This window comes from Camelus bactrianus, chromosome 20, assembly GCF_048773025.1.
Source record: "Camelus bactrianus isolate YW-2024 breed Bactrian camel chromosome 20, ASM4877302v1, whole genome shotgun sequence".
Classification (NCBI taxonomy): domain Eukaryota; kingdom Metazoa; phylum Chordata; class Mammalia; order Artiodactyla; family Camelidae; genus Camelus; species Camelus bactrianus.
In genome coordinates, this window is record NC_133558.1 from 40,653,460 (window position 1) to 40,797,638 (window position 144,179).

General features: G+C 41.0%; 1 protein-coding gene and 2 pseudogenes across 1 annotated transcript; 2 read left to right on the top strand and 1 right to left on the bottom strand.

Annotated features, from left to right (window-relative positions):
* The first annotated feature begins 3,743 nt into the window (after positions 1-3,743).
* LOC141574268 (dual specificity tyrosine-phosphorylation-regulated kinase 1A-like) lies at positions 3,744-27,051 on the top strand. Its single transcript, XM_074348998.1, has 5 exons — positions 3,744-4,057; positions 4,691-4,790; positions 15,197-15,393; positions 21,358-21,450; positions 26,869-27,051. The coding sequence occupies exons 3-5, from the start codon at positions 15,274-15,276 to the stop codon at positions 27,049-27,051; spliced, it is 396 nt and encodes a 131-aa protein (XP_074205099.1). The 5' UTR covers positions 3,744-4,057; positions 4,691-4,790; positions 15,197-15,273.
* LOC123616999 (inner nuclear membrane protein Man1-like) lies at positions 23,278-105,573 on the bottom strand (annotated as a pseudogene).
* Positions 77,132-84,600, top strand: LOC105076392 (zinc finger homeobox protein 2 pseudogene; annotated as a pseudogene).
* Positions 105,574-144,179: the final 38,606 nt, after the last annotated feature.

Genomic DNA, 144,179 nt, shown 5'->3' on the forward strand with positions numbered 1-144,179 from the left:
TCAAATTGGCATTTAAGCAGCATTCTGTGGCTCAGGCCAAGTAGATCGCTGCCTTCATAGACAACAGTTCACATCTGCAACTTTTGAATGGCAGCCTTCATTCATTATTGGTTTTAATATATTTACTTCTGTCTTCTGGGAAGATTGATAGCTCCTATAATTTTTCCCTTGTTTCCTACTATTTCCTACCATCTTAGCTTTATTAATTGCCAGAATCTATCAGGTACATAAGAAATACAGTGCATAGCTGAGCTACTGTGAGCTACTGTTACAAAAAGTCATGTTATTATGAAATTAACAGCTGTCTCCCATTCCTCATCCCCATTCTTAGAAGGGCTGAGCTGAAGAGTCTCATCATAAAAGTCATGTCCATATGGGCAAATAACAGACTCCTTCCTCTTGAGTGGAAGTAGAGAGTGGGTCTCCACCTTGAGTGTCTCTAGTTTTATCTCCCTAGAATGGGCACAACTAACCAGAAGATGATTAGAACTATTACCACTGACCTGAAAGCTTCCACCAATGTAGGAACCATAATCAACCCTACTGGGATTGGAGCCTGATGGATAGCCTGCAAGTGGCCCTGGACCACAGGTGAGACCAGCCAGGGGAGGGACCATCTTCTCTCTCTCACTGACGTGCAGTACAGGCTCACCATGGGTCTGTCAGTTAATCTCACAATTACAGATCCTGCATCTTAAAGAATTCTGTTTCTGGAGGCAACTTACTGCAGTGTAATAGGATGTTGCTATATTTATGAAATTAATTTTAGCGATCTCCTCAAAACTTAAGGCATCTCAAGTTATAGAAAGCCTTTTATTTATAGTGATGAATTTCACCTTATCTATTTCATCTGAACATCAATCCTTCTTTTGTAATTTTGAAATTAACAAGAACATTTTTAAGAAGTAAGGACATATTAAATGAAAATAATTTGTTGCCTTTATCTAGCACCTTTATATAAATTCATGATTAAAAGGTTTTTTAGATGTTGTTAGTCTCTACATACAAGAAGTGATGTAACCTGTGGATCTGTAGGTTCAAGTTGCCATCATTCTTCCAGCATTAAAGCACATTTTCCAATTTGAGTTATATTAATTAATTTACAAAAATTTTATTTAACTTCTGTGTTCTACCAAGCACTGGAAATGCCAAGATGAGTAAGACACAGTATTTGAGTCCAAAAGGTTTACAGCCTGATGAAGCAAATAGAAGTAAAAGCCGATACTGCACATGACTTACTTGGTCACTTCATATGAGTAAATATGCACAAATGTTGATGTAATATGGTGGTGACTGTTGGAAATGTTTTAGCATCAAAGAAGAACAGGCCCATAACTTGGACTTCCGTGACTCATGGAGACCCATAGCTGGTGACATGTGATGTGTTTAACAATTTACACAGGTATTTATCAGGAAACTGAAGTCAAATGAGTAGAAATTTGTGCAATTAACACTTACAATAGATAAAGAAATAGAAGAATTTGGAGTGTGACATAGGAAAGTAACTAATAGTAGTTCAGTGTTGCTAGAGCAAAGATTAAGGGTGGGCCAAGTATATTTAAGGTGCTTAAAACCCCATCTTTGTGGCACTCAAATTGTCATAGAAACCAAGATGTGTCCAGCAAAGAAATATTCAGAATATGAATTTGAGCCGGTTCTCCTTTCAGGTATTGGTGGAGAATTTTGTCATGGGTATTACAGAGGATGTCAAGATTTCATTCTGTAACATGAAAAATCGTATAACTGGTTTACACTGTTCAAGTTTCTCTTAAAAGTGCAGCAAAGTTGTCATCCACAGGCGTTCTGTGACTGAGCTGCATTTAATCTGCTGGAAGTAAATTGAAATAAATGGAGTATATACAACACTCTGAAGAGTGGAATTCACAGATGTACAATGAAAATATGTGGTTAAATGGCATAATAAGACACCATAAGGGAAGAAGTTATGAGAAAAGTATGTAGTATGAAGGTTTGGCAATTATTTTACTAGAGTTATCTCATACATTGCATTTATTTTTTACTTAATTAATAATGCTAGGAGGTACAGGCTGACAGTGACAGTAAGGAATTGAATTATGAATTAGGAGTTGTGGGTTTCAGTCCCAGCTCTTTCATAACAATTTGTCATTTCAGACAAGTCCCTAATCTTCAGAGTTCAAGCTTTAATATTGTAAAATGGAGAGACTGTGTGATTCTGATTAATTGACATTAATTGACCAAATTGATGATTTGGTAAAAATTTACTTGTTGCTCTTTGAAATACATGTACATCCCCTAAGTGGATGAAACAAAATAGGTAACATAGTGTTTTATAATAAATATTATTATTAATTTTTAGTTCAGACTATATCAATATTTCTTTAATATGATTAAATTTTACTCAACGGGAAAACACTTAAAGACTTCAATTGTTGATATACATTTTCATAATGTTACCAAAAGTTTTATGATGCTATTTGAAATGTACCAAAATCAAATTTGGCACGCATATTGTAGGCTTGCATTATGCAATTCAGCCATAAACTAAAATAAAATTACAAATCAAATATAAAGCTAATGAAATAAAAAATATGGTAACTGTTATTTTAGCAGATGATGGTTTGTAAAATGTTTATAAACAATACACAGACTCTTCTGTTAAGAGCCCATTGTTCATAGTGGGATAGCATCATACAAACTATTTTCTGAGCTAGTAATCATACAGGGAGTGATGTATGGGTATGAAAGAAATGGGCATAACTTATAATATTTGATGAAAGAATGAACTACCACATCTAAGTAGTTACTGTGAATGAAGACCCATTTTGACAAGAGTCACAACATGGTAGATTAGGACAGTAAAAATTACTAAAATATCTCCAATGATCACAAAAAGAGTCACATAAAGCCCTGGAGACTCAGTTCCCTTTCAATTATCAAGATTAGTTTTATTGTATAGTATAATACAAGCTTTGGTATTTTTCTACATACATAGAAGCATGTATTTTATATCAAAGTTTAATTTATGTAGGCTGTTGATAGTTTAAAATCCCAGAATTTGCAAGACTAACAATATGAATACTGTCTTTTACAAAAAAATTTTTGCTATTTTTAATTTATTTTCTTTTAATTCCGTTACATTTTCTACATTCAAATAGAGTTAGATAAACATGATTACCAGAAAAGGTGTATGATCCCTTAAAACTATTATAAAATTTATTATTTTATATGCAATAAGATCATTCTATTATATTATATATTATGTTATATTTTATAGTCTTCAGGATAGGCGCACCAATGCAGTAGTCAATAATACTAGAAGTAGCTTTCATTCCTTTTGAGTTAAAATTTTACTGTATCCCTTGCCAGAAGAAACAATCCAAAGCATCATCATGATATTTCTGAAAACATATCAAATATTGGTATGTGAATTCCTGGGTTTGAACTCTGATTTCTGGGCTTGATTTGATAATACTCAAATTATTGGATCCCTTTGATCACAAGTTTCCGTTTGTAAAATAGAAGTTAATGGCTCTTGGTGACGTGCTGGTCTCCCTGTGGGAGGGCCGGTGGTAGCGGCTCTGGGAGGTGCTCTCGGTCTCGCTTTCTCGCTCGCTTCCCCGGGCTCCCGTCGGTGCCCGCGCCCCACCACGCCTCCCCGGTCCCCCCCCGCCCCATCAACCTGCGTGCTGGAGTGCGTGCGAGGGAGGGGGCGCGCGTCGAGGGCGGGGGGAGGCCTTCCGGTCCCCGGGAGACCCCCAAAGGAGGCGGCGACTGTGAGGGGCTCCAGGAGGCCGTGGGCTTTGAGAGGCTGCAGGAGGCGCTGAAAGACTTTGAGAAGAATGGGAAAAAAAGAAGTTTGTCTGGATCAATTTCTTTGTCCTGTTGCCAAGAATGGAAAAACAATGATTCAGTGGTCCCAATTCAAAGGATCTTTTATTTTCAAACTGGAGAAAGTGATGGATGATTTCAGAACTTCAGCTCCTGAACCAAGAGTTCCTCCCAACCCTAATGTCGAATATATTCCCTTTGATGAAATGAAGGAAAGAATACTGAAAATTGTCACTGGATTTAATGGGTATGCATTTAATATTACTTTAAAGGTTTAGGTTTTAGCAGAATATTACAGATTGTTCTGTTTTGATGTGTCTTGTTTGATAACTGATTTTCCATTAGAGGAAGTTCTGTGTCTTGTATATTGATTTCCAGCTTACTAGTATCTAAAAATATTCATGGCTTAAAAAAAAATTTTTTTTTTTACCTTGAACCAGCTATATGGCTCAGTGGCATTTAGACTTCAAATGTGTACGACAGTGGAAACATGAATCAGAAAATATTTTTAAATTTTTTTTAAATGAAGGTACGGGGGATTGAACCCAGGACCTCTAGGATGCTAAGCATGCACTCTACCTCTGAGTTATACCCTCCCTCTTAAAAAATCATTATTTATATGACACATTGACTTCTGATTTGAGTGAGTTGTTTCACGGGATTCATTTGGAAATGCCTCAGAAATTTTCTGTACTTTAAGGTTTTGAGGTTAGTTCTGCTTACTGTGCTGTTGCCATTAATCTTGTAAGAATGAATAATTTTACAGTGAAAACACAGCATAATATTTCACACTTTCTATTTTAATATTAGAGATTTCATATACTTCTTTAAGTAGGTTTATCTGGTTCACCATTTTTAAAAATGTGTTTCTCTTTTGTAGTCTACCGGTGTTGTCGTAACTGAGAGCCAGACTTAATGAAAAATGGGCTGATTTCCTGAGTAATGATGATTATGCTGTGTATGTGAGACAGAATAATCAGGTGAGTAATTGTCTCAGGCTGGAGCCTGGCTGAGGTTTTCATTCAACAAATGTGTGAGCATCTCAGAAAATCAGAGACCTGGCAGAGGAGGGCATAGCAGCCAGCAGGGAGGCCTCTGTGTCTGGAGAGAGGACAGAGGAGCAGCAGATCGGGGGGCCAGCACCACAGAACAAAAGGGGGTTTGTCCTTAATGACGTGGCACAGGGTCCTGTGCTTCTCGGTTAGCCCCCTTTTGGACACTTCCACAGCCTATTTTTGCTTTTGAGGGGAGACGGAGGTAGTTAGGTTTATTTATTTATTTTATTTAATGGAGACACGGATTGAACCCAGGACCTTGTGCATGCTAAACACACACTCTACCACTGAGTTATGCACTCCTCCATCTTTTGTAAAAAAAATCATTCTCATTGCCATCTAATTTAAAAAATTTAGTTATGGTTTTTCAACCTTGAATCCTTCCTTTTCCTGCTTTAATTCTTTTGTTCTAGTTAGTACACTTCAGAGAAAGTCCCAGAAGTCATCTCATTCTACCTGTAAATATGTCAATATGTATCCCATATAGATAAGGCTTTTATTTTTAACTTAATGACCTTACAGTTACCTAACATTGCCTGACAGAGTAAACAGTGATTCCTCACTGTCATCTCATAGCTAATGCTTGCTTAGATTTTCCCAGTTTTCTCAAAAATGGCTTTCTATAGTAATTCCTTTGAATTTTGATACTAACAAGATCATATACCTTACATTTGGGTGATAGGTCCCTGAAGTGTTTTTTAACCTAGAATAGTTCCTCCCTTCTTTTTTCCTTTTCATGCCATTCATTTGTGCTAAAACTACATCAGCCCACAGTCTTTCTCCCTCTCCTCTGTGTCTCCTGTACAGTCAGAGTGAGGGCTGCACGGTAGTTGGGCTCAGGCTGCCCCTGAGCAGGAATATATCGTAGGGGCCAGCACGCAGCGTTGCTGGTCGTCACCATCTATTCTCTGTTAATATTGTTCATGTCACCTTCTAGATCCATCACAAACTTTGTCATCCCTCCCAAATTTATTAGCTGGAGCTGTGTCCTTTAAAAAAAACTTTCTTATGAACTCTGGTCACTATAATATAGTTCATATAGGAAAGGCAGAATAGTGGCTGTTTTTTGTTTGCTTGCTTGCTTGCGTTACCAATTTTCAGAATGATGAATTGGTGCCCTGGTACTTGTAAAGGTGACCAAGAACCTTTGTTTTGTGTATTATCATTATGATGAATTTATTGGCTTTTATGGATTTGATGTGTTTTAGCCATTTTTCCTCTTGATCATATGGGAACCCACTGATCTTTTTTTGTTTTAATTGAAGTATAGTCAGTCTACAATGCTGTGTCAGTTTCTGGTGTGCAGCGTATTGTTTCAGTCATCCATGCACATGCATGTATTCCTTTTCACATTCTTTTCCTTTACAGGTTAGTATAAGATACTGAATGTAGTTCCCTGGGCTGTACAGTAGGACCTTGTTGTTTATCTATTTTAGTATCTGTGCTAGTAGTATTAGCATTAGTAGTTAGTATTTAGACTCCCAACTTACCCTTCCTACCCCCTTGTCCCTCTGGTAACTGTTTGAGCTGTTTGTATGTTCTTGAAATTCAGCCCTTATCATTTGCATCATTTGCAAATATTTTCTCCCACCCCATAGGCTGTCTTTTTATTTTTGTTAGTTTCCTTTGTTGTACGAAAGCTTTTAAATTTGATTAGGTTCCATTTGTTTATTTTTGCTTTTATTTCTATTGCTTTGGGAGACTGACCTAGGAAAACATTGCTACAATTTATGTCAGAGAATGTTTTACCTGTGTTCTCTTCTGGATTTTTATGGTGTCCTCTCTTATATTTAAGTCGTTAAGCCATTTTGAATTTATTTTTGTGTATGGTGTGAGGGAGTGTCCTAAATAACATCATTGATTTCCATGCTGCTCTCCAGTTTTCCTAACACCACTTGCTGAAGAGACTGTCTTTTCTCCACTGTATATTCTTGCCTCCTTTGTTGAAGATTAATTGACCCGGTAGGTCTGTGGGCTTACTTCTGGGCTCTCTATTCTATTCCATTGATCCACATGTGTGTTTTTATGCCAGTACCACACTGTTTTGGTTACTGTAGCTCTGTAGTATTGTCTGAAGTCTGGGAGGGTTATTCCTTCAGCTTTGTTCTTTTTCTTCTGTGTTGCTTTGGCCATTGGGTCATTTGGGAGTCCATATAAAATTTAGGATTATTTGTTCTAGTTCTGTGGAAAATGTCCTGGGTAATTTGATAGGGGCAGCATTAAATCTGTAGGTTGCTTTGGATAGTATGGCCATATTAACAATATTAATTTTTCCAATCCAAGAGCATAGACTATCTTTTCATTTCTTTAAATCATCTTTGATTGCCTTAATCAGTGTGTTGTAGTTCTCCACATATAAGTCTTTCACCTCCTTGGTCAGGTTTATTCCTAAGTTTTTTTGGTCTTTGCTTTTCATGTAATTTTAAAAGAGATTTTTAAATTTTACTTTCATTTTCTGATATTTCATTGTTAGTATAAAGAAATGCAGCTGATTTCTGTATGTTAATCTTGTATCCTGCTACCTTGCCAAATTCATTTATCAGCTTTAGTAGTTTTTGTGTGGAGCCATTAGTTTTTGAGTGCTCCCTTGCTTTATGGCACATGTGGACCTAGGCTCATGTTACGTATTTCCTCCCCCAGAGATCAAGACAGGCAGCTTTCTAAAGAGCCCTGGTTCTATGTATTGAGAAATGATTTTGAGATCATACTGGGTGCTAGAGGAACTTTCCTTAGGAATAGAATAATGCTACTTAAAATTGATCACTCATCTATACACTGGACTAGACTTTTTACATTTAATTTTAATTTTAGGTAGGAATGATGGTTAGATGCTGTTGAACAGATGAAGAAGTTTGTGAAGGAGATGTGGGCAAAATTATCAAATTGGATAGAGATGGATTACATTGACCTCAGTGTGCAGTGTAATTGGCAGCAGAAAGGAGCACTTACTGGGCTAGGTACATTCACATGGAACTTGTAGGTAAGAACATTCTTCATCTGCTTCTGAATAGGATCTTTAGGGTTCCCAGAAATGAATGCTAACTATAGTTCATTTTTTATTGGAATCTCTAGGCTGTCCTCCACCAAGTTCTCCTCACATAAAGGCAAGATTGGTGGTAAAGTTCGTGTGAAAGCCTCATTCTTGACACTGAAATACAAGTGGGGGTCTGTGACTCAGCAAAATGTGGGGCTTGGGAAAGGCCGTAGTACCTAGGCAGGGAAGCTCTGGGTGTTGGCTTTTCATCAACTGTTGTAAACTAGGGCAGGAAAAACAAGAATTAAGCAAACCTTATGATATAAAAATAGTGTCCTTCTGCTTGTCAGTGCCCTCATGACCAGGAGCAGCCCTGCTGTTGAGGAGTCAGGTGTGTTAACTCCCTGCAACGTGGGAGAATGCACCATGGAGAATGCGGTGTCTCCATAAGTGTGTGAATGTGACAAAGTCTAATGGGTTCGCATTGAGTATCTGGGGGATATTTCAAGAATTGGGGTAATTCTAAGAATGGATGTGTTAATAAATATTCCCTGGAGGGCAGAAATACTGAGTCAGGATGAGGTCGTGCCTGGCAGGGAAGCAGTCGGTCATACCAGGAGGGGACTGTGGTTGGGATTCGATTGGATGTGACTGGACATGTTAGAGTGGTTTTGTTTTCATCTCAATCTGTCACAGTCTCAGGCTGACCTTGTCTCATATTGGGGTTCTTGTTCTGTCAGTCCTTCTGCCAAATGGCCAGCTCCCTCAGTGTTTTTCTCTCTTTTTATTAATGCTGTATGAAAATTTAGGACTGAGTTTAAGAAATGGAAATGTAGAAATGATGGGTGTTAAGACCTGGAAACACAAAATTCTCCTTAGTTTATATTTAATGTGATATTGTTGAGATTTCAAATCACATGGCATACTATGTCCATTTTAACAGTTGCAAGAAAAATAATTAAATATATGCATGGTTTTATTTTGTCTTTGAACACTTTCGGTGCCATTTTTGCTTTGTTTTGTTTCAGCTTTGTGGAAAGCCATCTTTCTGCCAGATAGCTTAGATTAGAAATGGCCGCAGTGCTGGTACTTCCTCAGTGGGCAGGGATGTTAAGAGTTTCTTAAGTTACTTGAGAACAAATGGCTTATTTAACATTTTATTTTGGTTTAACATTTTGCTTCACTTAAGAGATTCTTAAAAGCTTTACAAATCAAAACAAAGATAAATTTCAAAAATAACAACTTGGTTTAGAAGTTAATGTTTTCAGTAGCTTTCACCAAAGGGCAAGAGATACCTTAAAGTTTTTAATACAAATTTTATTCCCTAAGTTACTGAATGGAGTTTTTGGTTGGTGTAATTAAAAACAAACAAATAAACCTTCAATAAGTGGATAATTTCAAACAGATACAAAAGTCAAGATTATAGTATAATGAGCCTCCATGTGCCCATTACCTGACTTGAGCAGTTGTCAGCTCCTGGCCAAACTGTTCATTCATGGTCCCCTGCTTCCATTATTTTGAAGCTAATCCCTGATTGCTATCATGTGTTAGATGACCCAGAAGTATCTTAGTATGTCTCTCCCAGAGAGAAGTTCTTTTTGTACAACACAGAAAACTGTAATATAATATCACGTGGTTAGGTATAGTTTTAATTTTAATTTTCAGTTTTTAGTGGTGAAGGAGGTGTTCCAGACAATTTCTATTCTGTCCTAGCTGTCAGTGCTAATGGGAAAGACGTTATTGTCAACTTCCCTTAGTCTCACTGAACTGCGCTCTCATCAGACATGGAGTTGGTACCCAGTGTCCGTCCTGGTATCACGTGAGTTTTTATTTTTATGTTGCTAGACTTGTTTGGGAGGAATGGCTTTCTCTGGAATCAAGTTTAACAAATGACCTCATCTTTTTATCAACCAATGGCTATTTAAAAAATAGGTGTGATGGCTGTGAGATGTTTCCTATCAATGGATCTCAATTCAAGTACTGTGACGACTTTGATTTTTGTGAAATGTGTTTTAAAACTAGGAAACACAACACCAGGCATATATTTGGCAGAACAAATGACCCACGTATGGTAAATGATTATGTTCTCTTTCCACAAAATTTATTAGTGAGATAATTATTGTGGAAACAAAGTTAGTTTTGATCTTTAAAGCTTATGCTTAAACGGTGAGCACTGTACTCTGTGCACAGTGAAACAGGAAAGCTGGTCCTACCCACCTGGTGAATTACTAGTTTTTTTACAAGCAATGAGGAGGCCTCTGGAGCTAGAATCGTGGGGTTTGTTCACTTGTATTTCCATAGAAAAACAGTAAAATGATCTCAAGAAACTAGTAAATGTTGTTGGATGGGATGTGGAATTGGAGAGATGGAGAGGGAGTCTTTTTATTTGTGTGTCTTTTATTATTTATTTTATCACTATGGCAGAATATAGACAACATAAAATTTGTCAGTTCAGTCACTTTTAAGTGTATAATTACAGGAATTTGCACATTAACCCCACTATTTCTAAACTCTTTTCACCACTGCAAATTAGGAAGGGATCCATTAAGGAATAATAACTCCCCTTTCTTCCCTCTACCAACCCCTGGCAACCTCTAATCTGCTTTCTGTCTCTGAATTTGACAACCCTAGGGACCTCTTATAAGTGAAACCACTCAAAATTTGACTTTCTGTGTGTCTGAGTTATTTCAGTCTGCATTGTGTTTCCAGGGTTCATCCATGTCGTAGCATGTGTCAGAACTTCATTTCTTTTTGTGGCTGAGTAATATTTCATTGTATGTATATACCACATTCTGTTTATCCAGTCATCTATTATGGACATTTGGGTTGTTTGTACCTTTCAGCTCTTGTGAATAACATTGCTGTCAACATTGGTGTATGAATCTGTTTCAGTCCCTGTCTTCAAAACTAGGAGTGTAATTTCAGGGTCATTAGGTAGTTCTTTAACTTTGGTGAGGACTGCTAACATGTTTTTTATAGTGACTGCTCCATTTAACATTTCTTTCAGCAATATATGAGGGTTCCAGTTTCTCCACATCCTCACCAACATTTGTTTCTTTTCTCTTCTCTTTTCTTTTCTTTCTTTCCTCCGTCTCCAATATAAAATCTGAATGGTCATATTAAAACATATTACCTTTAATTGAAAAATCTACCCATGAAGAAAACTCCAGGTCCAGATGATTTCACCAGTGAATCTACTACAGAAGGATAATTATGACCAAATTGAATTTCAGGAATGCACAGTGTATGGTTTACTATTCATAAACCAATCAGTGTAGTTCACCACATTAGCCAAGTAAATCAGAAAACTCATGTCATTTCAATGGATGCAGAAAAAGCATTTAATAAAATTCAGCATCTGTTTGAGGAAAAAGTTTTAGCAAACTAGGATTAGAAGGGAATTTCTTTAACCTGATAGTCATTCTCAGTTAAATACCTACAGTAACCACGATACTGAAGAGATACTGAAAGCTATCTTTCTGAGATTGGGAATAAGACAATAGCACCTGTATCTCCTCTTCTAATCACCAGTGTATTGGAGGTCCCAGCAAGTAGAGTAGGGCAAAGGGAAGAGGGGAAAAAGACTATTGAAGTCCCCAGTTTTGCTAGTAGTCACTTATTAAACAGTGCAGATAAATCCATCATTGTAGAACATTCTGCTGGACAGCACTGTTTGAGATAATGCAGATTCAATCAAAACCCCAGCATGAGTTTGTTTATTTTGGTGAATTTGATGAGCTAATTCTAAAACATAGATGGACACACAAAAGGCTAAGGGTAGGCAAAACATTCTTGAAGAAGAACAAAATTCTCTACTAGATATTTAAACTTCTGAATCTGTTATAATTTAGACAACGTCTGGTTCTTAGGCAGAGACATAAGAAATCTAGGTAAGTCTGTATACAGCAGATCAAAGAATCCAAAAACAGATCCAGGCATATGTGGGTATATGATTTATGATAAAGATGACATTACAGGACATTGGGGAAAGTTTGTCCTTTTAACAATTGGTTCCTAGTTAGTTGGATGCCCGTTCTGGGAAAAGTGAAACTTGATTGCTATCACAAACACAGAAATCAGATCTCAGGGCATTGCCCGTCTCCATGTGTGAATGGTAAAACTGAACTTTTGGAAGATAACATAGAATTTCTTCATGACTTTGATATAAGGAAAGATTTCTTAAAACAGCAAAAGAACTAACTTTAAATCAAAAGTTGGTAAAATTAAGAGATCACATTCATAAAAAAATAACATTAAGAGAGTGACAGTGCAAAGCATCTGTAATCAATAAGGGCTTACATCCAAAATATGTTAAAAATAGACTTTTTAAAAAATGTAGAAATTTGTACGAAAAAGACTCTTCATAGAAAAGTGGAAAAACAGTCTGGGCATTTCACACAAGTGGCCAGTAAATAAATGAAAAGGTGCTCACAGTCATCAGGAAAACATTAAAATCACGGTGGAGTACCAATACACTGTTGTGGTTGAAGTTAGAGATACTGATGATTCCAGGTGTTGGTGAAGGAATGGAGTGGAGCACAGAGAATTTTCATAAACTGCTAGGGAAAAATTAGATAAAAAACAAACAGAAAAATAGGACAGCATCTCTGTACATGCAGAAAGACGTATAACAAAAATCTTCCCAGTGGCAGTATTCTTAATAGCTCTGAACTGGAAATAATGCAATGTCAGTTAAAAGAAGAATGGATAAATAAATCGTCACCTGTTCGTACAGTGGGGTACTATAAAATAATGATAATGAGCAAACTGTAGTTTGTTTAAACAAATTCACTTACATAAAGTTAAAACTAATCTGATTATGGAGGTCAGGATGCTAATGACTTTTAGGGGAGAGAGAATTCAGCATTGACTTAGGGGTTGTGAATCAGTGGTGGGGTGGTTCTGGGAAGACGGCAGTTTTTATTATTCCTGCCTGACAAGTTCAGTTGATGATAATTGTTTAAGTTGTATTCTAATTTCTGTATTTTTATATGTGTAACAAACAAGTTTAAACATAGAATTTAATAATAGCACTGATAATAGAAATCAAAATTAATTTTTTTTAAGAAGTGGTTATTATGTGCCGGGTTCTATTCTGCTTGTCTTCTTGTGCTATCTCATTTAAACTTTGTGACAGACCTAAGGGACTGGGGTTAGTGTAATAACACCTCTGCTGGAGGCAGGAAAACTAGGGCCCAGAGTGGCTGTCCTTATGATGCAGGGCCTTAGTCTTTTTACTGTTTATTCCCGAGTTGTTTGTATATCAAGGATCTCAGTTCTTTTCACATATATTTTTATTTATTTATATTCCTTCCCAGTTTTCTTTTGTTTTTAACATGCAGATTTAAGCATACACCCCCCACCCTCGCACCAATTATTTGACATTAGATTTCCAGTTGTTTGCTATTGCAGACAGTACCAGGTTGTATTGTTTCCTGTCTTTGTGCACAGCATCTACTATTTCCTTCAGATATAATCCACCCCCCCTTTTAAACTGAACAGAGTTGCTCTACATAATTGAGTTAACTGAATGTATTTTAAATTCTGATTAATGAATTGTTTAGACAAGTTACCCCATTTGCCATGAAGACGTGGTCCTTTTACATGTTCAGCAGATGTTTATCAGTCATACACTCTGGGTCAGTTAAGGGCCTCGTGCTGTGAAGGAGGGGACGGAGGCCGAGGTCTAAAAGCAGAGCTAAAGCAGGTGATGTGCACGTGTAAGCGGGGGTGAAGACTTGAGATTTGCACTTTAGAAAGGCCACGGTAGCCATCTCACTGAAGAAATGCAGAATTTCAGACGGGCAAGGTAAAGACAGAGTGAGCTGTTAGGGATTTGCTCCAGTTGTCTGTGTGCGGCATGGGGTGACAGAGGTGGGAAGGAGAGGTGGTATCCGAGAGTTCTGCAGGAGGTGGGATCAGCAAGGTGGGGCTGTTACTTGCGTGAGGTGGTCTGTGGATGAAAAGAGCTCTACTGTGACTCCCAGAGCCTTGGTTCTGATTGACTCATGGGAGACAGTGGCATTCGCTGTGGGAGAATATAGAAGTGGAACTTCTATTTTGGGGGGAGTTGAGCTTTGTTATCTTTAGTTTGCAGAATCCGTGCGACATTCAGGTAGAGGTTGTACGCTCCACGAGAAGGATGCTCGTCTCTTCATCGTGACTGAGCTGTCAGTGCGGTGACTGCAGCAGATGTTAAGCTGGCTGTCAACGCCAGAGCTGTTCTCAGTACTTTACACGTAGTAAAGTACTCAACCTTCACCACAGCTGTTTGAGGTACATATCATTATCATTACCAGGACATTAGGTGTGCAAGGCCACCCAGCTGGTGAAGTGTGGAGCTGAAATTTCAGACTGTAGCAGCCTGGCTAAGAGTCTGTGCTCTTCACTTTTTGACCAGTGCTGGTGTGTGTTTTGAAACAAGTCGGCTTGAGAAAAAGTACCATGGTGCTGAACAGTGTGGTGAGAGTTCGCTGGTTTACTTAAAAAAAACAAACAGGTATTCTGGGCCAGGGTTGGTTGACCAGGGTTTTATGCTTTGCCTTCTGGCTTTAGTCTGCGATTGAAAGTTTTGTTGACTGTAAGAAGAAAAGCCTTTCTCTTTTCTTAAGGAAAAAGTAACTTTTGTTAGTTAGCTAGCAAGTAACTTTATGGACCAAAATTTTAATTTTCCATGTCTTCCATGAAAAATCATGACCATGATCTCAGCCTACCTGCGAAATAGTTATTGATTGTTCATTTTGTGGCAGGCTTGCCTGGTCTAGGTTCTCTTGGGACAGTGTAAGAAGCCTCCAGAGGAATACAGCAGCCTGTGAATTTGTCTCCATGTATTGTGTGCTCAGCCTTTAATGACCTGTGTCAGTGGCGAGCACCATTAGGACGAATTTCTCACCTGCTTCAGAGGATGCCGGGGGGACTGATTGCTGTACACCTGGCAGGTGCAAAGTGGAGCCTCAGCAGTGCTTCTCTGAACTGATTGCTAAAGAGCTGCCCCACTGGACAGGCCTGGTGCGGGCATTCAGAGATTACTTTTGCAATTTACAGTTCTGAACTGACGAAAATCTCGTATGTGAAAATGAGTATTAAATGTTGTTTCCATTGCTTTACAAAAAGATGTGTTTTAAGATTTTCTCTTAAGACAGATTTATAGATACTCATTTTAATCACTACTGGATTCTATACCATCTAACGTACAACAGTTGTGTTGAGTATCATATCCTTGTTGGTAGTATTAAAGGTTTTTAATATAATTGAACATCCTAAAGTTCTTAATTTAAAGAACTATCAAATAGGTCAGAAGGTACAAACATTAGGATATGAACGCAACCTTTAAGCCTCACTTACTATTTTCTTGTAGGAGGAGAGACTTCAGCATGCAAACCTCCATCTGTTCGGCTTGCACCGTCATTTTCATTCCATGCTGCTGGCCTTCAGATGGCTGCACAGATGCCCCATTCACATCAGTACAGGGATCGTTGCCAGCCAGACATAAGTGACCAACAGGTTTCTGCCTTACCTTATTCTGACCAGATTCAGCAACTTCTAACTAACCAGGTAAGTTTACGATGTGTCAGATAAGATTTGTTGGGATGGTCATTTATTCCCTAAAATGGTGTAGTAGAAAACAGGCAAATACCTTAATGGTCTTCAGTTTTAAATGTCACATGGGACTTCAGATTAACAAAATACGATGTTAAGAAGTTTGCATTAAAATTTTTGTTGGTTTTTTCTCCTTCTCGTATGTTTTTCACTTTAATTAAAAAACACATAAACATAAACACATTCTCTCATTTTGCAATGAGGGGGGAAGTTATTTCTAAAGAATATTAGTTACAGAAACTGAAAGCTTATTTTTAAGGAAGATGGTTAAGTAGAAAAATATAAGTTACAGGAAAACAAGTCAGATTCCATTATAACAAACTTACGGAGCTGATTTTATGCTGTTATAAACTACTTTATATACATACCTACAATTAAATATGAAACTCCTTAAAATTAATGTAAATTAGTTATGCTGCTCATTCTAATATTCAGACTAGAGATTCAGTAATTTTTCATAAGAATAGTATAAAGTGAATAAATGCTGAACCCTCTTGACATACATACATATATGCATGTGTGTATGTATTTTTAATATCTTCCTGAATTAACTGCATCTACTATGTTGATTTTTGGTTTGGGAAGAATTTTTTTTTTTTTTTTTTTTACTAGCTATAGTTGTGGTAAAGTTTCTTTCCCCCTGAGGTTGAGTGTGTGATGAGCACTGAAAGTGGCTGTTTTTCCATGTACTTAGGAATTTGGTTTGCCGCTGTTTATTTAGGTCTTTTAATATGATCAAAAATTTGGAAAATTTCAGAGTATTTCTTTTACTGGATTATTTGAGGGAAATTAATTTTTCCTAACTTAATATGTGGTTTTAATAAGCTATTGGCTACAATTAAGTAATGCCATTATTTGAGGACACCCTTGTATGTATTAAAATAAAATATTGTCAATATTTGACATGATTCTACATTTATAAAATGTATTACAGTGTGTAAATAACATTCAAAATAAAATAGTAAGATAAATTATGGCAGGACTTAAGAATTCTCTTATGCAGTAAATTGAGGAATTGTATGTTTGAGAACTAGAGTAGTTGGTCAAAACTGGAAAGTGTGTGTGTACCAGAAGAAAATTCTCTGGACTTCCACACAGTAGTAATAGCATAATGATCCATTTGCTTTGTACTTGTAAGAAGCAAAGTATGTTTGGATTCATTTTCCCACTTGTTCAGAAGCAGCCTATCAGGCAGGCTGCCTGTTTTTAATCTGTTTTGCAGCTGAAGAGACTGAGCTCCCATTTGTGATCTCTCCGAGTATGTAGGCAGTAGACTCTGGGGTCCAGCCCAGGCTTCTTTCTTTTTAGATACAGTGCTCTCTCCACTCTAACACCCAGCATGTGCAAAGGACTAGGAAAAAACCCAGTCCCTTAAAGTTATTTTTATGGTTGTATTATCGTAGTAGGTAATCTAGTTAGCTAGCAAAGTACCTATTTTTAGATACAACTAACATCTTTCTAAAATAAGAGAAGTTAATTTAGTATCCATTTTAAGCTGTAAAATATTTTTAGATTCATATTGTGTAAAAAAACTCTTTTAAGTAATAATATTCAGCCAGATATTTTTGCCAAACTCCAGAAGTTTCTGAACCTAAGGCAGTCAGATTAAAAGCATTCTTCTAACTGAAGTATAAAACACTAAAACTGTGTGCTGATGTGGCCTGGTCTACCAGATGTGGGTTCCAGATCCTGACTCATGATCTAATTGTGTGACTTGAGTCAGGCTACATGGACTCTTCTCTCTGTGCCTTGAATGTAAGATTGGACTAGACTCGACATCCCCCACACCCAAGTGCCTTCTAGCTCTAAACTTTGGTAATTTCATTATTTGATTTCCATTGTTACTTGTTAATCATCCTATCAGTGTCTTTTCAATAAGGTTTATTGTACAAGTAAGTTGAAATGAGCTTACTTTAACATTTCATTTCTGGTAATTAATCTTTCTAATATGAGTGTGTTTCACATAAATTTAAACACAGTTTTGTTCAAAAGATAAATGTAGTAAAAGTGTAGAAAAGTATGGTTACTGTTTGGAATGTTGAGCCTGTTTGCGCTATTACAGTTTTCACGGCACCTTTCATGGTTCTTAAACTGTGTGTTCTGCATGTGTGTTATGTATGCTGTTCAGCTTTATTAATAGGTCTCAAGATAGCAAGAATGGCAGAATATAGTGTTTCTTACTCTTTACTATATATGAAAATATGAGGTAAATGTAAATAAAATGGATGGAATAGGTATTATTAAACTAGGAAACAATTTTTTAATGAAGTCCTGGCAGTTACACTATGGAATCTTTTCAAGAAAAAAAAAGATTGTTTTAGCTCTTGTAACTGATCTAAGCAGGAGGTGAGAACTATTGCTTTTTTTTTTTTTTTTTTTTGGTCTTTGTGATCTGTGTCTTCACACAGAAAGGTCAGGAGATTTAGAGCCTTGGGGGTGTGGCTGTTTTGGGCTCCCAGAGCCAGATAGCTGAGGCAGCAGGAGAATTATCTCAGCAGCCATCCCTTTTGCAGGGAGGACGTTGAGCAGCAGTGTGGAGGGGAGCTCGCTATCTGCAGCAGCTTGGTGAGCTCCTGGGTCCTCTGAACCACTGGGTTTTTTCACCCAGCTGGGGAAGGGAAGAAGGGAGCTTGTTACATTACATCTCCTGACTTTGTGACTGTGGAAGTTGGAAGAGGACAAAGCATCAGATGCTTAGGGCTGGTTTGAGTTTGAGTATAAATTTGTAACAGTGTATTTGGAAAAATTATTTTCTAATTCTGGATTTGTGATTATGGCATGACAGTAGTGAAAAACAGAAAATTTGTTTACCTAACATGAAATCACAATGAAAGTTAGTGAAGAAAGTGTTGTTTAGTTTGTAGGAATTAATTTGTTCTTCCCATGTGTTTTGAGCATTTACTCTGTACAAGGCACTATTGGAAGCACTGAAGTACAGTCTGATCCAAAGGCCAATTTTTTTGTGGATGGAATGCATCTGGTTTATATATACATATGTTCCTGAAATAGTAACTTCTGTTGCCAAAAGTCTGTAAAAAAAGTAAGATATTTAGAATTAGCTAATCAACTTGGCCTTGTAGGTGTTTTGGCCAGTTGTGAAAAGGTTAGCAGTGTGACATGCTAGGTGCACAGTGCACACTTACACTCTGTGTGTATAAAAATGTGGTAGTCAGAATTACTTTCATAGCCAATTTCAGGTCTGTGCAGTACATTAAAAAATCTTTTTTTGATTGTGTGATTTTGATGTTTTAAGTGAGCATAGTTACTCCTGGAAAGATGTAGCCATTGGTTCTTTTTTCCAGTGTTTGAAATACCAGTGGAGTTGTAAGTGGGCAAGTTGAAAACTTAAACATATTTATAGTTTTGAACATAACTGACTTTAATAAATGCATATGTTTATTTTATTGATACATATTATGCATGGCTCAATTATTTTGCCCAACAAATAGCCTAAAAATGATTCCACCAAGAAACTAGAATAGACTCCTAAAATTAACAGGGAGCCCCTGGCCCAGTGCTGTGATTCAGAGTGTGGGGTTGGGCGTAAGGCCGCCTTAGTTCTCTTCTCATCTGTATTATTTTACTGGCTCTAGGACCTTGGCTAAGTAACATTACCTCAGGAACACAGGTTTCTCATTTGTAAAATGGTGACAGAAACATTACTTATTTTCATGAGATTGTTGAGAAGATTACATGAAAGATGTAAAAATATGCATGCCCAAAATACAGTGTATAGCAAACACTCGCTGCTACAGTTATTATTTTATTGTTAACTACTTAAGTAATTCATTCATTTCTAATGATAGTTATACCTTCTGTCAACGCTTACTACAGTGGTAATGAAGTATTTCACTGGTTCAGATTTTGTGAAACCTCACAGTGAGGCTGCACTCCAGTAGTCCAAGAAGGGTCTTGCCGAGAACATTACCTGCTTGAAAACAATGCCAGTGCTTAAAAAATAAGAAAGGAAATAGATTACGAGAAACCTGTTTCATTGCCTTAAATGCTTACAGCTTCATTCACATGAAAATAATTGACACGCTTATACTGATATTGGCTATTCCTTCAGTCTCCAAGGACTGGTATGAGAGCCAAATACTCTGTGAACCTAGTTGTACCTGTTTATATTTAAAAAAATAAAACAATATGTATTTTAAAAATTAATTCAGATTATCTTATTAAGTCTTACTATATTTTCAGACAAATAGTTTTAATCACTGTTTGTCCCCTTAAACCTTATTTGGAACTTTGAGAAGAAGAGATCATGGGAAAAGTTCATTATTAACTGAATACAGTAATTCAGTGAATTTGCTATCTGGGTAACAACGTTTAGAATTTGAGTATAGATGCAAAGGAGACTAATGTTAAGATCGGTTTGCTTACTGCTGTGATCACTCCATCTTCTCATGCTGCCGGGATGGTGATTCTTTTCTGTTGCATCCATTGTTACCTCTACCCTCCTCTCCTTTTTTGTTAGTGTGAGTTAACTTTGTTAATTTCCCCAAGATTCCAGACATTTCTGTGAGGCCTTAGTGTGATGTGTTTGCTTTCTCTCTGCCCCTCAAATTGACCAGAGTGTCCTTTGAAAGGGGCTGCATCAGGGGCTCCTGGCTCAGTAGATTTTGCTGGTATAAATGTCTGTAAGAGAGCTAGACAGGAATCCAAGGATGGCTAGTGGTAGGGACTGTAGGTACCTTGATGTAATTAACTGGTTTTGAGGATCAGGACCTCTTGGCTGCAAGAAGCCCCACTGGGAACCCCTTTACTGAGGCTTGCCACGTGGCAGAGTCGGGTGGGAACAACAATCCAGCATCACTGGCATGCTAGTTGCAGTGTCCCTGGGTGTGCTTGTGTATGGAGGACATTCGTGTTCCTGCTCCAGCCCCCATCTAGCAGGAAGCTCACAGTTGTACTCTGAATGCTTACTGGATGATGAAAGACGTGGTTTAGCATTGCGCTGGGAGTATGGCTGAAATGAGTTTTTTGAAAGAAAGTTTCATTAGCTTTAAGGTGTCCTCTGGAACTTATTTGAGGTCAGCTCTTAGTGTAATCAGGAGTAGAGATACTGGTATTATGGATTAATTTGTTTATTCAGCAGATATTTATTAAAGAACCTACTGTGTGCCAGGCACTGTTGTAGGCAAAGGTAATACAACATTGAACAAAATCCCTGTGCCACACGGAGTTTTCTTTGCAGTGGAAGGAGAACAAACCAAAACCAGTAAATGAGCAAATGTATACTAGCATGTCAGGTGGTGATAACTCAGCAGGGCAGGGGCCAAGGGAACATGGAGGGTGAGCTCAGATGCGTCAGGTGGAGAGCATGCTTTGCTCAATTATGTTACAGAAGTGAGTGCAGATTTCAGCCTTGCTTACATTATAGGCAGATGCTTGTTGGAGGGCAGGCTCTGGGGGTGTTGGGAGCTGCACTTCTGCAGCACCAAACTCCATCTCTGCCCTGTGACCAGCTTGCTTCATGGTGCCAGCTGGGTCCTAAAATCTTGTCTTAGGAGGCTGGAAGATGAGTTAGTCTTTGCCTGCTGTGAACCAGGTCACACTTAGGAATAATTCAGAAGTTTTTCCTTGGCTAATTGTATGGTGGAGAAGCCCTCTTGGGCAGCATATCATGCATGTCTCCTGAACCAGGGGTATGCCTATAATGCTGTTATTTAATTTGGGGAACAGAACTGAAGCCTTGGGCAGCTGGGCATATTATCTTCTTGTTTCATTATTTTTCCAGTGGTTGTCTTCATTGGATTCCAGTTAAAAGAGATAACTGACACTTCTAATGTAGATGTTTTTTTTTTCATAATACATATACACAGGTTACAAAAGAGGGAATTCATGCCAGTACAGTATAGTTAAAGTGCTAGTCTTTTTTGTCTATTTAAGGTGATGCCTGATATTGTCATGTTACAGAGGCAGATGCCCCAAACCTTCCGTGATCCAGCTACTGCTCCTCTGAGAAAACTTTCTATTGACTTGATCAAAACATATAAGCATATTAATGAGGTAAGACTATTGATTTGTTATAACACCATCTACCTTGCAATAGAGTAGGGGAAAGAAGTTATTTTGTGATGTATTTAAACATACTAAAATTTTTTACTCCCAATGATTTGTCATATTGATGATTATTATGAAGACTGGTAAGTTAATGATTTATGGATAGTACAATTACATAAAAGAAAAAAGGCATATTAACAGGGACTACAGAAAATTAAGATAATTAAGGATAACTTTTCTTCTTTTTCAAAATGTTTAATATAGGCTGAGTTATCACTTCTATAATAACTCCTTTTCAAAACAAGAAAGGGGAAGGAAGGGAATAATGACGCTGGAAAAGACGGAATATGTTAGAATTTTGATTGAATTTTTGTTTATCTGTTTCCCTATTGCCGTGGATGTCAGGAAGCTCTGAGATGTATTCAGTACCCAGGTAACAGGCATCTGGCCTAGTTTATCTATATAATTTTCTTTTTAAATTGATATATGTTCTTTTATCTGTATCTTTTCATTGTAAGATATCCAAAAGCCTTTTTGGTGGAAGTAAGTATGATAAAAAAAATACACTTTGAATAACTCATCTTCCAACTTGACTCTTTGCGTCCAAAAATTAATTTTCTGGTGTTGTCTTAGACCTCTGGCATGATTGTTAATTGCTTCTAACTGCAACTCTAGCTCTGTAATTAATTATTAAATGAGATTTTCTGGAGAAGAGTGCCTGTGCTTTCTTTCCTTTTCCGGGGGGCCCTACATCCTTTCACACTGAAGGCTTATCTTCTACCAGGGTTAGAGCCACTTATCTAAAAAGACATTCTTACGTGTGTATAAATTTTATAATAGTTAGATGCCATTTAATCCCAGTATTTATGTTGCTGTGGCATTGTGGCAAGATAAAATTGGAATGAACTCAATGAGGAACATTTCTAAATTGGATTTTGTACATAATTAATGTGTTATAAAAGATGTGCCAAACCAGCTTTTGGTTATCTGAAAATATCTGATAAAATAGTTAACACTTTATTAATGTCAGTTTGTTAATATCTGATAAATAGTTAAACTGTTAGCAGTAACTCTGTTGAAGCTTGTTTTCAACTGTTTTGCCACCTTGTAAACTAGAATTTTTGTGATGTTACTCCTTGCAGTGTAATTTATAACTTCCTCAGTTAGTTACCAATCACTTGGACTATTGCCTAGCCCAACTATTATTTTTAACTAGTCTTAGAAACTATAAGAAAAACAGATATAAGGAAAATAAATCATTTTGTGATCAACCACAAGGTTCATGGCCTTTAGTGTGTGCGGGATAGGTAGGGAGCATATCTGTTTTTCATTAATGTGTTGTTATAGGCTTAAAAACTGGGCATGTCTCAGAGGCCCCTTTTATATTAGTAAAACATCAGTTCATATACATTTAAACTTTCATTTTTAAACTCTTTTGCCTTAGGATCAAATATAAAATTGGGATGGACTAGAAGGGGGCATGAAGGAACTTGAATATAAGGAGGATGAAAATGTTATTTATTTTGTTTGGCATTTCTTGATTGCATCAACATGTGCAATTTTCCAAAATCGCTCATGTGATACACTCTTGAGATCTATGCCATTTCACTGTATATAAATTATATCTTGGTTTAAAAAAATAAATGTAGATCAGGTCCTGTTACTCTTCTTGAATGGGAGGCGTTGCTCCAGTTACTTAACATCTATTTACAAAATATATAAACTGTGTAATTCTAAAGGGAATTTTACTGCAGAAATTTTCTCTGGTTATATATTAGTGTTATTCTGTAATTCAAATAGCAACTATAGAAAATTCTTTATTTCATTTGTGTGTGTGTGTGTGTGTTAAAGAATAGAAACTCATCTGTTTCCTACTGATAGCAGATTTGTCTTGATATATGGTGTGCACATACCCCCGAGTGATTTTAGTGACACACTTAACAATAACTATGATTATATTGTAAAAAATGGAGAAAAGTGGATGGATCATTATGAAATTGACTCCTTGATAGGCAAAGGTTCCTTTGGACAGGTAATTTAATGGAAAATGCTGAATTTTATAGTTAGAACGTATTAGTGAATCATGTTGTTACATCTTTTTCTCAAGTGTACACTTTTAAGGTTTGTAAATAGATCTCAGCAACGGACATGTAAGTATTCCGATTATCATTGTTCTGTGAAGGTACTAATACTGCATCAGCTCTAAAAATTCCATTAGCAGTTTTTTGTGGGTTTTTTTTTTTTTTTTTGGTTTTTTTGAACTTATTGAACTTAACCAGGTAGCTACTTTACTAAGTGGTTGATTTTAATCACTGATAGGTAGTATTGCCTCTTTCACATGGGCTTTGGAGTGTGTGGGTGGTTCTTCATTATGTATGTTAGAGATAATTGCGTTCCTGTCTGATATTCCTCTTCAAAGAGAAAAACACTTACCATCTTCAGCCAGCACAGCAGGTGCCCTCTCACTTTTTCAGAGGCTTGGATGCCAGGGGTTGTGCCTTGACTTTGTCTCTTGGCTCCTTTTCTAACTCTGCCAGGCCTCTGAGTGGGCAGACAGTCTCCAGGATGTCCTTCTCAGGCCCCACAGCACCAGCATGACTAAGGCTGTGACTGGTGGAGTTCTGACGGGCAGGACCACTCTGGCAGCGTGGCTGCTTAGGAAAGTGAGGAAGGAACTCCAGGGGACCTGGTTTTTTCACTTCCTTCCTGGCCTCTTCTCTCTACCCACGAATCTCCTCTCCTCACTTGCCCATCCTGCTCAATACAGAGGACAAAACCCTAACTGCATCAGTGTCTTACATCAGCTGAGCCCAGACTTAGCTGTCAGTCCTTCCTCCTTGCACTTCATGAAGCTTTTCTCGGGCTGTGGCTTCCCAAGCTGTTCCCACTCCTAAATCCACCATCTCATTGGGTCACTGCAGAGCTGTTTTATTTGAGGTATGGTTTCCTGTTCATCCCATTCTCCATTGCCTTGCAACTTTTCTGCAGTGAAGCAGTTATTAATTTGCAATCCAAATACTTTTGACTTTTTGACAATTTGGGGGGTTGTTACTGTTTTTTTCTTAAACTGTGGAACCTACATGTTCTTACTTATCTGTTCCTGCCTTGTGAGAAACAAAATATGCCTCTATCACCCTGTGAGGAAAGGTTTTCCTGTATGAATTTGATCGTGTTTAGGACAGAAAGAATACTGTAAGCCACTAGCAGCCACAGGCTGAGACTAGGACACACCTAAGTGATGAAACCTGGAGGAGGTATGCACAAGGTTGTTAGCAGAGCTCTGCAGCTCTGGGGTGGCTCTGCCAGGCCTTGGTGTCACATGTACAGTATGCCTGCCCCTTTACATGATGTCAAGGAATTTTTGTAATTATGCATAATTCAGGGCACTTTCCCTTGATTCTAACCTCTTTCTTCTGAGTCAGGGGTTTCTCAGTGTTATGGGAGCCCTTCTGTATCAAAATATTACTTCTTGTCAGAAGCAACTTCTACTTCTCTGTCACAGCCTCTTAAGGAAGGGTGTTTCTGAGGCCTACCGCTTACATAAGTAAGGCTGTGAATGCACCAGGTGGAGTGATTTCTGTCTCCACCCTCAAAATCACACCAACGCTCTGGCAGTTGACCCCAGCAGGGCGGCGTCTGCCTTCTGTGATGCCCACTGTGCAAGTCGGGGCCACGCGGCTTGCTTTTTAACTTAGTTTTCCTTGGCACTTAACCTTCAAGCTCACAGTGATCTCCCCCTCCCCTTTACCTTTTCTCATACCCTGATTTCTAAGAGCACGCTAGCATCGTATACTTGTGAAAGTACAGGCCTGTTTGACATCAGGATTCATTTCCCCAGATGAGACTGATTGACGCCTTCCTCCTAGGCTGAAGTGTGTTCAGGGTCAGGGCCTGTCACTCGCCAAATAAAGTCTTCCTTATTGACTTTGTCAAGCTTTCTCTAAATTCCCTGACAGGTCCTTGTCAAATAAGCAGCTCCTTCATTTCTTAGGCCAGTGGTTATCAGTCCTGATTGCACATTGAAAATTTCCAGGGAGCTTTGGGGCTGGGGGCTGGGGAGGGAGGACTGATGCCTAAGCTCCAGACTAATGAACTAAGAATCTCTGACTGAATTCTGGACATTGGCATTCTTGAAAACTGCCTATTGAATGTATAATTCAAGGTCAACAATCATTGTTTTACCACCGAGCCAGTTAACTATTTGCAAAGTCAGTAAATGGTTGGGGCCCTGTTAGTGGCCTTTGTCCTGGAGACCATTAGGATCTGGGCACTAAACTGCCACTCTTGATGTAGTCAGTATGGTCAGTGAAAGAGAGTATCAAAACCACTTGGTCATGGTCAGATGCTTACATGGGTCACCTCTGATTCAAAAGGCAGTAGGCAGTAGTTTATTTTAGAATTGGGTGAAACCAGAGATACTGCTTTTTTTATATTTCAAGTTTGATTTCAGCTAAACCATTTATGATCTGCCATTGACAATAACCTTGACTGATGTGGATCTTGGACCATGCATCCATTCTCTTCCTCTAATCCAGTGATGCTCAACCAAAACATGGGAATCACTTGGAGTTCTACATGCATCTCCAGACATTCTGAATATGCTAGAAAATGTGTCTAAAGCTATTATCTATTCAGACTGTATATAATGTTATAAAAGTAAGAATATTTAATCAGGTATAGTGGTTATTTCTAATTTGTATAGATACAGTTTTCTTTTATCTTTGTATTTCTTTCCTAGTTTTTAATGTAAATTTCTGTGTCAACAGTGTGAAACTTGTTTAAATGAGTAAAATTTAAAATGAGAGGTGTGCAGTCATTTGTTCACAAACACTTCAGTTTCCTTAGCATTAATTCTCATTTTAAAACTCAAAATCCTCTAAGTATGGTATTTTAACTTATTTCCTGCTTATTTAAAAAAAATTTTTTTGGTCTGAAGTAATTCTCTTATATGCCTATGAAAATGTAATTTAAATTTAGAAACTTATCTACATTTTTCAGATGACTTACAAACTTTTAAATATCTCACATGTATACTTAGAATTTAAACCAGGTTTTTTTCTCGCATTAAAAGAATAGTCAGACGTATTGTTTTATAATGTTATTTAGTAAGAAAGGTGGAAAACCAAAGCACTTGTCAACATTCATAATTTATTTTTGAAAGAGGAAAATAGTTATTCTAATTTTGTTAAGAAACTTACCTACTTTGTGGATGTTTAGAAATACTATAAGGATGCAAAAGAAATCCAATTGAAAAGATTGACTTAAAGTGACAATAAAGTAGTAAATGGATGCTGTTAAATGGAAATGAATAGAATCTCATATTTAGGAAGGTCAGAAAAATGGGAATTAGATAAATGTATAATTAAGGTGAATTGTAAATTGTTGTTAATGAAATAGATATTATTTATCTTTTTTTGCTTTTAGGTTGTAAAGGCATATGATCGTGTGGAGCAAGAATGGGCTGCCATTAAAATAATAAAGAACAAGAAGGCTTTTCTGAATCAAGCCCAGATAGAAGTGCGACTTCTTGAGCTCATGAGCAAACATGACACTGAAATGAAGTACTACATAGGGAAACAGACAGACAGACAAAGCAATGCGCCCTGACCCAGACCAAAATTTTGAGTTAATGGTTATTTTTATATGATAATATGTTGCTTTTATCTTAAAGTGATTGAATAAAAATCAGTTATTTCTGTTGGAGGGCATATAGATCTATATATATTACTTGATCTGGCGGTGGTATTTTAAATCTTTAGGAATGGCATTCCAGGTGGTACATAGTCTAAAAACAAGTAAGAATAGTCTCTCTCTCTCTTTTTTTTTTGCAACTTATGAGTGCCCTTTGTTTGCTTTAATGATACATTAAACTCCAGAGATTTCTTTGTTTAACTTTAATCATTTCTAATACAGCTCAGAAATTAGAAGTGAGGTACTATGTTGCTAATGATTATAGAACCATTTTTGGAATGTCTTCCTCAAGAAATAACAGCCACCATGTCTTGAACTTCTACCATATTGCTTGTGCTTTTCCTCCATTGTCTGTAATAGTCATAGCAGTCCTGTAAGGAAGGTGGTAGAATCCTTGTACTGCAGATGGTCTCAAAGAGTAACATACCCAAGGTCCCAGGGCTCTGAAAACAAAACAAACAAACAAAAAAAGGGACAGAAGAGTTAAGAAAATAGTGACTTCTAGGGCCAGTTGGTACATGGGTAAGCTATCTTCTAGTTATACATTCTTTAATACTATTTTTAATCAAATCTAAGACACCAGTGAACTCCAGACATCATTGTTTTATTTGATGACACTGAAATGAAATGCCACCAAGAAGAAACAAATTGTTGCCAAGTATAAAAATAAGATGCTATAAATTTTAAGATAGGATCATTTAATTATATAATTACAAAAATAAGCATATATTAGAAACTCATATTCAGAAATGCTGGCTGGTTTACCTGGCAACCATGAGGTAAAGTTTTTATTAACAAACTCCTTTTTAATTAATTAGGAGAGGGCATTGTGGCCTACAAAATGATAGAAACAAGTACTGATGTTTAAAGATATATGGTCCAGAGACACAGATTAGATTTCATACATGAAACAACTTCATTCCTATTGTTGCAATAAAATGAGCTTATCCTAGTAATTTTAATTCCTTAGTGTCTTTATAGATCATCTGACACAGTCCATAGTAATGACATTTGCATTTGAAAAATTTCCTAGTCTAATTCACTGAATGTTTGGTCTTCACGGTTAGTTACAACTTAGTATAAATTGGGCACATTTCCATTCAATGGGTTAGAAGGCCAGGAAGGATATTCTGAAGGTGCTTGAATCATAAAGGAGATATCGGAACATACCTAACCTCTTCTTCCTCTTCACTCTTATGTTTTATTTTCAGTTCTTGCTTAAGTGGAAGACAAAATATTGATAGCATTAATATAGAATTTTAATTCTACCTTTTTGAAAAAAAAACATGAAAAGTTAGCTACTTCGTTATGTGACAAAAATGGCTGTCAATTTTGTTTTCAATAAACTGACTTTAATGACCAACTCGCCAAGGGATCCCCCTTTGCTGATATGCTGCCTCCGCCTCTGCCGCCAAACTTTTCAACTCACCTCACCACGCCGGCTCCCAGGAGCAGGCTGACTTCAAAGGCTTGAGTCCGGCAAACTTAGAGGAGGGGACGCCCCCAGGCAAGGCAGCTGGGAAAAGGGAGAAAACCCTCTAGAACTAAAGGGGCACCCTATTCACAGGTCGCCACCGCCTATCCACGACCCCAGAAAGCACCCCGACTGTAGTGTGTCTGTCAGTCTCACGGCCTGCCTGACTGACAATCTATTGGAGGATGGGAGAAGATAGACTACCTGTGTGTTTGTTTATCCATCGGAGGAGGAGGAGACTATTATGTCTCTCTATTTTCCTGCCTATCTATCTTTCTATCTATCTATCTATCTATCTATCTATCTATCTATCTATCTATCTATCTATCTATCTATCTATTTATCTATCTATCTATCTATCTCTATCTACCTATCTATCTATCTACAGGAGGCATACCAGTAGGCTACTGTGTCTTTTTATTTGTCTGTATATTGGAGGAGGAGGTTAGTGTGTCTATATACATATCTACCTATTTGAGGAAAAGGAGGAGTCTAGTGTGTGTGTGCGTGTGTGTGTGTGTGTGTGTGTGTGTGCACGTGTGCAGGTCTGTCTAACAATGTATCTGTAACTAAAGGGGTAGTAGGCTAGTGAGTCTCTCTATCAGTCTCTCTATTATATGTGCATCTAATGCAGGAGGAATAAGCTAGTATGTCTGTCTGTCTGTCTATCTATCAGATATCTATATATGTACCTATATTTAATCGAGAAGAAGGAGGCTAGAGTGTCTATCTCTCTGTCAGAGGAGGAGATGACTAGTGTGTCTGTTTATCCAATGAAGGAGGAGGCAAGTAGTATATCTCTATTTGCAGGCCTATCTATGTACCTATTTATCTATGTATGTATATATTTATGTATGTATCTATGAATGTATGTATGTATGTATGTGTCTATCTATCTATTTTTCTATCTATCTATCTATGTATATATGTAGCGGAGTCATCGCAGTAGGCTGGTGTGTCGTTTATTTGTCTGTCAGTTGGAGGAGGAGGTTAGTGTGTTAATATAACTCCGTCCGTATTTGAGGAAGAGAAGGCTAGTGTGTGTGTGTGTGTGTGTGTGTGTGTGTGTGCACGTGCTGGTCTGCCTATCTATGTATCTGTATCTCAAGGGGGAGGAGCTACTGTATCTGTCTATCATTCTATGCAGGCATGTAATGGAGGAGTAGGCTACTATGTCAATCTGTCTATCTGTCAGATATCTATGTATGTACCTGTATCTAATGGAGAAGAAGGAGGAGGCTAGAGCATCTATCTCTCTGTCAGAGTAGGAGAAGACCAGTGTGTCTGTCTCTCTGTGTGTCTGAGAGTTGTCTCTATCTATATCTAATGGAGAAGAAGGAGGATCCCCATGTGTCTGGCTATGTGTCTGTCTCTGTATAGGAGAAGGTAGAGGCTAGTGTGTGTATCTGTCAACCTCACTTTCGATCTATTTTATAGAGGAGGAGTAAGAGTCTATTAAGTTTATCTAAATATTATCTAATGGAGGAGGATATTAGTGTGTCTCTCTACCTACGTAATTGAGGAGGAGGAGGAGGCTAGTGTGTGTATGTGTGTGTTTCTGTCTATGTATGTACCTGTCTATCAATATAATGAATGAGGAGGAGGAGGAGGTTAGGATATATATCTGTTTCTAAATGGAGGAAGAGGCTAGTGTGTCTGTCTGTCTATTTGTTTGTCTCTGTGTCTGTCTAATGGAGGAAGCCTCCCAGTATTCGACCCACCGGGAGGGATGCCAATTGATACTCTGAAGCAGCAGAGGGCGCCCCCATTGCAAGCTGAGGGGGACACTGGATGGAAACCCACAGGCTTGACTGGGCAGCCCGGGCCTCCCGCTTCCGCCCTCTCTGTAGCCGCCCCCCGCCCTGCCCACACCCCGACCCCTGACCAACCCGCACCCGCCTCCGGGGAGCCGGAAAACACAGAGGTGTGCACCTCGTGTACCTAGAGTAGCAGAGACCAGCCCTTGAACCGGACAAGGGGGAGATCTGAGCAAATACACGGGCTCGTTGGGGCAGCCCCGACTCCTCACTGCAGCTGCTGTCCGCAACGCGCCCGATTCCGCGGCGCAGGTTCACCTGGAAACAAGCATACTGTGAACAAGGGGCAGGAGAGGCCGCCCCCAGTACAGGCCGTTCTGGAGATGGGAGCAAAGTGTTCGGCTCACCCTAGGCAGTTCGTTCCCCGCGACATCCCTGTCCCCTGAACTCACCTCACCAGCATCCCAGGACCTTGCTAAAAAGGAGAATTAAATTCCGCAAACCCGGTGTAGCAGAGGCAGCCCCGAGGCCAGGAGAGGGTTAGATGGGAGGAAAATGACCAACGCGCTGAGGCTTCCCCCTTAGCTGCTGTGCAGCCTCTGTCTCTGCCGCTGACCTCTTACTCTCATGTCACCACGCCCGGTCCCAGGAGCAGGCTGACTTTAAAAGTTTGAATCCCGCATACTTGGGGTAGGGGAGGCCGACCCCAGGCAAGGCAGCTAGGGAAAACAGAGAAAATCCTCTGGCTCCCTAGGGGCACCCTATTTCCCTGTTCTGCCACTGATCCACGTCCCCAGAACGCACCCCTCCTATACTGTGTCTGTCAGTGTGACTGCCTGCATGACTATATATTGGAGGATGGGAAAAGCTAGTATATGTGTGTGTTTGTCTGTTTATCCAACGAAGGAGGAGGCAAAAAGTATGTCTCTATTTTGCAGGCCTACCTATGTAACTATTTATCAATGTATGTATATATTTATGTATGTATGTATGTATGTATGTATGTGTCTGTCTATCTATCTATCTATCTATCTATCTATCTATCTATCTATCTATCTATCTATCTATCTATATATCTAGCGGAGCCATAGTACTAGGCTAGTGTGTCATTTATTTGTCTCTCAGTTGGAGGAGGAGGTTAGTGTGTTTATATAACTACCTCCGTATTTGAGGAAGAGGAGAAGGCTAGTGTGTGTTTGTGTGTGTGCGCGTGCGCGTGCGTGTCTATCAATGTATCTTTAACTAAAGAGGAAGTAGGCTACTGAGTCTGTCTATCAGTCTATGTGTGCATCTAATGCAGGAGGAATAAGGTAGTATGTCTGTCTATCAGATATCTATATATGTACCTATATCTAATCGAGAAGAAGGAGGCTAGAGAGACTATCTCTCTGTCAGAGGAGGAGATGAATAGTGTGTCGGTCTGTTTATCCAATGAAGCAGGAGGCGACTAGTATGTCTCTGTATTTGCCAGCCTATTTATGTGGCAACATAGGTGGCCCGAGTAAGTGAAGGTCACAAGTGAGGACAGCAAACTGGAGAACACACGCCCCACCTAGAAGGGGCCACCTCTGCAGAGCAGACCACGTAGGCCTGGGCTCAAGGGGGACCACACATATGATTCTTTAGGAGAAGTTCTGAAGTGTAGATTTCTGCACAAGTCTCCTAAATTTGAAATGTTGACTCAATGTGTGGAGACAAACTGAACATATCCAGGGCCATGTTTAGTCTATAGCCCACTTGTGTTTTTATGTTTGCTGTGTTTCCAAACAGTTGGGTATAAATCAAGTATTTGTATGTAAAACCTTGCCTTTAGAATCGTATGTCTTACACACAAAAACACTGGGCCCCAACATGTAATAAAAATTGTGATTAAGACTCATAATACCCACTTCAAGAATTTTTCCAATGCCTACTAAAACTACAATCTACCTGTATCTAATTCTCCCCAATTGTCAATCAAATGGATAATTAGTTCATAAGATGGCTGAAACTAAATTATTAAAACAATTACAATTTGTTACTAATGTCATGGGTCTTGATGTTTAAAACTGCCATCTTGCATGGTATACTTATATATAATGGAATACAACTCAGCCATAAAAAAGAATGAAATAATGCCATTTGCAGCAACATGGAAGGACCTAGAGATTATCATACTGAGTGAGGTAAGTCAGAAAGTGAAAGAGAAATCCCATAGGATATCACTTAATATGTGGATTCTAAAATACGATACAAATGAACTTATTTACAAAACAGAGATAGACTCACAGACATAGAAAACAAACTGATGGTTACCAAAGGGGAAAGGGGGTGGGAGAGGAATAAATTAGCAGTTTTGGACTGGCAGATACAAATTACTGTATATAAAATAAATGAACAACAAGGTCCTACTCTATATACTACAGGGAACTATACTCAATATAACTGAATAAGAATATATATATAACTGAGTCACTTTGCTGTACACCAGAAACTATCACAACACTGTAAATCAATTAGACCTTAATTTAAAAAAAAGTCATCTTGATTATGCTAGGGCTCAGTGAATCTAACAGATATATTGCAAGAGTCCGTCACACAGCTTTAACCAAAAGAAGGCTCATGATTTCCTATTATTGCAATCAGAAAAACCCTGTTGACCTAATGACCTGGATGGGAACAAAAGGTGCAAAATCTTTAAAGGGTCCGACTCTACTTATTGAATCACTCACCACAAGCAAGTTTCTAAGACTGTCTGAGTGCCACTGAATCATCAGTGGTTAGAAGGGAAAAGGAGCTATTCTTCCAGGCAATAGATACTGCCAGTAATATTGCCAATAAACTCCTCAATCACAGAGGAAGAGACGGATAAAAGTCAGGCTAACAAGGCTGGAAAGCAGAGCACTGAAAGCAGCAGCATCTATCAAACCCCTGCTCTTCCAGAGATGTCTTATTTTTGAGATCTGTGAACTTACATGTATTACACGTACCCATTCAATAGTCCTTAACCAAGGGTTGTATCAGAATCTCAGGGAAGTATTTCTAAATACCTGTGTCTAGACCTGAGTACATTTATTCAATCAAAATCTTCAAGGGAGAGCCAGGAGTAAAAGCAGGAGGACCAGCTTCGCCATCACTTGCTCCCCACCTACAGCCACAGCCCTGCAGGGGAGCTGCACCCGGCTGAGCGTGGAAGCCCCCAAGGTGAAGGTGTACGTGGAGGGCCATGTGGCCACCAGCACAAGTGAATGCCCCTGCTGGCTGGCTGTCAAACATGACCTGACCTCACTTGCCCAGATTCTAGAACCTGGGATCCTGGGGGGCTCAGGACCTGTGGCTTGCTGCCTCCCCGGCCCAGGTGCAGTCACCCAGCTTCCCCTGCTGGGTACTGGGTTCCTTCCTCCTCCCACCCATCCCCAGGCAGGCAGCCAGCCCTTGCCATCACTTCACTCCACAAGCCTTCATCTTCTGTAGGCTCTGAGCCTACCACCCACTCCCAGGCACTTCCTAATGGGAAGTTGTTCCTTCTGGGGTGCAAGTGTGGCTGGGAGACAGAGCTCTGACCTTTCTGTGGGCACTACCTCTAGGCCCTGGCCTTGGCTTTGGACTTGTTTCCATGATAACAGGGCCTGATGTATTGTATGCAGTATACATATTACTATAAATAAAACACCTGTAGCTAGAAAAGACCCTGTATTTCAAATATCTTGTAAATAAAGTCAGTTGAGCTATACCTTGTCTGTCGCCTTGATATTTGCATTATAGTGGAGCAGCTTTGTTGCAACTGACATATCTCCAGCCAAGATGGCGTAATGGAGAGCAGTATTTTGACAGTTGTCCTCAAGATTTGGGTCAGCACCGTGTTCCAGCAGGACAGTGACACATACTTCTTTCTGGCATTGTACAGCCTGTTGGTATCATGCCAAGAAACAGACTGTAAGTGCCAGGCATTCCAAGTTAACATTCCTCAAGTTCCAGCAGTTCGTTATATTTAAAACAGATAAATTCATTTTCATTCTAAAGAATAAATCAATCAGTCTCACATGGACATGGTTGGCTGCTACATACCTTGATGAGAGCTGTCTTGCCTTCCTTGTCACGAGGATTCAGATCACAATGCCACTCTGTAAGGAGAGCCACCACTGCTGACTGGCCTGTGGTGCAGGCTAAGTGTAGGGCAGTCCTGCGAACATGAGAGGACTTTTTAGGAAATTAGAGCGTACTATTTCAAAGGTACAGTTACTCGCGTAATTGTAAACATTCAACAGCCTGCTATTCCTACCCCTTTAAAACTAACATTTAGTCTTCTTATCTTAGTTCTTTCTATGGGGAAAGAACAGTATTTATTAGCTCTTATTACTCATCACATTAATGGAAGAACTACCTGTTTGAATAGAAAGGGGATCCCGTTGAGATTCAGCTCAGCTTGGGTCTGACTTCTACTTTAACCCTGTCCCTTATTAGCTCTCACTTAGCCTGTCTGTGCCTCAATTTCCTCATCAACAAAATGGGCATGAAGTAGTAGTTATCTTACAGGACCCTGCTGTGATGCTTAAATGAAAAGCTATGCAAAGTGTCTGGCAGTTCCTTGCACAAAATAACAGCTCAATAATTGTTAGATAATGTTATAATTGTTACCGTTACTATTTTACAAAAACATTTCAATTAAATAAAATGATAGTGTATCTACTTTGCTGCTGCAAGGATGAGAGAGAACACTGTACTTCAATGATTCTAACATGTTCATTTTCTCACTCTTCAACATCTCTGACATGGGGAGGCAATTTAAAATTCATGTCTTAAAACCATAGTTGGCAACTCCTCCCAGGCAGCCCCCCTCGCCCCACCCTGCCCCTGTTACCTGTTCTTCCTGTCTCTCCTGTCTATGACATTTTCCTTACATATCAGCAACACCTCCACTGTGTCCAGATCGCCAAAATATGCGGCTTTGTGGAACTTGTTTAGTTCGAGCTTACGGACGGGATACCCAGGCACGGGGTTCTCACGATTCCTGCACTCTCTCTGACGGGCGCTGAAGCCCACCCAGCTCACGAACTTAGCGAGTCTCTTCTTCATCTGGCTTATCACCTTCCGACACCACTCACTTCCCCCCTGGCCTCTTACCGCCTCCCGATCTCAGCGCTGGCGCTACAGAAGAGCCACAGAGGTCTCGCTGCCACACCTTGGCTGCAAAGCTCAGCGGCTCGGAATGTTTCATCCGGAACAGTCGTAGCCTAGCAACAGCACTGACCCTCAACTGTCCCTCAACTGTCCCTCAACTGTCCCTCCAGAGCCAGTGGCCCTGTGAGTGCGCACAGAGGCCTGGAGGCCCAGTGTGCCCGGTGTGCACGTGGGAGCCTAAGGCATTTCAAATCTCTGCAATTGCTTGTGGGCCATTTTGATTCCTTTCAAATGTTGGTGCTAGGTGGCTGAGTGTTTTGGGACATTTCCAGAAGTTAGGCTTGCCCCTGAGGAAGTCATGTTTGTATGCGACTGTGGTTAGAGTGGAGTGGAACCACAGGATGCTGAAGGCCTAGTCCCCCAGAGAGCTCCCCACCAAAAATTTCTACATCTCCTTATCCCTCTGTTTATTCCTTTCCCCATCCCTCTGGGCCCCAGCCAGTCTCCAGGGAATTTAGCAGATGCAAACAGCAGAAAGCTGTTTTCATGGTTTCAGAGATTGTGGCAATATGTATCATTAAGTACAAACTTGAGAAACCAACACACGCTCTCCAGATGAAATGAAAACGTGTTTCCGCATGTCTGCTGACCCTGCTCTGTGGCTCAGCCTTATGTTTACACACTTTCTTCACTTTATGTTTTGCTTTTATTTCCACCAATTAAATCTTCAATCAATCCAAGATTTATGTGGGAGCATGGTATAACATTTGAGAACTTTTTAACCACGTAACTATGAAAACACCACATCAGTTACTCTGCAAGGCCACGCTGCTGGCTGACCACTTGCAGGAGGGGTGGAAGGCAGGGCAGGCCTCTTCTTCCTGCCAAACTCCATCCTTCCTCCCTTAGCTGGCTAATTATGGTTTCTGGCCCTGCCAGGATCAAAACTGCAGGGGGCGGTAGAGCTCCTAAGTGGCTGACACTCCTGGGAGCTGGTCTTGAGTGGACTGGACCTGGCAAGTGTTTTGAAGCTGACTCTCTCAGGGGCATTTCTGGGCCCCCACCTGCCCTCACCTGCAGCTCCCCTGACCTAAGGGAATGTGGTGTTACTAACTTCCCCATTTAATCTATCTTTCCTATTAGCATACACTGTTATTGCCCTCATCTTATAAAAAAAGATGTGTTCATCCTCCAGCTGCGGCCCCATTTCTCTGCTCTCCAGCACACACGCCTCCTGTCCCTGCAAAGGAGCTGTTCCCTTTCGCTTCCTCTGATTCCTCTCATTTTCCATCCAAGTGTGTCCACTCACTGCAACTGCTCACGACAGGGTCACCCACCACCCACCAGGTGCTGACTCCATGGGGAGCTCTGTCCTCTCCTCACACGGCCTGGCAGCCACACTTCCCACCGCTGCTCTCCCCGACTTCCTCAAGCCCTTTCTTCATGGGGCTTCCTGGGTCTCAGACTGCTCTGGTTTCCTCCCATGGCCCTGGCCAGTCTTCTCAGACCCAGCCCCTGAGTGCTGGCACACAGCACCTGAGGCTCAGTCTTCTGGCCTCTACTATTTTCTGCTGCCACCCACATCAGCCTTAGGGCTTTATGTATTAACTACAAGTCAGTAACTTCCAAACTGCTATTTCCAATCCAGACCTCCCTCCTGTATTCCAGACTCAAATACCCATTGCCTCTCAACGTCATCTCTTGGAAGTTTAATTGGACTTCTCCTGGGCCGGCCCTCCCCTTGGCCTGCCCTTTCCTGATCGTACCCTCCCCTGGACCTGCCCTCTCTTGGTCCAGCCCTCTCCTAGTCCTGCCATGACCTGGGTCTGACCTTACCTGGACATGCTCTCACTTGGGCTTGACCTCTCCTGTTCCTGCTCTCACCTGTCTTGCCCTCTCCTCTGCCTGCCTTCTCTTGGGCCTGCCCTCTTCTAGTCCTGCCCTCTCAGCCTGCCCTCACCTGGGCCTGCCCTCAGCTGGTCCTGCCCTCTCCTGGACCTACCCTCACTTGGACCAGCCTTCTCCTGGGCCTGCCCCCACCTGTGCTTAGCCTCTCCTGTTCCTGCCCTAAGCTGGGCCTGCCCTCTCCTGGGCCTGTACTCTCCTGCACCTGCCCTCTCCTGGGGCTACACTCTCCTAGGCATACCCTCACCAGGGCCTCCCTGTCCTTTGTCTGCCCTCCCCTGGGCCTGCTGTCTCCTGGTCCTGCCAGCTTCTGGGCCTACCCTCACCTGGTCCAGTCCTCTCCTGGGTTTGCCCTCACCTGGTCCTGCCCTCTTCTGGTCCTTCCCTCACCTGGGCCTGACCTCTACTGGACCTGCCCTCTCCTGGCCTGCCCACATCTGGGCCTGCACGCTCTTGGGGCCGCCCTGTGCTGGGCCTGCCCTCTCCTGGGCCAGCCCTCTCCTGGGCCTGCACTCACCTGGGCCTGCCTTCTCCTGGTCTTGCCCTCTCTCCTGGGGAATTATGCCAGAAAGAGAAAGAAAAATACCATGTGAGATCACTCATATGTGGAATCTTAAAAAAAACCCAAAATATAAATACAAAACAGTAAGACTCAGACATAGAATACAAACTTGTGGTTGCCAAGGGGGTGGGGGGTAGGAAAGGACAGATTGGGAGTTCGAAATTTGTAGATACTGACAGGCATATGTAGAATAGATAAACAAGATTATACTGTATAGCACAGGGAAATACATACAATGTCTTATGGTAGCTCACAAGAAAAGAGAATGTGACAATGAATATATGTATGTTCATGTGTAAGTGAAAAATCGTGCTCTACACTGGAAATTGACACAACATTGTAAACTGACTATAAGTCAATAAAAAAAATGTTAAAAAAAAAGTGCTCCATTCAGAGCTATGGTTACATGCTGATCTTTTAGGGACAGAGACTAGGTTGGAAACTAAATGTACAGACTGGGAGAGAAAGGGATTTCAACTATTCTGACCAATTCCTGTTGAATGAAACAGAGAGGCCAAGCTCTCCCATTTCAAAAGTGCCCAGTTGGTGAGAAGACCCACTGCAGGGCAGGAGAAGGGAAGGAACCTCCTTAACAAAGGCCCCAGATGAGAAAACGGCCCAGTGACACTCACTCAGCCCAGAGAGCCTTCAGCCTGAATGTGAACGTGAGGAACCCGGGCAGAAGTAGGCGTGAGCCCTTCCCTCACCTGCGCAAGGTGGAGGCAGCTTTCAGCAACCCCCCTCACCACCCACCTGTCCAGCCTTCCCCACTAAGTCACAAGAGAACTGGGTCGAAAGGATTTCAGCCTCATGTGTTTGGCCCTGGGCGGGGCTGGGATTCTCCTTCCATCTGAGTGGAGGGCAATGATGTCCCCAGAATAGGGTGTGTCTGGAATCAGCTGCTCCAAGTGCCCCGTGTGGGTGTTTTCTGGCACCACAATCTAGAGGGGAGGACCTGACAAATTCTGTCTGACGACCACCCAAATGCTTACCGAGTCTTTCATTAGTCAGTATTATAATGTTTGTAGTAAAGGGCTGAGCCCAGACACAGCAGAAGCTAACCTCTGTGCTACCTCATGAGATCTGCCCAGGCCACAGCATTAGATGTAATTTACCCTCATAAATTCCCTCTCCATTAAATTTGAGCTCACACTTGATCCTTAGCAACTTCAACAACCTCCCATTTAGGTTCCTGGGGAATGTTCTCACATACAACATCCAGGGCTTATGATAGTGACCCCAAAGCATCCCAAATGTTAAGAGACATGTACACCTAAGATACACTTCTTGGGGAGAGATCTCTCTATTAAAACAGCTACTCCAGGCAGTGGGTAAGAGCAGTGGTGTCTGAACACGTCCTGCCACACACAGGATGCAAGTCAACATTTGGACAGGCTCAAGTTGTGTTTATCTTTGTTCATGGTCCCTGCTTCTTTTTGTAAAGCCTTGTAAGTTTACTTGCCCACTGGTGTTCTGATACTCTTCCTACTCAAACTAGTAATTTCTGCTGTATGTATTTTTAATCTACTTAGAAAATGGAATAGTACTGATAGATTGACAATCTGTTAAGAGCCAATGAATGCAAACTTTCAAGTAGGTTCATAACAAAGATGTGTCTGTTACAATGAAAGCCCATATTGACAGGGTCTGTGAATGATTTGCATTTACTACTGGGGTTTTTTAACTCATATATAGCTAATTTGCATTTTCCCCAAATTCATTTTTGCTTACTAACCCTACAGTTGACACCCTTATGATTTAATTCATCAAAAGCAATCACTTAAGCATTGCACGTGGGCATGTTTGTGGCCTGCGTTCCTACAGGCTGCCAAATATGACACAAACATGAGGCTAAGTTCATCAGGAAATGAGTGTGCACGTGGCCCACGGCCACACCAACTCATCTACTGCCCTATGCCAGCAACCACAGCAGGAGGAGCCGTAAAATCTATGAAATTCTGCCAGCTCTGAGCCGACAACAGTACTTACAGGTGCTGGGGGCCTCGTGCCAGCCAGGGGAGCGCACACACGTAGTGCTGCTGCACCAGCCAGGGGCGGGGTCCAGCCAACACCACCGCTGTTCGGCAGATTGTACACTTGGACATTTCTGGCCAGTCTTCTCACCACTGAGAAAAGAAAAGGCAACACATATTTCTTATGCCTATTTACACATGGCAAACTATCACTTACCCCAAACTTCTGCTCTGTAGTAGGAGAAATACTGACTTCCTCAAACTTTGAATTATCTACACACAAAAGCAGATGAAAACTCTCCAAATCCACATTTAGCCAAACTCAGCTAACTAGGGCCTTGGTCTCTATGGAAGCTAAGTTGTTGTCAATAAAAACAAGGGAGTAAAAGTAGTAATACTGGGTTGGCCACAAAAGGACAAGGGACAAGGGGCAAGAGCAAGAAACTGGAAAAGCAGCTTCAGTTTTCCAGCACAGGTCATGGAGAGAGAGACAAGAGGAGTCCATCATCTCTGCCTCTAAATGAGAACTGACAACACGGGGGACGCCCATCTAATCCGGGCAGCTAGATTAGCTGGTTTCAATCATTCATTTCTTCTCATTCAACAGACACTGAATGTCTTCTGTGATTCAAAGAAAAGGCAAACATAGGGAGAAATCAAAGATACACTCAGGTCTCAATTAACTGCCCCAATAGGGACTTAGAAAAACATGCAAATTAAATCCATGTGTTATCTCCAAACTCCACTTTAGCAATAACATCATTTTTCTAGACCACTAATCTTTTGCCAAAAGAAGTCATCCATACTTGCTTTCTTTGAGCCATCAGCACGTATACTTTTAAGCCAAAAAAATATTTAGAGGTATGCACCAAAGCCTTTAAACAATACTACAAAGAATTGTAACACCACTATAAACTGGTTTCTCAACATGTTAATAGCAAATGAAAGCAGAGATTTTCAATGCCAAAAAGCACTTCATCAGCAGAGAAATGTGCTATCAAGTAACGCGACCAGCAGATTTCAACAACCGACACTGAAAGCCAGTGACAAAACACTGCTTCGTACAAATTTACTGAGCACAAAGCAAAGCTCATGAACTTTTGTCAGTGACAGAGTATACTGATAACTGTAAACACATTTAGAAATCCTGAAGTTATCACTTCAGAAGAATGTAATTTTTATTTCATACACTAAAATATTAACAATTGGTGGGGGTTGGAAGGTAAACTATGTCTAATTGTTACATTTTTATTCCATCATTATGTATTTCCCAAATTTTCTTTCTACTTTAAACTTTATGCTATACTAAAAAGCAAAATGCATCATGAAAACACTAAGTTTGTCTGCCTTCTTACTTCCATGTCCTTCCAGTGTCTGGTGTACACCCTCCATCGCCCTCAGGATAAAGGGGAACCACTGTAACGGTGTCTGGGGCACCTGGCTGCAGATTCCTAAGAACGGTATCATTGGTATTCCCAGGAATTGACACCTAAAGATTTTAATAAACTGTAAAGCACTTGATTTGAAAACCTTGTACAAGAAATACTTTGAACAACCAAATACTCAAAATACTAACTGAAGACCAAGTCAAGAAGCAGGTTCTGTACTATTGGGACCTAAGGATGTGACTAAGAGTTGATGAAGGCCTCTCTGCACATGGCCAGCTCCTTCTTGAAAAGCCCCTGTAATGATTTGATCCCTCAGCCCCAGTCCCCCAAAAGCCCCCATCACCCAGGAACTGAGGCCCCAACTGACTACCCTCCGTCAAGTTCTACAGAAGGAACATGAACTCCTTCGGCGCTACGGTACACTAGTTAACTCTTGATCTCCACTTTGCAATCTACAGCTGAAACTAACACACACTTTTTCCTACAGGAAATAGTGACCAGTTCCTCCAGACCACCTGCTGTGGGTGCATAGAAGAGCTTGTACTGGTGAGGATTTTGCTCTGTATGCTCCCAGCGAACATTCAAAGTGCCGGTGGAAGGGTCATACACCAAGGTTCCTCACGGTATTCAAAGGTTCTGAAATGCACAGAAAGCACACCATGCGTGACCCTAACAACCGAGCACACACGAAGCCCAGGTTTACTGATGGGTCCCGGGAGCCCTAGAACACAGGATCCCTTTAGTAGGCACCCCACAAATACCTGCTGAAGTAGTGAATAAAGGAAAAAATGTCTGTGATCATCAGGTACATGTCTCATCCCTCCACAAGTTATCTTGGCCTCAGAGCATTCTGAGTCTCAGAACAGAGTTTGTTCACTTGTCTGTGTTATCCTAGAAGGTAATAAACACCTTTCTCCAAGACCAAAGACAGATAACTCCAGTAAGGATATTAAAAGCAATTTAGATCTTTGGGGGGAGGGTATAGCTCAGGGCTACAGTGTATGCTTAGTGTGTGCATGAGGTCCTGGGTTCAATCCCCAGTACCTCCACTAAAAAATAAATAAAACATAATTACCCCCCACCCCCAACAGAGACAAAAAAAAAAAGAAAAGAAAAAAGAAAAAGAAAAAGAGCATTATTAACATGCATTTTAAAAGTTTAGCAAAACTGTGTCACCCCAGTTTTTCCAGTGGAAGATGTGATTCCATCCCCATGATGGTTACTAAAAAAGCCACAGGAGTCCAGGTTCACTTACTGGTCTTGCCTCTTCCTGTCATCCGACCTCCTTCCACATCACAACACAGGGAGGACAGGGTGATGGTGTAAGGAGTGTCAGGCTTCAGCTTCTGCAGGACCACACTGTTCTGCTGTCTGCCTATCCTGGTCTGGAGTAAAACAGGGATAAGTGTCAGCTTTGCTCTCTCTCCAGCTCACTCATCTGTTAGGAAAAGCTCTTTCTCTGTTTGAGGCCTTTGCCAAGATCTGGAAACATCCCACTGTGAAAGTTTAAAATGTATCCTAGGGTATCATTTTAAATGTAAACGAGGCCCCTTAAATCATAAAAAGAATTTTAAGCCTTAAACTACTGATCTTAAAAAGATATTTCAACTGTCAAGAGGCCAGCACTGTGAAATTCCATCCAAAAGCAAAATAATAATAATAAGTGGGACTACAATAGACTAAAAGAATGATGCACAACAAAAGATACAATCAACAATATGAAAAGGCAGCCTATGGAATGGAAGGATATCTTTGCAAACCATCTATCAGATAAGGGATTAATAAAATAAATAAGGAACTCATACAATTCAAGAGCAAAATAAAAGCAATCTGATTTTAAAATTGGACAGAAGAACTCAGTAGATATTTTTCCCAAGAAGACGTACAAATGACTAACAGATAATTGGCATCACTAATCATCAGGAAAATGCAAATCAAAACCACAGTGACATATCACCTCCACCTGTCAGAATGGCTATTATCAAAAAGACAAGAAATAAGCTGGGGCTGTGAATTTCACCACTTGCGAGAGCGGTATGTCAGACAGTTTGGGTTAATTTAGTAGGTATCGATTTCCTTGACTGCACCTTTGAAACTTGTTTCATCTTCTTCTAGCCATGGCTTTATTGTTATTTTCCTTAATCCTCATTATTTCCTTTTCACTGACCTGACATACTGAATTAATGTAAATTAAATGTGTTTATGATGTAACTCCACTGTACACCTTACATTCATATTATATGAGTAGTAAAGGATGAAAGGATATATGCAATCTGTATGTATGTGCTGTATTTGGGTATTTTCTTAAAAACTAATTAATAGCTAGCTTATTTATGATTATTAGTTTAATAAGCTTCTGTGTGGCAGAAAAAATTTAGATTTAAAGCTAACAACTAAATCATGGTTTTGGGTTAGGATCTAAATATACAGGTTTAAAGCTTGCTGCAAACTCTCAGAGATATATTTTGATAGACGTGTTACTCCATGATGGAAACAAGCAGGAACTAAATAATCAAATGTCATCAACCAAAAATGACTGAAGAATCAAATGTTGGAGATATTTTTAGATGTTTTTGTTACTAGCTATTTTGAGTTCAATGAAAACAAAGAACAACAACAACAACAACAAAAAGACAAGAAATAGCAAGTGTTGGTGAAAATGTGGAGAAAAGGGAACATTTGTGCACTGTTGGTGGGACTATAAACTGGTGCAACCACTATGGAAAACAGTATGGAGTTTCCTCAAAAAAAAATTAAAGATACAATTACTAAATGATCCAGCAATCCCACTTGGGGATACAGATTTGAGGAAAATGAAATCAAGATCTTAAAAAGATATCACCACTCCTAGGGATATATATCAGTGAGAAGCTCTTGCACATGTGAACCATTACAATATGAACAGGATTGTAAAAGCAAGCAGAGTCATCCCAAATTAGAAAGTATTTAACAGGTAAAATGGAAAAATATGCTGTGGTAGAATCAAACAACAGAAATACTCTACAGTAATGCAGACAAACAAGCTAGAGCTACGGGCAACACTGGTGACTCTTACAGAAGGTTGAACAGAAGAAGTAAGGTATAACAAAGTAAATCTATGATTCCATAGGTCCTATTAATATGCAACTCAAATATAAGCAAAACTAAATTGTATTGTTCAGAGGTATAAACATAGGAGATATGACCATAAGGCAAAGCAAATAAATGGTTACCATGAAATTCAAGAATATGATTGCATACAAACTGGAGTAAGAGGTTTTGAACTTGAAAGAACATGCATATTCTTTCTGGGGACCTGCAATTTTCTATTTCATAACCATTGCATTCACGTTTGCGTTATAATACTTTGCTAAATTGTATATCTATGTTTCATTTACTTCTTTGCACATATACTGTGTTTCAAAATAAAAAGTTTAAAAATTGTGTATTACTTATCTGTTGTACAGAAATTGATCACAAAATTTAACAGTTTAAATGAGCAAATACTTATTATCTCACACCCTTCTGAAGGCAAGGCTTTAGGGAGTGTCTTAGGTGGGTGGCTTTGCTTTGGTGTCAAGTCATCGGCCAGGGCTGTGGTCATATGAAGGCTTGACTGGGGCTAAAAGATCCACTTCTATGAAAGTTTACACACGTCTGTTGGCTGGAGGCCTCAGCTCCTTTCCATGTAAGCCTTTTCATAGGGCTGCCACTTTATCACATACTATTCATTAAAAGGAAGTCATTAAAGCCCAGTCCATGCTGAAAGACAGAGGAATTTACCTCCATCTCTTCAAAGGAATGGTATGAAAGTATCTGTGTAATTAAAATCACCATAAGTTTTATAGAAAGTCTACTATAAACAAATTCAATGTAGAGCAGCTATATTAGGGAAAGTATCTGCAACATCTATGAAAGCAAAATGATTGAATCTATTATAAATGAGGAAATGAAATGAAACACAATGAAAAAGACAAGACATTCTCATGAGACTGTAAGAGGAAAAATACAAACATTGCTAGTGAAAAAGAAAATCTGAGTTTCCTGTTTTGGGGGGGAAGAAATACCACAATGTATTTTAGCATGAAGACTTCAGCCACTTAACATATGAATGATTTATTCTTAAAGGGGACCACCATGAATCAAATATGTATGGAGATCTTTACTTCACAATATTTGTAGAAGTAAAAAGCTAAAACCAATTAAATGACCAATAAATACAGAAAAGTTTGAGTAAATTATGACACATCTGTGCTGTGGAAACATTTTTAAACATTCTACTGACAAAATACTGTACATACAGAAAAATGCAGTATTGCATGTCTAAAGCCCCCCAAAATATCACAATCTGGTCAGACTCATGAAGTCAGCATTCTAATCAAGAAAGAGAACAATACTGGGACCCCCAAAGCCCTCTCAACTTCCCTCTAGCCTGGACCTCTCAGGGTAGCCACCATCCTGACATCTGAGAGCACAGATTAGTGTTGCTTTGTCTTGTACTTTGCACACATGAAATCAGATCGTGTGTTATGTGGTATACTACACACAGCTGACCCTAGAATGCACTGTCTTGGACTGTGGGTCCACTTATATGTGGCTATATTTCAACAGTAAATAGTACAGGACTACATAGTCTGTGGCTGACTGAATCTACACAAGCAGAGTAACCATGGATACAGAGGGCCGACTGTAAGTTACACACAGGTTAACCCCTGTGTTGTTCAAGGATCAATTGTAGTTTTAATTTCCTTCATGTTGTCTTTGTCAGATTCATCCATATCACATGCAGTTATAGGTATCTGATTCTCATTGCTGCGTAGTAGTTTAGTGTGTCTCAATTTGTTTACCCACACCACTGTTGACAGATATTTATAGTTTCCAGCTTGGGACTATTATGATTAATGCTATGAATATTCTAGTGCATGTCTTTCAGTAAGTATATGTGCATATTGGTGATAGATATAGACCTAGGAGTAGAATTGCTGGGTCATAGGGTATGCATGGGTTTGGCTTAAGTACACTCCACCAAAGAACGTTCCAAAGTGGTTGGACCAATTTATGCTCCCATCAAGAGTGTATGAGGTTTGCTATTGCTCCACATTCATGCCAATACTTGCTTTTTCCATCTTTTAGATTTCAGCTATCAGGTGTGTATCATGAAGTGGTTCTCATGTTTTAGCCTAGAAGTAAAATTGTTTTTTCTTCACATTTAGGTATGCAATCCATATGGATTTGGTTTTCACGTATGGTATAAGTTAAGGGTCAAGTCTCATTCTTTCTTTCATATAGATATTCAATTGACCCAGCACCATTTGTTGAAAAGGTTAGCCTTTACCATACTGTTTTGATGAGTGTAGCTTTGTAGCATAGTTTGAAGTCAGGGAGCATGATACCTCCAGCTTTGTTCTTCTTTATCAAGACTGTTTGGCTATTTAGGTCTTTTGTGTGGAAAAGTATACTGTGTTAATGTACTGGAAGAATTAATATTGTTGAAATGACCATACAATCAAAGGAAACCTGCAGACTCAATGCAACACCTATCAAAATACCAATGGCACTTTTCACAAAACTGCAACAAAACATTCTAAAATGTGTATGAAAACGCAGAAGATACTGAAATAAGGGAAACCCCCAAATTCATTCTATGAGGCCAGCATTACCAAAACCAGATAGTCTTTACAAGAAAACTACAGACCACTATCTCTCATGAACACAAATGCAACAATCATCAACAAAATATTAGCAAATCAAAACCAACAATATATGAAAAGAATTATACACCAAGACTATGTGAGATTAATCCCAGTTATGCAAGGTTGGTTAACATTTGGATATCCATTAGTGCAATCCATTACATCAGCAGCTAAAGAAGACAAAAACCACATGATTATATCAGTGCATACAGAAAAATATCTGACAAAGTTCAACATTCATTCTTGATAGAAAAACTCTCAGCAAGTTAGGAATAGAGGGGAACTCCCTCTCAACTTGATAAATAGCTACAGTGAACTGATCTTGATGAATCACAAAAGTACAATGGAGAAAAGATAATCTCTTCAACAAATGGCAGTGGAACAACCAGACATCCACATATTAAAAAACCTAAGAGTCTAGAGACAGACCTTATACCTTTCAAAAAAAGTAACTTAAAATGGATGATAGATCTTAATGTAAAATGCAAAATTATAAAATTCCTAGGAGGTAACATAGAAAAAATTCTAGATGGTGTTCGGTATGGTGATGACATTTCAGATATAACACCAAAGGCACAGTCCATGAAAGAAAGAATTGATAAGGTGCACTCATAACAACAACAACAACAACAAAGTTCTTCTCTGTGAAAGACACTGGCAAGAGAATGAGAAAACAAGCCACAAACTGAGAGAAAATATTTGCAAAAGATTTATTCAATAAAGGACTGTTATTCACAATATACAAAGAACTCTTAAAATTAAATAACAACCTGATTTAAAAATGGGCAATAGACCTGAACAGATACCTCACTGAAGAGGATAAACATTAGAAATTAGCATATGAAAAAATGCTCAACATTATATACCGTTAGAAAGTTGTAAACTAAAACAACAGTAAGATACCACTACGTACCTATCAGAATGGCCAGACATCTGTAACACTGAGAACACCAAATGCTGACAAGGATGTGGAACAACAAGAACTTTCACCCTTTGCTGGTGGGAATGCAAACATGGAACAGTCACTTTGGGAGACAGCTGGACAGTTTCTTAACAAAACTAAACATGCTCCTACCACACGATCCAGCAATTGTACCCCACGGTATTTACCCAAAGGAATTAAAAGCTTGTGTACCTGCACAAGGATACAAAAACCTGCACATGGAAGTTTATAGCAGCTTTATTCACAATTTCAAAAACTTGGAAGCGACCAACTTGTCCTTCATTTGGTGAGTTAATAAGTAAACTGTGGTACATCCAGGCAATGTAACATTATTCAGCACTAAAAGGAAATGAGCTCTCAAGCCATGGAAAGACATGGAAGAAACTTAAATGCCTGTTACTAAATGGAAGAAGACAATCTGAAATGGCTGCATACTATATGATTCCAATATATGAAATTCTAGATCAGGTACAGTTACGCAGACAGTAAAAAGATCAGTGATTTCCAGGGGTTCAGAAAGAGGGAGGAAGAAATAACTCTGTGGAGCACAGAGGATTTTTAGGGCTGTGTAACTAGTCCATATGGTAGTATAATAGTGATACATGTCACTATACATTTGTAAAAACCCACAGAGTGAACCCTAATGGACTTTTGATGTAGTGTACCAATGATGTATTGATTTAGATTGATTATCCAATAACATACAAATGTACTCTCTGGTACAAGCGTTGGTAGTGGGGGAGGTTGTGCATGTCTGGGAGCAAGGGGTAACTTCTGTATTTTCTGCTCAATTTTGCTATGAACAAAAAATAAAAACAAAATAAACACAGCCTCTTAAGAAAATATTTTTAAATAAAAAATAGAAAAAAGGGACAATCCCCTACTCATTTTTGAGGCCAGTATTAGCCTTAAAAGACCTTGTAAGAAAATTACAAATCAGTATCTTATGAAAATAGACATACAATTTTCTAGTAAAATTATAGCAAATTAAATCCAGAAATTTATAAAAGGAATACTACATCACAAACAAGTGGTGGGGGCAGTTTCTTATGATGCAAACCTAGTTAAAGAGACATCACTGATGTAACCCATTGTATTAACTGACTAAAGGATGATGCAGCAATTTTTTTCAGTAAAGGACAAAACAGCAAATATTTTAAGCTTTGTGGGTGACATACACTTTTTACAGAATATTATTCTTCTTTTTACAATCCGTTAAAAAATGTAAAAAATGTGTTTTAGCTTGCTGCCTCTACACAAACAGCCAGTGGGCAGGATTCGGTCTGTGGGTCACAGTATGCTGATCCCTGGACTAAGAAAAAATCAAAACCACATGATTATATCAGCTGATGGAGAAAAGAAACCTGAAACTTTCAAAATATATCCATCATTAAAAACTCTAGCCAATTAGGAATACAAAGGGACTTCCTTAATCTGATGAAAGGCATCTACAGAAAAAATCTACAGCTAACATCATACATAGTAGTAAAAGATTTAATGTTTTATCCCAGAATCAAGAACAAAGCAAGGATATAAAACTTTTACCACTCCTATTCAACATCCTACATTGACCAGTCAGTACAATAAAGCAAGGGGGAAGAAAGCATAGAAATTGGAAAGGATGACATGATCATGAAAGTAGAAATCTCCAGAATCTATAAAAAGTTGGAATTAGTAAGTGAATTTAGCAAAGTTGTACAATAAAAGTTAATGTACAAAAATTAAATTGTAATGTATAGAATATTAATGAAAAATAAGAAGCCAACTCTTTTTTTAAATACCATTTACAATAGCTTCTTTTTTTAAAAAAGGAAATACCTTGATACAAATCTAAGAAATATATGCAGGCGCTGTATACTTAAAACTAAAAAAAGCTAACGAAAGAAAACAAAGGATGTCTGAAAGTCTAAATAAATGGAAAGACAGATCATGCTCATGGATTGAAAGACTCAATAGAGTTAAAATATCAATTCTTTAATAAAACAAAAAAAAAATCTATAGATTTAACCCAACTTCAATAAAAATCCCAGTATTACCTATTGTGTATATTGACACATTAATTTTAAACTCTATACAGAAAGTGATAAGAACTAGGATAGCAAAAATATTTTTGAAAAGAAGAAAATCTGATTTTAAGACTTACTATAAAGTGACAGTTACAACACTCAAGATAATATGATACTGATGAAAGGAAAGACATACAGATCAATGGAACCAGACAGTTCATGAATCCACACAAATACAGGCTTTTCTACTGAGGTAAAACTACATAACATAAAATTCATCATTTTAACCATTTTTAAGAGTACAATTCTGTGCTATCTTTGGAACTAAGGTCTGTAGTAATTTCCTTACTTTCATTTTTGATTTTAGTAATTTGAGGCCTTTTTTTTTTTTTCTTTCTGATCACTCTAGCTAAGGTTTTGTCAATTTTGTTGCCCTTTTAAATGATTTTGGTCCATCTATTTTCTCTCTTCTCTTTCTATTCTCTACCTCCACTATAATCTTGACTATTTCCTTCCTTCTACTCATTTTGTGTTTAGTTTATTCTTCCTGATTAATTGACTTGAGATATTTATTTTTAACATGGGCATTTAAAACTATACATTTCTCTGAGTATATACTTCATTGTATCATGTAAGTTTGGGTACAGCATGTTTATGTTTTTTGTTTTCACTTGTTTTAAGGTATTTTCTAATTTCTCTTGTTTTTTTTGGGGGGGGTCCATTGGTTGTGTTGTTACTGTCGACATATTTGTGAATTTCCCAGTTTTTCTTCTGTTATGTCAGGGACACTTTCATGGGAATTTCTCTATTTCCTTGGGCAGAGGAAGGAATTCGTGAGTAGACCAGAAAAAAGCAGAACAAAGTGGAATGGATTCTGACCACCTATTCACAGAGCTACTTGTCTTCAACATTAAATAAGTTTATACTTTATTTAAATGACTCTCTCCAGCAATGACAGTGACAACTACAGAGAAACTTAAGTATTTATCCTACAATAGGGGAGAGAGAAAAAGACCGAGTAGAGAGGTAATAATGTAGCAGAGAGAGGGGTGGGATAACAGAAGAGGATAAAAGATAAGGAAAAAAATTACAATCGTGTGGAAATTTGTATGACCAAGGTGACATTGAAGATAATTTGGCAAAAGAATGGTTATGCTAGGGGTTTTAAACACTGGCTGTGCATTTCACTCAACTTGGGGAATTTATCAAATAATTTCCAGGCCTTCACTCCAAACCACAGACCATGAAAAAAGGAAAAGACTGAAGACTTGGGTTTATAACAAATTTTTAATGCAGTTATTCATCCAAAGATACCATTTTCAAAAGTGAACACGGAAGCCATGAGTTCAACTTCTAGGAATGGTTAAGCAGGTAATTTTAAACAATAAACACACTGAGAACTACTATAAAAATGATGCAAAATCTTTTAGTCTGTTGTAAAGCATCAGAGAACTAATAAAGAAGGACATTTTAAGCTACAAACCAGGAGCCTAACATTTGCTGCCTTTTTTTCCCTAGAAAAAAAGAACTTACAAATTCTATGAATGGCAGCAGAAATCCTGAGAAGATAAGCAAGGAACTGATACATTAATGGAACTAAGGTTTAAAAACCATGTGTTCAAAGCTTCACAAAGAAAATGGCCCTTGTAAACCACACACAGAATACTGTACACAATGGATTAGGGTAAATGGAGAACAGACCAGTTTACACAGGGATGGAAATCCAGCTTTTAATCGTGTCAATCTCCTATTTGATTAAGGAGATTAAGGATTACTTTTGCATAAGCATCTTTCCAGAATCAGTTAGAAATCCAAATTACCTATACATTTGTTTCAAAAATGATTTTCAGTATTTAAACAAAAATAACCAGGTATGTGAGAAGACAACATCCAAAAAAACCCAAAAATGAACAAACAAAAAGACCTCTGAAACAAAAGCAGAGGTACAGACAATGAAATAAATATACATGCATATAAAATAAATGTCTTTAACATTACCCAAAGAATTAAAATATAAGATTGTCATCTAGGGCAGAGAATAATAAAGCACAAAAAGAATCAAACAGAATTTCCAGACTTCAAAAATGTAACTTAGATTACACACTGGTAAATGAGTTTCACTGCACATTAGATACAGAGAAAGAGAGAATGAAGTGTTCTAGAACACTGCTTCTCAAGGACTGGGCAAATCTCAGCAACATATCCATCAAAAAGAGCTAAAAATACATGCAGATTTTAAGGCTCCATCCCAGAAGCACTAAATGAGAATTCTGAAAGTGGACCCAGGAATAGATTTTATCAAGTCCTGGTGATGGGGATTCTGGGAAGGCTTTGATGGGAAATTGTGCTTAACTTCAGTCAATTTCAGCTCTTAATATACTAGCACAATTATCCATCACTCACCTGCAACCACATGGCCGGCAGCTGTGCACATGCTCTTGGAGCAGCTTGCACACACCTTGTGGGAGCCAGGGTGAGAAAAAGGACTCTGTACTACAAATATTAGGGGCCTGTGCTTTGATCGCTGATTACTGCTTCCGATCACAGAGGTGCAGTCAAACAAGACAGCAGCCATTTTTTTTGCACCTAACCTCACTGTTGCAAGCCCTTTCCCCTCCAGATGAAGTGACTTCCATGGATCTAAAGGGCCAGTACCCCTTTTTCTCCCTCTATTCATTGTTTTTCTTTTCCCCTTTTAAGAGCCAGACTTTAAGACATTCAAAAACAACGTCAAATATGGGGGTAACTAGAAAAGTCCAGTAAAAACTGCAAGATTAGAAGACCTGAGAAGAACTAAAGTTTACACCTCAGGCTGATCCTTAGCTCAAAGATAGTCTAAAACAAGCAATAATAATAATAAACAGAACAATAATATAAAAAGAAAAATGGGGGAGGGAGAGAATCTGATACTCCAAGTTACCACATTATTAGTTTCAAATAGCCAGTGTTCAACAAAAAACTGAAAGGCATAAAATAGACAGGAAAGTATGGCTCATTCAAAGAAAAAAATAAAGTTAACAAATTATCCCTGAAAATGACTTGGTGGCAGATCTACTAGACAAATACTTTAAAACAACTATCTTAAAGATGTTCAAAGAAATAAAGATGTGGAGAAAGTCAAGAAAATACTGTATGAATGAAGTGGAAATATCAATATAGAGAAAGGAAACCTAAAAAGAGACCAAAAGTAAATTATGGATCTGAAAAGTAAAATGGATGGGATGAAAAGTTCACTGGAGGGATTCAGAAACAGACTTGAATAGGAAGAAGAAAGAATCAGTGAACTTGAATAGAAGACAGTAGAAATTATTGAGGCTGAGGAACATAAAAACAAGATCAAGAAAAGCAAACAGAGCCTAAAAGACCTATGGGACACCAATGAAAAGACTAACATATGCATTGTGGAATCCCAGAAGGAGAAGAGAGAGAAAAGGGCAGAGAGAATATTTGAAGAAATAGTGGCTGAAAACTTTCTAAACTTGAAGAAACTCCTGAGTATAACCATCCAGGAAGTTCAAGGAACTTTAAGAGACCCGTAATAAAATCAGAGACCCACACTGAGAAACACTATAATCAAACTTTTGAAAGACAAAGAGCAAGTCATGAGGGGAGTAAGACAGAAGTGAATCAACACACACTAGAGATCCTCAGTAAGATTATCTTCAACTTTCTTATCAGAAACTCTGGAGTGCAGAAGGCAGAAAGCCTTTATTTAAAGTGTTAAAAGGAAAAACAAAACAAACAAACAAAAAAAACCCTCAACTCATAATTGTATATCAGGCAAAACTGTCTTTCAGAAATAAGTGAAAAATCAAGACATTCCCAGATAAACCAAAGCTGAGTGTGTCTTTAACCACTAGACTGGCCCTGAAAAAATGCTCAAGGAAGTCTGCAAGGTGAAATAAAAGGACATTGGACAGTAACTTGAAGCCATGTAGAGAAATAAGGATCTCAATAAAGGTAAATACATTGACAATTACAGGAGCCAGCAGTATTTTATCAATGGTGTATAACTGGACTTTCTGTTTTCTACATGACTTTAAAAATTAGAATGTTTAAAGAAAAAAGCAATTACAATGTGAAAGCTAGTATTACTGTAACTTTGTAACTTCAGATCTTGTTTTCTACATAATTCAGGAGACTAATGCATTTAAATCATTTGTCTGGGTGCAAGCAATGTATAATAATGAAATTCTGTGATATCTACAACCAAAAAAGATGAGGATGGAGTTGTAAAGGAGCATAGCTTTTGCACATTATAGAAGTTGAGCTACTATAAATTCAAATTTGAGTGTTGTAACTGTGTGATAGCCCCCCTTGGCAACTACAAAAAATACCTACAGATTATAAACAAAGAAAATGAAGAAGAAATTTAAATATTTCACTACAAAAAATCAATTATATACAAAAGGAGTCAGGAATGCAGAAAATGAGGACCAGAAAAGTTGAATGGCATATGGAAAACAACAGTACAGTGACAGCAATTACCTTTAAAGGTAAATAGGTTAAATTCTCCAATCAAAAGACATAGATAGGTAGTAGAGATAAAAGTACATTACCCAACTACATGCTGTCTATAAGAGACTCACCTGAGATCTAAAGACATAAGCAGTTTGAAAATAAAGATGGAAAATTATATTCCTTGCAAATAGTAATCAAAAGAGAGCAGGAGTGGCTATACTTACATCAAACTAAATATACTTTAAATGAAAAAACTTTATAAGAGAAAATAAGTGACATTAGATATTAATAAAAGGTTCAGTACAGCAAGGAGATGTAATAACTATAAACAATTACACACTTAATAATAGACCACTGAAATATATGAAGCAAAAACTGAACTGAAGGGAGAAATAAATGGTTCTATGGTTCTACAATAATAGCTGGAGATGTCAACAGCAGTGAAGGACAGAACCACCAGACTGAAGACAAGTAAGGAAATAGAGAACTTAACCCAATAAACCAATAGAACTAATACATATACACAGAACACTCCATTCAGCTACAATAACATACACATTTTTCTCAAGTGCACCAGGGACACACTCCAGGACAGAATATAAGGTAGGCAACAAATCAAATTCCAAGATTTTAAAAGCTAGGTATCATACAAAATATATTCTCTTACCACAATGGAATGAAGTTAGAAATCAGTAACATAAAGAAAACCGGAAAATTCACAAAATTGTGGGCGTTAAAGAATATGCTTTTAAATAACCAGTGAATCAAGAAACAAATTATAAGGAAATTAGAAAATATTTAGAGAGAAATGAAAACAAAAATACAACATACCAAAACTTATGGAATACAGCAAAAGTGGTGTTAAAAGAGAAGTTTGTAGCTATAAAGACTTACAATAAATAACAAGACATTTCTCAAATCAATAACCTTACTTTACACCTTTAAGAAACTAAAAAGAACAAACTAAACTTAAACCTAGCAGAAGGAAGAAAATGCTAACGATTAGCGTATAGGTAAATGAAATAGAGAATAGAAAAACAGAGATAATCAATGAAACCAAAAGTTGGTTCTTTGAAAAGATCAACAAAATTGACAAACTGTTAGCTAGATGGACTAAGAACAAAACATAGAAGACTGAAATTGCTAAAATAAAAAATGAAAGCGGGGTCAATACTATCAATTCTCCAGAGAACCATGAACAATTTTACAACAACCAACTGGATAACACATATAAAATGGAGAAACTCCTACAAACACAAAACCTACCAAGACAACTTCATGCACCAAAAAACACGGTCTGGAAAAGTCAGCCGTGATGGTGGTGTAGAAAGACCCTGAGCTCCCCTCCTCTCATAGGCACTCCAAAATTTAAACTATTTTTAGTTTTAGTTTAAACCTATCAAAATTAACAGAGAAGTTTGTAATAGTATATGCCTATATTAAGAAAAAAGAAAGATCTGAAATAAACAATGTAACTTCACACCTGAAAAAACTAACACAAACTACAAAGTTAGAAGAGGGAAGGAAATAGCAAAGATCAGAGCAGAATTAAATAAAACAGAGATCAGAAAAACAATAGAAAAAATATCCATAAAACTTAAGAGTTGGTTTTTTGAAAAGATAAAAAAAATTGACAAACCTTTAACTAGACTAATAAAACATAGAGAATACTCAAAATAAATAGAAATGAAAGCGGTGGCATTACAACTGATAATGCAAATATCAAGAGATATAGGAGATAACTATGGACAATTATACAGGAACAATTAAATAACCTGAAATGAATAGATAATTTCCTGGAAACTACAACCAACCAAAGTGAATCATGAAGACAGAAAATCTGAACAAATCTGTAATGAGTAAGGGATTTGAATCATTCATCAAAAACCTCCTAACAAAGAAAAGCTCCAGGGCCAGATGGTTTTCTTGGTGATTCTACCAAACATATAAAGGAGAATTAAGGCCAATCCTTCTCAGACTCTTCCAAAAAATTAAGAGGAAGGAATGCTCCCAAACTAATTTTACAAGACCAGCATTACTCTGATATCAAAGCCAAATAAGGCCACCACAAGAAGATAATAGGCCAATATAGATGCAAAAACCTCAACAAAATACTAATGAATCAAATTCAACAGCACATTTAAAGGATCATATACCATGATCAAGTGGGATTTATCCCTAGGATGCAAGAATGGTTCAACATAAACAAATCATTACATGTGACAAACATCAATATAATGAAAGATACAAATCATATTATCATCATAATAGATGGGGGAAAAGCATTTGATGAAACACAATATTCTTTTATGGTTAAAAAAAGAAACCTCTCCATAAACTGAATATAGAAGTGATACGGGCCATATTCAATAAGCCCACAACTAAAATCAGGCTCAAGGGTGAAAGACTGAAAGCTTCTGCTCTAAGATCAGAAACAAGGCAAGGGTGCCCAGAGTGGCACCAATCATATTCAATTTAGTATTAGAAGTCCTACCCAGATAAATTAGTCAAGAATAATAAACAAAAGGCATGCAAACCAGAAAGAAAGGAGTAAAGTTGTCACTGTTTGCAGATATTCTGGATTTTCTCAAACTCCACTAAAAATGTTAGCACTAATAAAAAATATTCAGTAAAGTTGTAGGATACAAAATTAACATACAGAAATCAGTTGTATTTGTATACATTAGCAACCAAATACCCAAAAAAGAAATAAAGAAAACAATCATATATAATAGCATCTAAAACAATTAAATAGTAATAAATTCAAGGAGGTGAAAGATCTGTATATTGCAAAGTAGAAGACTTTGATGAAAGAATCTGAAGAAGACACCAATGAATGGAAATATATCCCATGCTCATGGATCAGAAAAATTAACACTGTTAACATATCCATATTAACCAAGGCCATCTGTAGATTCAATATCATTCCTATCAAAATTCCAATGGCATTTTTCATGGAAATAGAACAATCCTAAAACTCGAATGGAAATCACAAAGACCATGAAAAACCAAAGCAATCTTGACAAAGAAGAGCAAAACCAAACGTATCACACTTCTTGATTTCGAACTTTATTACGTTATAGTAATCAAAAGAGTATGGCATGAAACCAGACACACAGATCAGTGGAACAGAGTGGTCAGCCCAGAAATAAACACACACACATATAGTCAATTATTATTTGTGACAAGCATACTCAATGGGGAATAGATAGTCTCTTCAAATAATGGTGTTGGGAAAACTGGATAATCACATGTAAAAGCTGCAGCTGGACTCAACTTACAACAGTCACCAAAAAAAATTAATTCAAAATGGATTAAAGACTTAAACATAAGACCTGAAACTGTAAAACTCCTAGAAGAGAACATAGGGTAGAGCTCCCTGACATTTGTCTTAGTGATTTTTTCAGATATGACACCGAAAGCACAAACAACAAAAGCAAAAATTAAAAAGTGGAACTACATCAAATGAAAAAGCTTCTGTACAGCAAAGAAACAATTCACAAAGTGAAAAGGCAACCTATGAAATGAGTCATATTTGTAAATAAAATATCTAATAAGGGGTTAATATCCAAAATACGTAAGAAGTTCATCCAGCATCATACAATAGGAAAAAGCACAAACAATTCAAGTTTACAACGGACATAGGGCCTAAATTAAGTTTTCCAAAGAACACATATAAATGGCGAACAGGTATATGAAAAAAGGTTCAATATCAATAACCATTAGTGAAACACAAATCAAAACCACAAGAAAGCCATCACTTCACATCTTTTGGAATGGTTATCATCAAAAAGACAAAAGATAATAAAAGCAGAGAAAAAGGAACACTTATAAACTGTTGGTGGTGATGTGAATTGATACAGTCATTATGGAAAACAGTAAGCTCAGAAAGTTTAAAAAGTCTAATGCATGTAGGCATATGCATGACTGGGATGAGCTGTAGATCAGAAATCGACACACTGTAACTGATGGTACTTCAATTTAAAAAATATTTAAAAAGAGAACTACCATATGATCCACTTGTCCTACTGCTGGGTATATCACAAAAGGAAATGAAATGAAATCACTATCTTAAAGAAATATCTGCATTCCCATATTCACTGAAGCATTATTCACAATAGCAAAGATAAGGAAACAATCTTACTGTCCATCAACTGATGGTTAAAAAAGATGTGATTGATACACACACAGAGATATCAAGGATATGCAAATACACACACAATGGAATATTACTAGGCCATACAAAAGAATGAAATATTGCCTTTTGTGCAACATCGGTTGACCATGAGAGCATTATGCCAAGTGAAATAAGTCAGAAAGACAAATACTGTGTGATATCACATACATGGCCACGCGACAGCACCACAACCGCCTCCGGGGCAGGCCATGATATGAGGGCCGGTAGAAAGTGCTCCCGGGCCCTCCGGCACCCTCCCACATCCCGGTGCTGCATCCGCTTCCCCAAATGGGTACCAGAGGCAGCCAAGAAACAGTGTTCACGGACTAGTAACGTGGGGGGGTGGCACCACGAACCACTAGGGCAGCCGGCACCCGCCTCAGGGTCCTAACTCAAAGCGTGGCCCGGGCCTGACCCACGCACCCCCAACCCGTGCGCCTCTCCAACTGCGCAGCTCAGGCCTCACCCGCCGGCTCCAGGACATGCGCAACGCCACAAGCGCCCCCTTACCCGCCCGGCGTTGGCAGCGGAGGTGACAGTAAATGGCGGACAAGTCCCCGGTCCGCCTTCCTCTACGGGAGCTGGTCCGGGAGCGCCCGGTTCCCGCCCGGCTTCCACACGCTCTGGGTGGGCTCCCGCGTCCGCGCCTATGTGCGTAAGCCCGTGCGCGCCCCTCCTCCTCCCGCCGGAACCACGGACCCTTGGGCTGGGGCTCTCGCTCTACAGGAGCCTGTGGATTTGCTTCAAAGCCCCCCGCAGCCTATCCTGGCCTCTGTCTCTGCTGGCCCAGATACGCGCGACACGGTTTACAGGGCAGCCTGTCCCTCGAAGGCGGGCGGTGTGCTGAGCGGGCTGGGGGGAGGCGGTGGCGGGATTGGGGCTGCCCCGTGCGAGCGCTGGGATCATGCAACGATTCCACGCTGTCGCCGATGCCGCCAGGCACCCTGACGGCACAGCCTCGCCTCCCAGGAGCAGGTTGAAAGCGAAACGTGCACCCCACAATCACGGGGAAGCAGAGTTTGCCCTAGTCCACGGGGGAATTGGTAACAAATCCAAGAGCTCGCACGACGCAGCCCACCCCACCGCAGCGGCTCCGCGACAGCAACTCACCCGCCTCCCGGGGGCAGGCCATGACCTGAGGGTCGGTGGCAAGTGCTCCAGGGCCCTCCGGCGCCTTACCACCTCCCGGTGCTGCATCCGCTTCCCCAAATGCGTACAAGAGGCAGCGAAGAAACGGTGTACAGGTACTACTAACGTGGGAGGTGGGTGGCACCCGCCTCAGGGTCCTAACTCACCACGCGGCCCAGGCCTCACCCGCCGGCTCCTTGACATGCGCACCCCCACCAGCGCCCCCTTACGGTGGCAGCTAAGGGGATGGTAAGCGGTGGCCCAGTCCCCGGTCCGCCTTCCTCCTCGGGAGCTGGTCCAGGAGCGCTCTGCTTTGCCTGGCTTTCACAAGCTGTTAGTGGTCTCCCGCTTCTGCGCGTGCGCGCCCCTCCTCCCCTCGCCGGATGCGCAGACCCTGGTGCTGGGGCTCCTGCTGTTCAGGTGGGCGAGTGGGGTGGAGCGTTTCCGAGCCGGGCCCGGCGGTGGGGCGGTGGGGGCGGTTGTGCGATGGGGCGGTGGGGGCGGCTAGGCGGTGGGGTGTGGGGGCGGTTGGGCGGTGGGGCGGTGAGGCCGGCCCACCTCCCTGCCCCTCATGCCATCTCTCCTCTCTGTACCCAATGCCCCGACCCCGCTGCCGATCAGATTACTGCACTCAACCGGAACCACCACCGCCCTGGGCCTGGCCACACCCCCCACCCCTACTCCTCCTCCCCCTCACCTTTACTGCCCCCCACAGCCCGGGCCATGCCCTGTCTCCAGCGTGATCCCCAAGACAGGGCTCCTTCTCACACCGAGGTCCCCGCCCCCACACTCCACCTCGCTATGTACTAACCTATGGCCCCCACTCCCCACCTCCCTAGGGACTAAGCTATGGCCCCCCACACCCGAAGCTCACCCCTCATGCCTCAATACAGAACCCCCAACATCCAAAGATGGTCCCCCTCACCTCTCAGCTAAGTCAATGCCACTCGGACTGGCCCCTTAACCCTCAGCCTATCCCCCAACCGTGGGATTCCCCCCTCAATCCAAGTGCATCCCTACTCCAAGCTGACCCCCTCACCCCGTGGATGGGGCTGGGATGCCCGGGTTAGGGTCACCATAGCGACTGCCGCCAGCCAGCGGGGGAGCGGGCCTAGTGTGTGGCTGCACAGCTAGTGTCCGAGGCTACAGGGCTCTGCAGGCTGGGCTGGAGTCGGTTCCAATTCCCACCTGGGCACCCTGACCCCTGCGCCCTGTGACTCGTCTGAGCCGGCAGGTCAGGGTGGACCCGGGCTGCTCGCCACTGGCCTGTGGGCTTGTTGGTTGGTCCGGATTGTGATCTGGAGCCCTAGGGCAGAGGCACTGGGCACGTGGATCTGCGGTGGCGCGGGAGGCCTCGCTGGGGAGATAGCAGGCGGTGGGCTGTGTGCATGGCCTGGGCTCAGCCCAGGTGGGTGCAGGGGCCGTGTTCATTCGCCCTGGAGCAGAGGGAAGAGGAACGAGAGAGTTAAGTGTCCATGTTAGAAGCCAACGGCTGGAGAGCCAAGCAGGCAGCTGTGCTGGCCTGGCCACCTAGCAACCCGCCACCACAGTGGCCCCTTGCATCCAGGGAGACTGTTTGGCCACTGATACATCCCCTGCCCGCCTCTCCCCCTACCCATATATAGTTTACAGGCAATTGAAGGCACTTTGACCAGTAATTTTAGTCATTGATAATTATTACTTTCTCTGTGGGATATCAGGTCCACAGTTAGGGGGAACCTGGCAGGGCTCCTGCGGGAACCCCAGCCTGGGGCAGAGGGGGACCCATCCATTCACATTCTTTTTCCTCTCACCAAAAGGCACTGTAGTAGAAAAGGACAAATGTGACTCCATTAGACCTGTTTATTTGCTTTAACCGTGTGCCCTGTTTTCTTGGTTTAGTCTTGCTTGCTCTGCACCTTTTGTAAAACAATGTTGCCTTTAGCCTGAAATAGACAGGAGAGCCTATTCTTGGGGCTCTGACCTTTAAGGATATTAACACTTTTGCACTCATATAAAGATAACAAGTTTCAGAATAGAAAATAACATTTGTTTTGTTGGAGGTTTTCACAGGGGCATCATGACCTGACCCACATGGATGGCTGCAAAGGATTCCAAGAACAAAGAAATCCTACACCAAGAAGTTTGCAACAACCAACCACACCCCTTTCCCTTTTTAGTAGAAAAGGAGCCTGAACTCTGACTTGGGGAAGATGGTTCTCCAGGACATAAGTCGGCCATTATCTTGGTCTGCAGCTGCATTAATAAGCAAGTGACAGACCAGGAGAAAATCTTTGCAAAATATAGAACTTGTTTCCAAAATATATAAAGAAGCCCTACAGACCACTTTTAATGAAACAACCTAATTTGAAAAAATTGGCAAAAGGAAAAGATACAAATCACCAATAAGACTTGAAAAGTGCATATAACATCATCAGGGAAATTAAAATTAAAACCAAAATGGCTACTACTACACGCACACTAAGATGACTGAAACTGAAAACAATGACAATACTAAGTGATGGCGAGAACACACAGAACGCTCACAGGTTGCTAGTGGGAGGGTAAAATGTTGCAAGCTTTGGAAAACAGCTGTGAGGTTCTTATAAAGTTAATAAAATTCCTACCTATGTACCATCAATTCCCTAGGTATACACCTGAGATTAACATGTGTCCACAAATATTTGTATGAGAATGTTCACAGCAAACTTACTCATAAGTTGATATGAAGTTAATATTTATAATTCATATTATTTATTCATGAGCCCCAATGGAAATAATCCAAATGTATGTCAAAAAGCAAATGAGTAAACAAACTGGTGTATTGAGACAATGGAGTACTTACTGCTCAGTGACAGGAAGGAATGCACCACTGCTGTATGCAACCACGTGGGAGGATCTCCAAATTAAGCTGAGCAAAAGAACCCAGACACGAAATCATGCTTGCTGTATAAAATTTCATTCATATAAAGAGTCAGACAGACAAAACTATTTTATGGGTTTGAATTTCAGAACAGTATTTTCCTGTGGGAACGGGAGACAACTGGAGAAGGACAAGAAGGAACTTTCTGGGATGAAGGGGAAAATTCTATTATCTTGAAAACAATGTGGCTTAGATGTATGTGAACTTGTCAAAAGACTTTGTGTTATATACTTAAGATATGTGCATCTCACTGTATATAAATTGCATATTAGTACAATTTTTTAAAAAAGGAAATTTTATCTACATGTGGCTTGTTCTAAGACCACAGTTCTTCCTGAAAACAATGTCATTGAAAGCTCAGGGAAGTTGCTTTGTTTACTTCTGTCAAGGCTTTTGGTTTGCACTGGTACCTGATTTGACCATATTTTATACAATCATTTAACACATATTTTTGAAACATTACTGATTGTTTCTCTAAGGGATTAGACTTTTGTCACAGTTTTCTACAATTTGATAAACAACAAACCACTCTTGTCAAGAGTCCGCTCAGTAGCAAGGGGTATTTTTAGTGAAGTTTAGTCCTTTCCTGAGGCATTAAGTCCTCCGCACATATCCTGCAGCTCAGTACTAACTCTCGGCATTAAAGCAGAATTTTCCATGTCCTTGGGCTTGGACAGCTGTTCTCACCTCTATATTTTGGGTTGTACTTTGCCCACAATCTGAAACAGTTTCTCATTCATTCAACAAATATTTACTGCACAGCTTTCATGTGTCAGGTGGTAGGTGGCTGTGTGCAGGGTGGTAGGCATCCAATGCTAAGGAAAAAAAAAAGATTTCACCCCTCTTTCAGTTTACAGTCTGGAGTATTTGGGCTCAGACTGCAATCAAATAATCACATATGAATGTGTGCAAGTAGAACTGTGAAACAGCACAACATATGCATTGGGAATAAGAGTGAAATGATACATGAGAGCACTTATTAAGTGGATCTCATTTGCAAGGTAACCAGCAGATTTTGTCTGATGAGATAAATTTTAACTGAAATCAAGAGGTTTTGTAAGAGCAGACTGGGCAATACAAATGAGGTGGTGTGTGGATGGGTTTCAGGCAGAGGGAGAGGCATGTCCAAAGTCCTTACAGCAGGAGGGAGCATGGCATTATATAGGAGCCAAAATAAGGCCAAGGTACTGCTTAGCAGAGAGCACAGGACAAGATGAAGCTGGAGTAACAGACATGCTGAATATTTTCACCTTTGTTTCTAAACAGTAGGAAGCCATGAAAGGGGCATAATATGTGCTGGGGGAGGAAAATTTTTAAACAGAATCGGATTTTGAAAAAATTGCCACTGTTCTTCAAGGTTGTTCCACATACAATAGTATTGTCTTGTACTATTGCTCACTTGTTCAATTACCTCTACACTATAAATTGTTTGAAACTCTGGAAATTCTTATTTCACCTTAATACTCTGCCATCCTAACAGTGTACTAGGGGTCCAATGTATTTACTGTTAAATCTATGAAAAATTAGGGGGAAAGGTACTGATTTATGCCCCTCTAATAATCAAACACAGGATAAGTCCGAGCATGCCCATACTTGGGGCAGTGAGCTTTGCAGTGAGAATGGAACATATGGCTGTGAGGTCAGTTACCTCTTGGAAGAGATCTGTTGGCTTCCCAACAAGCCATGCAGGCAGGACGACCCTAGGACTGTCATCTAATTCCAGTTCAGTTTTGGATGTCTGAGATTTTAATTTCTGGTACATCCAGGGGAAATCAGACTTTGGGGAGATGACTTACAGTAACCAAACACAGAATCAACTGATTTTTTAAAATATATTTTTATTGAAGTACAGTCAGTTTACAATATTGTGTCAATTTCTGGTGTTTAGTATAATACTTCAGTCATACAAAAACATATATATATTCATTTTCATATTTTTTACCATAAATTATTACAAGATATTGAATATGGTTCCCTGTGCTATACAGTATAAATCTGTTGTTCATCTATTTTATATATTTAGATAATATCTGCAAATCTCAAACTCCCAATTTATCCCTTCCCACCCCCTTCCTCCCCTGGTAACCATAAGTTTGTTTTCTGTCTGTGAGTCAGTTTCTGTTTTTATAAATAAGATTGTCTTTTTTTTAAGATTCCAAATATAAGTAATATCATAGGTATTTTTCTTTCTCTTTCTGGCTTACTTCATTTAGAATGACATTCTCCAGGGACATCCATGTTGCTGCAAATGGCATTATTTTATTCTTTTTTATGGCTGAGTAGTATTCCATTGTATAAATATACCACATCTTCTTTATCCAGTCATCTGTCGATGGACATTTAGGTGGTTTCCATTTCTTGGCTATTGTAATTAGTGCTGCTATGAACATTGGTGTGCATGTGTCTTTTTGAGTTAAGGTTCCAACCTCTATATATATGCCCAGGAGTGGGATTGCTGGATCATATGTTAAGTCTATTTTTAGTTTTTAGAAACTGTTTTCCATAATGGCTGCACCAAACTACATTCCCACCAACAGTGTAGAAAGGTTCCCTTTTCTCCACACCCTCTCCAGCATTTATCATTTGTGGACTTTTTAATGATGGACATTCTGACTGGTTTGAGCTGATACCTCATTGCAGCTTTGATTTGCATTTCTCTGATAATTAGTGATAGTGAGTATTTTGTCATGTGCCTTTTTGGCATTTGTATGTCTTCATTGGAGAATTGCTTGTTTAGGTTTTCTGCCCATTTTTGGATTGGGTTTTTTGGTTATTATTGTTGTCAGTAAGTTGTATGAGCTGTTTATATATTGTGGAGATTAAGCCCTTGTCAGTCTAATTTTTTGCAAATATTTTCTCCTATTCCATTGGTTGTCTTTTTCTTTTGTTTATGGTTTCCTTTGCTGTGCAAAAGCTTTTAGATTTAATTAGGTCTTATTTATTTATTTATTTTTGTTCTATTGTTATGTTTTGTTTTTCTTGGAGGAGAGGGTAATTGGGTTTATTTGTTTGTTTATATATCAATGGAGGTACTGGGGATTGAACCCAGGACCTTGTGCATGCTAGGCAATCACTCTACCACTGAGTTATACCCTCCTTCTCATTGGTTTATTTTTTATTTTATTTCTATTGCTTGGGTAGACTGTCCTAGAAGAACATTGCTGAGATGTATGTTGGATAATATTTTGCCTATGTTTTCTTCTAAGCAGTTTAGTGTCTTGTCTTATGTTTAAGCCTTTAAGCCATTTTGAGTTTATTTTTGTCTATGGTGTGAGGGAGTGTTCTACCTTCACTGACTTACATGCAGCTGTCCAGTTTTCCCAACACTATTTGCTAAGGAGACTTTCTTTACTCCATTGTATATTCTTACTTCTTTTGTCAAAGAATAATTGACCAAAAGTTTGTGGGTTTACTTCTGGGATCTCTATTCTGTCCCATTGATCCATATGTCTGTTTTTGTACCAATACCATGCTGTTTTGATTACCATAGCTCTGTAGTATTGTCTGAAGTCTGGGAGAGTTATTCCTCCTGCTGCATTCTTTTTCTTTAGCATTGCTTTAGTAATTCTGGGTCTTTTGCGATTCCATATAAATTTTAGGATTATTTGTTCTAATTCTGTGAAAAATGTCCTGGGTAATTTGATAGGGATTGCATTAAATCTGTAGACTTAATGGGCAGTATGGCCATTTTAACAATATTAATTCTTCCAATGCAAGAACATGGGATATCTTTCCTTTTCTTTAAGTCCTCTTTAATTTCCTTAATCAATGTTTTGTAGTTCTCCATATATGGCTTTCACTTCCTTAGTCAGATTTATTCCTGAGTATTTTATTGTTTTGTATGCAATTTTAAAAACATTGTTTATTTACTCTCTTTTTCTGATATTTCATTGTTAGTGTAAAGAAATGCCACTGATTTCTGCATGTTAGTCTTGTATCCTGCTATCTTGCTGAATTCTTTTATTAGCTATAGTAGTTTTTGTGTGGAGCCTTTAGGATTTCCTATATATTGTATTGTGTCATCCACATATAATGACAGTTTTACCTCTTCTCTTTCAATTTGGATCCCTTTTATTTCTTTTTCTTGTTTTTTTGCTGTGGCTAGAACTTCCAATACTATGTTGAATAGAAGTGGTGAGAGTGGGCATCCTTGTCTTCTTCCAGATTTTGGTGGAAAGGCTTTCAACTTTTCACTGTTGAGTATTATGCTGGCTGTAGGTTTGACATAAATAGCTTTTATCATGTTAAGATATGTTCCCCCATACCCACTTTGGTAAGAATTTTTATCATAAATCAGTGTTGAATTTCATCAGATGTTTTTTCTGCATCTATTGAGATGATCGTGTGGTTTTTGTTCTTTCTCTTGTTGATGTAGTGTATCATGTTGATTGGTTTGTGTATGTTGAACCATCCTTTTGTCCCTGGGATTAATACAACTTGATCATGGTGTATGAACTTTTTTGTGTTCTGTTGGATTCTGTTTACTAATATTTTGTTGAGGATTTTTTAATCTATGTTCATCAGTGATATTGGCCTGTAATTTTCTTTTTTGTTAGAGTCTCTGTCTGGCTTTAGTATCAGGGTGATGGTGGCTTCATAGAATGAGTCTGGGAGTATTGAGTCCTCTTCAATTTTTTGGAAAATTTTGAGAAGGATCGGTATGAGCTCTTCTTTGTATGTTTGATAGAATTCCCCAGTGAAGCCATCTGGTCCTGGACTTTTGTTTGCAGGGAGGTTCTTTTATGGCTGATTCTGTTTCACTTCTAGTGATTGGTCTGTTCTAGTGATCTGTTTCTTCTTTATTCAGTTTTGGTGGACTGTATGTTTCTAGAAATTTGTCCATTTCTTCTAAGTTTTCCAATTTATTGCCATATAGTTGTTCATAGTGTTCTCTTATGATTTTTTGTATTTCTGTGGTGTTGGTTGTAATATCTCCATTTTCATTTCTTATTTTGTTTATATGTGTGCTCTCTTTTCTTCTTGGTGAGCCTGGCCAGGGGCTTGTCAATTTTGTTTACTCTTTCCAAAAACCAATTATTGGTTTGATTTATTTTTCTATTTTTTTAATCTCTATTTTTATTTTTTCTTTCCTCCTGCTGGCTTTGGGTTTTGTTTGTTCTTGCTTTTCTAATTCTTTTAGGTGGTAGGTTAGGTTGTTTATTTGAGATCATTCTTCTCTTTTGGGGAAGACCTTTATTGCTATAATGATATATTTTTTAAAAGGATGCTACCCTTATCTTACAGAAAACAATTATGACTGTGTTCTCTGATTAGTAAATTATAGGAGAATTCACCTATAGGCAAATATAGGGGAATTCTATCAAACATACACAGAAGAGCTCATACCGATACTTAAAAAAAAAATGCACCTATATGCACCTACAGGGAAAATCATATGCAGAACATCACTTGAAAAAGCAAGGAATCAGAGCAAAGTAAGTTAATTGTATCCTTTGGATGGCCAGAGTTGCCAAGCTATCCTACTAAGTATGTAGCAAGGGCCACATCATCATACCTGTTAGCCAAGACAAGCTTTTCCTGGCTAGTGTGTGGGACATGCTGAGAAAATTTACTCATGAACTTTACTTTCCTAAAAGGAGCATAATATTCTTTTCTATGATAGTCTTTTCTTCAATGTGTTACAGTTTTAAAAAGGTTATGGGTAAGATTAACTGGAGAGTATGTGAGTAAAACATTTAAAACAATGCCCAATAAATAATTATCCAATTCATTTAAAGTAACTTCTTGAATATCTCTTTTCTGATCCAGTATGAACTGATTTAATAATCTGGCTCTGAGAGGCAGTCATTTCTTCAATTCCATGATTTGGGGCATAAAGAAGCTTCCTCATTACTCCTTATTAGGAGAAAGCTAGACTTATTTTGAGTAAGTAGAGCATCTTTATGGCAGTCACCCCAGCAATGTTTCCTAAACAGTGCAATAAGTTTTTCCAATAGCTCAAGAGAGTTAATTAAGAATCCTAGGGTGTGCAGATTACTTCCCTCCAAATTAACTCAATCTTTATCAGGAATCCTCTCAGTGGGATCATAAGGTTGTGAGAGCCACAGTTTTAAACTTCAGTATTATGAAGGTTAAATTGACACGCTTTACAAAGTACCTGGCATTGGTAAAAATGCCAGCACATGCTTAGGTCAATGAGAACTAACCTGTTTAATCTGCTGTTCACTTATCTGAGAACCCAGCAGTTACACAGAGCTACATGTTAACATGTTCCACCATAGTGATTAACATATTCCACTATGATTATAAATTTGTTAAATTTGTCTTTATAGACTTAGGGGCTATTAGGTACATTATAATTTTAGGATTGTTAGATGTTCCTGAAGAATATTATCATAATATTGTTACTTTCTTATCTTCTGTAATGCATTTTGCCTTAAAGCATACCTAGCCTGATTCTAATACCCATTCATGCTTTTATTTTTCTTATGAGTGGAACATAGCTGTATTTTTAATCCAATCATATAATCACATTCTCAAAGTATGATTTTCAAATCGTGGTTTGAACCACTGATGAACCCCAAGAACCTTTGGTGGTGGTGGGTATTTGGTCTGCTTTAGCAAAAATATCATAGGCGGGATGACTTTAATAACAAACATTTACTTCTCACAGTTGTGGAGGCTGGCAAGCCTAAGATCAAGGTGCCAACAGAGTTCATGTCTGGTGAGAGCCCTCATTCTCCTTCCTAGATGAATATTTTCTTGCTGTGTCCTCACATGGTACAGACCTTTCTAGGGTCTCCTTTGTAAGAGCACTACTCCAATTCATGATGGCTGCATGCTCATAATCCAACCACCTCCCAAAGGCACAGCCTCCTAATACACTCACATTGGGTTAGGGTCTCAACATACAAATTTGGGGGATACATGAATATTCAGTCTATAAGAGCAAGGTAGGTCAAATCAAAATTCTTCTGAATTATTTTTTCCAACTTTATTAAGACATGATTGACATACAACATTGAGTAATTTTAAGTGTTATATTAAGTGCAGTGTTATGATTTGATAAACGTATATATTGGAAAATGTTTATCACAGTAAGGTTAGTTAACACCTCCTTCACTTCACATAATTATCATTTTGTTGTGGTAACAGTGGTGGTAACATTTAAAATCCACTCTTTTAGTAACTTTCAAGTATATAATACAGTTAACCATAGTTACCATGTTGTACATTACAACCCCAGAAAGTAAGTATTCACCTTGTAACAGGAAGTTCTTTAACCAACATTTTCTCATTTATGCTGACTCCCAGACCTTGTTACCAATATTCCACTCTCTGTTTCTCTGAGTTCAGTTTTCTTAGATGCCACATATAAGTAAGCACCTGTATTTCTGAACAATTTCACTTAGTGTAATGCCCTCAAGTTTCATCCACATTGCAGACATGGCAAGATCTCCCTTTTTATGGTAGAATAATATTCCATTGTATATGTATACCACATTTTATTTATCCATTCATCCATCTATGGACAATTACATTGTTTCCATGTCTTGGCTATTGTGAATAATGTTGCAATAAACATAGGAATTCAAATATCTATGAGATAGTGCTTTCATTTCTTTTGAATAAATACCCAGAGGTGAAATTGCTGGATCACGTGGTAGTTCTTTTTTTCTTTTCTTTTCTTTTTTTTTTTTGAGAAACCTCCATAGTGAAGTCTTTCTATAATGGCTGTATCAATTTATATTTCCACCAACAGTGTGTGAGGGTTCCCTTTCCCCCATATCCTCACCAGCATGTAGTTATCTCTTGTCTTTGTGATAATAGTCATTCTAATAGGTGTGAGGTGGTATCTCGTTGTGATTTTGATTTCCATTTCCTTGATGATTAATGATGTTGATCATTCTTGCATGTACTTGGCCATTTGTGTGCTTTCTTTTGAAAACTGTCTATTCAGATCCTCTGTCCATTTTTCAATCAGATTGTTTTTTGTTTTATTTTTTATTTTTTGTTACTACATTGTATGAGTTCCTTACATATCCTGGATATTACACCTCTATCAGATGTATGCTTTGCAAATATTTTCCCCATTCTGCAGGTTGCCTTTTCATTTTCTTAATTGTTTCTTTTGTAGTGCAGAAGTTTCTTAGTTTGATATAGTCTCAAGTATTGATTTTCACTTTTGTTGCTTGTACTTTTGGTATGATATTCAAAAAAAAGTCATTGACAAGACCAATGTCAAGGAACTTTTTTCCCTATGTTTTCTTCTAGGAGTTTTACCATTTTAGATCTTACACTTAAGTCTTTAATACATTTTGAGTTGACTTTTGTGAATGGCATAAGATAAAGGTCCAATTTCATTTTTTTGTATGTGAATATCCAATTTTTCCAACACCATTTATTGAAGAGACTATTCTTTCCCCATTGAGTATTCTTGGCTGCCTTGTTAAATATTACTTGACCCTGTATGTGTGGGTTTATTTATGGGGCTTTTGATTCTGTTGCATTTGTCTGTGTTTGTTTGTTTTTTTATCAGTACCATACTGAGAAACTCTTTTAAAACAATTTCATACTTGCAAAATATATGACTTTAAGAAGGGAGACAGCACACACAATAAGAGTATTACAATTGTGCTTTAGATATTTCTTTTTTGTTTGTTTGTTTTAAATCTTAAAATGGTGATAATCATACCTCTCTCTGAGGGCTACTATGAGAATTGAGTGAGATAATGAAATGAGGATCCCCAGTTCAGAGCCTGAGGCATAGTAGGTGATCAAAATAAATATTGCTTTATTTTGCCTTCTGTTTTATAATTATATAATTATTTCAATGCCAGAAAAATCTTTTTAGTTAAAATATAGTAAAAAGTACAAAAATAGATGGAAAACTGTGGCTCACTACAAATTACTTTCTCCAAGCTGCTCAGCAATTTAAATTGAATTAATAAGACATAAACATATGAGAAAAAGAAACAAAGAAATGTCCCATCTTACTTATGCTTACTTGGAAGATATAAGACAGGTGATGCCACAGCTCCAGGTTTGTACTGAAAGCTCAGGCCCCTTCTCGACCTTTTTCTTATCATAAAGGAACCTGGGGGACAACTGGACTTTCAGAGATCATTCAGATGCAGTCAATTTCCAGGAGCTCTAGTTTTAATCAGGAATTCAATTTATAAACATTATTGAGCAACTGCTATGTATTGGCCACTGGGATCATTGTTCATGATTATCACAATTAAAAGAAACTGCCATTTTCCTCTGAAAACTGACAAATCTATTACAGCAATTAAGCTCAGTATGACAAATGAAATATGATAGAAATGAATAAAGTGGGAGCACAATGCAGGAAGACCTCAGTCTGCCCAGAGACAGAAGGAGAAATCAGGTTCGAGTTTAGTCTTTTAGAGGAGGAATTAGCTAATTCAAGGGCAGGCAGAAAGGAAAAGTTTCTCTTTAGGGACACGCAGGGACGAGATGAGGCATTGTGAAATGGATGGAAATGTGTGATAGCAGAAGCCTGCGGAACATATGCGAACTTGAGGCAATTAGTGTGGAGACTTTTTGACTTCCCTTACTTTCTTTCTTTCTTTTGTCATTGGACAGCATTGTTTATTTTTTTAAACTTTTTTTTATTGATTTATAATCATTTTACAATGTTGTGTCAAATTCCAGTGTTCAGCACAATTTTTCAGTCATTCATGGACATATACAAACTCATTGTCACATTTTTTTCTCTGTGAATTATCATAACATTTTGTGTATATTTCCCTGTGCTATACAGTGTAATCTTGTTTATCTATTCTACTCCCTTACTTTCAATGACACTTCTTCCTGATGGGAGTGAGAGGTGTTCAGGGAAGAAGCTTGCCACATGTAAATTAAAGAAAAACTGATCAACTGTAGATGTTAATAAAGAGTATCAAACATCAAAGAAAGTGAAATGACTGATAAGATGGTCAGGATAGGCTTCATAAGGGCAGGAGTGATGAAAAAATAGAAATGGATGACAGATTACTATATATAAAATAGATAAACAACAAGGTCCTACTGTAGAGCAGACGGAACTACAGTCAATATCTTATAATAACCTATCATGAAAAAGAATATATATAATATATAATATAATATATGTATGTAACTGAATCAGTATGCTGTATACCAGAAACTAACACATTGTGAATCAACTATACCTCAATTAAAGAGAAAACATACACGCATGAAGTTGCTAAAATAAAGTAGTCGTAGAGGTATTGGAACAACCAGGAAGAGGCTTTTAGGTGAATAAAAGCAAGTCAGAGGACGGACACAACTTGACTACAAAACTTACTAAAAAGCTGCACTGATCAAGAGAGACGATATTGGCAAAATAATAAACAAATAGATCTAGGGAACAGAATAGGGAGCCTAGAAATAGAGCTACATAAATATAACTCACCTTTGACAAAGGAGCAAAGGCAATACAGTGGAGCAAAGATGGTCTTTTCAACAAATGGTGCTGGGATAATTGGACATCCACATGCCCCTCCCCCCAAGAAAGAATCTAGACACAGACTTTACATCATCCACAAAAACTAACTCAAATGATTCACAAACCTAAATGCAAAATACAAAATGAGAAAAATCCTGGAAGATAACATAGGAGAAAATCCAGGTGACAGGTATCATGATGACATTTTAAAAACAACACCAAAGGAACAATCCATGAAAGAAGTAATTGATATGCTGGACTTCATTACAATTAAAAACTTCTGGTCTGCAAAAGATGACATCAAGAGAAGGAGAAGACAAGATGGAGAAAAGATTAAAAAGGCTTATCTGGTGAAGGGCTGCTATCTAACATTTACAAAGGACTCTTATAACTCAACAATAACAAAATATTTACTCTGATTTTTTTAAAGGGGCAAAAGGTCTTAACTAAAGATGATATATAGATAGCAAGGAATCATATGAAAAGGTGTTCAACATCATATGTCTTTAGGGAACTGATATTTAACACTGTGGGATATCACTATACACCTATTAGAATTGCCAAAATGCAAAACACTGACAACAGCAAATGCTGGAGAGGATGCAGAGCAACACAAATCCATATACTGCTGGTGGGAATGCGACATGATACAACCACTTTGGAAGACAGTCTGGCAGTTTGGTCCAAAATTAAACATACTCTTACTATGCAACCCAGTAATCACAATCCTTGGTATTTACTCAAGTGTTGAAATCTATGTCCACATGAAAACCTGAACATGTAAGCTTATAGCAACTGTATTCATAACTACCAAAACTTGGAAGCATTCAAGATGTCTTTTAGAAGGTGAATGGATAAATAGACCATGGTATATACAGACAATGGAATAGTATTCAGTGCTAAAAATGAGTTATCAATCCATGAAAATACATGAAGGAAACTTAAGCATATATTACTAAACAAAATAAGCCAGTCTGAAAGGGCTACCTACAGCCCTTTCAGATATTTGACTCCAGATATTTGAAATCTGAAAAAGACAAAACTGTGGAGCCAGTGAAAAGATCAGTGGTTGCCAGTGCTGGGCCAAGACAGAATAAACAGAATTTTTAGAGTAGTGAAAATACTCCATGATATTACAATGATGGATACATGTTATCATATATTTGTCCAAACCCATAAAATGTATAACACCAGAGTGAACTATAATGTGTGTAACCTATGGACTTTGGATGATAAAGATGTGTCAATGTAGGTTCATCAATTGTAACAAGTGTATTCTGGTGAGGTATGTTGATAACGGGGGAGGTTGTTACCTGTGCCGTGGTAGGGGATATATGGGAATTTCTCAATCTTCCTATTAAATTTTGCTGTGAACCTAAAACTGCTCTAAAAATAAAGTCTATTAATAAAAAAAAAAAAACTGAAGAAGTACAGATAAACACACACACACACACCAATCCTTTTTCCAGCTGTCAAGACATTGGTTACTCAGCCTTCTCAAACTCCCCAACTCAGGTAATTATTTTTTTTTTAAAGAATGGTTAGATTGTGTCACTGATGACTTTGAAATATCTGAGATATTTTACCACTATTAATTTAAACCTCAAATAATAAGTTTCTCCAATTCCTGAAAGACATATAAAAGACTAGACAGAAACAGGTATTGATATTCCTTTTAGGGTAGCCGGCTGATTCTTGGAATAAAGTTAATCTCTTTAAATAAAATGAAAAAAAATGTTGTCATTGATATAGTTCTATAAGACAAGTAACTACCTTATTCAGGACTGTGCGATCCTGAGAGAATCTAACCCACATTTTAGTGTGACTGTGTATATTCCAGTTTTTCTTCCCATATTTTTAGTTCCCAGAAATGTGAGGGGCATAATAATCACGGTTTCTGTCCAGTTATAAAATATGAGTATGTTTTCTCAGTTTGCAGTCCTGAAAGTATATGTATGAATTCATTCTTCCCCAAATGAATCATATGTTAAATATGCTAGGAAGGAACTGCACATAACTATGACAAATTACTTTGTTAGAAGAGAATAATATATAGTAAATTGAGCTAACCAAATGTGTGATTAGATTATATTTTTTCTAGAAATAACTGGAATAAACACAAGAAGAAAAGATCATATTAAAATGAAAAACCTCAAGTAAATTCATTGCTAAATACATGTCTTCTATGTTGTCATCCTGGACTGAAGAAAAATTAATTCTATATAAAATACACCTTGAAAGCATTACTGTCACCTGCAGACCTATTCCCCTTCATTTATTTCATGTGAATCTAGGTATCAAATTCTGAGTATATAATACTACTTATGTGTTTAACTACAAGGATCAAAACTGAAGACCAACTGGGCGGCGGCTGTGAGGAGGCGGTGGCTCCCACGCAACGTTCCCTGGCGACTCGCGCCTGCAAGGCCGCGGTGTCCACCATGTAATTATGCCGGCCCCCTGCCCTCCACCAGCTCAGCCGACTTCACATCACCTACCCCGTGCTGTTCAAGCTGATCGAGAAGAACTCGGCCCGCATGACGCACTGCGGTGGGCTGGAGTTTGTGGCTGACGAAGGCATTGCTACCTCCCTCACTGGATGATGCAGAATCTGCTGCTGCAGGAAGAGGGCCTGGTTCAAGTGGGGAGCATCAACCTGCAGGTGGCCACATACTCCAAGTTCCAGCCCCAGAGCCCCGACTTCCTGGGCATCACCACGCATTGAGGATCTTTGTGTTCCTGAACGCCGGCGACATGACTGCCAACAACTGCAGTGAGCAGCAGCCCCGGCAGAACTGGCCCCTCCCCCGTCGTCTGGGCGTCGGTCTCCCTCGGCAGCAGGTCTGAGGTCTAGATGCCTCTCTTGTCCGTCCACGATCAGAGCTGCGTGGATGCTGCTCCCGACGACTCAGCTGCGAAGTGAGATGCCACCTCATCCTCCATTTCTCACTCACCCTATGCCTAGTTGGCAGAGCAGTTCTCACAAGTCAGGATGGCATCCACTTCCCCACTCTCCGCGCACCCCAGAGGAAGATGTGGCGGTCGGCAAGGCTGCCAGCAGCCCTCGTGCCGCAGGCGTGGATCTCGGCGATGGGGCCCTCGTCCACTGTGACCACACGACCCCCACATCGCTGCTGCCAGGGGCCTCCCGGCGCTCAGGAGTGACCACAGCCCCAGCGTGGCTTCTCCGAGGCCAGCTGGCTCCTTAACACACCCGCCCGTCCCCCCAGGACTCGGGCCTGAGGTTCAGATCTGTGTCACTTGGGGACCCGGCTTGTTCTCCGACAGTTTCTTCTGTTTGAGAACATATTTTTCAACTTAATGTGTTTTGAGTCACACTTTTACATCTTTTCACGAACTAGGAAATAATCTTGTTCCTTTTAACTCTGGGGGAACGTTTTTTGTATCATCCATCTTCACCGAATACTTTAAGCTTTTCTGGTTAATTTCAGGCAGCCTTAATGTTACTGTTCTTAAATGACTAAGGCAGTAAAATGTTACTGTTCTTAAATGACCAAGGCAGTAATGCCAAACAGGACACTTAAATTGATAATAGATGGTAACGGTGACCTTTTTGCACTGAAAGGGCAGGTGACTTGCACGGGTAGACACAGAACTGAAACTCGAGTTTGGTTCTGCTTTTGGAAGCGTGTAAGTCCACACACTAAAGGGCCCTTCTGATTAAAGCTAGACTGTGATTGGCTTGGGGACTCGCATGAAACGGACGTCTTCACAGCTTTCTCTGCCGTAGTGGTGCTTAGTGAGTGTCTGGATCAGAGGCTCCCACAGGAAACCAGGCCCCTTAAAGGGGCCACAGTGGACGCAGTGGTGGGTGCTGTCCTCTTCTGGGAGAAGGACCCCAGTCTCTCTGGGAACAGCACCCAGTTTCCAGTTGAGTCAGGCCCTCGGGAAGCAAACCACCAGACACCAAAAGCAGGTTTAGACCCTGAGGAAATCCGTATCGGGATCTTCAGGTGCAAATATAAAACAATTACTTATAAAATACTTGAAAAAATGAAAAAGTGGGATCATAAAATTTACAAGTGATGGAAGTCTATCAGAAATATCCAGGAGTATTGGAAAAGCACAGAGTTAACAGCTGACAAAGAATTAATGACGAGGAGGTTAAATCCGGAGAAGCGACGTGAAATTCCGCACAGGGAGGCGCGGCAGCGGGACGCGAGAGCTGGAGGCTGTGGAGATGCAGGGAAAGCCGACTGCCGGTGAGCGCCCAGTGGGAGAGGCGGCGGCCCAGATGCTGAGGGACGGGCGCCGCCTTCTGGAATCCGCTGTCCGCCCACAGTGACAGGAGTTGAATGTCCAGCAGACAGGATGGCTGCAGATTCCACACAGCAGACCCGGAGAGGCGGGCAGAGAGACACCACCAGTCACGGAGAAACAGCCAAGAGCAGGCCTCCCAGGAGCAGGCCCTGCCCGCCCCCTCCGGGGAGCAGCACGTCTGCAGGGGCTGAGGGAGTAACTGCCGTCAGACCCTGAAGCAACAGGGCAAATCCAAACACTTCCAGGTGAGCAAATGCTGAGAGTCTGTTTACCCGTGGAACTTCAGAAGCTTGTGCTTTGGGAACGAGCGTCACCCTGCAGGGAAGGGCCAGGGTGCCCTTCAGTCAGTACTGTTGCAGCCAGTGCGTTTCAGTCCGTACTGGTGCTTAATACACGCGGCTGAAGGGTGGTACCTCAGACACTGGAGAGAACCCGCCTCAAGTTTGTTTAGAATTAAAGTGGTCTCTGTTTGCACTTCAGTAAAGGTGAATCAGTAAACAAACAAACAAAAACTGAAGACCAACTACTGATAAATAGCAAGAAAGAATAATTTGAAAACCCATAAATCAACATATCTATTTGTAGTTCAATTGTAAAATTAGTCATTATTTTCAATATGACCTCTGTGCCTTGATTTAAAATATTATGATCCCTATGCTGTACACCAGAGACTAACACAACATTGTAAATTGACTACACTTCAACTTAAAAAATTATAATTTTCCAGTTATGACAGGCTAAATTGTAAGGACCAAGAGTCAGAAGAAAGACATACAGAGAGATGAACATGGAATTTCCCATTTAGTGTCTCCTAATCCCACTGAATGTAATGAAAGGCTGAGTAATGCTTTGAGCAGCTTCTTGGACCACAGTGGACAGCACGAGAAGTTAGAAAGTGCGATTTTTGGAAGACGGGAGGAAGTAGTGATGACGGGGCAATGATCTTTTTATTGACCTTAGTGGTGGCTATCCATCCAAGTGCTCATTGACAGTAAGTCATTGAGCTGAACATTAGTGTTTCGTGCACTAGTCGGTGGGTGTGTGTATACTCCAAACTAACAAGTAAAAGTGACATCATAGTGAGAAATGTCAACCTCTGTTTATGCCCTTAATTCACTTCAACAAACATATCAAAGCATCTTACCTTCTCCATTCTGGTCACTGTACTTAAAAAAAATGCTAGCATTACAACTTTAAATAAGAAAGACATGTCCCTTCCTTCATCAAGCTTACAAACTAGGAAAAACATGGCATTGTGAAATACCACAGTACAACGTTCAGGAGTTTAGCACTCATGTGGAAAGCCACTGACTAACTTAAAGGAAAATGATGTCAGTTCTGAAGAGTAAACAAAAGCCCAATTTATAAATTTACTATTAAGTTTTCTGCGGTCATACTTTTGCTGTGACTTTTAAACATATTAAATAGATTGCAAAGTCCTTGAAGTTAGAAGTCATGTTTTTTTTTTTTATCTTTAAATCCTCTGTTCCCTGCATGAGGTCTAGCTATGAGATATAAGTAAACAAATTGGATGAAAAATAAATTAAGATACATAGAATGACTTCTTTAATGTACCTCATTGTCTATCTGACTCTTCCTTTTTAAAGTTAAGCCAGTTCAAGGTAGAGAATTTTAATTCTTTAAATTTTATGGAAAAACATTAAATGCCATGCATACATTTAGTGCTTAATAATTCTTTCATGATTATTAAAGATTCATTGCTCAACTTTCAATTTTTAATCTTAGACTGATTCATGGCAATCAGATAATAACTGAATTTTAGCACTTTAAGGATTTGTGATTTAATCCAAGTTTTTCATTTCATTGATGAGATAAGTGAAGTTCCGAGAAGTTTAATCACTTGCCTAAACTCATAAACTAATACATAATACCTAAACAGATCTGACCTGCAAATTCTCTCTTCATATTTAAAGAAGAAAATTTAGTCTGAGGTCAATTTATTGGTTTCCAGAGCTATACTGCTTAGTGGTTGCTTAAGTAAAAAAAAAGAGAAAGAATTCATATTCAGTGTATGAAAAGCTGTGTGACTCTGTTTTAAACAGGAAGGAAAAAGGAGGGGGAAAATATACAATATTTATGTGAGAAAAATAAAGATCTACAAAGTGTGTGTACTTATTACCAACAAATGTTTTCAAAAGAGTCAATACTATTTTTCTGAAGATCAGTAACTGCAAAGTTGTTTTTCCTTTTTCAAGACCAATACACATTTTATTTGTATTTGTCTTTAACATGTACATAAACTCTCAAGAACCCTTTCCACACCCGGGGGAGTGTAATGGTACGTTCTGGAGGGAAGAAGCGTCAGACTAGAACGGGTTTCATATAAATTCAACAAAGCAAAGGTGACTTTTTCTTTCTGTCTCCTTTTCAAGTCTTCTGTGCTCACAGCCAGCTTGATTTTGATAAAGACATAAAGGTGTGTGTATGAATGTGTGCCTATGTGTGTGTTTACTACAGTGTGAGAGTGTGTGCCTGTTGTATGTGTGTGTGAATGTGAGTAATTGTGTGTGAGGGCAGAATACAGTGTCTGCTGTGTGTTTCTGAATGTGTGAGTAGATTTTCTAGCCCAGAAATATGTCTCAAATGTGCTGTTGCTGGTGTGGGATGCCTAGGCTCCAGCCAGTGAATGAGGCGGAGGAGTGACGGCGCGGGGGGGGGGGCGGGGGGGCGGCAGCAGGGAGAGAGCGAGAGTGCCCAGGGTGAATCAATGGAAACCGCCTCACGAAGCCGGGAAAATATTTCAGCCACAGACAAATAGCTTTGATTATTTCCCTTCACTTCCCTCACCGCCGTATTTATTTTTTTTACCATCTCCGACCCCGACTCCCCGGAGTGAGCGCTGGAGGGAGGGAGGGAGGAGGAGGGGAAAAAAAGGAATCAACACATTGGAGAAGTCCCTTCCTAGAGCCACCCCCTCCCCTCCCCGCCTCGTGCTGCCGCCACGGTTCGACTCCCATCCCTGCTTCCAGCCGAGGTGGTAGTGGCTGTCACCCTGAAATGAACCCCCAGCTCTCCTCCATCTGCCACGGCCACACTTAACGTATCCTTGACCCCCAGACATCACCCCGTCCTGTGGTCCCGTGGGCACAGTGCCGCGTCCACGCCTCCGGACACCTCCTCCCCCAGCACCCCCTCAGATCCTGTCATTACAGATACCCCTACTGCCCCCTCCACCTCTGAAAGCATGAGGTCCTCAGAGCTGGGGGGCAGCCCCTGGAGGCAGGCTGTGGCCTCATCCCACCAAAGAAGACAGGGAGCCCCAAGAAGAGCCTGGCTTTGGTGGCTTCCCATCAAAGGACCCGAGGGTGGAAGAGGAGGAGGAAGGAGGAGGTCTCCCTCTTGTGGACCTCAGTGACCACTTATTCTTCACAGCTGGAGGTGAGGCCTGCCTAGCAACCAAGCCATCCCTGCCAGGTGGCAGTGAACTCCTGTTACCAAAGAGCTTCCCCTGGGGTGAGGCAGGTGTCGTCAAGGAAGAGACCAGCCCACCCCTCCTTGCCCACCCACTCCCTGCACACCTCACTGCCCTTCACATCCAACATGGCTTTGACTCAATCCAAGGCTTTAGCTCTTCTGACCAAATTCTGTCCCATGATACCTCATCACCATCTCTAGCCACCTGTGAGGGAAAGGATGGAGCCTTCTGGAGCTACCAGCTGGCTCCACACCCACCTGGAGATCCCAAAGATGGCCCCATGGGGAGAAGGGGAGGAGACTCCAGGGTAATCTTCTGGCTCTGCCTCCTGTGCCACCTGGCCTCTGTGGGTCACACACAGTCTAACGGGGTGACACTAACCCCCACTCAACACCAGGGCCTGCTGGGCAACCCAGCCATACTCCAGGAGGAGGTGAGGGCTACGTGGCCCTCCTAAGCTTTCTGGAACCAAGATTGCCTGCTCGCCCTTCTTTAGAACTACCCCTTAACGACAGCAGCCCTGGGAACATGGAGGCAAATGAAGCCCAGACCAAGGATGGTCCCCCTGAGGCAGAAGCCCAGGCCCCTGTCCTGCCCGTGGAAGAAGTCCTGGCTCTCAGCCCACCCTCCCCACCAACCACCCCGGCCACCTAGGACCCCAGCCCAACCCAAGCCGAAGAATCGCCTACAGCGGCAGGCAAGAATGGGCCAGATTGGTTCCCCCAGGGGCAAGAAGAGGATGGGGGGCTCTGCCCCCACTCAACCAAAACTCACTCACCTCCAAGGAGGGGGCACTCTCCCTGCCCCTGTAGGCCCCCCCTAAGACCCTGGTGACCCACCCCAGCCCTATCGCTTAGCCCATCACTATACCCCTGTCCCCGCAACCTTCCAGGGCCTCAGTCTGTCCAGCCATGTCCCTTCTACGCTCACGCAACTCCTGCAAGACGCTGAAGTGTCCCAAGTGCAACTGGCACCACAAGCCTAGCAGACCCTGGACACGCACATGCGGGAGAAGCAGCCTCAGGGTGACAGCCACCGCAGTTGCTGCAGCATGGGGTGGGGTGGGGCGGGGGCGGGGTGCCACACTCGGGGAGGGAGCTGCAAACCGTGGCTGCATGTCCCTCCGCTGCGGCGTCTGCAACTACTCCACCGCCACCAAGGGCAGCGTCACATCCACACGCAGTCCGACAAGCACCTGGACCACCTGCAGGGCTTCCAGGCGGGGCCCGGGGGGCAGAGGACCCCCCCAGAGGCAGTGCTCCCGCCCTCCTCGGGGACAAGGAGCCCAAGACCAAATAGTCCCAGCAGTGCCAGGTGTGCAGCTATGAGACCGTCTCCCGCAACCTGCACATCCACATGACCTCAGAGAAGCACATGCAGAATGTTCTCGTGCCGCACTAGGGGCTGCCGCTGGGACTGCTGCCCTGGCTGGTGGGGCCAGGACCCCCGCCCCCAGGTGGGGCTGCCCCCCCCGGAACTCTTCCGGTATTTCAGACCGCAGGCCCTAGGGCAGCCTCTGGCTTCCTTGCCTGGCCCCGGACTGAGGCCAGACAAGCCCCTGCTTCTCAGCGGCTTCCACCACCTCGGAGCCCCTGCCTGCAAGGTCCCCACACCTGCCCTGGCAGCTCCCCCCCGGACGCCCACCTGCCTCCAAGTCAGCTCCTAGGCTCCTTGTCTGACCGGTTGCCCACCTCGCCGCACCCAGATGACAGCCCATCCCCGAAGGTGTTCTGCTGCCTCGTGTGCCAGGCCTTCCGTACAGACGGCCTGGAGCTGCTGCTCTGCCACTTCAGTGTGGGCCGGAGCCTCCTGGGGGCCGAGTGGAAGGAAGTGGCCAGCGACACCCACCGCTGCAAGCTCGGCTGCCATGGCACCCAGCCCAAGGCCAACTTCCAGCTCCACCTGAAGACCGACAAACACGCTCAGAAGTACCAGCCTGCAGCCCACCTGAGGGAGGGGGTGGGGCCATCGGCACCCCTTCCCCGGTGCCCCTGGGCGATGGGGCTCCCTATGGGTTCTGTCCCCGCCCGCACCTGCGCTGCAACATCTGTGACTGAGTCCAACAGCAAGAAGATGCAGCTGCGTGCCCAGGGTGCAGCCCATGAAGAAAACAGCCTGATCTGTAAGTTTCTGCTGGAGATGGAGGGGGCAGCTGTCGGGGGCAGAGCTGGGGCTGCTCCGCGGCCTGCTGTGTGCCTGGGAGATGCCTCCCCGCCTGGCGGTGCTGCAGCACCTGTGCCCACCGGGCCCACCGTGACGCCCAGGCCCAGCGGCGTCTGCAGCTGCTACCGAGCGGCCCACAGCTGATGAGGGGCTCTCGGCTCTTCAAAGCATCCTGAGATTCAGCCATGGGCAGCTCCAGACTCCCGGGAAGGCTTCCGTCAACCTCTTAGCTGAGCCACCCACCCCTGAGAAAGATGCCCAGAATAAGACCAAACAGTTGGCTTCTGAAGGAGCAGAGAACAAGACCGGCCCTCCTGGAGACAGCAGCAACCAGACCATGGTGTTCTGCTGTCCCTACTGCAGTCTCCTGAGCCCAGAGTCCCACCAGGTGGCGGCTCACGCCCTCTCCCAGCATGCGGTGCTGCCCAGGCACCGCTGCCTGCTGTGCCGGGAGCAGCCAGTGGGCCGGCCCGCCCTCCGCTTCCACCTCAGCCGCCTGCACAGCGTGGTGCCCGAGTGTGTTGAGAAGCTGCTGCTTGTGGCCACAACTGTAGAAATGACCTTGACAACCAATGGGCTGCCTGGGCCCACTCTCAGCCCTCAGGGTGATGGCCCTGAGCCTCCTGCTTCTGGGCCAGATCCCACACCCAGCAGAAGGCCCTCACCTGACCCCAAAGCCAGTCCCAGTCCTCTTCCTGAGCCTCCCTGCCCTCAGCCAAGGCCCCCAAGAAGCCCACGGGAAGTCCAGGCCAGCCCCCTTCTCCAGCCCCATCTCCAGCCCCTCGGCCTGAGGCCAAAGCTGACAAAGTGGCTCCCCACCTACCACGGCTGAGGAGGAAGAGGGGGCTGGCGGGGAGCCCCTCCCGGCAGAGCCAGCTCTGGCTGACTCTCACCACCCTCTGACCTATGGGAAGAACACCAGCTTTGCCCGGGACAAGTTTCTCGACCCTGCCTGGCCCTGTAAGTGCACTGTGTGTAAGGAATCCTTCACGCAGAACATCCTCCTGGTCCATTATAACCCAGTCTCCCACCTGCACAAGATGAGGAAGGCTGTCATTGACCCCTCCAGCCCTGCCCGGGGAGAAGCCGGCACTGTGCCCACCACCACCGGAGCCACAGACAAGCCCTTTAAGTGCACAGTCTACCAGGTCTCCTGCAACCAGAGCTCCACCCTGGAGATCCATATGTGCTCCATCCTGCACCAGACTCGCTCGAGGGGAGCCAAGACTGATGCCAAGGCTGAGGGGCCAGAGTGTGGCCCTGAAGAGCCCAGGGAAGGCGAGACTGAGGGGGAGGTGGGCACTGAGAATAAGGGCCCTGACCCTGGGGGCTTCATGTCTGGATTACCCTTCCTATCCCCTCCCAAAAATTATTTAAAAAAGAAAAAAAAGTGTGCTGTTGGTCCCTTCTGCTCTAACCAGCCAGGTGATGGTCTCCTGTCAACAACCACCAACGTACACGTGCAAAGAAAATATTTGCTTTCCAAGGGAGTGTTGACAAAGGAAGGTCATGAGAGGCTAGTGCTGGTTTGTACCCTTTTATGGCATCATAATACAAGGTCATATGAAAGATCCCTGAAGCCTTACACTACGTCTTTAAATGGGACCACTTGTCACATAGCCTAAAGTTACAGGACATTAGCTGATGATTCCTGCCCCCAGTCCTGTTTTATGTTTTGTTTTGTTTTTTTTTTTTGAGAATAAAAAGGGAAAGGTAATTTATGTTATGTTTCCTTCACTCTGTCTAAGTTCTTTCATCTAACTCTCCCTTTTGAAAATGTTCATATTCCTACTGCCACCTAATCTAAGCCCACTTATCTGCCTGACTCTTTGCTAGCCCCTCTTTCTTCCAGCTTCCCTCTAATTGAAAACATGACAACATAATGTTCTAAAATAGCACTGAGTCCCCACAGAACAACATACATTCTCCTTTGCCTAAAATTCAAGAGACTCCACAATCCAGGCCCAAGACCACTCACCAAGCTTTACCCATCAGTACATAAGTGACCCTCAGCCTGGCTTCATGTGAGAGTCATCTGGGGGCTCCAGCCTAAAGCAAATATGTCAGAATATCTACAGGTGATGGGGGTACCAACCATCCCTCTCTTACAAAGACTGAAGGGTTTTCTGGGATGCAGATTGTTCAGTGCTGACATTGAGAATGGGCAAATGGGTAAGTTTGGTGGACCCAAGCCCTCCATCAGAATGTTTCCCTGTTGTTTCTGAGGATCATCAAAAGGACATTTGCTTGCTCTCTATGTTCAACCGGCTTCCTAACCACTGTCATCAGTTGACTGTGCCCTAAACTGCTCTTTTCTCCTGCACGTGGTTCATCTTCTTACGACAGTGTTATCTCTCTCCCTGGGTTCACTGTGGGGTTTCACCACAGTTAATAACAGAGCATTAAGGGCCTAAACTTTCTATCTGATGCTCTTCTTTGCTGTCAAATTCCTTCTGTAGGAGAGATAAAAACCCTTGCCCTCCAACACCAACAGAGAATCAAAAAGCCTCCCCATGTGTAGAAGTTCAGTTTTCATCATAGAGAAGTCCTTTATAAAAAGAATGCTTAACATTCCAGTTGAAGGATTCATACTTGGCATCAATCCACCATTTAGAATCTTGACTATGAAAAATGAATAAAATATTTGTTCTATATTGAATGACCATACAGTTATTCCAGGAGCTATTTCCAAAAAAAGAGATGCATTTCAAAGCGATTTGCTTTCTTTATCCATAGAAATATTAGAAAAATTTAAATTTAGTCTTCCTTTAAAAATTTTTTTTTAATTCAGTGTTTTTTTTTTTTAATTGAGGTATAGTCAGTTTACAATGCTGTGTCAATTTCTAGTGTCCAGCACAATTCTTCAGTCATATATGAATATACATATATTCATTTTCATATTCTTTTTCACCATGAGCTGCTACAAGATATTGAATATATTTCCCTAAATTTAGTCTTCCTGAAAAGTCTATTTCTAAATACTTCACTATAAATACTTGCTCTATATGAATATATATATATATATATATATATATATATATATATATATATATATATATATATATATATTGCTTGGAAAGAGATGGCAAAAACCACAGATACTTATAATAGAAATATATAAGTATCTGTGGTTTTTGCCATCTCTTTCCATATAGTGGACATAATAGAGATTGCATGAGTATATGTAATTTTGTGTTTTCTCCTCATTTTTTCCTACTCCACATACCCCATTTATTTTGTCAGGTTTCCAAATAACTCTCTCAGCTATGAGAGGACACAAAACAAAGAGAAGAAAATAAATTAACTTTTCACTCTCAAATTTCAAATATATATTTGGTACTCACCAAAAAAATTTGAACTGTCCATACTTTTTAAAACTGAAGTATAGTCACTTTGAAATGTTGTAAAAAATGTAAATTTCAGGTGTACAGCATAGTGATTCAGTTATACATATATATATTCATTTTCATATTCTTTTTCATTATCAGCCATTACAAGGTATTGAATATAGTTCCCTGTGCTGTACAGTAGGACCCTGTTTACCTATTTCATGTATAGTAGTATCTGCAAATCTGGAACTTCCAATTTATCCAATATTTTTTGAATATGAAGAGTTTAACACCTGAAGGGGCACCGAGTCCTTGCAATATGCCATGGGAGCAAAAAAACAATGAAATTTAAATTACTACTATTGATGTAACTTCATTTGTATTCATAACACAGTGAAATATTTAAGTTCTACAAATACACATTATGTAGAAGAGGATGAATAAAATAAAAGAAATACATATACAGGAACAAATTTGCAAAGGGTGTTTATTTTTCTGTTTCTGGATAAAATCACAATGCCTTGAACATATTAAGGGCTTGATTAAAATATGGTGACAATAAAAGCAATAATGAGACCTATATAGATAGAAACAATTTATCTCTGCTGTTCCTTGAATGTTGAGAAGAGTTTGAAAACTTACAACTTGCTCTGTTTTAAGTTATTAAAAAATGATCTTCATGTGCTAAATCTATTAACACTTGTATTTTGCTTAACTCTCACAACAATCTCATGATTACTTATTATTTACATATTGTACAGAGACATAAACTCAAGCCCATAGAGGATATATAATTTGCCAGGAGTCAGAGACTAAAAAAATTATAGACATCAGACACCAACTCACTTACTTGGGCTCTGAGAGTCAAGTTCTTTCCACAACACCACATTGTCTCTTCCAACTCTTGAATTCATGTATTTCCAGCTCTGTCTTCTCTGGATCCTGTAAGAGCAGATCTCAATATCCCTGACAGGTTTTAAATGGTTTGCTGGTTAGAAACAATGTTATAGTGAATTTCATGATAGTGAATAGGGAAATGGTAATCTACATAGAGAATTATTACATAAAGCATGCAGGGAAGACAAATCCATATTCTTGCAGGTTGCAAAAATTACTGTCTATTCTAGTGAAAATAAACCACCTTCTCTTCCATGCAAGAAGAGGTCTCATGTAATTGAACTGACATGAGTCACCAGGTAAGGGCTTCGGGATATAAGACTCTATTGTGATGGAACTAATTTTTGCTACTCGCAGATGAAGCATTCAGAGAAAGCCATCTTTGAGGCTATGCGTAACTCTCCTCACTGCCATCAGAGCCACTTTCATTCATAAGTCCACTGAATAAATGCAGAGTGCAGAGTATAGTGGTTGAATAATGCCAACAGAGGCAATTATCGTGTTCACATGATTACCGAGAGCCGTGATAATCATGGTGAGCATCCCCTTGAGGTACAAATATCCTTATATTTTGGACAATTTTAAGCCATCCACCCATGAACTTCTTACCAAAACTTTCTTGTCAATAATATTCCAATATTGTCATGAATTTCAAGTCTCTGACCATCTCTGAAAACCATCATATACCCCTACAACCCATGGAAGTGATATATAGCCATAGCACAAGGGTCTCTTCTTTAAAGAAGGGTGGTGGTCATATTTAGCACTTATGTTAGTCCCAGTATGAGGATTCCCATCTCTGTTCTTGTACACAGGTATCCCTCAGTGGACTATAAGAGTGAAATGACCACTTTTGGCTGAGGCCAACTCTTTAGACTGGATCATCTGTAAATAAAACTGAATTTTTTCTCCCCAGTTAGTTGATAATATGAGAACAATTTATGAGATCATAGTTTGGCTAGAAGACATGACAGTACAGCCATGGAAGTGGACACATTGGGAGTATTAGTCATCTGAGCATACAATTTTGGGGAACCTTTTAGACAACTTGGACCCTAATCCTGTATGTTTCATTTCCTATTGGTGGTGATGTCCTGCTGAGTACATTCAACTTTGTGGCATACAAGTTCACGACAGCAGCTCAAGTAACATAGAGGATGACTTGTTGAGCCATTGTATCATTTGGAGTTCAACCAGAGAAGCAGAACTAGTAAGATAAATGTATATACATATACACACATACACATACACACACACACACATACGGAGACAGACTGGCAGAGAATAAAGCTACACACACACACACACACACAAAGGTAGAATCTATTAGATAAATTGGCTTACATGTAGTTTGCACTGGCTACACAAACCCAAAGCCTCCAAATCAGGCAGAAAGAAAAGGAAAATCGTGAGATTGGAATTCCACTGTTTGCTTCCTGAACAGCTAGGAAGATATTTATATATGGTGCATGTGATATTATTTGCAGTCTCATTTTTTTCAGATACCCAGCCGGCCCTTCTTTCTAGGGCTTCTGAATATCCAAGAAAAGGCTGAAGAGCCAATTGCATGGTTTGCAACTGTGGCTGCCCTAAGTCTGTCCACCATTTTTCAGAAGCAGCATTTTCATTATGATAATGTTCAAGTAGAATTTTAGTGTATTGTCCAACTGATTCAGTGCCAGGGACACCTTGATCAGTAGCTACTGCCAAAGCTACCTGCTTGCCAAACCATTTTGATGATCACTCCAGCCTCACTGATTATTGAGTGACTACTCCTAATCTTGTTTCTTGACCTCTTTCTTGACTCCAGAATCCCAACAGTCCCACTGCTATCAGACAGCCTCGTTCAAGGATAACACTTTCCACCTCTAGTCTTGCCTTATTGAAGAGTTTCTTCACCACAGCTCCTTACAAACACACTAATGCATCCCTAACATGATGTTTCTCAAAGTCATTTTCAATGGATTTTTCCATTATTATCTTTAATGTATTTAAACATAGGTGAGCCATTAGTACTTGATAAACCCATGCCATCTTTTTAAACTCTATAGGCTTGTCTAATTTTTCTTCTGTAAAACTCAAGAATTTTTGGCATCTCAACTTCATTTCACATAAGCCACTCATATCTAGTCTTCAGCAAACAAATTCTAGGCATTTGCCAGTCTAAATTAGAAATAGTTTATCCTCCTGGACTTGAATCTCAGGTCCTTTCAGTCAAACTGAGATATATCTGTAGTTACATAAATGGTAGGATGGAATACAGAGAAAAATAGGCATTCCCTTGGAAAATTACTGATTACATCATTTTCAAATAAAGCAGGAAGTGCCTCACCAGCCCAGGGGAGTAAGTGGCTGCTAGAACCATCTGGTGACATTCTGTAAAACTGGGGGTTCAGCGTATTCAAAGTCAACTAGATCATTTCAAATACTCACATTAGAAATTTTTATGTTACACTTTTCCCCTATCAATATCCATGTTTTTACTCAAAACCTTGGCAAAGATCTGAATTCTGCCTGTGCTTTTTCATCAACATCACCACTAGTCTCTGGCTCTGACTTTTTTATTATTATTATTGAATTCTAGTCAGTTTACAATGTTGCATCAGTTTCTGGCACACAGCATAGTAGTTCAGTCATACACATATATGCATAGATTTGTTTTCCTATTCTTTTTCATTATGGGTTACTACAATATATTGACTATAGTTCCCTGTGGTACATAGAAGAAACCTATTGTTTATCTATTTATAGTAGTTAGTATCTGTAAATCTCAAATACCCAATTGTAATACCCAATGCCTAGAAGGAATGTAAGATATTTTTGAGGGTAGCTGTAGAAACTTCCTGGTTCTTTGACCAAGATTTGAACCAGGATTTGATAACTTGCCTCTATCATTTCTTGCTTCATGCTTTCCAGTTCAGTTGGAAGCAGAGCAGCTCATCCCACTGCCATTAATTCTTCAAAGAAGGTCATAATTTAATAACTCTTTTACCATTAAGTGTTACAGATTACCAGCATTCCAATCCCTACCACCAACTAGACTACCCCTACCTTCAGCCCAACCCAGTCAGATAAAGAATCCCAGCTCCTGGTACCTTGCCTGAAGCCATTCTGGGATCAGTTATTGTATCTTTCAAAGTTTTTAGCAGAAAATAACATAATCTCTCACAGCTCTACTATACAGGGAGGAATTTATTACAATTATCTTGTAGATTTTCTAGTAATCCAGATGCTAGATGATAGGGGCAGGAAAAAGAGGCTTTTAGCAAAACAGGACTCAACAAAAACCCATGGTCCCTTCTGTTCTATGATGATACTATACTCATGCCACCAAATTTTTCCAAAGAATCAGTCTGTGCTTGTGGCTGCCTCTTCATAGTTTGGACTTCTTCTTTCCAAGTCTTACATGGTGCACTTGCTTAGTGGAATTTAGGTCACACACAGAAGCCACACTGAGAACTTTTAGCTTTCTAGCCTCTAAAGCACAGGAGGATACACCAAAGGGGACTTAGAGTTGGCATTGTGTAAGACAATCTGCACCATCTAGGTAAAGTGCTTCACCAGCAGGAATCCTGATGTAGCAACATTAATAAATATTATTGAAATAAACTGAACTCCTTTGAGAAGTCCTTCCAAAACCATGCTTGGTTAAATGTAAGTTATCACTCTTCTGCATGCTTTTATGATTTTCCAACTCATCTACAGGTGTAAATCTGGCATTTTCCTTGCCCCCCTCCCATTAATGTGAACTCTTTGAAGACTGTGTGATGGACTTCTTTTAGGCCCCATGGTTCTCCCAAGGGCACGTTCAAGGACATGAGAGGAGGAACATAGCTCTGACTTCAGACATCTAAGCTGACATTCCTGACTTATTCATGTTAGTCAGTGTGTCATCTTGAGTAAGTACTCACTTCTCTGATTTTAGATTTTGTTCCCTACAAACTGGCAACTTATAAACCAGATGATATGTTTAAAGCAGTTAGTACAGTCCTAGGAATTACAAAATGTTGTATGAACAGATGTTCTGCTAGAGAATTGATGGCTAAAGAAATTTTGTTTGTTTTAGATTTTGTTGTTCCCTTTTCCCTCCTTTTATGCTACAGAAATGCCATATTTTTCATTTTATAACCTAAGATACAATATTACATGGAATTATGGAGAAGTGTTACACTTACTGGTAGGTTTTGTTTGACTAAATCTTAAACTGTCCAACTGTTCATAGAAAGGAATGTTAAAAAAAAAAGAGAGAGAGAGAGAGGAAAAAACCTTTGATTTGTGAGGATTTAAAGAAAATGTACCATCCTTCTGGGAGAGGTGGTCACCAGAAGGAAAAGCAGGTGATTGTTTTCTAGGTGTGAAAGGAGCAGATAGAGGCATGAGTTCTGATCTAGTACTTTGAGGCCAGGACTTGATATATGAATTTTAATAGTTGATTATTAAGAGCTGTGATCCCGGGAACCCAAAGAAAGATGACCCTTGCACTGGGGGATGGAAGAATCTGTCTCTTTTAAAAACTATCTTTCTGCCACAGAGATCTGAAGGAGTAGAAACACCACCAGAGCAGAGGGCTGACACGGTGCAACAGACTAAGGTAACAGTCACCAGTTATGACACACTTCAGGAGTGGGAAACTGGCAACTTGGACTTAATCATGCTAAAACTCCTTTAGAATTAGAACTGAAAAACTCCCTAGAATTTTCTGACAGTTCAACAGAAAAGGAGAGAGATACTGAAATTCCTGGTTTTACAGAGATGAGAGACTGCACAATTTATTTGGGGGGGGGAAGAAAAAGAGATGAGGATATGCTGATACAATTAAACCTGTGGAGCAATTCACACCATTCACTTCAACTTAGCATGCCTTGCTTTCTCTCCCAGAGCTTCTGTCTTGTCAATAAATGTCTGGGCTTCAGATGTGTCATCAATATTGATGGATAATGCTAAGTAAGATGTTATAATTCCCCAGTGTTCTGATATTATATACAGAAAACCCTAAGGACTCCACATAAAACCTATTAGAACTGATGAATGAATTCACTAGGGTAGCAAGATACAAGATTAACATACCGAAATCAGTTGCATTTCTTTACATGAACAATGAAATATCAGGGGGAAAAAAACCCTTTAAATTTTCATCAAGAAAAATAAAATACTTAGGAACAAACTTGACCAAGGAGGTGAAAGACCTAGATGCTGAGAACTATAAAACACTGGTAAAGGAAATTGAAGATGATTCAAAAAAATGGAAAGACACCCCATGCTCTTAGGATTGCACTTTGCTGTGCAGCAGACACTGACACAGCACTGCGAATCAACTGTACCTCAATTTTTAAAAATCTTAAAAAAAAATAGTATTAATTCCCCAATGTTCTGCAATGCTTTCTGCTTTTTTCTTTTGGGTGGGGGTTAGGGGTAAATTCACTTATATTGGGAAAAGCCTTTTATTTTAGAACTGTTCTTTAACATCTTCCTAACTCAAGCGTATAGTTATTTCTCTGTGTATTACAGTTATTTGAAACATTTTAGAAATATCAACAAAATCAAAACACCATGGACTTTCAAGGACAAATGTGTATTACTTCATATTGTGCTCAACACCTAGCACTTTGGGGTAATTGATGGGATTGGGTGGTTTAACCAAAAAAAAAAAAGTTATTGGCAATTTTCAGAGTCCTATAGCAAACTGTGGGAGTCTTCAAACCAAGAGAAATCCTAAAATCTTAATAAATTTTATATACAAAATTATGACACTGCCTCCTTCTCAGACTCAATGGATTGTCCAGTGGATCTGCATATTTAGATAAGTCATTTGTAGATGTCTGTGTATTCAGTGATCTCTCTCTCCCTGTCTGAACTCCTGGAGCTTGCTGCTTGCACAGTTCATTAGGTGAAAAAGCATTCTAAGTGCCTTGAGACACTGTGTTATACAACCTTGATTGCTCCTCTCCTAATATAATAAATTCTGTGAGGAAGGCCAGTACCTGAACCAGGAGACTAAATGCGGGGAACACAAAATATAAGGCGCTGTCCACCACAGTAGTCCGCCACCCTGGGAATGTCAAAAGCAATGCCGAAATTCTTCAGGAGTCAAAGTACAGCTCTGACCATTATCCCCTGAGCAGCCCACAGGTCCTCCTTTCCTTGTTCTTCTCCAGTGTGTAACTCATCTTCTGGCTGGGAAGAACTCCATCCCTGCTTCTTAGGTTTATTACATGTCCACTTTCTTCATGGCCGTTTCATGATTTCTTACTGATCTCAAACCAAGACTGTACAGTTATTTTATCGTTTAGGTCGTCCTGATGAGCAATTAGAGCTGTTGCTGCCAGACTCGTTCTCTGGCTTCTGAGTTCAAAATGAGCTTGAGACTCCCCCTTTCTATCTTGAATGTGGCCATTAAGGGAGGTTAGAGTTAGACATGAGAATTAGCCAAAATGTAGGATTTAGTAAAAGGCCAATTACACACATGTTGCTTCCTCTATTGTAATAAACTGACCTACTTAAAGGAGAGGAAGTGTCCATGTCTTAAAAGATAAAAAAATCATCATGCCTCTCATCCTAAATATTTTCTTTCTATTCTGGCCCCTGTTCAATTTACAACCTCTTTTCTTAGTTTTTCTTTCACAGCTGAACATTATAAAAAAGTCTTCTTTGGGGGGAGGTAATTAGGTTTACTTATTTGTTTCATTTTTAGAGGAGGTGCTAAGGATTGAACCGAGGACCCTGTGCATGCTAAGCATGCGCTCTACGACTTGAGCTACATCGTCCCCCCTCCCCCGAACATCTTCAATGAGGGCTTGTGTTTGCTGTCTCCACTCTCTAGGTCCCCTAAAATGGCTCTTCCATTCTCACTGGTTCCCAATATGTAACAGATGCACTCTTGAGTTAGGATTATTTAGGAAAGTGGTATTTACAAAGGGAATATTTATAAGAGATGGTGTAATACCCTGGGGTTAGTAACATAGGAGCTACAAGCAATGACCACTAGGCCCAAGGGAGGGGCGGTTAATGAGACCCAGAAGGAGAGAGCTGTGTAGACCTTGAGAAGTGTGGTGATTTTGGACTATCCCATCTAACGTGGCCTCACAGCGGTTGAGCAGGGAAATAAATATATTGACCTGTCTCTCCTTCCTTCCAGTCTCTTGTTGGCACACCTCATTGGACAAACCCACTAGAAGCCAGGCACCAAGAGAACACATGGATGGTCAGCTTTTTGAGACAAAGGGCAAATTAAGAAGAGTGATGAAAAGTTGACATGAGAGTGGAAAGACACCAGGCATGTTTACCTCCTTATTACATTGGAACTACACCCATGGAAAGTCTGCCCCCTCTAATGTTCAAACCCAATGGCCTCTAGTTTCATTTACATGCCATCTATTTGCCTCTTTTCATCTGGATCCCATGAAACTCATTCTTTTTTTCTTTTCCTCTTCTTTAAAAAGTGTTTTTAATTGAAGTACAGTCAGTTTACAATGTTATGTCAGCTTCTGGTGTACAGCATAATGTTTCAGTCATAGACACACATACATATATTCCTTTTCATATTGTCATAATAGGTTACTACAAGATATTGACTATAGTTCCCTGTGCTATACTGCAGAAACTTGTTGTTTATCTATTTTATATACAGTAGTTAGTAACTGCAAATCTCAAACTCCCAATTTATCCTTTCCCACCCCCTTTTCTCCCTAGTAATCATGCTTGTTTTCTATGTCTGTGAGTCTGTTTCTGTTATGTAAATAAGTTCATGTGTGTGTGTGTGTGTGTGTGTGTGTGTGTGTGTGTGTGTGTTTAGATTCCACATGTAAGTGATACCATATACCACACTCTTGATATTTCTCTAAACCTTATCTTGCTTATAAGTTTCCATCCATAAACCTACATGTCCTTTCCTGGCACCCCATCCATTTTCCACCTGCCCTTTAGCACTTCCTCTCCATTTCCATGGCACGCTTCTGATATGCCTCTTGTGTATAATCTGTTTACCAAGTCCTCCACCACACTAACATCCAGCTTGTCCTACCAAAGAACACCTCTTGCTGTGACATTTTCCCCCTAAAATGATTTGAGCTCTCCTTTTTGTCCACAGGATAATCTCCAATCAAAGTCTAGCTCCTGTCAAGTTTTCACCCCTCAATTTCTGCTCTCTTCCCCCACACCCTGTGGTCAGCCAGACTATTTCAAATTCTCTAAGCACATTCATACCATTAGGATTTGAAAAAAACTGCCCATTTTGTCCATTGCTTTTGCCTCCTTTCTGTGTGATGCACTGGTTTATCCTTCTAGACCCAGCTCAAATGTGCTGTGATCAGTGAGTTCCACTTTGCTTCTTCCCAGGAAGACTTGATCCCTCCCTCTGCTTTGCCCCAAGAGAACTTCCATGGCCTTTTCCCTCATTTCTATCTACTTTGCCACTGAATAAGCCATAATCATTCCTCCCTGTTATGCAGTGCTTAAGGTGGGAGCACTGCTTCACTTATCTTTGTACCACTGAAACTTATCAGAGCATCTGGCAAATGGAAACGTCTCCCCAAATACTTGTAAAATGAACGAGAGATGACTGGCTTGACAGATGGCCCTCTAGCTGGTGTCTGAAGAGCCTTTCTCCTGTGGATCAATAGTTACGTTCATATGTAATAGGAACTGTAGTCAGACAGAGTCCTGGGAAGAAGTGGCATGAGACAGTTCAGGTGCTGCCTGGCTACAGGACAGGGTAAGTGTCCTTCTATGGCCATTTTCAGGCCTGACACTCCAGCACTATGTGGTACAGGGCTTAAGAAGCCTAATAATGCTAAATCAAAATGTAAAAAGTTGAAAGTTAGGAATGCTGGAGTAAGAAAAGAAGTCTCTCTACATTTTTATGTAGCAGGGGTCCCAGTCTGAGTCAGAGCAGAAGCTAAAGGAAGTGTCTCCATCAGAGAACCAGAGCAGGGAGACTTGGGAGACAGACGGCTCCTGGTGTGCAGGCGGTCAGCCCGGGACAGAAGATTCTAGTGAGTCTGGTGCCCTGAAGACTAATGACACTAGGAGCTCTGGAGGCAGAACCTTTGGAAGGGATGTGAGTAAATTTATGGCAAGTGCGAGCAAAAGTGGCAGCAGGCATTGGGCTGGAGAAGGACAAAACAGGCAAAGCATGAAAGGGCTGCTCGTGAGCCCATGAGAGATGTCTTGGAGGATCCTGGGACAACTTGGTGAGATTCTGAAGGCATTTAGATATTGGCAGATGAAGGTAAGAGACCATGCAATAAAGTCAGGGCCATTAATGTAACTCTATACTTGAAGTCTTTGTAGGGTACCTCACAACACCGTGCTAATGAGGGTAAAAGGGATTTTGCTGTCATAGTTCAGGGTTATATTGGGAGCTCCCTCCATATGTGTTAAATGCAGGACTGGAATAAAGACATCCATCTCTTGGCACATAACAAGATCTCTTTTAAAGACTACATGGAAGAGAAAAGACTTTTCTTACTATCTGACCATGCTTTGGAAAATAACCAAAGAACATTCAAAGGTTTAGATTCCTGGAAATGGAGCACAGATAATGAGGATGTGAGAGCACACATTAAGATAATAGGCATGTATGAAGAGCTAATATAGGTTTTTTGTTCCATACTGAGTTTGAATTTACTATAATTTATTCTTTAAATAGTATATTGTTTACTTAGAGATGCTTTTAAGATGTGGAACCAGCTAAAGGGAACTATTTAGACACAGAAACATGTTTATTCAGACTTGACTTCAGAGTTATCTCTTACAATAATGAGAAATGAGAAAAGTAAATTATTTCCCTAATACAGAACACCAAAGATACTATCACTAGTTAGATCATAAGATATTATGTAATAAAGAATTTGGCTGGCCTCTGTCCCTGGCTGCTGGGAAGTAGCTTCTAAATCTTGGGAATTTTTGGAGTGATGGGAGTGTCTCTTATTGATGGTGGCTCCTGACAGTTTATGCTAATAAGGTGACTTATGGTGGGGACCCTACATGGCTTATGCTGATGAGATGACTCAGGATGTGGACTGGCCACACCTGAAAGACTAAACATGCAACTAGAAAGTTGGGGCTCTGAGCCAATGTGATACCAGCATGACCTCTGGGAAGGGAAAGTGGTCAAGAGACTGACTTCAGCTGCATGGCCAATGACCCAGTCATGCCTATGCAAGGAAACACTGATAAAAACTCTGAATGCCAAAGCTTGGTTGCGCTCCCCTGAATAGCGCTATTCTGCACATTGTCACATATCTCTGTGCCGGGAGGGTAACACATTCTAACCCCATGGAGAGAGGACAAGGGGCGCTCTGCATCTGGGACCCTCCCAGACATTGCCCTGTGTGTCCCTCCTTTTGGCCAGTCCTGATTGGTATCCTTTACAACAAAACCGTAATTGTAAGGATAGCACTTTCCTGGGTTCTGTAAGTCATTCCAGCGAATTATCAAACCTGAGGGGTAACGGGGTAGCCAGCTGGTCAGCAGTGAGGGTAGCCTGGTTGCGGGAAGTGAGAGCAGACTTACGGAGGACTGTGCCCTTGACCTGTGAGGCCTGGCCTGGTTCTAATTAGCGTCACAAGTCGCTGCAGCTATCAAACTTTGGCGTAGCCTAGTCTCATATATCACACTCTTACTAACATATTTTGTGCTAGGTTCACAGCATGATAACATCTGTAGTTAAAGTTCATGACTAGAAGTGCACAACACCATGAATGTAGCTCCAGTTGATTCAGCCATTCCTAATGTCATCAATGAGAAGCCACGTGCTTTGCACAGACTGTGGCAAGTGCTGGGCTATTCTTTAAGAAACCTTCAGTCCTCATGTATTTTAGCTCCTCTCATGTGGCATTCCCTTCACTCCTTCAGCATTCTATTTCACTTGATGCTTTCCCCTCTGTACCACTGGTGTAACTAAATGAATTTCTCTCTGTGTGTTTTTTATTCATGACTAGCATTTCATTCTTATCACAGGATCACAGTGGAAATTCCTTGAGAGCCTTAAAAGTACTAAGCTCTGCCATCAAAGAGTCTAAGCAAAACTTCTGCTGGGCTCCTGGCACATCTATCTAATCCACCCAGAGGTTCTTCGATGGCTTAATGTCTTTCATCGACACGTGAAACTTTATTTGAATCAGTAGATCTAACATGACCCATTTCCTTCTTATGACAAAAATATTTCCTTTATAGGATTTGAATTTAGGTTACAATTGGCAGACATTGTGTCTCATAACTACTAACGTGCCACCCTTCACTTCCTGAATTGCCAACCACATTCTTTCTAACAAAGGATCACAACCCTCTTTAAAGAAAGCACCTAGGGATTACGTTCAAGGGAAAAAGGCTCAAAAATGTTTTATTTCTTCTTTCAGTCAAAGAGCATTTTATGCTCAGTAAAAATAGGTTAAAAACAGCTTGAGGTAGGACCGGTGTTGTCTGTCAGCTGCCGTCATCCACCTTCATGCTCTGTAACAGGATGTGCACACCCTTTCATTGCTTGCAGATGCTGCATGTAGGCATGAGTGATCACCACTGAGAACCTCATGGTCTCCAGAAATGCACACTACATACCGCATTTGCAGAGTGAGTGATAGAAATTCCCTTTAAAGTACCTAAGGTTTTGTCCAATTTAATTGGTTCCACTTCCTATGGCTATGAACAAAGTGAGCACATCCAGTCTCACACACTTCAGATTTGATTAAATGGCTTTCTTTCATTACCCCTTAAGCTATGTCCACCACGTCAAATTGTTTTAGTAGTTATTAATAGTTAACGTATTTCTTTTGCTTTCCCTACAGTTGTGGCATTGGAGTTCAATGGGGGCAATTCAGCCCACAATTTTTGCTGTCATTCATTTTCTACCTGTTAAAAGGGGCTGTGGCTTAGCCAGCACCGTGAAAGTACACCATCCCGCTGTCTCTCCCTGCTGACCCCGTGTCACAGCCTGACAACAGATGGGCTTGGTACTCAGCGCTGTGTATGTTCAAACTGCCTGAAAAAAGCTATGTGATTTTTGTGGAAATGCCTGCTGTTAAAGGAGGAAATCATACACTCTTCTAAGCATTTGAATATAAAGGAAAAGAGAAGATGTCAAATCAATGTAGTAGGTTGAGTAATGATTTACAGATACCATAAAGCATAATTCTTCATTACTTTCAGACCAGGAAAGGACCTCTCCCACTTGAGAAGCTTATTAGCAAACCCAAGGATCTTCTCTGCAGAAATGCAGAGCTGATACATGTGCATGTCCATAGACATTTTTGCTTTTAGTTTTAGGAGTTTTTGGTTCTCCAGAAGCTTATATGTGAATCAATTTAGCAACTAGGATATATATTTGCATGCTATATGTAACATTTTTATATCATATTATATGTAAGTTATAAAACAAGGGTGGTTAACTAGGATTCATGTATAGGTTCTGCAGAAAGAAGAACCATATATGTGTGTGTGTGTCTGTGTGTGTGTCCATACAAATGCATAGTTTTTTTACACAAATTGGTAAGTTTCAAGTGAGAAGTTGGGGCTGGGTCAAAAGACAGTAACAGGGCTTCGGGCTTTCCTCCAGTTACTAAAGTCTATCTGTGGAACTCTAGAGCTTAGAGGAATTTAACTGAAAAAAATCATTCTATTAACTCTATTAAAGAGATCATATAGCAATCAGAAAGGGCGTTGGCCAGCTATGGAGGTGTGGCAAGATTCGCAGAGACAGGACTTTTTTTTTTGGTTCTATTTCACCCCCACTCCATGCCCCCCCACAACTAGGAGTCTGATTATACAGCAGAGAAGGGGACTCTGACAAGCAGCAGAGGCACCAAAAGCATGTAGAAAAGAGGAGCGCCACGTAACTCCACAGGAGGGAGAGTCACATGTGGAAATGACACTTAGCTCAGCTGGGAGAAGGTTTTCCTCTTACGTACCTTCCTCTGCTTCTTAAACATACATAACTTGTTACCTGTACATTTAATTGTCTTTCCTGACAGCTCTGCTAGTTGTCACAAAACCACAGTCCTACTGGGACACACTATCTTAGCCTGTTTTACAAAACAAAATAAAAACAGGAGGATGAGAGTTGTAGGATCATGTAAATAGGTAAATGCTAAGCGAGTTTCTGTTCCTTAGACCATTTTAAGTATGGAGATATAAGACACAAAATCTTGAGAAAAAATTTTTTTAATGTTAAAAATCTTTAAAAAGCACACATGGGACTTCTCTAACATTTTTTGCTGCTTCCTGTGAATCCGTAAGTATTTCAAAATAAGAAGCTAAAAATGAAAGAAAAAAAAATTACAACATGCATCTTCCATAACACATTTGGAAAATACAGAATGATATTTTTAAAAAGCCATATAAGTATAAAAAAATGCAAGTTTACCTATAAACTGGAACACAATTGTGAAGTGGATATTGTCTTAAGTACCTTAAAATGTGAAAATTTAAACACTGTTTTCTAAAAAAACAGGAAAATTAATAGAAAAAGCATTTAAAAGAAAAAGAATTCCCTTTAAAAGTCTAAAATGTGTATCTTTGGTAGACAAAACATTTTATTATTGTTTATTTATTATTATTATTTTTAATTTAAAGAAGGTAATTTTGTTAACAAAACTAGGATATCAATGAAAAGTTTTCAAAGATCAAATGATTAGGAACTATTTAAAAGGCTAATCTATTATATGCTATACACAATTTAAATAACTAATAAAAGCTTACTCAGGCTTACTCTAACATACAACCTACAATCTTCCGGTGAAATTATTACTCAAAGTAAAACTGTTTCCTTAAGCACACTATTTGACCAATGAACCCTGTGGCTAAGCATTGGCAAAACATCATAACATGACAAAGGATACATGAATATAGGTAGTGAAATTTTTCACCGTTGGGTGTGCAGACTAACTGAACTCACAAGCACTTCTTTCCGCCAGGATATGCAACAGGTCAAGTGTACAATGCATTTAAGGATTCATTATACTTTGACTCAGATTTCTCTATCAATGTCTACAATGTGTATTTAAAGAATTTAATAAACAATAAATGTTGAAGAGGTAGGAAATACACTACTAAATATCATTTACAGAAATGACTTTCTTTACATATATACGGTAGTTCACCAGGAAAATGACAAATTTTATCTAAACTTTTGAATAATAATACCACTTTACATTTAACAAACTATCTCATTTGATCCTCACAACAACCCCATAGACAGCAGAAGTTATTACTCCAGTTTAATACATAAGAATGAGGCTCAGAGGTTAAGGAACTCGACTGAGGTCATTTGGACGAGTCCTAGGACCCAGATCCTCTACCTCTTGGCCACTATTTTTTCCATCACCCAGGCTACCTCATATTTACCATTTATTAAAATGCAAACCACTATATAATTTCCTTCCTTCCACGTTGGTGGAGGTGAGGAGGGTACCAGAGCTCTAGCAAGCCAATCCTTCTCTATTCCACTTGAAATTTTAGTACTTAAGGGGATATTAGTCATTCATCTTAATAGTGACAAGAAGGATGTGACAGGTCATCTTAGTTGAGAATTATGCATATCAGTAATTCTGTATGTAATCCTACTAAGTAATTATTTTCTTAATCCTGATAAAAGTATCCTTTTAGAAAATTCTCTACAAACAATATCAAAAGTAGAATGGGCTTTTTCATTGAAAAAAATCTGAAACCAAATTTTAGTCCTATTACTCAATAGCTGTACAACTGTGGATACATTTCTTAACTTCCTTGAGTCTCAGTGTCTTTGTCTATAAAGTGAAGATACCACCATTGGCCTCTGTGAGTTGTTAGGTGGATTCAATGAGATTATATTTGTAAAGCATTTAATTCTTAGAAAAGGCCCAGTTCACAGAATAGACCAGTTCTGTTAGAGAAACAAACATGCAGACAGGTAGTGCTCATAGGTAATGTCATTTACCTGGACTTTACTAATTTAGCTTCTTATGTGACCTTATTTCTTTTCTCTCTCAAATATCTGAGGCAGGACACACTATATCACTCTTGTAATCAGGGTACCAATTAAAGTGAGTGCTGGATTTCAGTCCTCTTCTAAGCCCTTTAGTTAAGGAATATTATAATCAATTATTCGACTGTCTTAGAATTGGCTATATTCAAACCTTATACTATATTCAAAGCTTATACTATTTTTGCTCCTATGCTTTAAGTCTGCTATCATTCACTAGTTTGAAATAAAACTAATAACAGTAAGCCAGTTTCACAAGCCATGATACACTGAATTCATGTTGGGTGAAAAGGGCAGGAAGTTTCAAGGGGTGAGGGAAAGGACCTAACATTGAGAAATTACGTATTCAGCAGACCATCCATCATGCACTAAAATGACTTTCTCTCTTTTAATCTTCCCAGGCATCATTCTAACCAAGATTCGCACTGTTTTACAGATTATGCAAGGGAAGCTCAAACTCTGGCTCGCTCCCCCTTGTTCAAGGCACTCTCACCTACAGAAGGCTCTCGCTCAGCTCAAGGCCTTTCCTCTGAATGCTCTCCTGACGCCTGCAAGGCCGTCTCCTTCTCCAGTCTCACCTCACATAGTGCCTGCCCTCATCATCTCTGAAGCAGGGCACACCAACCACTCCAGCCTCACTCCCTTCACAGAACATAAGTGGTCAGTACCCACCTCCTTCCTGTGCTGAAGGGCAGGGATGCTCTTCCTTATCACTCCTGTATCCTGAGTGCTCAGCACAGAAAACGATGCTGGCTTAACGAGTGGACGAACACACCTGCCTACAGCCATTCAGCAAGTTAAAAGGCATGGCCTGGAAACCAATTCAGATGAATCTGTCTGTAAACTCCTGCACGGCCCTACCATAACTTTTTTTCCATTGGTGGGAGGGGAGGTGCTTTGGGCTTGGAAATCGATCATTTTTATATTTTAAAGGAAGTATGGAACTACCTACACATGTATTTAATACTACAAAATAATTAACCAGAGTTTCAAGAGCTCTTACTTCACCTTTAAAACCACAACTCAATTTGGGAAAACAAAAACCAACCAACCAAACAAAATTCCAGTACATGTATGATGCTCCTGAACAATCAAAAAACCTCCAAACTATCGAGTAATTGGATTGGAACCTGCACCTATGGTTATTTAAGGCCAAAAGAAAATTTAAGTTAAACACATAATGCATTTTACTTAACAGGCTTACTTGTAACATTCTGTTCTTTTGTAAGATGTCTTCAATTCCCGCATACATCATACACAAAAACCTTAAAAGCAGCCATGGGATTTTCATTCTGATCATGGTAATCATGTTCTTTCTTAAAGAAAGATGACAAAAATACACTCAGTCTGCTGCGTTTCACTATTAAACCATGAATTTGCTGACAGAAATCAACTCAGGTAAGATGCCCAGTGCGGTCAGATTCCAGCACTAACCACAGGCATTTTGCTCCCCTGCCCAGAGGGTTTAATACTTACCACTGAGTCCTCCATCCTCGGAGAGTCCTGTCCCTCTCACTCGTAGCTAAGTCAGTCCCAATATGAGGGAAAATAAGCAGGCAGCAGCTAAGAGAAACATCCACAATTGGTGGGCACCGAAACCCCCTGTTGGGGACACCCCCTCCGTTTAAATTGCCGGAGAAGTTCCTCCTCAGGCTCGGAACGCTTTGGTTTGTTACAGGTGTTTTTCACGTAGGTGTGATTGGAGTGATTGGTCCTCAGTGAACTGGAGGCGGCCACCGCCGCACTGGGAGGGAGGCTGTTGGGAAAAATCCACCCTGAAGGCCCCACCGCCGATATGATGATTGGTCTTAAGGAGGGAGCCTGTAGACGAATTCAAGGTTGAGTCCATGTCGGCGAGCGGCGTTGGCAGGAGAGGGGCCAGGTGCTCAGCGTTAACACAGCATCTAGGCGCGGGGCTGGAGTCCAGATGATCACACCCTCCTCCCTGCGCCGCCGCTGCCGCCGCTGCCGCCGCCGCCGCCTCGAGGTCTCGGCTTCTGTCCACAGCCTCGGCTCCTGTCTACACTCCCAGCGTGTGTCTACACTCCCGGCTCCGGTCTGTACTCCCGGCGGCTCCTCTCTGTCGTGTATCGCGATTCCTTCTCTCCCGGAACTGAGGTCGCAGCCGGCCGCCGGCCGACGTCGCAGGCAGCAGGGAGAGAGGCTCATTCCGGCCCCGCCTGGGCCGGTGCTGGGAACGGGAGCCGTCCTTGAACACCCGTCCGCTGGAGGCCACGTCCCCGGGTCCCCTTCCTCCGAGCCCGAACAGTCTTCCCGGCAGCTGTAGGGAGCAGCCCACTGCCATTCACCGTCCGGCCGGACCGCAGCGGCTCCTCGGCCTCCGGGACCCCGTCCTCGCCGCCCCGCCCTTCGTCCTCTGCCGCCCCGTCTCCCCGCGCCGGGCTCTGCAGCTCCGGAGCCGCCGGCCTCGGGCCGCCCGCCCCGAGCGGGGCTTCCTCCGCGCGGCCGCGTGGCTGCAGGTCACCGCGCTGGCGGCTAGGGGGCGCCGACGGCGGCTTGAGCCCGCGCGGTGCTGGGGCCGAGCCCGGTCCTTCTTCCCGCCGCTGGCCCGGCCCCGGGGAACGGCCTCCACCCCCACTCGGCCAAGCTGGAGCGCCACAGCACTCTGCTGCCGGCCGTGGGGCGCCCCGGGGGTCCGTAGGGGAGGTGGCCCGAGGCCGGCCAGAACCCCCTCCCCGGAGCGACAACCGTGGCGGCCGCCGCGTTACTGTCATCGCTGTTACGCATCTTGGTGGTGGTGCTGCTGCTCTTCCTCTAGAAGCTTCCTTGGCTCCTTGAGGAAACAATAAATTTATACTATGGACCATTCTACAAGACAGCTTGCTTGACCTCTTCAGCTATCAATATTATGAAGGAAAAAAATAGGCAAAATTATAAAAGACTAGAGAGACATGACCACCAATATAAAGTGTTACATTTGAGTGAATTCAGAATTTCTCAAAAAGCTGTAAAGATATTTACTAATAACTGGGGTAGTATGAATATGGTTGGTATATTAAATAACATTTTATCGATGTTAAACTTTGGAGGTAAGACAAAAATAAGAGCAAGTGAGAGAGAGCGTGTGCACAAATGGGGGGAAATGTTCAGAACTGGTAAAGCCAGAAAGCTATTTGGCTGTTCACTAGAACCATATTTACACTTTTCTATACAACCTTTCCCAGCAGACCTCCTCTCTTTTTCGCTTTTTGAAATCATATTTGTTGCAACATTTTTTACTCATTACTATAGTCATCTTAGTGTGAACTAGCTAATCAGATGCTATAGCAAGTTTCTATCACACGTTACTTGGAAATGGCCCAGCATTAACCTGGCCTACCTAAGCTGTTGGCTGGTTTGCTACTTCTGGATTTGATTAATTGCAAAGGTGGATAACACAAACACGAAGGGATTGTGTCCCTCATGGAATGGATTCCTTTCATTTTGTGAAGCATAAAGCTCTTTGTTAGCCTATGATGTAGAAGGTAAGCCCCATTTTGGCTTTAATCCTGGTTAAGGAATAAGAGAGGGGAGTAAGGAGTAACAATAAAGAACGTTGGCATTACCGCAATGGACTGAAGCAGGAGGGGCTGGAGGTGAGGTGAGATGAGTCAGCTGGTTTGTCCTGCATGGTAAGGAGACTGGAATTATGACAGGAATAAGGCTCAGCCTCAAAGGGTTCTAAGCATGGCATCACCCAGTCAGAAAGAACTGGAGGCAGGTCAGACTGAGGTCACAGAGATGGTTAGGAGGCAATGGAAACAGTGCACACCAGGCATGATAAAGGTGGAACTAGATTCTTAAGGGTGGAGCAGAGGGGACTGGTATGAGGTACACGTGGAAGATGAAATTGCCAGGGCTTGGTGCTTTATTGAACTCAGCAGAATAAGGTGAGGAAATTGTGGAAACTCTTGGGATTTATTTCCCATATAACATATTTAAATGACATAGGTACAGTTTGGTTTAAAATGTTCATGTATACTGAAGGCCTGAAACCACTTTATATGCAAAGATTTAAATTTATAATGAAAATTATGTCATGAAGTATATGGTTTTAAAAATTCATTCAAGGGGTACATGAACAGAAAAAAGGTTGAAAGAACTTTTTAATTCTCTTTTTTTTTTTTTTTGTATTTTCCACTGAATCATAGAATAGGGATATAACACCTAAAGAGTTTCTAGCGATTTTCTGATTGAGATTTACTTCTATTTCTTCAATAATATATGTCTACATGTTATCATTTTTACCTATACTTTTCCTATAAACATATGCCACGTTAAACTTTCAATAATGGTGCTAAGGAACTACTTACAATAGCCAAGGCATGGAGACAGCCTAAATGTCCATCAATGGATGACTGGATGAAGAAGTGGTATATTTATACAATGGAATACTACTCAGCCATAAAAACTGACAACATAATGCCATTTGCAGCAACATGGATGCTCCTGGAGAATGTTATTCTAAGTGAAGTAAGCCAGAAAGAGAAAGAGAAATACCACATGAGATCGCTCATATGTAGAATATAAAAAAAACCAAAACATAAATACAAAACAGAAACAGACTCATAGACATAGAATACAAACTTGTGGTTGCCAAGGGGGTGGGGAGTGGGAAGGGACAGACGGGATTTCAAAATTGTAGAATAGATAAACAAGATTATACTGTATAGCACAGGGAAATACATACAAGATCTTGTGGTAGTTCACAGAGAAAAAAATGTGACAATGAATATACATATGTTCATGTATAACTGAAAAATTGTGCTGTACACTGGAATTTGACACAACATTGTAAAATGATTATAATTCAACAAAAAATGGTAAAAAAAATAATAATGGTGCTAAGGAAAAAGCGATGTTAGACAACAGCTCTTACAAAGTAGTATCTTAGTTAAGAACTTTCTTTGTTTCCTCTCTCTGTTCTTTATGATTTGTGAAATAATACTTTGAACTTCTAACCTTCTGGTAAATATTAAGGTTTAACAACCCAGAATGCAAAATGGCAAATCTAATAAAATCACTCCCTATAAAATAATGTAAAAAGCCCAACAGTGAAACTCACTTCTAGAATATGACAAGCAAGGATAGGGCTTATCCCTGAGAGTGGCAGTGGTAGGAGGGAAGCACCAGGTCGTCAGGGATGGGAGGTGAGGAAGTTGTTTAAAAACATGTAGCTTTGAATTTGCCAGAACTAACATTAATGTATTTTTAAAAGGTAAAATTAATTTTAATACTTGTTTGACTTAATTCACTGTATGGAAAATATTATTATTTCAACATGTAATAAATATACAAACTTGTAAATGAGATATTTTACTTTGTTTTATTCCTTGTCTTCATAATCCAGTGTGTATTTTATGCTTCTAGAATAACTTGATTTGAATACTAAATTATTAGTGAAAATACCTTATTTTTTTTAGAATTCATGACATTTACAGTTGGGAAAGTACATTCACATATCCAAGTATTCCAAACATGCATACAAGCTTTCTAATAACTTAAGTATAAACTTTTAAATTTAAAGTAAAGTTAAGCAAAACTAAAAATTCATTTCTTATACTGCTAGCCACATTCAAGCACCAAACAGCCACATGTGAATTTGTTTTTCCCTCCCCCTTACCCTGAAAAAAAGAAAGCAGGAGAGCACTGAAAATGTTGAAGATGACTGATGAACACACAGGGTCTAACTGCACTATTTCTTCCCATAATAAAAAGTTAGAAACAGCCAGGCTCAGCTGCAGGAAACAGTGAATGACGGACAAATACTGAATGCAAACAAATACATTCAAACGGGTGAGCCTGGATCAAAGACCCTGAACACAAGTGATCATCTCATTGTGAAAATGATCCAGGTCTGGCTCTCCATCCACAGCTCTGAGGAAGGTGGTACACGGATGCATCTAAGACCAGCTCCATCCAAACAGAGCCAGCCCCCGACATCACTAAAAGCAGCGCAGGTCACCCTGAAGAGATCACAGTAACTCTGAGCAATCCTTACTGGAACATGTATGTTACAATGAGTAAGTCTACCGAGAATAAAGAGACCGGAGGTCTCATGTTCATAGAAATAGTATTTGTCCTGTTATTAGATTCTGTGCACTGTGTTACATGGTGATATAAAAACGTGAAATCTGAACAGTCTGCAGAATTACTGTATGCACCCTAAGGAAGCTCACAAATGAGAGACGGTGAGAGAGGCACGTAGCCTAGCAGATAAAACAGCCCAGACAGCGCACATAAAATTTAGTAAGTTATACACAATATTATGAGAACACAAAGGAGGGTGTGCAGGATGAGCTTAGACGTTAGGAAGACCTTCTAAGACCAACTTTTAATCCCTGGGGGATGGATAGGAATTGGGTGGAGAAAAAAAAGTTTTAAAGGGCATCCCAAGCAGAGGAAACTGTTTGCAAGGGTGCAGATGTGTGAAGGCCGAGCTTCTCTGAGGGGCTACAAGGACTGTGCTGAATGAGTGGTGGTGTGGGGACACTGCAGAGGGTGCCCAGAGCCTGTGCAGACAGGAGGAAGAGGCCAGGGCAGGTCAGGGCAGGTCGGGAAGGGCATCCTGCACTCCCAAGACGTGTAGCTGCTGTCTTGTAAGCAGTGGGGTGTGTAGCTGAAGGATGCAGAGGGGACGGGATGAGAACTGCATTTCAGAAGCATAATGCCTGCGGCACCTGGAGGACCAGGGGAACGGGGCAGACTAAGCTAGAACCCGGGAAGGAGCAGCACATTTCTTCACTTAAAATTTAAACCACTGATGTAACATCCAGCCTGGTTCACTGCACAAACCTGAGTGGATGAGTGTGGGATGGAACCTTTAGCATGTAAGCAATGACAGTTAGCAGGTGGCTGAAGGGCTGGCCACCTCTGGTTGTCACGCTGGGTTCTTCAGTCGTACAGAATGACTGCCACACAGGGTTCTGACAGCCTCTCACCTTACACTGTACGGATCCCATCCTCACAGATTTCACATCCACAGACTGGTAGGTGAGCCACAGGCCGCTGTTTATGTGCTGTATGTAGTGCACTGAGTCCCCGTACTTTATTTCTGATGTCCCTATGCCATCAACTTCTTTCCTCACCCCTACATCCAATTTTTCCTGAGAGAGAGACAATAAAAAAGAGAAGCAACAGTTTAAAAAAATACGAGTTTATAACATCAAGAGAACTTTGCTGTAAATGTGAAAAATGCAACCAACTGATGGCCTCAGAAATAAGGATGGTCAAAATCTCCTCTCCTAGCAGCTCGGTCTCTACCGGAACCAAAGCAGGAGGCTGCAAAAGTACATCTCACAGTCCCGAGTTATTCACACTGCTAGAAGCTTATTTCAGCCTCAACACAAAATTTTACATTGCTTCATGGCAAACACTAAACCAGAGATATTAAAATTGGTAGTTGAGGCTTCATATTCTTTCCAGATTATTATTTTTATTATTGATGACTAACAGTATAAGCATGGGGACAGAAAACCCAATTTTGAGTACAATCTCTGCCCCTTATCACCTCTGTGACCTTAGGACAAGTTAAGTAAACATTTTTAAGCCTCAGATTTCTCATCTGTAAATAAAGCTAACAAAAGAATCTCCCAGCTAGCATCAGAAAAAATGACTAATGGATGAAAAGTTTTCAGCGAAGTCCCTAGGCTAAAATAAATCCTTCAATGAATTTTAATGATTTTGACCATGAAAACAGTGTTGATGATGGTGATGACGATCTCCTTCTTCACAAGGGTGTCAGGGATAATGATGATTTCTTTCGAACTAATCAAAGCTACAGTTCAGTTCCCACCACTGTGGTTTCCAACCTGGAGCACAGGGGCGTTCACTCCTAGAGGGCTGCCGCGCTGAGCTCCCTGTACTATGAGGGAACAATCGTTCCGCTGATACCAACTGAATGTTTCCCTTAAATCCCTACTTATTTTAATGCTCCCACCTTCAATATGCTCCCTTTCCATTCTCCCTCCCAGGCTTCATTCTGATCTTCAAGAACTCTGTATGTCTTCAAGTTCTCTATAGTTCTTAAAATAACAGCAACAAACAAACAAACAAAACCCCCCAAAAAACTAATGTTCTACTGGTTGCAATACCTCCCACTGTGGCTTCTTACTCTTCCTCTTGCTCTAACATTCCTTGTTCAACTGACTTTAAGTTTCCTCTATGTCTTTGGCTATTTGACTGTGGTTTGAAATTAGTAATAGTTAAACAACTGTTTTCTAAGATTAGGTTGGAGTAAATTTTATGTCTGTTACACAAAAAGGGACAATTCAAGTAAGACAAAACTTTGATAGATTTCTCATGTCATTTTCACACTGTACTAATAATTAGTAACTCCAAAATAATTATGGGTAGTCCATCAACAATTGAAAATTAAAATTTAAGAGTTGAAATTCTTTATGTAAAAAGGTTAAAGTCATACAAGAAAGTGAATACAATTAAGTTAAACTGATTTAACCATTATGCAAATAATTTGAAACACTATTCTAAGAATCCACAATGAAACAGATAATAAACCATTCCAATTTCATTCTATCAAACAAGATAAGCTACTAATCTACTTCCATCAACCCTATAAATGAGAAAATTAAATTCTAGGGAAAAATATAACAATGCAATTATCTCCTCAGAATCAAACAATAAGCCTCTAACATTCACACTTTTCATTTTCTTTTATCCAAGGAATTAGTTTGTAGTCTATTTATAAGCCTCTGGATTGTGTTTTGAGAAGTCACAGTTACTAACTGCAAAGTTATGCTTTGTGTGCTTTTTACTGAAGTAGTTCACATCACTCTCTGGATTAGAAGTTGTCATTGTGAAACTTCACAATAACCATGTTTTTGTAATTACTCTGATCCTCGAGAACTGCTTGAGTGAAATGGAAGCAACCTAAATGTCCACAGAGAGATGAGTGGATAAAGAAGATGTGGTGTATATATATATGTATGGTGTATGTATATATGTGTGGTGTATGTATATATATATATACACACACACACAATGGAATACTACTCAGCCACAAAAAGGAATGAAATAATGCCATTTGTAGCAACATGGATGGACTGGGAATTATACTAAGTGAAGTAAGTCAGAGAGAGAAAGACAAATACCACATGATAGCACTTATATGTGGAATCTAAAAAAATGACACAAATGAATTTATTTACAAAACAGAAAAAAAGACTCACATAGAAAAGCAAACTTAAGGTTACTGGGGGAAAGGGGAGGAAGGATAAATTAGGAGTTTGAGATTAACATATCCACACTCCATATATAAATTAGATAAAAAACCAAGGATATACTGTATAGTAAAGGGAACTATATTCAGTATCTTCTAATAACCTATAATGGAAAAGAATCTGAAAAAGAATACATATACATATAACTGAATCACTTTGCTGTACACCAGAAATTAACACAACATTGTAAATTAACAATACTGCTATTTAAAAAAAGGTGACATTAGAGGAAAAAAAAAAAGAAGTGTGTTTATTTGATGTTTAAAAGAACATAGTCCAGTCACATTCTTTCCTTTTTATAGTTCCTATCATTTTCTGTAGCTCAGACTTAGGACAAATTCAGGTGAAAATAATCAAGATGCTCTGACCAACCACTATGCGGTAAAAGCATCTAACAGAAAATTAGCCTGTATTACTAGAAATAAAGTGTCTCAGATTAGGCAAGTAATATTCTTAACAAAACCCTGTATTAGCCACTCTATATTGGTTAGTGGCCTTCAGCTTTGGTATCACCTTTTAGATTTATTTCTCTTTTGACTTTTTCTGGCTTTGGGAAATGATGGAGCAGTCAGTTGGGCTAATCCTCCCATAGATAAAAATTGTAAAACTTGGAAGAAATATTTTTCAGAATCTCTTTGAAGGCACCTGAGAGGGAACAAAGGCATAGAGAAAGTGGGCAGCAGACCTTTCTGAAGACAAGAGTAGCCAGGTGACTTATAAGAAGCTGCCTTTGGCTCGGGGCATGCCCTGCGCCTCTGCCTGCAGCTCAGGCAGGTGAAAGCTGCTTACTGACACCTCAGGTGTCAGAGGACACACTCTGGGGCTCATGAGCAGAAAATCAGATGAGCTAATTCCTGGATGAGAGAGGTAGCCACAAAATCCATTGATAAAATTGGCCCAAATTCTTGCGCTATATCATGCATGCTCAGGGGAGGCCAGGTTAACGGCAGCAGCTAGAAACGGAAGTAACTGAGCACAAACAGTACAAGCAGCTGCCCGCGGAACTAGAGAGAAAGGAACTGGAGTTTCAGTCCGGCGAGGTTAACCACCTGCCAAAATCAAAGCTGCTCTTCAGGGAAAAAACTACTCACAATCTTACCCTTCAAACAATTCCACTCATGAAGGCTTGGAAAATCTAATTTTCAACTAAGTATCACAAGGCTTCCAGAAGTGTAAAAGATCAGCCTGGAACATAATAAGTGATATTTTGGCACTGGGCACACCAAACTGGCTCATTTCTAAGTCAAAGCTATTTCTGAATAACTGTCCTCATTAAGTGATCTCTATGCATTGGCTATACGAAATTACTCATTAAGAAATTTAAACTCGTCCTGTAGGATGATGTTTTTATTACACGGACCAAGTTCAGAGAGTCTTCTAGCATTAACTGAAATCTTCCTTAAATGTATCCAAACTATTCTGCCAAGTGGCTGAAGGGAAGAAAACAAAAGCTTTTATCCTTAGATGATGGTGTGTGTTTGTTTTTATAATAGCCAGTTCTCCTTAAGTCAAATAATGGGTAAAGTTAGGACAGTTAAAGGGTCGAAAGAATATTTTTTTATCTGCTTCTCAATGGTGTCACCTTTTGACACAGAATAGCTGATCACTGTGAAACAGGAGTCTAAACATGCTACAGGGTCACAGAAATTGCTGGGACTGACAGGCCGGGCCAAGCTTAGCCCATCCAGAGCAGAGCAGCAAAAAATATATAGCTTGCTTTATCCCCGGTGTTCAGGAATGTCATGAGGAGACATGCTGATGGGTGGGTTTGTGGAGAGAAGGGCTTTAAAACTTTTCTTGTACTGAGAGGGTCCTGGGAGGGCTTCTATGGGGCAATGAAAGGAGGTCACAGAGCCTCAGGAGAAGCCCTTGAATATCTTGTACTCGAATGCCCTCCCTTGTAGTGTGGACCAAGCCAACAACATGGTGGGCTACCACCCCATGATGAGGGTGTGTTACACGGCACAGGTGAAAAGATCTTGCAGAGGGAATTAAGATCCCTATTCAAATGATTTTGAGCAAATAAAATGGGAGATGATCCTGGGTGAGTGAGACTTAATCAGGTGAGGCCTTTAAAAGAGGGCTCAGGCTTTCCCTGAGCTCAGACAGTACAGAGAGTGAGTGCCTCAGGGCCCTATACTGCTTAAGATCTCTCAAGGCCAGCTGCACGGAGGACCCAGGCTCACCCACCCAGGCCTCTCAGTCTCAGAAAGCAGGTGCACACAGTACCTCCCCTCACATACGCACACCTCACAGCTTTTCCCCTCTGGCTGAACTCCAACTGAGACACCTCATTACTTTTTGCTTTTGTTTTGCTGTCTTTCTTTTTTCATTTTTAGTGACATTGTTTTTTTCTAATTTTACAAGCAATACACGTTCCTTGCAGACAACTAGAAATACATAGACGCATAAAGTAAAAATTAACCATCACCCATAATCTCCCCCAAAGATAACCATCATTAGCATCTTGATTTTTAATTGTCTACATTTTTCTAACTGAAGTTTAACTGACCTACAACACTATGTTGGTTCCAGGTGCAGAACACAGTCATTCAATATTTCTATACATAACTCAATGATCACCACAATGTGTCTCGTTACAGCTGTCACCATATGGAGATACTACAATGTAACTGACTGCATTCCTCACGCAGTTCGTTTCGTCCCTGGAAGTATGTACCTCTTAGTCTCTCTCACTTATTTCACTCATCTCCCCACCTCCCTTCCCTCTGGCAACCAACATGTGTTTGTTCTCTATAAGTATATTCTGTTTTGCTATGTTAGTTCATTTGTTTTGTGTTTTTAGATTCCACATATATATAAGTGAGATCAAATGGTATTTGCCTTTCTCTGACTTATTCTCTTAGCATAATACCCTCTAGGTCCATCACAGATGACAACATTTCATTCTTATCATGGCTGAGCAATATTGTGTGTGAGTGTGTGTGTGTGTGTGTGTGTGTGTGTAGCTCACATCTTCTTTATCCATTCATCTGCTGACAGGCACTCTGGTTGCTTCCATACCTGGCTATTGTAAATGATGCTGCAACAAACACAGTGCTGCACACAGTCTTTCAGATTAGTGATACACCTCAACTTAACCACAGATGGTTTCAGTGAGCTCCCTTTCATGCTTACTGCAACTAAAAATATCAGCATAGAAACTATAACTGAATTTCTGTATCTTCTGTAAAACCATAGTTGGCATTATTTTCTATTATACTATCAAAACTCATTGAGAAATATCCTGATTGCAAAAATTTATTTTGAATTTAATCCTGATTAAATGCAAAACCCATCTCCATTGATAATTTTGTATAACTATTTTGGTAAGAAAAAAGCCCAAATTTTCCACTTTGCTTTTAATTTTTAGCTATTTAATCAATCACTAAGCAACTATAATATTCAGACGATCACAGATGAGAACATATCTTTTCCATCTGCTATTATTATTAAATCATAAATTTTCCTATTAAAGGGGGCTTTGGTTTTACTAAGTTTCAGAGTTTGGATCTGCCACTTGACTAATCTAAGCCTAAATATCTTCATCCGCATAATGAAGATGTAAACTGTTACCTAACCCTCACAGGTTTGAATTAGGATTGAATATGAAAATGCATGTGAAGTGCTTAGCACATCATCTGGCATGTAATAAATTGTGAGCTATTACTCTTACTTTCATTGTGTGGGTCTATGTGTCTTAAAACATCTTAAACATTTTACAAGAATAAAAATCTAAAATAAAAATAAAAGACTAAAACCTATGTCCTAAAAATGTTTTGTTCTGTTTTTGCCGTTTGCTCCATAATCCTTGTAATCTCATTGGCAATCTTATTTGAGGTTGGTATTTCATCATTTCAACAGCAAAAGGTTTCTAATTCATGGTGCATGAGGGAGGAAAAACTGGAGGAAATCACCTCCAGAGGAATATTTTAGTGACATTTTAATCTAAAAAAAAAAAAATGACATCTTGGGGGCAATGTACTACATGTGTGATTGGCATGACCTACCTTATGATTAAAACTGACATTTAAACATGCTTGAAAGTGATGGTTAAAATTCTAGGAATAAAGAAAGTGAAGAGTAGAGCTAGGAAAACCTGTATGAATCAGACTGAATCTTCATGATGTAAAATGTTTTCTTTAAAAGAAGACCAACATAAGCATCTTGCAATAAATTGTTGCATCAAATCATCACATTGTGCATCTTAATTTTATGTCAATCATATATCAATAAAGCTGGGGGAAAAGGAGGACCAACGTAGATTATATTATAAACTGTCTTCCACTTTATTGTTTATTCTGAATATATATAGCTATCAACAATTGTTGATTATTCTGCAAATCCTGAATTTGAGATTGGCTAGTGAGTGTTCACATTAGTGCAAAGATATCCCAAGGACAAGCTAAGAAAATTGCTCTTTATATTAACTGGTAGAATAGGTTTTTAAAGCCATTCTCACAATTTTAAATAAGAATGATCTCAAAGATCTGTAATTTTTTAAAATGTACATTTCAAGAACATGCTTATAATTTCCAAGTGTCTCACATAACCACAGGTAAGGAAACACTAACATAAATATAAGGGTTCATGAGAGACGATCTTCACTTCAGAATTTCCCAAATTATACCCATGAATCCAAGATAAATGTTGATATTTTCAACTGACCTAAAAAAGTTTAATTTTTCATCAGTTATGAAAACTTGATTTACAACATAGTAATTATATCAAATAGTCATTTATTAATTGTGTACTCAAAGTATACCAAGAATTGAAGAAATATGTTACACAAAAATGTCCTTGCCTTCCAGAAATTTAAGTATTCATTATTTTCATTGGAAATAGTAACAAAAATATGGCAAGCATTTTCAACCTGTCAGTGGTACTCAGGGAAAAAAAAGTACCAAATACACCTTTAAGTAAGTAAACCTGATACTTATTTCAAAGGCCAAGGGCCATGACTAAATGTGATGATTAACAAAAGGATGAAAGAAACTGTTTAACTATACCATTTCTAAAATATTGACAATATAAAAATTTTTTTAAACATACAATCTATAATCAAGGAGTCCACTTCTTAAAATTCTATTTTAGTTCCAAGTTCAATGCATCCTTATTATGTAATTGCAATTTTCATGATGAATGAATTTTAATAATTAACCTATTAGTATCAAATATGTATATATTTGCTAAAAACTGAAACACACACACAATACAGTTGTTTCTGAGTGGTGGATGGTACATGATTTTAATTTTCCCCTTATCATATTTTTGTAGTATTTCCTTTTAAATTTTTCTGTAGTGACTATGCATTATATATAATAAGTATTTTTAGAAAGAAATAATATAGTTACTGTCTCTGTCTCATAGAAAACACATTATTAACTAATTTGTCAGTGATTTAAAACAAAAATTCTGTGATTTTAAAAATAAAATGATTTCCTGGATTTCACCTCCACCATCACTACTCTCAACCATGTCATCACATACAACTCTCATCACTATAACTGACAGTAGGTTATCAACAACCCGCATATTAGAGTGGTTCCATGAACATGGGCTCCAGGAAGGAGACCAGCTTTAGATAAACTGAATTGTTCACTGAAAGGCAATGCTGGAATCCTAGTCTCTTTACTCTCAGTGTAAGCTGTGACATTACAGAATTGCCAAAAGCCAGAAACAGAATCTCTGAGCAGGGACCACAGAAGGATCTGGTCAGTAAAAATTCTTCAAATGCAAGCTACACTCTAACACTGAGAAAGTACTAGCAGAGATATTTAGGGGAAAATATTTCAAAAGTTATTGCTTTGGGCAAGAACTGTTATCCAGAGATTTTTAAAATATTCATAGCTTTTGAGCCAATATTTCCATTTCTACATCTCCCCCTAAAGAAATAAATATGTGCACAAAATTTATGTCCAAGTATGTCAGTGCAACGGTTGATTTTTTAGCTACAAAGGAAAAACAGCTGTTATAATAGGCAAAGTAATCCGGAGACTTATTGTTTAGAAGTTAAAAAATGTTCCCTCATACTCCCATTCACCTTCCATTTTGATCTTCCTAAAGTAGTCAAAGTTAAAAAGATTAGTTTAGATTCTTCCCCATTTAACATATAATCATACACACAAGGGTTTTTTAAAGTTAAAAAAAATCTTAAAACTGCATTACAGTCTTTTCTTTTTCATTCAACAATAGATGACAGAAATCTTTCCAGATCAATATATTTATAGCTAATACCACTTAGCTATCAACTCTATTTGTTGAACATTTAAGTCTTTACCAATTTTTTGCCATGACAAAGAATGATGAAGGTAACATGTACAGGTTTTATTTTATTTCTGTAAGACAACCCCTCTCATTAAAAATAAAAGTAATCATATATATATATAGAAGGGTGCTGGATCAATGATTGTATGTATGTAATAAATTACTGAAATATGTTACTATACTCTTCTCTTTTGCATTTGCATCTCCATTGGAATAATCTGATCCCTGTTTTGCCAGAGGCATCCACTGCCCTCCCGGAAAATCGGGATTGTTATAGAAAGAATGAAAGGAGGACTGTGTCAGAATTCAGCTTTTGATAGCAAAAGCAGGATTTTTGGAGACCATGGGAACATGACTGTTACAGAAATAATGAAAAGAGAAAGAAGAGCTCAGTGTTCAGATTTCTACAGCAATGGCAGGATTTAGGGGAGACTATAGCTGGACAACAGTATCCGGCAGCTGCCTGGGAGCCTGTGGAGGGGGTGGGGGAACCCATGCAGCTACAGGGCACCTCCAGGCCCCTGTGGCCTCCCTGACAGCCCAGGGGTGAACTAGTGACTGGCCAGTGCAGGGTTACTGAAACCTACCCTGGCCAGTGCTTTGGGGTAGAGATAACCTCATGTTCACTGGCTCTTCTATGCTCCCAGTCCAGGGACATGGACAAGTGATGCATCCCTCTGGCACTTAGTTTCTCCATTTATAAAATGGGGGTCCTGATTCTCAGCGAGATCAGTTATGGAGAGAACTCAACTCAACCGACAGACCTACCATCACAGAACGGTAGCAGCTACTGTCTTCAGAAGGCCAAGGAGAGGGGAAAGAAAGGCCCTCGTTTCCCAGCGCCCACAGCAGGCTCTGGGAGGGCATGAAATGCCAGCCTGTCCCCACTCTCAGACCAGGTCAGGTCAGCCCCACACATCCCTGAGTGGTGCACAAATGCCCACTTCCCTTCTTTTACCAACTTCTCTCTTGTCCACAACCCTATTTTAGTAAACTTTATTACATTGGAGTCTTTGGCTTTTACTATTCAATATCTTATTTATGACTTGATTTTGCAGTTTTAAGAAAGTTTTTTGACTTCTCACTGTTTCATAGGCAGCAATCAGAGAACCTTTCACTTTGCCTCTCTCACTTTTTGTTAGACATATTTTGCTTTTCTAAGTGCCGTATCTTGAAAACCTTCCAAGTGTCTTTCACTGTGATATATCTGTTCAGATTTTCCTCCTTCTTTGGGATTTTATTTTGGTTGATTACATTTTGCTGGGATGGCATATGCATTTCTTTTCATTTTTCCAATTTTCTGCCATTAAGCTGTATGCCACTGTGTGCCATCATTTTTACTTGAAAAGGGTTTCTACCATCAAATAACTGATTGGTCTTCAGCAGGTTGAATTTTTTCCTTTCTGGGCTGAGATGCTATCAGTGGACAAACCAGCAAATTCCCACCTCCCTGCTTAAAGTCTTGAGGAATAAGCCGACCAGTGCCAAGTGTGTTCACAATGTGATTACCTGCGCTTTCTATCTACAGAGACAAGGAGCAACTCACTGCTCACCCGAGGTCCACCGAAGTGCCCCTCCAGAGCCCCGCTTGGTCTCCACAACAAATTACAGATGCCCATCCTGTCTCAGATTATCCACTGGAGTTGACCAGCTTTGCCTTTCTCCAGGGGATGGGGACCATGCTGGCTGTCTCCCCTGGAGATCTCTGGGGAATGCGTCAAATCAGAAGCATCTTCTACCTTTCTGTGTCCTCCAAAGCAACAGAACTAGAGCATGGCTACTGTCCACTCAGCCTCCTGAGTATGCTGACGTCTTTTCAGAGTTACTTCTGGTCTTGCTCAAACTTCCCTTTATCGGTAACAGGGGCATAAAGTCTTCCATCTCTCTGACAAAAGCGAACCAGTAATGCAATACCTTTCCTACCATTATGCCCAAGTTTCACAATCTTCATTAAATTAAGGGCAGAAAGATTCAATTATCATAAAAATGCACATGGTAGATGCTTGGCATCTGTCAAATAAACAAGTGATTTTCAACTACTCCTGAGCAATCTGCTGTTCAGGAAAACTGCTGCTTTGCCAAGGCCCAGTTAGGAACCCACCACCCTGCAGGGCTGGTGAGCTGGGCACCTCCCATGAGCACAGAGTGGGCCTTGCTGTGCTGAAGCAGCAGCATTCCCACCTGACTTCGATGTGTATTTATTTCTATTCTAGTCATCATCTAGTTCAGAGGGATTCTCTTGAAAGAGTTGAAGGATTCTCTCAGAGGTTGTGTTCTGACAAATGATTCGACAGACATTAGAAGAAAGGTTCGTGTACAGAGCCGCTATGGAAGTGTGCCGTGAGAAAAAGGTCCTGGTGTGCCCACCCCCGTTACACGACAGTAGCACGAGGTCTGCGCTAACTGCACTGTCAAAGTCCAGGAAAACTGAAAGGGGCTGGATGGATGCACTATGTGTCAATAACCAAAGAACTAGCCACCAGGTGAAACACCAGGGCAGGTTTCAGTGGTTTAGGAAATGGATTTTACTGAAGAGGGATGGACGGAAGAGACAGTGGGCATTTACAAATACACAGAAAGCACACATCACTTCTTTTTGCCTTTCTAACATCAAAGGAAATGTGGTAGGGATATACTTACAGGAAATCCAAAATTATATTTTCTGTCTTACCTTGGAAGATCGTATGGTAAATGCTGTCGACTTGATGTCAGCTTTTTCCTTGTCCATGAGTAGAAGGCTTTTGTCCTCTAGGAGACTCAAGTATTTCCCTGTTGTGACGTGGTGGAGTCGGAAAGGCTGGCCCCACCTTATGTGGCTCCCACTCCACCTAAGAAAAACAGTTAAGACTTGATCCAATGGCCAACACAACCACAGGAGAAACAGCAATTACAATGTGTGTGTCAGACAGTGAACAAAGGTGCTCTGCATATATTGTCTTATTCAATGTTCTCAAAGACCTTATGATGTTGGTGATATTAATTTCATTTCACAAACAACAAAATGGTTATTTGGAACAACTAGGTAATATTCCATGTCAGGCAGCTAACAGTAAGTGGAAGTGAAATTTAACTCAGCTCTTCTGACATTAAATGTAATACTATCCACACCAAACACTACTCCATGCAAAGATGACTAAGAACTTGTTTTCTGAGTTAACTTCTAATTATGAGTCACAATTACAGACATTATGACTTTAATGATACTTAAGAATTTACCAGTTTTGAGCTGGATTTGCATAGACTTGAAAAATAGTGCCTAATTATGGTTAACTGGAACTCATATATATAAAGTGAATTATGTAATATCTGAAAAAGGAAATCACTTCCTATTATTTAAGTTTTACTGTGGAATAAAGCTATCATTAAAAATCAATGAACAAAAAAAAAACAAATTAAGAAAATAAATTCTAGTAAGTTCAAGAGGAAAAAAGGGAAAAAAAATAAATACAACACACAGAAAATACAAACTAAGAATGCAGAAAAAAGATAAAAAGCAAAGCTATGACCATTAAAATCTGCTTTTAAAAATAATGACATTCAGATAGGGCAGAAAAGAAAAATTAAGATATAAATTGTCCTTGCTTTGCCAGCACTGTGTTAACTGAAATCTGCACACATCAGGCCCTTGCACTCGCTATGGTATAGAGCGGAAACAAGGTTCTGATAACAGTGATGCTAAAAATCAAATATGTTTTTAAAAAATAAAAATGGTTTACCAGGCATATATAGTATCAAAAGAAAATAAGGATGGTAAAGTTGGTATTAGACAAGCTAGAATTCAAGGCAAAGCATATAAAGGGGACACTGGGTACTTTATAATGAAAGATATACTCTCAAGAGAATGTACTGTCATAAAGCTTCACATGTCAGTGCAAACACAAAATAAAACAAAAGAAAGAAACACAAGGGGCTTAGAATTTCCAACACTGTGATAAAGGGAGAGAACGTCAATGCTGTTGCTGCTGCTGAGTTTACTCTCCGAGTCTGAGAATTCTCACCTACAAAACGAGTGTACAATGCACGCTGACCGCCTCGCCAGCCATGCACAATCTGCATGGCCATTTTTATCAGCCGTGGGGAGGCTAGTCTCCCCAGCAGCAGTGGCAATACCACCAAACAAAGAAGAGAACAGAATGCCGAGGGGATAGAGCCCAGGGAACCTGGGCTAAGACTTGAGGGCGTTCCTTGAGATCACCAGTTCCAGTATGTGAATATGCAGTGGGCAGACTGCAGCAACAGGCATGGGCACTGGAGAACACTGGCCATCAGAACTCCCTCCCCCCTCCCCTCTACGATTCAACAGTATGACAAGCAACTCAACATTCTAGTCTGTACCTTGATACCACAGATCTTCTGCAGTAGAAACTAAGGAAGTATAAATATTCTTGATGAAAGAGGTGACTGCTTCAATGTTTTATATTTATAGCTGTATCTTTAGTTTTTAATATTTGATGCTTCTTTTAGGTAAGATTCAGGAAGCCCCTCTAACTTAACCTGCTGTGCTCCTATGAGCAGAAATAAATAAACCCATTCAGAGATCAGTTTAGGTAGCTACTGGAGAGGGATCTTCTCAGGGCCAACTCATTCTTAGAGAACTTCCAAAAAATTCAGTTCTATTCAAAAATTGGATCACTGGAGGGGTCAGACAAAGGCGGTCTTCTCACTGTGTAGAGCCATCGGCCCAGAAGACTCTCTGGACCTACATGGATTCCTGCACTCAGTGGCACCGACTGCGGGACACAAGCGGGGCACTGCTCTGAGCTCTTAGCAGGAATGCTGTCACTTCAGTTGTGACTGAGGCCCAGCGGGGAGGGAATTCAGGTCAGTCTCCTAAGTTCTTATTGCAGAGTATCAGCTCCTCCACAGGCGTATTTGGCATGTAAGACACAAGAAGTTCTCTTTAATCAGTACTGCAGAATAAGAGGGCCTTGGGGACTCAGTGGAGAAGTCTCGTCTGTGGATCAGGAGTCGGGCACTTGCCAGCGGGTGACGCACCTTAGCGCGCTTGAGAAGGATGGTCTGGAAGGCACGTCAACGGTTAACCTCTGCTCGCTTATGCTCCATGGTCCTTCACTCAGGATTTCCATTAGTAATAAGTCTATACTACGGTCCTTAACATCCCACAGAAATGCTGTCACTGCATCGTCATTAGCGCTGAGCCCTCAGACCTGAGAGAGCGGAAGGAGGAGAAGCAGCCATCTGGAGGATGTTTCTGTGCATTTTGCCACATCATCATGTGACAATGCGGTCTACTCCGGCACCAAAGTTCCTCATTGTTCTAGGTGAGAAAAGCCCACCATGCTCAGAAAAATGAAGGTATTTGACTTGAAACATTATGGTTTATTTGTTACTATTATCATTTGTTTGGGCTCATGAAAAACTCGAAGGTAAACAAAGCGCTCAAGTGCAGTAATTAACACTTCAGGGGACTGCTCAAACGCTTCTTCCCTTTCAGTTAGTACTGGCCTCTTTTTAAGATTTAACTGTCCCTTTCTGTAGTTTTAATATTGAAGCAGTCTCAAAAAAAGACTACATATAATTACTAACTAAATATGCAATAAAATTTTAAATAAATAGTTGTAGGAAAAGTATACATACATATATTATCGATGAAGTTGGGAATTAAATTATCAGCTTAAATCAGGCAAGTTTAACAGGATCATACCAGGAAACAAACATGTGATGGAAGGAGAGAGGAACTGGCCAATCTGCGGCATCTCAGCTTCCACCCCCTGTTCCACGTTTCCTGAGTTTTACTTTTACTCCTCATGGGAACTCTCCTTACAGTGCTGCCTTTTTATAGCTACTTCTTCCTCCTTCTCAGTATCTTTACAGATACCAGAGATTTAAGTAGAAGGTACAGCAAACGTTAATAACCAGCCAGCTACAGGGATAAAATTCAATTATCATACAAGTTTGTTACTCCCAAATTCATGTAACATAATTTGTTTTAAGGATTATGAAACTGCCAAACAACCTTTCAAATTCACTACAGCTTAGATGAAAAATTCCCCTATTAGACTGCATCCAAATGATGTTAAACAGCCAGACAACTCAATGTAAAAGTCTGGTACATTATTAAATTTATTAAGAGAAAGTAATAATCCAGTTGTCTGGTCAAATTTTTCAGTGGTTTTGTTGGTTTAGAGGGTCAACCTCAGACAAATTTATCTTCATAAGTGATCGATTGTCAATTTTGACAAACACAACTGTTTTTCAACTTGGGAAGGGTTCATATTATTTACTTACAGAGTATATATTTTGCAAATAGTAGACTGTTACACAGATTAGGCATAAATAATAAGTTACAGTCTGAAATTCACATGGAGGGTCAGTAAAACACTGGTTAAGAAGTGAAAATTTCCAAATCTTGTCTATTGTGTTACACACGTGAACACATGGCAATCACTGCAACTTCAAATTCCTGTCTCATCCTGGGACAGTCACCCTCGCCAGTCTGTCTCCTTTTTGGGACTAATCACCCGTTTTCACCGTCATGTCTTGCCCACCACTCTAAATCCGAGGCATGCAGCCCCCTCTCCAGGCAGGGCTCCGTGCGTCTCCCGACTGCCTGCTGGGATGGCCTGGGTCCTGCGCTCCGCAGGCTGAGACTCCATGACTAGTTATTCCCAGACTTCCTGCCTCAATAGGGGACCTTCTAACATCACCAAATAGGATCCTATTTGCCAAATGGTATTTGCTCTTAGGTCTCCTTGAAACTGCAGTCCTCTTTCAAAGTAAAACATTTTCTTACCCAGCAACACCCCTCATCCTGGCCTTGCATATCCACCCCCTTCTGTGCACATCCTGGACTTGAACTTCAGTGTTATCCATGAGATCAAATCTCTGGTGGATGTTACGAGGTCTCTTCATGTTTTCAATCCTCACTAAGTCACAGGAATTCTATCTGAGACAATTAGTGATAAAACTACAAAATCTATACATTAGGATCACGCTCACCATACCTATCATTATAAACCCATAATATTACTAAGTGTTATGCCTATTATATGCCATTAAATTATGCCCATCTGATTAGAGCTAAATCTGATAGCCACTGCATGAACTCAAATTTTAAAATCATGTAAGAACAATATATTCCCCCAAATATAATAGTGAGTAAAAATCATGACAATTTGTTTCTTCTAAGTAGATTCTTTGTGACATTCTAAATTCACCTTAACAGCAAATATTTCACTTTTTTAAAAATAGAAGGCAAAAAAGAAGACTGCACTTCCAAACTGAAAAGGCTTTTTTCTTTTTTTTAACTAAAGTCATAATGGGTATCTTCTTCCTGGGACGTTTATGATTGATTTTTCTACTAAATAGTCTCATGAATGTAAAATGGAAGCTTAACAGGGTTCATATGGAAGTAAAACTTTTGTAATTCGAGATCAGAATGTTTTGTCCTACAGAATAGATGAACAAGATCGTACTGCATAGCACAGGGAAATATATACAAGAGCATGTGGTAGCTCACAGTGGAAAAAAATGTGACAATGAATATATGTATCTTCAGGTATTAACTGAAAAATTGTGCTCTATACTGGAATTTGACACAAAATTGTAAAATCACTATAACTCAATAAAAAATGTTAAAAAAAAAAGAGAATGTTTTGTCCTAGCAAATTTCCCTGAGACGTAGCTGCTTAGAATGTTAAGAGCGAGGAAGGCTCCCCTAGTTCTCCCTATAAAGAGACACAGAGTCGACCCTGGAACCGTGAGCAGCATCTCTAGACACCAACTGCAGGTGTGCCGGCTCGGCGGGAGAGCAGACTTACTGCCCCTCCCGAGCAGTGAGCAGCAAGCAGCGCCACATCGCAGCGCTCTCCAGGAATTGAACCTGGCAGGAGGACCCTCAAGAGGGATGAGGCTGGAAGGCGGCACCGGAAGTCAACAGCTAAAGCTAAATCACTGAAGGGTGGACTCTCATCCCAGGGCCATGGGCAGCTCAGAGTTAGCACAGAGGGTAAAGTGTCAGATCGGGAGTCAGGTAAACTGCAAGAACAACAAACCTGTGTCATGGAAGGGATACTGAAGAGACCAATTGCGCTGGAGCTACAAACTGGTAGAGAGATTGATTTTTTCTTTTGAACAAAAGAATCGAAGATATTGGGTCTAACAAAGGTAAATGTCACAAGAAGCTGAAACTCAGACCCAGACAAATACACACGTACATATTGTTTTACCTTGCTGCGCTGCAATCCTGTGACCTCCAGAAAGAATGAGGACAAGAAGCAAAATAGCAATAAACAACTGCTCGGAGCACAACCAACAGACTGTAAATGGTGTGCACTTCAGGAAGACAGTATCGCTTGCTGCTCACAGCTCATTCTAACTTGGCTCAGTTTCTCAGCAATAATGATGGATTTGAGAATAGAATACATATACATTAGAAAAGATTAGAGTGTCACACAGGAAATTAACCTCACGGCATTTTTCTCAGTCAGCGATACTCAAGGGTTATTCTCAAATTAGTTCATTTTGGGGTTTTTTCACACAGCGACTTCAATGCTTCAGAGATGCTCACATCAGACTGTCCCTGAAAGGGGCACGACTCCATGTTTACTCCTCACCTACGCTTCTCGGTGGGTCCACTATGATTAAAGACCTACTGCTGCCTACTAATACATTTCTAGACTTCTAGCTTTCCAAAGATGACATGTAAATTAACAGAAGAAAAGAAATGTCTAATCTACCTCTTTCCATTGAATTTCTTTCTGAAAAATTCAAAAAAAAAAAAAAAAAGAAAGGAAAAAGAAAAGAAGAACCAATAAATATGGAGTGGTAATTAGCAACAACTTGTCTCTCTTATACAAAGCAAAAGTCTAGTCTAATCAAAAGGGGAAAATAGTATTTACTTTCCCTTTGGCTAATTAATATTGAGCAGTATTTCAAATTACGTGGAAATTTAAACTGAGGCCACCTGAGGAAACACTGGTGCACTAGGAGACAGCCCTAGGTTACCGCGCCCTGCCTTATGTGAGCAGGCAGCCCTGGTGCCGGTTGATATATGTGCAGGGGATGAGTGGCCCAACCGGGTGGAAGGCAAGAGGCCAAATCATTAAGACTTCTTCGGGTCAGGAAAAGATATCAGACCGAGGGTTTAATTAAACCCTGGACGTCGTGTTTCTGTTCAGGAAACATTTTTCTCCCGTGTCTGCTGGGAATTTCTGAGTACAACATGCACTGAGCTGAGGACAGAACAAGCGGAGCCCTGCCTGGAGAGGGGGCTGCATGCCTCGGATTTAGAGTGGTGGGCAAGACATGACAGTGAAAACGGGTGATTAGTCCCAAAAAGGAGACAGAGACCGGCGAGGGTGGCTGTCCCAGGACGAGACAAGAATTTGAAGTTGCAGTGATTGCCATGTGTTCACATGGCAATGTTCACAATAGACAAGATTTGGAAATTTTCACTTCTTAACCAGTGTTTTACTGACCCTCCATGTGAATTTCAGACTGTAACTTACATCTAACCACTTCCTCTGAGGCTCCCGGGAACACTCATCCTGAACATATGGGTTTCACCTGCTTCTTTAACTACTCTACGTCCCTCAGTCTTAACTTCAGCAAACATGAGGACTCAGATTTGTCCATCCAGCTTGTGACATGCAGTTCCTTGACACAATAAGCTGCAGTAAGCCATGAAGCAAGAAACATAAATGTCAGTTAGAAGCTATGAGACATTGCTTCCAGGTGGACAGGGATGGGCGTGGGAAAAGGCCATCTTACTTCAAAGCTCTTCACCTCCTCTTCGCCATCATCCTCCTCCTCGTCATGACAGCTCAGATGTGCCAGGAACACAAGAAAGGTCAACAGGGTTAGAACAGGCTGAGGCAGGAAGTGCAAGGTCACTGAGCAAGGGACACCAATCACTTGTGCTAATTTCTCACCAATATTGTTTAAATACACACACAATAAGCTTAGATGACATGATCAACGAGTTCGTGACTGAAAGGAACCCTGTGCCGTGCTTATGGTAAGTTACCAGTTTCCTCACATCACGGGGACATCCACGAGGTCCGTGTCATGCTGCGCACACTACTCACTCATGCGCTTTCCTCGCTCAAACCAAGTCACAAGCCTTGAAGACAAGGATCACTGTTTTCTCTTTTTTATGCTGCCTTTATAAGGCATTAATACAGATACAATAAATAATCATGAATAAAATTAATGGAAAGCAGTGTCCATTAATTAAAGTGAATCTTGTCATCTTTTTTTTTTTTTTGGTAAGTTCAATTTTTTATTGTATTTGGTCTACAGGAGGAAAGCGAAATCCCACCTGCTATGAATATTACTCTTTTCTACCAAAGTGGTAATACTGACAATTTCATTATTTTAAGTTATTTTCCCAGACATGGCAAAGGTCTTGTGAGGCACTGTGATCTGATTCCCGCAGCTGAAGACCTTGCTGGATGAAGCAGTGCTGAGCGGATGAGGAACATGGCCTGAGGCTGCAGAGCACCTGCCAATTACTGGCTGTTTGGCCCAGGGCAAGTTCCTTTCTCTCTCCGGGTCTCCACACCCTCGTATGTAAAATGGAAAATACCAAGAAGGGAAGCCGGGTTCCTGAGAGGATCACATGAATTAATACATGTGAAGTGCTGGCCACTAAGGCACAAGCGTCTGAGAAACAGTAACCTGTAACAAACCTCGACTGCTGTTCTCATCGTGGTTCGGCACTAGAAGTACCATGCTGACCAAAGGAAGCTGGTCAGCGAGCGGTGCCTGTGGTAGGAAGAAGCCACTACTCTGCGAAGTTCGATTATTCCAGCCCTTCTCATGGAATGTTATGGCTGGTACACTCAGTGTAGCAATGAAGCTCACGGAGGAAGTGGTTAGATGTAAGTTACAAGTCAGGAAAATACTTTTGACTCAATGATTCAGAGTACTTTGAAGTGAGAATGGGAGCAAGGGTACAAAATGTCATCCTTCCCCCAACTCAGTGATAAATTCTACAAGGTTTGTTCTGTTTTTTCATTCATTCAACAGATACGCACTGGGCATCACCTTTCCCACTTCAGGAGAATGTTGACGTGGTTTGCGAAGGAGAAAACAGCCCTGTGACAATTTCACTGCACGGACAGGTTGCTAAAGAGTAGGTTCCACCACAGAAACCAAGATGTTAACTGTCCGTCAGACCACAGGAGCTTGTCTGCTGTATGCCAAGGTCACCTTGACTCCCATGTCGTCAGTTAACCAGCATTTTGAAAACAAAAACCCATAAGAACTTTAGCAAAACATATCTGGAAGGCAAGTCTGTACCCTCCATGAATACTGTACCTCTAATGTCGGGTATGGAGGAATTTTGTCTGACCTGCTCCTTAAGATTACCTGTGCAGTATTTCCCTCCACGCCAATTTCTGCAGAAGGAAATATCCTTCTTATGTCTCCATCCGTGTTCTTTAAACTATGGGTTTCAACCCATTAACTGGACGTGAAATCTGTTTAGCGAGTCATGGTCTCAAGCAACTTTTTAACTTAGATAGAACAGACAGTATCAGCCCACACCGCCCGTGGTGCAGGTGCGATTTCATGGGAGCTTTCTTCCCAAGGTATCTGCTTTGGTCTCTCTGTAAACACACTGGGCAAAGGAGTGTCTCACTGCGGGCCATGGTTCCAAAGGGGCTGGAGAGCCACGCCTTTCCTCTTATGCTCTGTAACCTGGCCAGCCCCTCTGCTCCCACCCACTCAAGGCTTCACTCCTCAAATTATTCCTTTGTCTGTTCTTTTAGGTCCTTTGGCCCAGAATAGAAGCATACTCAAGTCTCTGTTTTTAAAAAAAAAAGGTAAAAAATGGCAAAGAAGCAAAAAACAATCTCCCGCCAACCTCACAACCCCATCTAGACATGTCCCACCCCCGTCCCAGCCGCACTCCCGGTCTTCTCAGTGGAGACGTCCAGGCCACATGGGCCCCGCCCGCACCTGCACCTCTACTGCTCCCTCTCCCCACCCTCTGCCACTGTGCTCGCCACCATCACCCGACAAATGCAATAAATCCTGGACAGTTTTCAGTCCTTACTGTGTTCAGCCCCTCAGCAGAGTACAATTTTGTTGACCACACACTCCCAGAGGCCCTACATATGCTCACACATAAGGTTTCTCCTGTTTTTGTGGAGAAGGGTCTTTTTCTTCTGACATCTCTTAGCATCCCCGTCTTTGGAGGCCTGGGAGGAACAGGCCCTGGGCCTCCTGCTCCCCGCGCTGCCCTCCCTGCCTGGCCGAGCCATCTACTGCCTTCATTTTTCTCTCCTGTGCTGACGAATCCCAACCTACTCACAAGCCTGCTGGGAGGTGTGGGTGTCAGACACGACCCTCCTCTCACACGTCTGAGGTCTCCACCTAGCCACCTCACACTGCTGTGTCCACAGCCTAACCTGCCACCCTTCCTCTTCGCTCTAGGCGTGCAATTGTCCAGGGGTTTCCCGGTCCCAGCCTCTGGTGCCACCGTGTGCCCTGTGCCCGAGCCAGCGGCCTCAGGGAGACCGGACTCCTTTTTCATCCTCCTCCCCCAAGCCTTCCTTCTGTTATGGGATTAAATGAAATAAGCACACAGTGAACACCAGCTCTTACAGTTTTCACATGGTCACCCTGCAACAGTCATTCCACAGCAGAGGACTCCCTTGAACCGAGACTAAGCCGGCTGTGCGACCTGCTCGCAGTATTCCTGACAGTTCCTTTGCCACTGGGCTTGTCAGGCAGGGCTTTCTAGGATCATCTGTCAAGATTCATCTTCTCCATCAGATGACAGACTCCACGCAGGCAGCGTGTGTGTCTGTCTCACTCACCATGTGTCTCCAATACCGTGACGCCCATGAGTATTTGTTGAATGAATGAATGTTTGGAAAATTAGTGACTCCCCCAAAAGTAAAGTGCTAAAGGAAGAAAGAATAATAACCTGTCAAGAAAGTCAGAACAGATATTTATAAAACAAGGGGGAAGTTCAGATTAGTGTCCCTTAAGTTTCTAAAACTTAATATTTAATCTTAATCCAGAAATACATAGATTCTTATGCTTTGCCAGATGAAAATGATTTCCACTTATAAAAACTAAACATTAGAATCAAGATATTTATTTACCTTTGCCATAATATCTGCATAAGCCATATATAAAAAATCTTCTTCCAGTTTGCTATGAAAAACAAGAAAAAAAATCAGTTTTGAAGTAGAAGGCTAGTCATATGCAAAAGTACCATCACTGTAGAAAATAATCTTTGTTTTTCAACAAGTATCTCTTTTTAAAGGAAAACAAACACAAACTTAGGCAAAGGAATCATTCAAGAATACTGCAGAATCAGAAGCAAAGACCTCTGGCTTCCTAAACAGCGGCCCCACTTTTCCTTACAGAAGAGGCCCAAGTCTCGAGAGACAGATGGTCTATCCTGACTTACAAATGTGACAGCTGTCATTCTCTTGGAACTACAAAAGCTGAGACAAGCACATTTCAACGAGACAGAGGCTCCTGACAGCAGAAGTGATACCTGACGTTTGCTGGAAAGACTCCCCAATACACTGCGCTGCTCTGTAGTTAAACAATACAGCGGTCAGAGTGATTCTTAAAAACTAAGAAAGGTTAAAGTACGTTTATTATTCTCTTTTTAAAAAGTGTGAAAACCGCTAACTCATGAAGAAAGGCTTCCATCAAAAAAATACCTGATGTTTGCCAAGTCATTTCAGCAGTTAAACTTCAGCCCTCGGAAAGACCACTTATGAGAAACACCTCATTATGTGGCCGTGCCAGACAGAGGGCTGCTCTCTGCTTAGGGGTGAGATGGCTTTGCAGTTAGGAAATAGTAAGAGCGGGAGAGAAGGGTGAGCACGCTGGCTAAGAGGGAGACGTACACGCGCAGCACATGCCTGGAGGTCAAGCGAGCTCTTCAACTCTCGTGGATGAGGAATGACAATTAAATGTTCTCCCCGCTTCTGCAGAAGACGAGGAGGGCCTGGGGCAAAGAAGGCTTTCCTCCAACTGCAGGGAAGCAGATGGAGGCGTCAGAGCCCCTGACACATCTTCTTATCTGCAGAGTCAAGCTACGTGGTGCCCCTGAATGGAGCAGGTGCTGAGCACAAATGGCTTATCGGTCTACGAGTGCATTTCTCATTTAACTCCAGAGAGGTTTGCCCTTTGTGGCTTTGGTGAATTCACATGAGCCAGACCACAGGAGCCAAGAGAAATGGAGAATGCCCTTAATCCCCACCCCACAAGAAACTGCCCACTGAGATGATGGCTCACTTGTCTCCTAAGGTTTCCCAAGACTCACTGCATAACAGAGACAGAGTCTACCCAGGAAATTTAGGGTCACCCATGGTCTCTAAGCATTTCTGGCACTGAGATTTGCTTTGGGTTCTTTGGTTTTATTTTATCAAGACTGTTTGTGATAGAGGGGAAAAGCATTTTATAAGAAGATTCAGAATCAACTCAGTCAGCTAATTACAGAGCTGTTAAGAAAGACCAGAGCTACATAACTACTTGATAGGTAAGTGTCAAAGCCAGAATGGAATGGTGCTGGTTCACAGGTGGATGCCAGGCTGGTCACGTCTTTGAACAACCCTCTCTCCTACCAAGAACGAGATGCAATTGAGACACAAATGCGACACACAGGACACTCAGACGTGGGGACTCTGTTCTTCCTACGCCTCCTGTGAACCCTCCCCGCCATACCATTTCTCCGTCAGAGCCGTTCAACTGAACAGAAGGTTCAGCTGGTGCAGAGGATCGACCCTCTTAGTGCCTTCATCTTCCTCCAGAGGCTCCGCTCCAGGCTTCTACAAAGAAAGTCAAATTCAAAAATTTCACATTTAGGCGAAATGTTCCCCCAAACCCAGGAGCAGCATGATGGCCAGGAACAAAAAGTATTCAAAACCAGGCCCTTCTCTTCCTGCTGTGGCATGTGTGTATGTATCATGTGTTGGAGCTGCACATACGTATGTGTTGTATTATCAATGCCAAAGCATGCAGCTTTTTAAAAAAAGCAGTTTAATAATAGGACCAAAAAACACAATGGGCAAGAATGAGTTACATCATTTAAAAATTCTGAACGCTGCTCTTAGGAGCAGATTCGTAACTGGAAGTCCATCTGCTATGCGGATGTCAGCTGCAGGGAGTGCTCGGTTTACAGAGACCTGCAATAAAGCTGCATGTCACTCCGAGCATAAAAATTTAGCTCACATAGCAATGCAAACTGATCATCCAATGAAACACTTTCTTTGCCTACATAGACAAAGATAAGCAAAAAATGCTGATGGAGTTAATGTTTGAACCACTTCCACATTAATTTCCTCATCTTTGGTTATTGTTAAAACTTAAAAAAGATTTCATTCTATTAGATAGAACATACACCATGAGGAAAATTATTAAGCATTTTTACTGACTGTAGAATTAATTAATCCTGACTTTCTGGTGAATGATTTAATGAGTTCTGTGTCTCCATTAGACTCAACCATTCAGAGTGACTGTCTCTCTACAGAAATGGTCTCCTTTCCCAGATTTAAGGTTTAATGTTGCAGGTACTGGGAAGATGCCTACAAGGTATCTACTACTCTACGGGCTGTTTGATTCTAAAGACAAATGAAATTCATTTAAAATATATGGAGGTAACCAGGGTTAAGGTATTATGAACTAGATTTGTTTACCCCCTATGTTCCCTGATAATCTGTGAGTTAAAAAAAAAAAAACCAAAATCTTTTAGACAAGAGGTCTTTGAGTTGGGAGTCATGAAGCCTTTAACTAGTCTGCAAAATTCTGCAGGACTGCATGCTTGCAAACGTTCCTGAGAAGATGGCTTTTTGTCAGGTTTTTTAACAGGCCCACAGCTTGTGAAAACTTAGGACGAGGGCCCCCCGAGCAAGGCGCTGCCAGGAACACAAGCCCCCTTGTCGGGGTGGCTGGGCCCAAGCTCAGCTGCCCCCTCGATGCACTCACCGTGACCTGGGCTCCTCCTGGGCCCGGTCTCGTGCTCTCTGCCCTGCATTGTTTAAAAACCAGCTCCTTCTCACTGGCTCTTGCAACCTGCAGCTTATTCTTTACGGTTCAGCTTTTAGAGTTCTGTCCTGGTTCTGAGGTATTTGAAGGTGCTTTGAGCAAGAATTTGAAGAAAAGAGTCAAAGTTTAGTTAGCTCCTGAGCTGCTTGGCATTGGTGAGAGCTCTCTGAAGCAAGGAGAGTGAGTGCGGCCCTCCACCCTGAGCACAGTAAGACCCGAGAATGAAGTCTCCTAGGGCCAGGCCACGCCGCAGGGTCTCCTCCCGTGCTACAACTGCTTGCACCACCGTCACCCGCCAGGCCAGGCCCGCTTTCGCCTCCCGCCCACCAAGAATGCACCGCCAAGTCTTCTATCAGTTTATCTTCAAAGTAATGCTCTTCTGTTTCAATCCAAGACTTTTCAGATCCCTGAAGAAAGAGATTGACAGCCCGATGCCTAAAAGATAAGCACACATTCAAACAAAGAGTTTAAAAAAATTAACTGAAAGAGTTTTCAGTAGTGCTTTATCGCTGGATTATCTGTGCGCTAAAAGAATAAAATAAAACAGGCTTCCTACTCTCGACTGGGGAGGCAAGACTTGTCAGCCACATGCCAACCTGGATCTAGTAGTCATCCGACTCTGTCAGCTTTCACATCTGTCACTTATAGAATTAGGGTAACGCCCTCGAGTTTAAGTTCTGTGGGACTCAAACTGAGGTCAAGAATGGAGAGCACGTGGGATGGATGCTCATGAAGTGGCAGCTGTTACAGCATAAAGTTGACTCAGGATCAACCATGTGATAAACATCAAGAGAGGACGCTCCACCGTGTTCCAGCTCACGGCAGAGACAGGCCCCGAGGACTGCAGAACACCGCGTGTTCAGCGGACTGCTGTGGGGGCAGTCTGCATCCCAAGACCACCCTGCAGCACTGATGACGAGCGGCTGCCTGCAGGGAGAGACCAGCAAAAACCACAAGCACGTAACCCGACCGTGAGGCCAACGAGAGAGGTGGGTGAGGCTCCCCCTGAAAAGAAGGCAGGAGGAAGTCATGGCAATAAGGTGACCTGATATGAGAACATCGGAGTGTTAGAACCAGCTGGCATCGCAGGGCAAGGAGCGCTGAATGATACCAAGGTGGGCTGAGGGGTCATGAGACGTCAGGTCAGGGAGGTTTATGAAGGGCCTTGACACCGGGGAGAGGAACTGATGATGCGGCTGGAGTGGCCAGAACCCACCAGAAATCCGTGTACGGGCAGAGGCTCGACCACACCAGTGCAGCAGAATCACCTGTGGGGCCCTGAAACAGGGCCCGTGCTAAGCCCTCAGAGAAAGTCCGATTCAATGGGCTGAGGCTTAGATATTTCCCCAAATGATGCCTGAGTGTATTTCCTGAAAGCACTGGAACAAGGGATACGATTTTGAGTATGTCACACTGGAGAGAGCGGGCCGCAGACTGTGACACAGTAGAAACACACTCAGAATCCGCTGCACCCACGTGCCGTGAGCAGGCGGCACAGTGAGCGCGAGCGGGGACGGTGAGGGAAGGGCGGCGACGCGGGACAGGTCAGAGCGCATCTGACGGCACCCGGAGGAGGGCTGGGTAGGAGGGACCAGAAGAAGACTGAGAACAGGAATTCAAGGCCAGTGTTCTACTTGAGTAAACTGTGACACCATGGTTGAGTCAGAGGACTGAGGAGCAGCACATGGGCTGAGGAGGAAGTTTAATGTATTTTCTACTCAGTGAGTGATGAGATGGCAAGGAAAGCACCTGCCTTAGGGGGCGGGGAAGGTGTGACGTTTTGTTCATTTTGCTTTGTTGGTGGTGGGGGTGGGGTGGGGATTTTTTTGGTGTTCTGGTTTTGCTTTTTTACTCCCTGACATATTATTCATTCATTCAAACACTTACTGAAAGGCAGCGAAGTTCTGGCTGCTGAGAGTGTGAAACTGAACACAGCTCTGAAGGGTCTCGAAGTCTGAATCAGGGACACAAACAGCTCCAACCCTCTAAGAAGTGTGCACAACTGGAGGTGCATAAAAGTGTCCCAGGAACAGAGGAGGAAGCATTCCATGTGCAAGAAGTAGGAGGGCGTGGCCCAGTCAGAGATGTTCTAAAAGAGATGCAGCCGGGCTGAGCCATGGACCAGACACGGGGCGGACGCCACGTGCATAAAGCTCAGAGCAGGAAGGCTCAGTCTCTCAGGAGAGCCACAGGCAGGCGGGGGTGGCGCCGTGGGCTGGACTTCAGTGCACTGGTCACTTCCCTGTTAACAAGCATGCCTGCTGCACATCTAGAAGGCTGGTGGGTCTGCCAAACAGACTGATGTTATTCCCGTGACTTAGTTCCTTGCCGGTTCTTTTCCCCAAAGGCTAATCCTCACAGAAATAACCAACGGTGAGGAACGTCCACTGCGTCGGGTTCCGCTGTAAGCTCGCTGTATACCTCAGCCCACTGAACATTCTGAACAACCTGAGGGGGCAGATCTTACGGTACAGAGAAACCTGTAACAAAGTCAGGTAAGAAACTCGACCAAGCTCATGCATCTCTAAGCTGGGAGATAAGGGGTCAAGTGGAGGCAGTGGCCCCTGAAGAATGTGTCCCTAGTTCCTCTCTCCTGCCTCATGTGTGTGTGCAGAGCTGCCTCAGCTCAAAGGCATTTGGCAATGACATTACAGACCAACAAGAAGACCCAAGAAGAAAACCCAAGTGCCACACGGAAGAGCCAGCAGGTCTCCTCCACCTCTCGGACCGCTGTGCTCATGCCGAGGTGGGCCAGACTCCTGTCACTGGCTAGGGGCAGAGCAGCTGCACCACAAACAGCAGAGGGACTCTGACCTCGGCAGGTTGTACAAGGGGGCCATCCAGAAGCAGGCCTCCACCGCCCGCTTCCTCTGCTTGGAGAGCAGCTCATGCCACACGGCCTTCTTGGATCTCTGCGGATGCTCCACCTGAGGGAGGACACAAAGGCGCACACACTCAGACCCCAACTGCCCTCAGACACACAGTGTTCAACTGCTGCACCTTTTAGCTGAAGACTTCTAGAATTTCAATTCCAAAGGGACCCCACAATTCTTATAGACAAACCCACGTCCTAAAAGTTACCAAACACTCAGTCTGAAATAGTTTCAAACGTTACATTATGTTCTTTAGTAAAAATACAGTATTTCCCCAATAATGTGTACTGTAGAAGCTATGTCATCTCTAAAATCAAAGAAATAGAAAACCACTCTATATAAAACCATTCTGCATCCTTTACAGAATTTAGATATGGTGCCAAAACATATTTTCTCTCTACTCAAAAAAAAAATTCACCTATTCTTGTTTATGTACTCAATTTTATTGTGAGTTAGAGCAGTAAACATGAATAGAGGCAGCTAAAGAAAATCCTAAAGAAAAGTCAACTGTTTCTTAATATAACAGGATGGAGAGATGACAAGTCTTCATGAACACATTACTAGGAGTGAGAAAAAGAATTCAATTTTGCAAAAATGTTAAAACATATAATTGTTTTGTTAGACAGGGGCAAATGAGAACTCAAACGTTGCAGTAAATATTGCAAGCAAGCTATCTGTTTAGCTAATGGTGCTTGGAATTTCAAGAAGAAAAATAGATTAATTATAAGTATTAGAAAAAATTCCAACATGTAATTCTACATTAATTAGTAATTTCTAGGCAATTGAACACTGTACTTCCCAGATTGTAATATCTCCAGTGCATAGATATAGATTTCTGGAAAAAATGAAAATGTTACATTAGCTAAAAAAGAAAAACTAAATTTATTACCCTTTGCAGTAAAGGGTCAAAGTATGAATGTAATCATGCTTGAAGAAAACATTAAGAATGTCTGGATGACAGTGGTTTGGAACATTTAACAAAGCAGCCAGTACAATCTGAAGGCCCCTGTCTCTGTGATCCTCTTCCCTCCACTGGATCAGGAGACACTTTTTGATGATTATCAACATTAATTTTCTTCGTTATGTTAAGCGAAACACAACATGTTTGAGACTTAACGTTGTAGGTGAAAACAGAACTGAGAGAAGTGCCGTTCAACTAGAACAGGGCAGTCTGATCAGTGAGGGTGACAGTCAACACAGTTAAGTTTGAGGCATTGAAGACACAGGTGTGAACATGGGAGAAAAGGCCCCTGCTTTCATGAAGTCTACCATTTCACAGAGCATTCTATTACCCAAGGGAAGACCTTAAATAAGTGATTTTCCCTGTACATCCAGTAAATAGATGTCAGTAAGATCTGTGAGCCAAAGGTAGATACCAAGATGTGTCTTGTACCTATCTGAATGCCTCGGTGTGCGGATATGTCAGCCTGACTAGAGTGTGATGATCTGAAAATTCCAAGGAGACAGCTTACTCTCACGAGAAAAATTACCGGGTGTACAGTACAGAATGTTCATTTGCAAAGGTCGCTGATACTGGAGATAAATTAAATGAACTATTTCCTGGGCACCCAAAAATATTCTTTACAAACTATTCTATGACTTAGTTACAAATTAACACAAGAATAGAGGTTTAAAGGCACGAATTCACCATACTTCCACTGTTTTCTATTCTTTGATAATCGACTAGTTCTTTTTACTCATATTCTTTGTTGTTTCCTCTTCACACGTGGGTATTCTTAACATTCTGAAGCATACATGGCCTTAACTAACATCTAACCCTCTTACCTTTCCCTGGGTGATTCCTCTTTCTTTAGGATTTACACAGGGGTCCTGTCAGTCAAACTAGATCAAGCGTGGGCCCCTTTTATTCTCTTGTCAGTACATCTGGTATCCCAGCACATCTCCATCATTACATGTTTATCTACCTGTCCACGCCCTCTACTTGAGCAGAGGAACAGAAGTCAGTGCCTGCACTCCCAGGGGACAATGCTGCTTTATGGCAGTGCACAGATCAACTGCTTGGTAAGAGGAACCTCACTGCTTTACAGATGACATCATCACGATCACACAGATCTATGCATACATAACATATGACTATAGTAAAGCACAGTCAGATTTCAAGGAACCTCATTTAGTGTATCTTAAATCACTCATGCAAATCCAGATACGTGCATGAAAACCAGGAAGTTAGAAACTGCTGACAGAGTCATGGGCTCAGAGATGGCTCTCCAGCAGCCATTCAGTTAACGCTGAGCAGTCTTCTTACATGTGCACAGCACTCTGGAGACAAACTCCATGACTTTATATATCACTTAACATTCCATTGTCTCAAACTTTGTCATCTGCTGACTGGATGCTAACTTGTATTTATTTAATATATCATGAAAACACTTAGAAGTATTGAGTTCTCTAAAGAATATTTTATTAATATTATGGTGTTACAGAATGTGGTTTAAGAGTCTCCTACTTTAATCTCATCAGCTCGAGTGATAAACTGTTTGGCACTGGAGAAGTGATTAGCATTTGGGGCATCTGAGTAAGCAAGAAGGAAATTAAGAGGATACTACATTAGATGTATCCTTAGCTTATTTAACTGGCCAGGCCAGGGATGGGAGATGATCAGATAATATAAAATAGGAAACAAAGAAACATGTTTATTATTGCTACTCTGAAATATTCTGCAAAACATTCAGATGACAGCATTTCTGAGATGCCATGGGACACTTTGTTATTTTATTTTCAGCGTGAACTAATTCGGCCAGTGACAGAGCACACTTTGGGGTCTACCCTGAGCACCCTCATGGTGTCATCTTCCTGAATGGACCTCATGGGAAACAGGGACTGTCTCTGCACTGCGGATAGTTTACCTAAGCCAGGAGATTCCTTACCCCAAAACATAACCCACCGACTGATAATGTTCAGGTATTATTGTTTTGGGAACTCTTAAGTAGAGGTAATAAATAAGAAAATCAAACACACAGTGAGCTTTGTAGATTAAAATAGAATACAACTGGGAAACGATATGAAAACACTGTTCTCAGGTGGTTTTAACAGCAATGCATTGCTCTTCTCTAAATATAATTTATTGCTGATCTTGTGGAAAAATTAGCTTCAAAATATTTAAAAGAAAGGTTAAGAAACTGACAGAAAAAAAACCAAACATTAAGCCAGGGAAAGACAGCATCTCGACATTGATATGAGCAGCAGAGAAAAATGATCCAAGTATAAAACATTTGAAATCAGGTGTAACTCCTGACATTTTTGTTAGCGTGATTTAAAACTGAGTTTACAATCCTCATGATGTGTTTACTTTTGGAAATATTTTGAAAAAGACAATAAAACAGAGGCCTTGATCCACCAAAAGACACCATCGATCCTATTGCTACAAAAATCAAGGCTTGGAGACGACGCTGATTAGCGACCAAGCGCTCCTGAGTCACAGATTCTCTGTAATGAACATGCTGATCATATGTTTTCTGGCCCACAGTTCACAAGCTGCACACATCAGTTTTTAAAGTGTTTCTATGCAGTTAAGGCAAGTGTGAGTGAGCCGACACAGAATTGAACCTGCTCAAGGTGGAAGAGCACGTTTGCTATGTGCAGTACCATTTCAACTCTTAAACTGAAAACATCCAGTTTTGTATCTTATGTTTTTCCTACCTAATGATATATCCTGGTAATTTTCCTCATGTCCATGTCATGTGATGTCTGTATAGGTCTATTGTTAGCTATGAATTTGTTTCCAATTGCTTTATTATAAGTAATGCCACAGTGGACATCTTTGTGCCCATGTATAACTCCTTCCTTGGGACAAATTCCTTGAAATTGCTGATCAGAAGGAAGGACTATTTTAAAGGCCTCACCCCTTGAAATATCATACTCCTTTGTGTGGACATTTTCCAGCAGAGTTTAAGAATGCCCAGAGATCATTCCAACAGCTCCCTTCCCAAGGTCACACTGACCCCCTCAGGGTCGGCAGGGTTGGACTTGAGGCAGAACCCCAGTCAGGTGCAAGCGAGAGGCAGAGGATCTGGTCCGCTGCTGTTCTGGTCCTGGGAGCATTGGGCAGATGTAGCTTGGGACTGGGATCTTGGGGTGGTAGCCGGGGAGACCTGCCTCCCTCCCACCTGCTGTCCCTGTGGTGGGCTCAGTGCTCAGACTCCATGCTGCAGCAGGACCATGCACACCTCAGAGAGTGCAAGACACTCAGTATCTCCGGTGTGCAGACCTCCTCACTCCTGAGGGCCTTGGGGAGGCAGGTCCGGGGGCCAGGAGGGAAGACCCTGTGGATGTCCCCTTTCTCCCCAGCCTACCCTGCACTGGAAGTACTTTCGGCCCCTCCAGTGGGGGAGAACTGCCCATGGGCCGGCCCTGGGTTTGCCTCAGCGCCTGCTCCATCAAAAGCCAGCCTGTGCTCAAATCGCTGGACCTGTTGGCTCGGTGGCAGATTTGCATCCCTCAGAGGTCTGTCTGGTTGCTTCCTCACCTCTGGAGCTTTTCTCCTGGAGAGAGAGGGGAGGGTGAGGGGCCGCTCAAGTCCTGCCTGCCCACCCGCCGCCTCTGGCCCTGCAGACCTGCCAAGACACTGCGGCTGCAGGAATCCACCGTGGCAGCGGGACCAGGTCCCCCAGGGGCACGGGGTCTCGCCGTTCTGCCGCCCACCCGCCGCACAAAGCCCGCACTTGTTTGGCTGCCTCGGATGTGTGCCCCAGGCCCCGACCTCCCCGGGTCCTCTCTGGCCCGCGTGAGGGGCTGAGCGTCCTGACCACGCCGGGAAGGGGACGTGCTGCCTGCCGTGGACTCCCGCTGGGGGCTGGGGTCACGCTCTGCCAGGGCTCCTGGGGCCCGGGCTTGGGCTTCGCTCCACCATGCAAGGCCAGACCTAGGCCTTGATTTCTTGCCTCTCCCTGGCCAGTGGGTTTCTCAGGCTGCAAGTCATGGGCATTTGCCACCTACTGAGGCGATAAAGATGACCTTGTCATGGTCACCCCTGCAGTGGGCATGTTGGAGGTGCTGGGGTGGGAGCACGGTAGAGGTGGACAGGGGCGCAGGGTGACTTCCCTGGCGCTGTCTTGCCAGTATCCCACTCAGGCGGGCCTTGGCTAGACTCATCCTCAGAGGCGGACCTGCCCCCTCCCTCCAACACTGGCTCATCACCCACCGCCCACCACACAGCAGGGTGAGTGGCTGATCTTTTCCAAAGCCTGGCAATTGGCAGCAAGGCATTCCTCAGTCCTCTGACCCTGCATGGCATTCCTTACACATGCACCTCTCACGATGATGGACATCCATTCCTCCACTCACTTCTCTACTTAGCATCCATTTATTGAACACCTGCTGTGTGCCAGGCACTATTCCAAGTCCTGAGAAGACATCAGAGAACAAGGCAGACCTAGTCTCTGCCCTCAGGGGTGCTGTGGCCCAACTCCAACACTTGTTCCTCCACCACTATTACACTGAATTTGGCAGATCACCTCCCACTGGCCTCAGCTTTCCCTACCTACAGATTCAACATTCTGGATCCACAGGACAGACTGCCAGTCCTGTATAGTGTTTTGCCAAAGATTCCTTTATTGGTGACTGGCAAAGAGCACTGTGGGGAGGAAAAAAAAAGAAGAAATCCCAGGAAAATGAGATGAAACATGTGCAAAAACTAGGCACCACACCAGTCATCATTAAATCAAGATAGGGCCTGATTGGAAAGGAGTGCAGATCTGTGATTTCTCGCTGAGCCCTGTTGTCACTCAGCAAATTCAAGCAAGATTCCACATTCACATCCAGAGGGCAGGAAAGAAGAAAGCAGTGACTGTTTGCTGTGTAGGCCAGGGGGTGGGCATGGGGGTTTGGGGGGAGTGGGGTTGGCATGATCTAAACACAAGGGCATTGGTGATAAGACCACAGGCCAAATCCTCCTCTGTCTATAAACTCCATTTTCACCTTGTTCAATGGTACCCATGACCACTGAAATAAGTTTAAACTTCCCAAGGGCCTCAGCTATAGGATGACCTCCAATCTGTCTTTTCAGTTCCACCTTAAATGATGTTTCACACCTGTCCCTAGCTCCAGCCAAACAGGACAATGCGTTGCTGCCTGTGTGCCCCTCTGCCTTGGTCCTTGATAATTGCGGTAACTGCTACTTGCTCAGGACTCACTGTGTGTGCTGTGTCCTGCCTGGTCTCCCTGGTAAATGATGTTATGAAAATGCCAGAAGTTGGGGTGAGATACCAAAAGCAAGAGGTCAGACCAACTGACCTGAATCTCTCAGGAGACCCCACAGTGTCTCCTATTACATCTTTCTCTCTTCCCCCAACACATGTTCATATGGCACCCCACCTTCTCCACTGGCTACCCCCAGCTGACCCGATGGAGCATGAGCTCCTGGGGCCGTGGCCAGCAGCACCTCCCCTCCCCAGCAGGCTGGTCTGCAGAGAGGGAGCCCTAGCCCAGGGCAGGCTGTGCTATGACCACCCTGGCTCTGAGCTCCTCCCACTGGGGAGTCAGGACTTGTGTTATAATTTAAGATACCTGAATGCCTTGACCCCCTGCCATGTTGGAGGGAGACGGGGAAGGGAGAGGGTGGTGGCTCAGGGGCTGTGGCCCTAGGAAGCAGCCTCCTAGCTTCCAGTGGAGACCAACATCCAATCTGGAGGAAAGGAGGAAAGTGTTGTGGTCTCCCATGCTCTTCCAAGGTTACAGAGAGCCCACAAAAGTGTCCAGTTGGGAGTCCAGGAGAGCAGAGTAGGTCATGGGCTGGTGGAAGGCCATCTGTTGCAGGCCTCCCTGGACTTTGCCCACTGCCTGTTAAGCCCAAAGATCAAGTGAGGCAGCTGGGAAAGAAAATCCTCACTGTGAGGTGTCTGAGGCCCTTCTAAGATGAGAGAATGGCCCCCTTTCAGTGGCCTGCTTGGGGCCAGGACAGCACTCCCAGGGGGAGCAGGCTGGTGAATGGCCTTCTATCTCCCAGACAGACCAAAGCCTGGCCTGCAAGAGAGGAGACTGATTCTGGCTTCTGTTTGCGAGTTCAGGGGCTCTGGAGCACTTTGACAAGTAAGTGCCTGTTTACTGAGCTCCTGCTTGCACACAGCATAATGATGGACACAAAGAAGCTCTGATTTGAAACCACAGATCAGAATTTATCCATGCAAGTGAGTTTGCTCCCTGGGGAGGCTGGATACCCACATATCCAGTGAGGCCACACTGTTTGAGGAACTGGTCCCAGCCCCTTCTCCAAATGATCTTGAATTTTCTCAGTGGGGATGCTGGATGTTTTAAAATTAAAACTAGCTCAGAGTCATTCAGAGCTCGTTTACCCATCGCCCACTGACATAGGCACTGCTCTGGTTGCTTGTGGATGAGAAACACTGAAAGTGTGCGTGGTTTGCTAGGGGTGACCAGCAGGCTGGCCAGCCTGATGACAAGCTGGTCATCCTTCTAAGAGCCCCCTGACCCACTTGATGTGGGATTGGTGCCAGCCCTCAGGGGGCACAGCTCTTACCTGGCCTACGGTAGCAGGCAATGACCGTGCCTAGGGGTTAAGTACCATGACAGGCAGCATGGGGGTGCTTGGGGGAGCAGAGATGAGGGAGCCCTAGCCACACAGAGGAGGGGTGGGGAAATCAGGGCTGTCTTGGAAGGGATAGCATTGCCAGTGTTTACTGAACACTCCGAATGTCTAGGCATGAGGCTAGCGCTTTACGTGGATTAATTGTCCTGCTTTATCATCACAGCCCTTCTGGGGATAC

What these genes read in the sequence shown, in the direction of transcription:
- LOC141574268 (XM_074348998.1), top strand. Translation starts at nt 15,274, where the DNA reads ATGGCTGCACAGATGCCCCATTCACATCAGTACAGGGATCGTTGCCAG. An exon ending in AGCAACTTCTAACTAACCAG is followed by an intron (nt 15,394 to 21,357) that starts GTAAGTTTACGA and finishes GTCATGTTACAG; the next exon opens with AGGCAGATGCCCCAAACCTT. An exon ending in CATATAAGCATATTAATGAG is followed by an intron (nt 21,451 to 26,868) that starts GTAAGACTATTG and finishes TTTTGCTTTTAG; the next exon opens with GTTGTAAAGGCATATGATCG.